This window comes from Rhinichthys klamathensis, unplaced genomic scaffold, assembly GCF_029890125.1.
Source record: "Rhinichthys klamathensis goyatoka isolate OS25496 unplaced genomic scaffold, OSU_Roscu_1.1 h1tg000108l_1, whole genome shotgun sequence".
Lineage (NCBI taxonomy): Eukaryota > Metazoa > Chordata > Actinopteri > Cypriniformes > Leuciscidae > Rhinichthys > Rhinichthys klamathensis.
In genome coordinates, this window is record NW_026606646.1 from 1,163,406 (window position 1) to 1,305,356 (window position 141,951).

At 38.7% G+C, this 141,951-nt stretch overlaps 4 protein-coding genes across 5 annotated transcripts; 3 read left to right on the plus strand and 1 right to left on the minus strand.

Moving 5' to 3' along the window:
• Positions 1-3,363: 3,363 nt before the first annotated feature.
• On the plus strand, positions 3,364-76,283 carry aclyb (ATP citrate lyase b). 2 transcript variants are annotated; one of them, XM_056253659.1, is made up of 29 exons: positions 3,364-3,368; positions 6,966-7,142; positions 7,224-7,346; positions 23,518-23,580; positions 25,906-26,096; positions 27,222-27,301; positions 33,302-33,432; positions 33,515-33,633; positions 34,310-34,446; positions 38,431-38,492; positions 38,586-38,703; positions 40,000-40,154; positions 40,946-41,039; positions 43,683-43,739; positions 45,872-46,013; positions 46,168-46,336; positions 53,114-53,218; positions 53,629-53,825; positions 54,705-54,786; positions 64,291-64,401; positions 64,711-64,838; positions 65,882-65,975; positions 66,879-67,033; positions 67,168-67,318; positions 67,627-67,770; positions 70,487-70,600; positions 70,700-70,782; positions 72,555-72,631; positions 75,999-76,283. In XM_056253659.1, the coding sequence occupies exons 2-29, from the start codon at positions 6,984-6,986 to the stop codon at positions 76,091-76,093; spliced, it is 3,336 nt and encodes a 1,111-aa protein (XP_056109634.1). In that variant the 5' UTR covers positions 3,364-3,368; positions 6,966-6,983; the 3' UTR covers positions 76,094-76,283. The 2 variants fall into 2 exon arrangements, with proteins under 2 accessions (XP_056109634.1, XP_056109635.1); XM_056253660.1 differs by lacking the exon at positions 43,683-43,739.
• A 6,187-nt stretch (positions 76,284-82,470) lies between these two features.
• klhl11 (kelch-like family member 11) lies at positions 82,471-87,366 on the plus strand. Its single transcript, XM_056253661.1, has 2 exons — positions 82,471-83,049; positions 85,186-87,366. Exons 1-2 carry the CDS (start codon positions 82,517-82,519, stop codon positions 86,771-86,773), a joined length of 2,121 nt encoding a protein of 706 aa, XP_056109636.1. The 5' UTR covers positions 82,471-82,516; the 3' UTR covers positions 86,774-87,366.
• Positions 87,367-90,467: 3,101 nt separating this feature from the next.
• On the minus strand, positions 90,468-111,799 carry fkbp10b (FKBP prolyl isomerase 10b). Its single transcript, XM_056253665.1, has 10 exons — positions 111,409-111,799; positions 110,598-110,743; positions 109,208-109,397; positions 107,634-107,779; positions 105,435-105,624; positions 105,195-105,340; positions 102,342-102,531; positions 102,078-102,220; positions 97,820-97,983; positions 90,468-90,892 (listed from the first exon to the last, which is right to left on the minus strand). Exons 1-10 carry the CDS (start codon positions 111,600-111,602, stop codon positions 90,704-90,706), a joined length of 1,698 nt encoding a protein of 565 aa, XP_056109640.1. The 5' UTR covers positions 111,603-111,799; the 3' UTR covers positions 90,468-90,703.
• Positions 111,800-120,368: 8,569 nt separating this feature from the next.
• dbf4b (DBF4 zinc finger B) lies at positions 120,369-140,201 on the plus strand. The gene is made up of 12 exons (XM_056253662.1): positions 120,369-120,515; positions 122,232-122,347; positions 122,471-122,599; positions 124,741-124,791; positions 125,380-125,446; positions 127,114-127,163; positions 127,253-127,289; positions 127,458-127,503; positions 134,959-135,096; positions 135,184-135,322; positions 138,205-138,338; positions 138,469-140,201. The coding sequence occupies exons 1-12, from the start codon at positions 120,497-120,499 to the stop codon at positions 140,078-140,080; spliced, it is 2,538 nt and encodes an 845-aa protein (XP_056109637.1). The 5' UTR covers positions 120,369-120,496; the 3' UTR covers positions 140,081-140,201.
• The last annotated feature ends 1,750 nt before the right edge of the window (positions 140,202-141,951 follow it).

A 141,951-nucleotide genomic window follows, 5' to 3' on the forward strand; every position in this document is an offset into this window, starting at 1 on the left:
CCATTGAATCACTTTGAGCTTTAAAAGTCAATTACTGTTGTTTGTTGCTGATTTCGCTGTCATTTTTCCTATCATTTTAACAGCATTAACTTACATTACATCCCGCAGGCCGGTCTATCGCACCGGTCGCGTCAGTCTACTCGCATTCTCAAGGGGCAGTGGATCCGCTACCATATAAGCAAAAGTTCACTTCAATAAAGAACAAAGTGACATCCGAGTTTGATTTCTGGTATTTAAAAAAGCACAAAGAAAGAGAGCGACGAACTTCACTTACCTGAACAGCAGTTGTCTGACAGTGACAGACTTCTTCACCCTTCAGCGGGAGAAATTTCAAACGACGCATACATCACGTGAACCTCATTCACCAACCAGAAAAGCTGCTGTTACCGTGGAGATCGCGCCAAAATAAACATTTTTTAAATGATATTTTTTTTCAAACGTTTTTTAATAAACTGCTATATATATATATATATATATATATATATATATCTGCTATATATATATATAGCAGTTTATTAAAAAACGTTTGAAAAATATATATATATATATATATAGTACGTTTTTAACATGATTTTGTGGTGCTTAAACTAAAAAGTATGGAAAATGTTGACTATTTTGTATGTTAATTATTTTTTCTTTAAACTATAAATTTATAATAATAAAAAAAAATCAATTATCATGTTAGGAAAATGTATATTTTGTTCAGGTCAAATGGATTTGGGAATTGTTTAATGATTATTGAATTTTGTGAACATTGCTGAAAACTAATAGGCCTAGCAGCCCTAAATACTTATAACTGTCCAGTACACAAAGGCCCATAATCGCTACACTGATCTGGGCCATAATCGCTAAACTGATCTGGGCCACACACCTCCCATCCACAATCGGCCCAAATGTTGTCTGCCGTCATGCATGCAGTGCCATCATTGCCACGCATGGCCCAGAGGCTGACATGATGCATGCCAGTGCCGGCAACACGCCAGCAGTGCCATTTTGAGGCCACATTTGGGCCAAGTCTGTTTGCTATGTGGGTTGCCAATTAATGAGAGTTAGTTGACATGTTGCAAAGTTAGGCCTACTTATAGTTAGTAGAATGTCTGGACTATTGAAAATAAGCGAATTCAAGTTAAATGAGATTGTCAGTGCTAATGAAAATATAGAAAGAATTCAAATATTTGTGTTACGTTCCCCTAACCCTCTAGGGGTCGGGAGGGGAGGTAACAAAGGGGGGAAAAAAGAAAGGCGAGAACACATTTCAATCCTCTGTCCCAGAGTGAAGACGACACCAGATGATATATCAAAGAAAGGATTTTATTTACAAAAAAAGAAATAAAAGGACAGAACTACGTTACTAGGGAGCAATGGCTCAGGGGAGAGCAAGGCCTAAAATAACAAACAAAACAGCCCACTTACTAATTTTGGGAGGAGTCCTAACTAACCTAAGAAAGATTAAAACAAAAAGGCACAGGCACACTCACAAACGAGTGACAGGTGATAATTAGGCCTGAGAGCGAGGAGAGAGAGAGAGAGAGAGAGAGAGAGAGAGAGGATATAAATAATAAATAAATGAATACGTCCTTGGACGTAACACTAAATAAATAAATAAATGAATACGTCCTTGGACATAACATTTGGGATTATAGTTGGAAGAAAAATATACATGGAAACCGAATTGTAAAAATGTACTAAATCTAATGTATCACTGAATGGGGAGTGGAAAGAAAAGCTTTCCTACGATAATATATTTTTTTAAAGTTTCTCCCAGGAATTGAAGGTTTTACATATCTGTTATACATAGGCCTAATTACATATTCATGTTTTATGACATGTTATAAGGTTACCAAAAGTAGCCTATATGTGATTATTGAGTACTAGTGGTTTCAGTTGTTCCTTGATGAATCATGATTTGCTATTGAAAACGTTCACATGCAGATTTCATGCACGGTTAGTGAATGAGACCCAATAATAGGCCTATACTAAATGAGTAAACATATGGCTCTGACACAGGAAATGGACATGTGGGTATGGCATATTTATCCCAGAATTCATAAACATCACTAATATATAATAATGTAGCTATATATATACACAGCAGAAATAGTTGCATTAGCCTATCACTGGGTTTACAGTGGGTGGAGGAAGTTAAACCAGTCAGAGTGATTCAGCAACAACATTACATTTTAGCATTAATACAAGTAAAACAACAGCCATATCACCCTGCAGCCCAAGACTGGTTGCCCAGTGAAGCTAAGCAGGGCTGAGCCTGGTTAGTATACCTGGATGGGAGACCTCCTGGTTGCTGCTGGAAGAGGTGTTAGTGAGGCCAGTAGGGTGTGCTCATCCTGTGGTCTGTGTGGATCCTAACACCCAGGTATAGTGACGAGGACATTATACTGAAACAAGCACTGTCCTTCGGATGAGACGTTAAACCGAGGTCCTGAATCTCTGTGATCATTAAAAATCCCATGGCACTTCTAAATTAAAGAGTATTGTCCTGGCCAAATTCCCGTATCAATCATGGCCTCCTAATAATCCTCATCAACTGAATTGGCTTGATCACACTCTCTCCTCTCCAGCTGGTGTGGTGAGCGCACTGGCGCTGTTGTACTGTGGCTGCCGTCACATCATTCAAGTGGATGCTGCACACTGCTGGTGGTTGAGGAGAGAAACCTGACATTGCAAAGCGCTTTGGGTTTACATAGGAAATACGCTATAAATACATCATTCATTCATTCAACTAACTAACTAACTAACTACAGTAACTAACTACCCAGACAGCAACAAAGTGTTGGCCCAGATCCGGCCCACATCTGTTACGCGTTGTGGCCCTGATCTGGGCCGGCCGACACCATGTTGCTGTCTGGGTAGAGATGACTTTTATAGAAATTTAATTTAGTTCTAAATTTAGACAAACTAGGCTAAATGATCAATTCTTTGAATTATCTTGAAATGAAATAACTCACAAATTAGCAAAAACAGCATTAGAACAGCATTAGCATCAGAAACGATTCCCCTATAAGGAAAAATTAAGGTAGCCTAATCATTAAGCAACATAAAAACACTGACAAAAGACTTGGGATAGCCTGCAGATAATACAGGTAGAGAATAGGCTATTACAATAACATATTCCAAAATCAATTAAAGTTAGAACACTTAAAAGAACACTTTTACATGAAACTGGTCTTAGTTATGATAACAAGTAGCCATGTTTTGACACGCTCCAATGTAGGTGGCAGTATGCATCTTTTACGTCTGTAACCCGCCAGGAAACTACAGAAGAAGAAGAACACATCACCATCCAGCAGCAGGACTGTAATCGCGTTTGACAGTTGCGAACTTCAAGAGCGTCAGACTTTGTGTTTTGCCCGGTAAGGTTTGGCTTTTTTTTGCCGGGCATATATGTTGTTCCTGGACGCGCGACAAACTCTATACTCGACGCGTGTCTATAGTGTAGACCGCGTCATTGAATATAATGGGAGTGTTTGTCCCGTGGCTCGCTGTTAGGTTTCCTAATTTTTAATGTGTGACGGGCCATTCTGTGTCCATTAGGAGAAGGAGATCTTTTATATATATGGAGAAGGAGATATTACATATATATATATATATATAAACTTTTATTCCAGAATACAGCTGAAATTGACAGTGTTTTGCCTTAATTCTTCTGACCCATGATCACCATAAACAAGCACCAAACCTATGGCAGGGCTGAGAATATAAAAGATCAGATTCAGGAAGTAGCCTACCCTAAACAGGTTTATTTTGGGCTTTACATAATGCAGCTGTGTTTATCAAACATTTCCCAATAAGTACATACAGTATACATATAGTGTAAAGGCTATTTTTTAAAGCCTATATTACAGATATCACTTTGTTATTCTTTATCACTCACGTACCTTGGTACTGTTGCCTACCATGTTCATGTGTTATGGTATTCAGTACTTCAAAAGCAGGGCCTTGAGGGGCAATACTTTATATTCTAGATGTTGCTCTGTTCAAAATGGAAAATTCTTATATTTTATGGAATATCAGTTTAAATTATTATTTTTTAAACACTTATACATTTAAATGTAAGAATTTCACAAATTAAAAGATGATGTGTACATTTATAAAGATTGGTAAAAGATGCCCTTGGAAATCAGTTAAAGCTGGCAAGTATCGCCCCGTAATGGAAAAGTTAATGTCTGTCATTAAAGGGATAGTTCACTTTGAAATTAATTTTTGATATGTTTTAGCTTACCTCAAGGGCATCCAAGATGTAGGTGTCTTTGTTTCCGCAGTAGTTTCAATTTTGATATTTTTAGGTCAAACCGTTCTTGTCTGTCAGTCATATAATGCAGGTCTATGGTCACCACCTCAAAGAGCATGCACAGAGAAGTCCAAATTAAACATGATTTAATGACTCGTAAATGTAAGTACACATTGATGGCCTAAGACACGAAACGAGCGGTTTGTGTGAGAAAAGGAACAGTATTTATATCGTTTTTACCTCTTGTAACCACAGCCACGTCCAAGTGATCTGAGGGCACGGGCGCTTCGGTCTGTGCGTTACAAGAGGTAAAAACGATATAAATACTGTTCGTTTTCTCACACAAACCGCTCGTTTCGTGTCTTAGGCCATCAATGTGTACTTACATTTACGAGTCATTAAATCATGTTTACCGGTAATTTGGACTTCTCTGTGCATGCTCTTTGAGGTGGTGACCATAGACCTGCATTATATGACTGACAGACAAGAACGGTTTGACCTAAAAATATCAAAATTGAAATTACTGCGGAAACAAAGACACCTACATCTTGGATGCCCTTGAGGTAAGCTAAAACATATCAAAAATGTATTTCAAAGTGAACTATCCCTTTAATCAGAATGTGGTCCTAAATTTTTCACTGTGCTCCCAATTTTTTTAATCAGGAGCACAAGTGCTTCTAAAATAAAACAGATGTATAGCCTTGCACCAAAGATAAAAAAAAAAGTGAACCCACTCTGTAACTGTTTGATTACTTATTAATTTATACAGTTTTAATTAGTGGTCGACCGATATATCACCAAGGCCGATATTGTCTGACAACATTTTGTATTTTGTAATTATTGCCATTGGCAGATGAGTTTTTCTGTTTGGCCCATTAGTAGCAGAAGCGGGACTTTTATTTTTACAGTGTTGAGGACCCAGCGCCTGAGTGCAGATGCACAGCATCTCCTTTTCTCCATCTTCATTAGTTTACTTTCTTTGTGTAACAGTTCTGTCTAATAATTGAAAGTAAAATGCTTTAATACTTTTCCATATTATCGGCATTTAGCAAACACATTTTTAACAAGTCTTTGAATATCTAATAAATATTTAATCATAAACTGATAGCATGTACTCCGTGTGTGATGGTCTGTCGAAGGATTATTTTATTAAATATTATTTAAAATAAATATAAATTTCATTGCTGAAATTATGCATGTGTTATTTACTATCTTTAATATTAAATATTGCAATATCATATAGGCCTATATCAGCTTTGTACTGTATCTGCCATCGGCCAGACGGCCACCCTGCTAGATATTGGCATCGGCTATCCAAAAAAAAATCCATATTGGTTGACCTCTAATTTTATTTATAAAAGTAATATTTAAAATAATTAAACATTTATACTTACATTTACACTAAAGGCCCTGATATACTCACGGCTAAGTTCTTATTCGTTTTTCGCTTGGGGGTAAAAAGAAGTTTGTGACCACATTATTAACATATTCATCTAAACGCCGCTCTCAGCACTGTTAGAGAACATCCCGACGCCGCCCACACTGCAGAGCGAATATCAATCCTTACACACCTTAGGTACCTTCTTAAAAGGCCTTGGTAGTTGGCATAACTCTTCTAAAAACACTCTTTTCCTGCCCAATACAAACTGATGCCTGTAGATATCTCCAAAATGATCCCAGCCTTATAACTGAAAATAAAAGAAAAAGGCCATCACTACAAAAAAAAAGTCCTTTAGAGTATGTATTCCACTTCTATACCATTGTCCCCAAAACAGATGTTTTGTTTCCTCTAGAGTTGCACGGTTATTATTATTATTAAAATGTTGGCCAAATTGTGCAGCCCTACAAACAAGTACAGCAAACCTGGAATGTTTTTTTGTTTAATCACATTTTAACTCGCAATCTGAACTTGTATCAGAAAAAAACACAATTACATTTTTTTGTACATTTTCATGAAATAAAGTGATATTTTGGGTTGAGGTTACGGAAACTACATTTACCATGGTAAATACACAATACTAACATAAACTATTAATAAAAAAACATGGATACTGGTCCTGATGAATAGAATGAGCATCATAACTGCATGCAAATCCTTCCCAGCTAACACACAATGTAGCCTACCAGTTAGCCTCTGTAATTGTACTTTTTGGTAATTTCATGACTTAAGTCAACATAAGTACGATGCTGAATGCCCGTAATTTCATTTGCTTTTTATATATAGTGAAGTGATATACAGCTTGTGCCGCACGATGTATAGTTTTATTATCGATATTGCATTGTGTGCCTGTCTCGGCGAGTATCCTCGTGAACACAGCCGGTTGTGTTGTATTTATCTATGCTTGTAATTTGTTTATGATTTAGATAATAAATAATAAAGATGCACTCTTTTAAAAAAATTTATTTCCTCCCCAAGCTAGTTGACTCAGAGTCACGTATTCTGATAACGAGATAAATGACTGTGTCTGAGTGCTTTGGCAAAATGAGTTGTTAAAATTTTCACTAGAGACGACAAAACATTTGATGAATAAGAATGCTTAAGATGCATTAAGATGACAAATTGCATACCCAACAGTATTGTGGACTTCACAAAAATGTTTAGTTAACAAAACCACATCAAATGTGCCATTTTTGGCAGTGCAATCCTAATTAAAATGAGTGGATTTTCAATTTAAGCTTGAGTTTGTAAAAGCCCTGATTTTTTTCTGTCTTTCTGTAGTCAGTGTTCTCGGCTGTGATGTCTGCCAAGGCCATTTCTGAGCAGACGGGAAAAGAGTTCCTGTATAAATACATCTGCACCACGGCAGCTGTGCAAAATCGTTTCCGCTGCGCCACCTTCACTGCAGACACCGCGTGGGACCGCCTTGCACAGGACCACCCATGGCTGCTAACAGAAGTGAGTATATTTCTTGGTTTTCGGGTCCGTAATATATTGTACAGTTTTCAGTGTAATATATTTGTCTGTCCCTCCGTGCAGAGGCTGGTTGTGAAACCAGATCAGCTGATCAAACGCAGGGGGAAGCTGGGATTGGTGGCAGTTGACCTGAACCTCGAGGGTGTCCAGGAATGGCTGAAATCACATATGATGACAGAAATCACAGTAGGCCTTTTAAAATGTTTGTATTTGTATCCAACTGGAGTAACTGCTTTTCACTCAAGTTTATTAATGTTGTAATTTCACTATACTTATTACTAGGGCTGTGTGTCACCAAGAATCTGGTGATACGATACGTATCATGATACAGGGGTTACTATACGACATATTGAGATTTATTGCAATTGCAAGAAAGGCGATTGATTGGGATATTTCTAGTTTGTTTTTTTAGGAAGATCTAATAAAAAAACTGTCTTAAAGAATACACAACCATATGCTATGCACCATCTAATCTATCTATACACTGAGCTGAAGTAAATATCGAATACAGTGTTTTTGAGAATCGATACAGCATCGCCAAACATAATATTGTGATATTCACGTGTATTCTGACTCCCCTACTTATTACACTAAACTGTATCTACAAAATACAGAATACTTTTTCTGGCAGACATTTATATATTTTTAATCCATGCCACATTTTAAAAAGCCGATTTGCAGGTAAAATTAAATGAATTGCTTCTTACATAAAACTTATGACATTGAAAAAAAGCCTGATGAAAAATTTGAGATCATTAAATAAAAAAATAGGAAACATGCAACAACCTTGAACTTATAAAGGTCTTATAAAACAGTCATTGAAAACATTTTTGATGATACTATTACGTCATGCTGCCAGCCAATCGTTGCATTGCTGATTATGGTTTCAAGCACTGATACATCTGGAAAGGTTTCAGTGAACACAAGATTGTTTTTTCTCCGATGCCTACTTTCATACCTTTTTGGAGGAACCATTCATGGCCCCTAGAGTTGATTCCGCTGCTCACAGCTGCCCCGTGGCCAATTCCCCCGAGGAAGGACCTCCTTTCCCAGGTGAAGGGAATGATCTGGCACCCCCAACCAGAGTTGTGGGCACTTCATGTCTGGCCCCTCAGCGGGAGCCTATGAACCTCCCTGCGAGAATCCTAAACACTATTTCTGAGGCTACAGCCCCGTCCACTATACGCCTCTACTCCCTTAAATGGTCTGTCTTTTCCAACTGGTGCGCAGTCCGGAGTGAAGACCCGACGTCCTGTGAGGTTTCACTGGTACTGCCTTTCCTTCCACCGCAAAGTCTATGTGGCGGACATAGCAGCATACCACACTGGCCAGTCTGTAGGCAGGAACAACCTGGTTGTTCGTTTTTCTGAAGGGGGCAAAAAGGCTGAACCCACCTCGTCCCCTTACTGTTGCAACATGGGACCCTGTCTACGGTCCTCAGGGCCCTTAGGGGCCCTCCCTTCGAGCCGCTCCAGTTGGCCGAGCTGCGGCCCCTTTCACTAAAGACCTCCCTCCTGCTAGCCCTAGCATTGGTCAAATGAGTGGGTGACTTACAAGCGGTCTCTGCGAGGGCTTCTTGCCTGGAATTTGGGCCTAATGACTGTAAAGTCGTCCTTAAACCAAAACACAGCTATGTAGCTAAGGTGCTCTCTACTCCATTCAGAGCACAGGTCATTACTCTCTCTGCTCTTCCAGCCTCAGAGGATGAGCTAGAGTTGCCCTTACACTGCCCTGTCCGGGCCTTAAGAGTATCAAGCCAAGTTCAGGCAGTCATAGCAGCTCTTCGTGTGCTTCAGAGGACGCACCAAAAGGCATCCGGTCACGGAGCAAAGACTATCCCACTGGATAGTGGACGCGATTGCGCTAGCTTATGCTTCGATGGGCCTTCAGTGCCCCATCGGCGCCCTTCCATCAGAGGCATGGCCTCTTCCTGGGGTTGGTTCAGCGGAGTGTCCATTGTTTGACCTCTATGCGAGCTGAACCCACTAGAACCCTTCCTTATGGCTCCGATATAATGGTCAGAGTCTCTTAGTCTCGGACAATTGCCTCGCCCTACCTTTGCATTGTTTCCCGTTAGGGCCCTTATTCTCAAGTGTCTTAGGCCAAGGCCATAGAACGATTGTCGTTCCACAGTCATAGCATGGCGCGATTGGACTGAGTTCCCAATACGAGTGATCTATATCGATAGGGAAAGTACTCGGTTACTAATGTAACCTTGGTTCCCTGAGATAACGGTAGCGAGTATTGCATAGCTGGCAGTGCTGTTATGCTGCATGACTCTGCGTTTGTCGCTTCAGTCGAATTGATCTGAGATCCTACAGCGGAATGCTCGCTTCTATGGAGGGATAGCCCCGCCCATTTCAGAAGCCTTTAGCCCCATAGGTTTGTGCAGCTCTGCTGCGCAGCTATTGATTCCTGCAACTCTGCGGCACAACTATTGGCTCGTGCAGTTTCAATGTGTGATTCAATAAGGCTTCAGTAATCGAAGAAAAATTAGTTTTCCCAATGGGTCTAGCAACGCAATACTCGTTCCCATTATCTCAGGGATTCTAGGTTCCGTTAGTAACGGAGTACGTTTACAGTAGGGATGTAACAGTTCTCGGTAAAAAATCGAACCATACTGTTCTCCACCCACGGTTCGGGACTCACTTGCACCGCGGTTGATCTCAAATCTGATGACGCATCTATAATATGGTTTGTTGAAAATAACAACGTGTAAACCAGTCAGTTCCTCTAATGTATGTTTCTGTCAATTGATGCACATGCTGGCTCCCCAATAATAAATTACAACAGCTATAATCAAAAAACGTGGACAAAACAGTCACTCTTTGTAAACTTTGTTCAATCTGAGAGTCCCATTTGCTCGAACATGACCAGTCATTTACGCAGTCATCACCCGGGTGTCGATAGCGCGTGAGCGCAGGCGAGAACTAAACAGCACACGTTGCTATCTGTGTTTAAACTAAACTCATTTAAACCTTGCCAATTTAAACATTCAAGAGCAAGACAGGTAAGAGAACTTGTGCATGCTGTGAGAAGATTTGTGTGTGTGTGTGCACTCATCCGAAGTGCGCACACGTCTCAGACAGCGCGCAAATATCGAGTTCTCTTTCAAGTCTTGCGCTTGAATGGACAAATTCACTCAAATAATGTCAACATGTCCGTCTTGATGAGTATCCTTGCAGACATAGTCTGTTGTAATGCCTTAAGTGAACTTATACAGTCGAGAAAGACAACGCATATGTAACAGTATCATTATTTTGTATCTGTGCATTATGTCTTAAAGGGACAGCAGCCTAATATTCCTGCTGTCTGTGTTTTTAATGTTAATATAACAACAAAAGACAAGGAAATCACTCACTGCTCTTGATTGAATAGCTTTTGTTACTTTAATAAGGATTAATCTTTAATTTATACAGTAAAATGTGCAATGCTATTTTACATTTGATTACTTTATTACATTTCTGTACCTAAAACTTATGTAAGACCTACCTGAAAAACCTGAAAAGCACTGTTCATTTTATTAGTATCTTTTCTATTGTATTTATTTCTTATTTGTTCTGTTGCTTGCAGTTAGATTATTTGTTTGTATTTTCTTTATTTTTATTTGAAAGTAGTCCTTTTTTCCCTGAACATAACACATACCGAACCGTACCGAAACTGTGAACCCAAAACTGTGATACAAACCGAACCATGTGCAATTTAAACCGTTTCACCCCTAGTTTACAGGTTTCATAGAAAGAGAATGATGTGCGCAAATCAGTTGCTGTAGGGCAGAGGTGGGTAGTAACGAAGTACATTTACTTCGTTACATTTACTTGAGTATTTTTTTGGATTTTTTTTACTTTTAAGAGTAGATTTAATTGTGGGTACTTTTACTTTAACTCGAGTACATTTCTAATGAAAAAACTGTACTTTTACTTCGTTACGTTGGGCGACGTTCCTCTCGTTACTTTATTTTAATGCAATATGTCGCAAAAAGCGTAGTTTATTCTAAGCGCGCGCTCTCTCTTTTTTCTGGGCATGAGCGATGCTCAATTCACAAATGAATCACTCTTTTGAGTCGATTCTGTTCAAAGACTTCATCAAACAAGTTGGGCAGATCTGTCTAAATCGGTTCGCGAATCAGTTTGAATGATCTGTTCAGTTTCTTGCACGCACTGAATCGTCTCGGAGTCGTAACAGGAAGATTTAAGAACATCAGGAGCGTTGTATGAAGTGGCGGTCCACAGTCTACTACAGTACAGTCTAGAAAGTAAATCTGCAAATGCATCATATTTTTTGCCAGCGATGAAGATCTTTATTAGTTGAACATCTTCGTATGTTACTTCGTAAGCTGTCTGTGAATGAATTATTCCACACGACGATACATTCGATTTCATTTCATTCAGGTAATATAGCACTACTACAAAGTATGACATTACCCTTTTTTTTGGGACATATTTATACATTAAATAAGCTATCATCGTCCAGTTTATGAATGTGTGTACACACACAATGGGTCTCATTCATGAAACATTCGTAAATATACGAGTAAATATGCGAGTGATTTGCGCGTAAAGAGACCTTCCCGAAAACTCTTCTCCTGATTCACAAATACTTCGTAAACGTCAGATGTGATAGTGAAATGTGTGTGTGTGTTAATGAATTCCAATCAGTCGTAAATGGGATGCGCGTGCACGTTCATTCTCAATTACCATAAATCCCGCCCATTAAATCCGACTGACAACTATATATGGGCATCATATTATGACATGAATGCGAATGAAAAAAAAATTTCTCAGATGCAGAAATTGAAGTTTTATTATCAGAAGTTCATTCAAAACGCCACATTTTATTTTCAAGCGTACATAGTGGCGTATCGGGTCCTAAAAAAAGAGGAAGCTTGGCAGCATATTACAGATGCAGTTAATGGAGTTTCATCTGTTAATCGAACATTCCCAGAAGTGAGAAGAAAATGGTTCGACATAAAGCTTGAGAGCAAAAAACGAATTAGTTCACTTCGGAAAAATAGTATTCAAACTAGAGAAGGACCACCATCGCAGATGCTATTACTGGCTCTCATAATAAGAAAAACCGTATGTAATTACTATATTTTTTCAAAATGCTGTGCAAATATATACCCGATTAAGGTGAATTAAAATGCAGCCTTATTAATGAGCAAAACGTTCGGGTGTTAAGCGCACTATTTACGCGTGGCTGGGAGCAGGTGTAGATTTCTTGTGTACCAACTAACATTTGGAAAATACGAACATTTTAATGAATCCGAAAATTTACGCCAGAACCACTTTACACACGATTTACACAAAAATTCGTTCTGCTCGTGTTTCATGAATGAGACCCAATGTGTGTATTGCGCAGTGGCGTGCGAACTCGACTTGAAAACGAATGCCTTTGCCTGCCTTATTAGACTCAGTTAACCAGTTTAAAGATGCTTTCATAAATATAGCCTACATTTAAATACATTTTGGAGAACAGACAGAAGAAGATCCTTGCATTTGATCGTTGTTTGTGTTGGGCATGACATGACTGCGAGCACATGTGCAGAGTTTTCTAATCTGTGTCAATGGTTCCCACCCCTTTACATATGAATGCAAAACTCCATAGAGTCACTTTATTCCGACATTGTCTAATAATCCAAATGTAGTTGTATAAGTTATTATACTATTATACAAACCAAAGGACAGGCAATGGTTTTCGGGCTATAGATATAATATACAGAAATAATGTTTGTCTCTTCTGTTTTTGTTGCAAAGATAGCTTATCTAATTATGATAATTTTAGTCATTAAAATGAAAAAATATCTAAATAATATCATGTTATATATATATATATATATATATATATATATAGGCCTATGTGATCCAAAGTAACTAGTAACTAACTACTTGAGTAGTTTTTTCATTGGATACTTTTTTACTCTTACTCAAGTAACTTTTAAGATTATTACTTTTACTTTTACTTTGAGTAAATATTTCTATAAGTACTTGTACTTTTACTTGAGTACAGTTTTTGGATACTCTACCCACCTCTGCTGTAGGGATATTTTAATGGTGGCAGACCAAGTAGCTCAACACAAGAGGCAACGCAAACGCAAACAGATGAAATAAAACATCATCATGTTTTAAAGGAGAGCAACTTGATTAAATGATGGAAATAATAGATGATGGATACAGAACGGTAACAAAACTCTGAGACATTTACAATTACACACCCACCACAGGTGTAGAGTGCACTGTGCAAACTCAAAATACCTCTGTTACATACCTCAGTTTAAATAGATTTTGTATGTGGGGGATGGGGTGTTTGGGTTCAAGGATGTTTAGATATATAAGAATATAAGAATGTTCACTATTTCAAAAAAAAATGTATTTAGCTTATACATCTCAGATGTTTCAGTTTGTTTTATATTATATTATATTATAAAACCTGGTAAATAATTTATCTCACAAAGGGGAATTCATGAGCAATAAGTAAACATTTAATTTGGATGGTTTTATGCTGTCTGTCAATAATTGACCATGCAAAAACACATTATGGTTGTCCCAAACCATCTCAGTGTAACTGCTTAATTTTTTTCATATTATATTATATTATATTTAGTGCTCTCAATCTTTAAAAAAATTAACTAATTAATCGCACAGTTTTCTGTAATTAATCGTGATTAATCGCACCTAACATTAAAGTTTTTGATATATTTTTATGTTGTAATAATTTCACATTTAATCTCTAAAATAATGTAGAAACAACATAAAGACAGTATATTTTAAATATATGTTAAATGGCATCTTTTTACTAAGCACTGAATGAAGGCCAGTATCACTGATACCAATACTGATGTCTCTATGGATTTTTTTCTCAACTTTAGCCATTAATTATAGCCATTCAACATCACAGTATAATTGAAAGCTATTGATTTTAACATTAAATAGGCTTTAAATGTTCAAACAAATTCTTTATTTAAAGTCACTGGACTACATACAATAATAAAGACTTTGTTTGAACATTTTATTACCTGGATGTTTTAGACGTCATAAATCTACATAGACAATTGGCTTTAAAAAAATATAACAACATTTAATTTAAGTGAACTTAAAGGTGCAGTAGGACATCTGGGACATGATTTATTATGTCTGCGTGAACAGCCTGTGCAGTGGTATGCAAACACACATTGACCGACAGGGAACACATGCTATATAGTCCATGGGCCAGACCAGATATTGGTACCATCTGGGTGGGCAAAACCTTACCTGTACTAAATTGTTTATGGGGTTAATATAAGTTATTTTTAATATGATAACCTTTCCACAGTCCCAGCTTTTTATACTTTTTTTTTTAGAATTGCATTTTCCTACTTTTATGAATTAGAATTATTTTTGAAAAATACACAAACGCCCAATACCATAATAACAGTGATCTAATATTAATACCAAGCAAACTAAAATATTTGTAAATATTAACAGGCATAATAAAGTCGATATCTTTGAATTCACACTGATATTTTGTTGTTTTGAGTTGTAAAAAATATAAAAGAAAAGAAAAATAACATGTAGTGTCGACTCTGTCTACCATTGGAAAGTCATAAAATGTACGTACGATTTGTTCTTAATTTTTGTATAATATATTTCAATAAGTTTTGTTTTCAGGTTCATGTGGAATTTATTAGGTAACAGCTTTGTAACACAAGAAAATAAGAAACGTTGAATTTCAGGTAGATATTGACCCTTAAAGACCTAGACCATTTTTGGAGCACATGACTCGCCTGCTCTTTTCTTTGTTTTTCTAACCCATTATAGCAGTCAGCATCAAGTGTCATATATCATTTTAAACAGGAGAACTTGAAGTCTCAATCTAGCTAATTTAAATGACCAATTTTACATTTATTTTGTCTTGGAATGGATGAATATACCAGATTTAAGAAAAAACGGCAGCAGATTTTTATTGAATTTTTTTACTCAACTCAAACAAATCCTTCTGAAGTTTGGATTTTTTCCTTTAGAAAGTTGTACTTGGATATTCTAGATTTCCAGATGAAATTTTGACTACATGTAACAATGCCTAAGCAAGTTATAGCCATTTATTATAACATTATTATAGGCGATTTTCAGTGAAAAGCTGGTGTTTTTTTATTTTTAGATGTGTCCAAAAAAATTCAGGAAGTAAAATAAATATAAACATTGTCATAGAACACTGAAGCAAAAGTGACTTTATATATATATATATATATATATATATATATGTAGTTTCAACCAATCTGGGCATGCGGGGGTGGGACTAAGCATCAACAATCATTCATGTTTGGCTCAGAGGAACAAACCGCATGGGTTTCTTAGACTAATCAATGCTGATCAAAACTTGATGACGCAATCACATTCCACCTGATGTGGCAAATTAACTACTTGAGGCCAAGAAGATTGGAGAAGAGGTTTACCAAAATTTCAAGACAGAATATCTGGAAACAAGAGTGCTACTTTTCTACGACACGATGACCAAGAAAAAACTGAAAACATTCTCAGAGATCAAGAAGAAGCAACGCAGCCAGGAGCAAGCCAAGCAGGTAGTCTTGAAGGCCGACAGAAACCTCTTTGGTCACATGATCTTGGTGGCACAGAGCCAACAACTACACATGAGTGATGTCTTGGCTCATCCTCTGGGACCTCTGCCTTGGGTCCTAGCTAACAAGGATGGGTCTCTACGCAAGACCAACAAGATAGTTTTGGCCAGAGAGTTGGAGAAGAGCGTGTCCCCAGCTGAGGAAATCCCAGAGCCATCAACAACTGCCATTGATGGAATGAGCCTGTTACAGAAACTGAAGGGCCAAGACAATTCCTTTGCGCAGTTGGCTGTCTCAGCTCTGGACAACGAGCTGCACGAAGGGGGGAAGAGCCAGCGTATAGATGTTGTCTTTGATGTGTACAAGGACATCTATTACACGGAACGTGAAAATAGAGACACCAGCCACCATAGTCACATGTTTGCTGGGAGCCAGAGCACCTGACATCAAAGCAAATTTTAAAGTGCTGGCTAATGCTAATCGTAAATTATCTAAGATTATTATTCACGTCGGCACTAATGATGTTCGACTCAGCCAAAATTAATGTTAAAGAGGTGTGTGAACTCGCAAGTACGATGTCAGGCACTGTAATTTGCTCTGGCCCTCTTCCTGTACGCAGGAGTGATGAGATAGTTAGCAGATTGTCATCACTCAATGGGTGGCTGTCTAAATGGTGTCCGCAAAATAATATAGAGTTCATAGACAATTGGAAAAGTTTTTGGGGCAAGCCTGACCTGTTGAAAAGAGATGGTATTCATCCCTCCTGGGCTGGTGCTGCTCTTTTCTCTAGTAATTTGGCTCATAGTCTTAGAGCTCAAACATGACAATCTGGGGCTCAGGTCAGGAAGCAGACAGACTGGCTAAACCAACCGTCTGCCAGCTGTCTCACGTCACTGAGGTCAGACAAATCCCATTGCTTAGAGCCTCTTTCACCTAGATATCATCATATAGAGACTGTGTCTGTTCCCCGAATTAGGCAATACAAAAAACTTCCAAACCCATCTAAGGGTAAAAATTTAATTGATGTTCAACAAATAAAAAACAGATATAATACAATTGAGCAAATGATAAAGCTTGGGTTGCTGAATATTCGATCCCTTACTTCAAAAGCACTTATTGTTAATGATATGATTACAGACTATAACCTAAATGTGCTGTGTTTGACAGAAACCTGGCTAAAACCAAACAATTACATTACTTTAAATGAGTGCTGTTATAAACATGAACCTCGTCTGAAAGGCAAAGGGGGAGGTGTTGCTGTAATTTATGGTAATACTTTCAAAATTACTAAGAAGTCTAGTTTCAAATATAATTATTTTGAAGTGTTGGGGCTTAATGTAACAACATCGAGTGTAAATGATAAATCACGTTTGAATTTGTGCTGGCTACTGTATACAGGCCACCAGGGCACCATACAGACTTTATCAAAGAATTTGCTGACTTTCTATCAGAGTTAGTACTGGCTGCAGATAAAATCGTAATTGTTGGTGATTTTAATATACATGTAGATAACAAAAAAGATGCATTGGGATTGGCATTTAAATATATTCTTAACTCTATTGGAGTTAGACAACACGTGTCAGGACCTACTCATTGTCGTAATCATACTCTAGATCTAATATTATCACATGGAATAAATGTTGATGCCGTTGAAATTCTGCAGCAGAGCGATGACATCTCAGATCACTATCTAGTCTCGTGTAAACATCATTTAGCCAAGGCTGCAAAGCCGACTCCTTGTTACAAATATGTTAGAACTATCACTTCTGCCACTAAAGATTGCTTTATTAATAATCTTCCTGATCAGTTCCATCATTTCAGCATCCCGGATAGCCTAGAAGAACTTGACACTGCGACAGAAACTTTTAACTCTCTTCTTTCTAGTACTTTAGACACAGTTGCTCCGTTTCGCTTAAAGAAAATCCTGTCGGGAAGGGGAAGGTGTCTGCATTCAAGGCCATGAGAGTCGTACCTTATAAGCTTCTCCACTGTATTAGGGAGGCAGAAGCCACAGATTTACAGATCACAAAAGCAACAAGGGCTTTCTTTCTGGCTCTGTACAATCAGAGGAACTCTGTAACCTTGGATGCAACCCGGTATGAAATTTACCGGAAGCGGAACAGTCCCCCAGCAATGAAGACACTAACTCACATTCCAAGATGGCGCTCCTGAGAGGGCGACGTCGCGGAGTACTCAGAGTCAAATTATTTGTTTGTTTATTTTTTGTTATTTTGCGCAACACTATGGTAACAGAAGGGTCAGTAAATGGTATTTACGACCGGGCGGCTCTGTTATGCCTAAGAGATTGCAGTCTTTTTGGACTCCTAGACACGAGCACGCTTAGCCTCGATCCTGAGCTAGCGAGAGGCGGCGATAAGACGTCAGGCCGATACCCGGACAACAACAGGCCCAGGCGGAGACGCGGCAGACGGGGAGGGGCCGAACGACGACTCCGGCGCTTGGTTAGCAGTGGAAAGCTAGCCCTCCCGGTCATATTGTTTGCTAACGTCCAGTCTCTGTTAAACAAAATGGATGAGCTCCGGGTTCGGATCTCAACGCAAAGGGACTTACAGGACTGCTCCATGCTGTGCTTCTGTGAAACATGGCTGGGGGAAAGGACACCTGACGAGGCGTTAACACCAGATGGCTACACGGCCTTCAGGGAGGACCGGAGTGCAGTGGATAGCGGCAAGACTCGCGGCGGAGGAACGGCCGTCCTCGTTAAACAGACATGGTGTACCGACTGTAAGCTTATTTCTAAATCTTGCTCTGAAAATGTGGAGTTTTTAACTTTGAAGCTACGGCCGTTTTATTTACCCAGAGAACTGCAATGCATTATTGTGAGTGTTGTGTATATTCCCCCCTCTGCCAAAGAAGAGGTTGCACTTAGTGAGCTACATGACATGATCAATGAGCATGAAAACAATTATTCTGATGCTGCTTTCATTATTCTGGGAGATTTTAATCATTGCAACCTCAAGAAAAACTTGCCAAAACTGTATCAGTTTGTGACCTTTCCAACTAGAGAAAATAAGATACTGGATCACTGCTATAGCAACATTAGAAATGCCTTTATAGCTGAACCAAGACCCCATTTTGGCAAGTCTGACCATCTGGCAATCCGGCTTAAGCCCATATACATTAAGAGGTTTAAGGCACAGCCAGTCACAATAAAAACTGTTAACACCTGGACTGACAGTGCACAGGCTAGCCTGCAGGGTTGTTTAGAGGCCACAGACTGGAATATCTTTGAGGCTACAGATGATATCCACGAATACACAGAGACTGTCAGTGATTACATCAGTTGGTGTACATCTACATGCGCACCTTCCAGAACTGTGCGTGTGTTTCCAAACCAGAAACCTTGGTTTAATGGAAATATAAAGCAGAAGATCAGGATAAGGCAGGAAGCTTTTAAGTCTGGAGACCAAAGGGAGTACAAGAAAGCCCGGTATGAGCTACAGAAATCCATCAGAGCTGCAAAGAGGGCGTATTCCAAAAAAATTGAAGGTTTTTACTTTGGTAACAACACGCGCAGTATGTGGCAAGGAATCCAAGCTGTCACAAACTATAAGAAAATAGTACCAGCCACAGACCCCATGGATGTCACCCTCCCAGACAGCCTTAACACCTTCTACACCAGGTTTGATAGAATGAACACAGACACCCCTTCAAAAGTCCACTGTAAACCCACGGACACTGTTTTTCAGGTGACACCCACACAGGTCCTGAAAGCTCTGAGGCAGGTAAACCCCCACAAGGCCGCTGGACCAGATGGCGTCCCTCCCAGAGTCTTGAAGGCCTGTGCAGAACAACTTACTGGCGTGTACGTAGACATTTTCAACCTGTCTCTAAATCAAGCAGTAGTCCCACGTATTTTTAAATCCTCCATTATTGTACCAGTTCCAAAAAAAGTCAAATCCATCTATCATGAATGACTTTAGGCCAGTGGCACTCACGTCAGTAGCCATGAAGTGCTTAGAAAAACTGGTTCTCACTCACATTAATCACATGGTCCCGGGTACGATCGACCCCCTCCGTTCAGTGGATGATGCAGTGGCCACTGCTTTACACCACATCTTGCAACACTTGGACAGCAGAGAAACATATGTCAGAATGCTGTTTCTAGATTATAGTTCGGCTTTTAACACCATCCAACCGGGCAGGCTGACTGAGAAGCTTACAGACCTCGGAGTCCCGACCCCCACCTGCAACTGGATCCTGGATTTCCTGATTGAAAGACCACAGGTGGTGAGGATGGGAAAGAGGGTGTCCGCAGAGCTCATCGTCAGCACAGGATCACCACAAGGTTGTTGCCTTAGTCCGAAACTATTCACCCTGTACACACATGATTGTGTTTCCAACCAGGATAATACCCTCATTATTAAGTATGCGGATGATACCACCATTCTGGGTCTCATTAAGGGGGGGGACGAGTCGGGCTATAGGAGTGTGGTAAATGACATTTGTGCCTATGGTGAGGTGAATAACCTATGCCTTAACGCAGACAAGACAAGAGAAGTAATTATGGACTTCAGGAAAAATCCACCTCCCTTGCAGCCCCTTATCATCAAGGGAACTGAGGTGGAGAGGGCTGACAGTTACAGATTCCTGGGATTACAAGTAACATCAGATCTGAATTGGACTATGAACACTGCTGCCACAGTGAAAAAAGCCCAGCAGAGATTGTATTTCATCAGGCTGCTTAGAAAAGCTGGTCTGCACTGTCGCCCTCTCACCCAGGTCTACAAAGGACTGATAGAGAGCATCCTCACCACGGGCATTACTGTATGGTATGGAAACACCACACAGACAGAGAAGAAGGCTCTGCAAAGAGTCATAAAGACTGCAGAGAGGATTATTAGAACAGACCTCCCCTCCATGGACACAATCTACACACAGCGCTGTCAGAAAAGAGCAGAGAGAATTATCAGGGACACATTACATCCAGCTCACTCCCTGCTTATACACAAAAATTGTACATATAATCTCAGGCACAGACGAGCGGACAGCATTATTACAAAAAGAACACGGTTTTATAAGAGCTTTTTTCCAGCTACAGTGAGACTCTTGGCCAAAACAAAATGAACTACTGTGTCTAGGGCCTGAGTAATATATCTGTGCAATACACCTGTGCATCTTATTTATTTATTTATTTTAATGTAATATAGTATATTAATATCGGGTTGTCTTTGGGGGCCTGGGCAATATGCAATTATATTTTTTGCAATTTATAAATGCGAATTTTTCATTTTTAATGGGTTGTGCAACTTATTTATAATGAATATGTTCTATGTGTCCTTTTTAAACTTGACTTGACTCTCTGAGTAACAACCGCACAAGAGTTCCTATGTGTGTAAACACAAATGGCAAATAAAGTTCTTGATTCTTGATTCTTGCTACAGAGCGCAATATGCGCCTTCATGGAAGACGTGCCAGCCTACAGGTGCTGCTATGGAAAGCTGCAGACCAGCCTGATCCACCTGCTGTGGATATCACCTTGTTTGGATGGAACAGGAAGATGGGCCTAAAGGAAGGAGAGGAACTGATTATACCCACCCAGGATTCAAGTCAAGTTCCTCCTCCTGCTTTTTTAGCTGTTGTCAGCTTTGGTTGCAAAGCCGGGTTGAAACCTTGCACATCAGCAAAGTGTAGCTGTGCAGCTGCAGGTCTGGCCTGTACCAGTTATTGTTCCTGCAAAGGCAATGATGGTATATGCTGCAACATACTTACACAACACCAAGAACACAAAGAGAGGGATGAAGGGTCTGGAGAAGATGATGACAGAACAGACGAACAGTGAATATGATGAGGCTGCCTTTTGTTCATTAATTGTGAGGCATAGCAGTTTGCCTGAAGGTGGTAGCCAGTGTGTGCTTTGTGGTGTGTGGAGGTGAGGCCCTCTTGGTTAGCCTTGCGTCTGGCGGGCTGACCCGGGTTGCCCAGACTCAGTTTTAACTCTTGCGTCCTACAGAGTTTTAACTGGGTCCTCGTTGGATCTTGTGCCTTGCGGACCAACCTGGGCAGCCCTTCTGCCATTCGGGCGTTGCCCTAGCGACTTGCATTCTTGTATGGCATGTATATAGTGTATATTTGTACATAGTTCGTTGATCACACATGGTGATGGGTTTAGGTGATGTCATCTCAATGGGTGTCTTAAAGACCTACCCCATTAATATGTATCGTACAGTTTCATGATCCAAGTTATGTTAAATACCCGCATTGATTTTTCCTCCAGAAATGCATGACATTCAGCCTAACAAAGATTCATCGTTTATCCAAAAAGCAATTTTTAATTTTTAAAAGTGTCGGGATGGGATTCAGCCTCACTACACCCGGAAAACAATGCATCAACATTCACAATAGCACTCATGATTGTGAAATGTACAATTATTTTGTTTACCATAAAAATAACCCGAAAATTATGCCTGAAAGTAATCATAATCTGCCTAAATAAATCAAAATATGTCATAAAATTATCTCTTTGAAATCTGAAAATGCCAGAAATGAAATCAGCATCCTCTAAAACCACTCACATATTGTAGAAATGGACCATACAGTGCAAAATATCTGGTGAAAATGGACAATTAAGCTAATAATGCTAATCATGCTAATTGCTCAACATTTGCAAATTAATTAGCATCCGGCAGTTTCTGTATGCTGGGGACCCATACTTCACATTTCTGCAATAAAACTTTGGTGTACTCAACATTTCCGGGTTCACCTAGTTGGCTAGACTATTTCATGATATTGGGGTATTACGGTTCACTAATTTGGAACCTACTTTATTTGTGATGAATGAACCACTTGATGAATTATCAACTGGATAAACCAGATTATTTACATGGAAGGTACTTTTGCCATTTTTTCCGCTTACAGGGGTCAGTCACTTCAAGCGGTCATAACCACTACTAAGCTGCCAGTTGGCAAGGGTTATCATGTCAAAACATTATCTAGGGATGCATAGGATGTAAAAAATCACAACTAGAATTTGCCCACCCAGATGGTACCAATACGTGAAATTTTGGGTCTTGGCCCAAGGACTAATAGGACCGTTCGGACCGAACACAACGATTAAACGAACATTCTATGGTCCTGTGCCTTCCACAGAAGATATATATTTATAAAAATACATTTAGACCGCTTAACAGAGTGATTGTTATCAGGATATGAGGAGACTTTCAACCAGCATAACAAAAAATGTTTCTGCAGAGATTCACCTACGGCACCTTTAAAACAATCTTCACATAAACCCATTGTAATAAATGTCACATGGTTTTTTTCACAGACGGGATGGAGATTTTTACCTGCCCTGTTAAAATGCACAACATTTTTTTTTTACGTTGTTTTTGACCCATGGAACCTTGTTAACAGTGCTTTAAGATTTCCAGGTAGGTCTAACTGGTAGGAATAAAAATTGAATAAAGTTATCAATCACTTCACAGTCTTCACTGCATAAATGATAAATGAAATATAGATTAATCATTATTAAAGCTACAAACGTTATTCGGTCAAGAGCAGTGAGCGATTTTCTCTTTGCTTCCGAAGCTCCTCCGTGAGAGATACGAGAACGGTGCAACGTGCAGGTGGCGCTCATCATCAATCACGCCACCGGCCTCGCGCCGTTCTCTCACGGCTCTCGGCCCCGCCCTGCTTACCACAATGATTCTAAGGGCTTGTTGCATTTAGGTGGTATTAAATTTAGCTTCATTAAACCTGCATAAAACCAATAATCATGAAGTTTAAAGAGTACATAAATAATTTGACATTTGATCGAAAGTGTTTTTTTTCCCTGTTCCTCAGGTTGGGAAGGCGAAAGGGATTTTGAAGAACTTCCTCATTGAGCCGTTTGTGCCTCACTGTAAGGTATTACAAATTCAGTGTAATTTTATCTTTATCAATATCTTTATAAGGGCATTCCACATCGACTCAGCTAAAGTTTCTCTCATTAAAATGATTTTATTTATTTATTTTTTACATAAATGATGATGATTAAGTCAAATATTTCAGCTCATTCATCTATATTTACTATGTTTTTTTCTAGTTAACTACCAAGCAATTAGCTGTCAGCAACATGTCAACTCTTTCCTGAGGGAAATGTGATGTCAGGTGACATGTTGCTATTAATGCATTTCTATGGTTGAAATTCTGATTGGGTGATTACATGGGAGATGATGCATTTCAGTAAGGTGTACTGTATCTTTCAACATATCTTCTGATGTTCATTCTTCATGTGCTGTAACTAGTAGTAAAGAAGACAAGATGACCGGTTCACACGCACCATGCTGCCACTTGAACTGAGGGACTGCAGCAATATGGCTCACCACATTAAAGAGTGTCAAAATTACATTTATTATTTGAATTTTGAATAATAAAATTAACTATTTCAAAGTTGAGACTCAAAAATAGCATAAATCACAATATAGGCATTGGTTCAGACCAAATTTTTTCTTTAAATTTTACTGCAGTGTCTTAGAATGTGAAGCATGGTCGGACAAGACTGTACTAGAACTACTATCGTGGAAAGCTGAATTAAACAACCCAGGTGTTAGATCATGCCAGAATGTTAGAATCGGATCTCCACATCATCAGAAATATCGAATATATTAGATATGACCCCAGATGCCAAAACCCTGCCAGAAGACATAAGTCTTCTATCAGCCTGAGAGTTTGGCTGAGAAAGCCAGGAAAGAGCAGAAGCAGGAGACGAAGTGATGATAATAAAAAGAGCAGAGTTTATTGAATAATCTTAGTTGCGTATGTTTGAATGCTCACTCAGACTTCGTCTGAATGTCTCAATGCTCAGACTTTGTCTGACCAGGACAAATCCAACAAGTGTTATTATACCACAACAAAAACAATGAAAAAACTACTGCTTTACAACATCGTCCTGTGACGTTAAAAACCTAGAAATGGAGATATTCTCTTATCTCGAAGTCAAGAAGACAAACATCTCTTCAAACCACACAATCATAAGATTAAACGACAATAGCAAGCATTGCAAGAGCAAGGAAATAAATAAAATAAATATTATAAAATATAAAAACAAAATGACTGAATGAATAATAATAATAAAAAATGATGAATAAATTATATAAATCAAATAATAATATGAATAAATTACTAAAAGATAAATAAAATAACAACTACATAAATGACTAATGATTATAAATGATCATAAAATTAAATCATAAAAAAAATAAGAAAATGAAACACAAAACAGATGAGGTTGCTCTTTTAAAGTTACACACACACAGGTTGCTATTGAGAATCCTTTAATCCTTCACAAGTGAGGTAAATTATCTCATTAAATAAGTCGCCAAAACAGATTTGACTCTTATTTTTGGCTCTGGAGCTAAACTCTGCAGGACAGTGGAGTTGCCCACCTCTGGTTAAGATGCTTATTGTATCAGAAACGTTGGGAATATTTATTCGCTCCCATTATAATTAATGGTTGATATAATTAATTGGTTGTCAAAACTGCAAGCGTGCAACTTTTGCAGCTTCATTTATTATACATACTTTTAGAGCCTGTGAAAATAAATATTCTGACTTAACTAGCCAACAAGACTCTACATTCTCTACACTCATCAAACCAACAATTACTTGGCAAAAACTATCCCTTACCAGGGATACATTTGTATGCTATATATCCCACAGTTGTCAGTACTGCACATTCAAACGTCTCTCTTCACTGCTGCAGTGTGAGAGTCCATTTGTTGTTTAATTTTTGGAATTTTAAATACTTTAAATGTTGTTCGTTCGAGCCATCTATGAGCATACAGACACCAACATTTTAATGATGACATTTGAGGACAGTCATATTACTGCTACAAGTCACTGTAATTGAATCGCTTCTCTTGAATGAAATGTTCCAGGAACAAAGACGTCACATCCCAAAAAAAAACAATAAATAGTATTATGAAATGGCCTATACATATCTCTGTCTAAAATAATGATGCTGTGACTTTTCTATACGACTTTTACACAAAGTCCTATGTGAAAGTTTTGTTTCTGCTTTTCAAAATAATGTATTCAGTAAATGTAAATGAATGGCATTTAATATTTTGGCTTTGATCTTCATTTATATATCTTCCTTTAGAAAAAGTATGAACAAAATCATACATTTCAACCCGGGATTGATTTGATGTTTCTTTATTTATTTGAGCGTTTAATTGTTCTCTTTCACAGGAAGAGGAGTTTTATGTGTGTATATATGCAAGCCGGGAAGGGAGTCAAGTGCTGTTCCATCATGAGGGTGGGGTGGATGTTGGAGACGTGGACACAAGAGCCCAAAAACTATCAGTGAGAATAGATGATAAGCTCACGGAGGAAATGGTTACCCAGCAGTTACTTGTACATGTTACAGATGAGAAGAAAGAGTAAGTATGATGATCAGTTTGAAATGTTCATGTATCAGTTTCTGAATATTCATGAGGGATGAATGGCTTTTATTTCACATTTTTTAGTTTTAAGGTCATCAATGCTAGTGTACTTCTAAACTTATTGCAGACACTCATTTCAAAGTCTTTTATTCCTGGAAAACTGAAAAAATATTGATGACGCTAGAAATTCCTGCTTTGAGGTTAAGCAATGATAATACATATGCTTTTGTAGAAGCCACAAGTCACTAAGATGATGATCTTTTTCTTCGCATTTATTTTCTAGCTAAATAACTCGTCCTTTTTTCTTTCTAAACCATGTTTGCAATGTTGTCATTCATCTAGGGCTGTAACTGATGATTTTTCTGATAATTGATTAATCTGTTGATTATTTCTTTGATTAATCAAAATGGTATTTTCTGTATTTCAAACAATTTGCAAAGTGAAGGCTGGAAAACCAAACAAATATAGTGAACGTACAATATCTAACAAGATCAGTTTAGAATTCGATGAGCAATCTAGTCATATATAGTGATCAGTGCTGTAGATATTAAAGGACTTAAAAAAATACATTAAATGAATATCCATGAGTTTCTGTGCTCTGTTTTTAATGATCCTATTATTATTCCTTTATTGCTCCTATTATTATATCACCGATAATTAGATCAATAATGAATCACACTGTATTCTGTGACTAACATGGCATGCTTTTCTAAAAGTACATTCAAAATAATAAGCACATAAATTAATGTAATACTGGCATCTGCAAAGACAATGAAGATTGTTTGATTTACAGGTGTTTTTTTTGTAATGTTTCGTGTGCATGGTAGTTAAGAGACTGACCTTTAGAGGAGAAGACTGGTAATAATAGGATTCACATTAATCAGTAGTATTGTATGCTAACGAATCTTTTTTTTTCCGTAAATAAATACTGAAAAAGAGAAAGATTTAATTAACAATGGTGTTTAGAAAACTATATATATATATATATATATATATCGCCCAGTCTTATTCAATAGAAAATGTTAAAACAGAAAAAAATGCTCATCTTTAACATAAATTACTTTGATGCAGAAGTTTAAAATTAAATTTTTTTTTTTTTTTTTTGTTTGTTTGTTTTTGCAGAGTTCTAGCAAGCTTCATAATGGGTCTCTTCAATTTGTATGAGGATCTTTACTTCACATATCTGGAGATCAATCCACTTGGTATGTGCTTTCTTTTTGTCTTAATTTCCTGTTATTTGAGTTAATGATGTTTAAGGCAAGCATGACTGCTAATATTTACTCATACTTAAAGTTCTAATTAATATGTGATGTGGGATTTTGATTCTACTCACTGACCATGTGATGCATATTACACAATTACTTGTCACTATTTTTGTTTTTTTGGCATGATCGTTTTCATAGTAACCCATCTCTTAATGGCATGTAAAGGTGACAAATATGGTCGGTCACTTTATGAGTCAGTCAGCCCCTTCCTGATGGTTCTTGTCCACAGTAAAGGCCCTGATATACTTCAAGCGAAATCGAAGAATGAACTGATGTGCATCATTTCACATAAAATGAGGCCAAACAAACTTTGTTCGGAATTCGTTTTGGGAGTTCGAAAGTTCGAGTTCGGAGCTCCTTTTGCTAAACACCTTTGTACTATTGGTCCATGGCGATTACGTAATAGGTAGGTGTGCTCATAGGCTCTGCCTTCTTTCACATCAAAATCTTTTCTGGTTAATTAGTTCTGTTGAGTCTGTGGAGGTCAGACGTACGGAGGTAAAAACATGTACACGCTGGAGAGCTGCTTTATAGTAGAAGTAGTAGAGAACGAGACACTGAAACTGTTTTTCATGTTTAATACGGAAAAGCTGCTTGATTTTAAGCAATCTTTTATATAAAGTGCTAAACGTGATGCTTATGAAAAAAATTGCTTGCTGTTTTCTTAATTTTGTTGTGTGTTTATTTTGTTATTGAGAGGAAAGTGTGCAGCACATATTTATCTAAACTTCGCTTTCAGCAGAGTGGGTGGCGTTGGATGTTCAATAACAGTATATCGCTGGTCTGGTCACGTATTTCGAACTTCGTTTTCCCCTTCAATAAAGAACAAAAAATAACTTTGCCGTGAGTATATCGGGGCCTTAAGCTGTCGTGCACCAGACTTCATACCTTTGGTCAAATGTGAGAGTACTCAGCACCATTTGTGCTATGGACAAAAGTCTGTTTTGACTTTTTGGCCAGTAACACCATCCTGAACGCCCTAGCACAAGGGGTGCAGAGTTTAGCTCCAGGCCTCCTGCCCAAATCAAACACATTTAAACAAACTCAGAGATCTTCAGGTGTGTTTGATAATTTAGGGTGCCCTTCAAGTGGAGATGGAAATATCATAATTAAGTGTTTCGAACACATGAATCACCAAGTGAAGTCATATTTACAAGTGGGAAACTCTAGAATTCTAAATGATACAAAAGTTGCTGAGTTGTGCGTTGGAAGGGATGTGTTGATTGTAACGATGGCGGTCTATGTAGTATTATAGACCAGAGATGTCCAAACCAGGGCCTGCGGGCCAAAGTTGGCCAGTGATAACTTTTGATTTGGCCTGCCATGCCATGAGAAGAAAAATATAGGCTAGGAAAAAAACATGCCGTTAAAGTAGACTGCAGGTGTAGACTTGAAAATTAAGCTTTTTCCCCGTTGTGGTTGAATCACGGAAGCAACACCAGTCATTTTGCCAAGAGATCTCTTTTTTATTATTTTATGTCAGACAAATGAGAGAAACCGACGAGATGGTGTCTTCATGCCAGCTTCTCTGCTGCTCTGGACACAAAAGCCCTATTCGGACGGGACTAGTTTAACATGGAGAGGTGGGGTAAAGTAATAATTACCAGAGCTTGATTTTAGTCCCGTCCGAATGTGCCATCTTAGTAATCATTACGGACAATGTCAACAAAGATTACGGCGACTTTGACCTTCAGTAAAAAGGTCCGGAAAAATTACTTCAGGTAATACTAATCCCATGCAAATACTAGACCCCGCTTTGCACGTAAATATTTAGTCATTTCCTGTTTAAAATTAGTTTTACGTGGTTTTTCAAGTATGGAGACGCTTGAAAAAGCATTCAGTTGCGTAGACGCTGGGACAAGTCTGTGGCAAAACTCACACGTACCATTCAGATCAGAAAGAAGATCGAAAGATGCTCCAGTTTGTATCCAGCCTCTCACGGAGACTTCAGATGCTCCAATCACAAAGCCTATGAAGTGACGACTTAACACGGGCGATATGGACTCTCTATGGTGGACGCCACTGATCCTCAACAACTCGTCTTAAGACCGGCGTGCATACTTGGACTTCCAAAAAATACTCTAAATGTTCCGATCCAATCTGACTTGTAATGCTGCCCGAATCATGCACTGTTCCTTCGTTGGCCAGAGGAGAACTGGCCCCCCGACTGAGTCTGGTTTCTCCCAAGGTTTTTTTCTCCATTCTGTCACCTGATGGAGTTTTGGTTCCTTGCCACTGTTGCCTTGGCTTTTGGCTTGCTTAGTTGGGGACATTTAACATTTAATATTCAATAATATTATTGATCTGCCTTACTTAAGGTGGACGTTGACGCAATTTCTTTTAGAAACAAACTTTGTTATATTGTTATATTGTTTTTGTTATATTGTTTTCATGTTATCACTGTGAAGCGCTTTGATACAATCTGTATTGTAAAAAGCGCTATATAAATAAAGGTGACTTGACTTGACTTGACTTGAAAGCACTTGTTAGAGGCACGAAACATCTTTTAGCATTAGGTAAGTGCCTATTACCAACACAATCCAATCTGAAGTTAATTAATACATCGTTTGACCGGACATAACTGTTTTATATATATAAATATAGGTTATATGTGTTTGCGCACGTGATATCAGGAAGCAACATAATGCCGAGTTCACACTGCACGATTTTCAAAGTAGTCAGGTCACTGTTCTTTTCACACTACACGACTATCTGGGGTAACATTCAGTTGCTGCTGTGTTCACACTGCAAGATGGATGGACGACAGGGGGTTTCACACTGCATGACTTTACAAAAGAAAGAATTGGCGACAACTTCTGTCTGGTCCGCAAACTACGTTTCACAACCAAACACACGAGAGAAGTGAAAAGGAAATAACGCAAGATCACGCTTGCGTGAGACCGGAGTTCTCGTGCGAGCATGAAATTGTTATTAAAAATGATAGCCTGCAAGAAGATTTGTGATCCAAATTGTCTGTGCGCTGATTTGCAGCGAAAAGGAGATAAAAAAAACTGATTATGCAGGAGGAAATGGTTGGGAAGACGAGGAGAGCAAGGAGAGTTGGGGGTAAATCAATTATTTTCCAATGTGCTGCTGTTGCTTCTGGTCAAGCATATGTTTGTGCTTTTTTCTGTTTGATATCATTTTAAATATATCTATTAAAATAGATATCTAAAATCTAGATATTTTTAAATAGATATTAAAAAAACTATAAAGTCTATAACTCCTCCCCGAACATCCCCGCTGTCCTGTTTCTTGCCCTCTCTCATTGGCTGTTGGTCATCGCCGATGTAGTTTTCAGTCAGAACACATTCACAGTTCACACAGCAGGATTTTGAATCGCCAACAGGTCCAGATATTTAGCATGCCAAATATCTCACAGGCATCGGCGACTCGTCAGCGATTCTCTCAGATCGCATCTTTGATAATTCACACTGCGTGATTGTCACTCACGTGAACGAGCACCGATTTGCCTATGATTTTGGCCATTTGTCGGCGATCTCACAAAACCCGTCGGTGAGCGAAAATCGGGCCGAAAATCGTTCAGTATGAACTCAGCATAATACGTACATGACGACAGGAGGGTGACGGCGATGCGCAAATCGAGTTACCCCTCCCACTTCTGCTAGTTTTACTGAGATATCTTATACCGTGCGAATTGGCCATTAATATTACAGACGTCCTGTGGTAAAATTACATTACTCCATCTACCCTTGTAAAGTTAATCCCATCCGAATAGGGCTAAAGGCTGGGTTTTATAGGCTGCTTATAGAAATTAATTACATTACCAGAAAAACATGTTTACCTTTAACATATACCTCGTGCTTGCATGCGGCACAATCATCTTTTCTTTTAGAGAATAGGCCTAGTATACTACAGTCGACAATATGCAAAGATCTTTGCATCAGTGGAAAACAACATCATGCTACACAATCCTTCAGAGAACTTGTGACTTGTGTCATGTGCATAATTGGAAAACATATGCTACACATTCCAAAATGATCTCCTCTCAGTGTCTCTGCAGGATCCTCACACACATTATGTTCACTCTAACTCTTGTGCTTAAACTTCACAAAGACATCTGATTATGAATACTAAAAGAATAATAATGCTGATACATAATATTAAATAATATACAATTTTAGTCTTCACCGGTATTAGGTAATACTGTTTATCTCAGCAATTAATATGCACAATATTGTTACCGTGGGCACACAAAATACTGTGAATAATTCTAAAACATATTAGCATAATTTGTTTTCATTTCTCTGAACCTACAGTAGCTTAATTTCCATAAACAATTCAAGATTCAGAGCGCTCTAACGCAGGAGTGCCCAATCCTGCTCCTGCCGATCGACTGTCCTGCACAGTTCAACCAATTAAGGTCTTCAGGATCACTTGAAAATTAAAGGCATGTATGTTTGATTAGGGTTGGAGATGAACTGTGCAGGACAGTCGATTGGCAGGAGCAGGATTGGGCACCCCTGCTCTAACGCAACCCTGATACTGCCACTGCAGTCAATGAATGAAACAAGATACAGTGTTGCCATGGGCACCAGTGAATATATCTGACTACTAAATGCTCTGATTGATCAATCAGAATCCCATATTATAGAAAGCCATGTAACAAACGCCATTTAGTTGTTGATTTAATTATCATGCTTAATTTAAAGATCCCTTATTAATAATAGACTTAATTTATGTTTTAATCAGTAAATGTTCTGTCACATGAAATAAAATCTACTTGGCATATTTGCCAAATATAAATCATAATTTATTTGTGGATTAATTTAAATAATCATTTAGTTTCTTAAATGTTCAAGATTTTTCATGTTTTTAAAGGTCAGTTGGTGTTTAAAAGTAACTACAATATCATTAAAAACAACAATAAAGTTTCATTGTACTATGAAACTGAAAAAAATTGATTAATTAAGCCAGTGGTTCTCAACACTGGGAGAGATCGGAAGGGGGAGCAAATTGTTTACAAGGGGAAAAAAACACAAACAGGGCATTATTTGGGTACTCTGTGCATTCTATTGCTTTTCAAGTAGAATGTACATAACTGGTCTGGACTTATCTAGGTTTTTCTATACTAGTGGTTGCACAGACTAGTCGACTTAAATGCTCTGTCATTACGCTTTAAGCTTGATGTCGACTAGTCACTGATCATGTCCTATAGAGGGCGCAACAGGATAAGAAATATTTGACGTCCACATTTACGCTCAGTTTCCAACAGTTAAAATGACAAATAAATGCATACTCCGAGAGCGCTCCATCTGTGAGCAATATAACAACCCAAAGACAAAAGAACTGTTAAAAATAAGCTGTTATGTAGGAGCAATAGCTTTGTGGGCAGCACTGTGTCATATGCCATAGCTATACACAAGGCAACCCGCGTGGAGTCTCGGCTCGAGGTTCAGGCTTACGGTGCGTGTCCACTGGACTCAACTTTAATCACATAAATGTCGACTTTAAAAAAGTCGTTCAACCCCTATTCTATACAGTGGAAATTTTAGTTATTTTTTATCATTCTTTTTTAATAGAAAAAAAGAACATTTGTTGCTGAGCTGAATTACAATTTGTTATTAAAATTAAAAAGATGTTGTTTTAGCTTATTTTAATGTTTGTTTTGTCTTTTGTATTTGTGTAAATATGTCTTGGAAGTTTCCTGAGGCCCCCAAGTGGGCCCTGGCCTTTGAATGAGAACCACTGCCATATACAGTATTTTGTTCCATCCTTTAATTACAATAAATGTATTTATTTATACCATCCAGTGTTTTTGTTGTGTTAGTCTTTACCTTCCCTAAAAGGACTAAATCTTATAAACTGATACTGAATAAAAAAGAAAACCTAAGAGAAGCTGGTACTAAAATACATGAACAGGATGGTAATGACAGAATGCCAATCATATGTCATTTTCTGTGTCCATATATGCAGTGGTCACTAAGGACGGAGTGTACGTATTGGATATGGCAGCTAAAATTGATGCTGCTGCTGACTACATCTGCAAGCCCAAGTGGGGTGATGTGGAGTTTCCTCCTCCGTTTGGCAGAGAAGCTTATCCTGAGGTAAAAGCGGACAAAGGTCATGCCATTGCACACAACTATTAGAGAGCGCATGTTCTGTGGCTCATATTTTCTGTGTGTACAGGAAGCGTACATAGCAGATCTCGATGCTAAGAGTGGCGCCAGTCTGAAACTCACCCTGCTGAACCCCAGAGGACGCATTTGGACCATGGTGGCTGGTGGCGGTGCATCAGTGGTTTACAGGTGGTGCTCCCAAAATCCTGTGCCCGGTTGCATAATGCACCCTTAAGTGTCTAATTTAAACCCTTAAGAGTGAACCCTTAACCCTTGTCTAATTTTCCCTTAAAGGGATAGTTCACACAAAAATGAAAATTATATCATTGTTTACGACATGAACAAACGTTTAAATATGTAATTTTGGTGAACAAAGATGAGTTTTAAGGGATACAATGATTGACTACAGGGGGACTTTAATGTGTCATCCTGTAAGAATTTTGTTAAAGCGCAGTACATATATATGGAATATTATTGTTATTTACAGTCATTTCACAACATTTTTAAAAGAGGTCTGCATGTTCTTTGTGTGTTTTATAATATTTGAATATAAATATACATATTAAAACTGGGCTGCATATGTGATCATTGTGGGTAACGCTTCACAATAAGGTTTCATTTTTTCAAGGTTTCATTCAATAACATACTTCTTTAGTATGTAATAATCTTTGTTTAATGTTCATTTCAACATTAAATAATACATATTTTAAGTCAAATATTGAATCTGTTAACATTACTGAATGCACAGTGAACATTAACTATTTTTTATAAACTAACATTGCTTATTGTTAGTTCCTGTTATCGAATGCATTGTTAAACAGATCAGACCTTAAGACCTTCTAAATTGTTACCCTTGTTTGTTTAGTGACACCATCTGTGATCTGGGTGGAGTAGATGAGCTGGCCAACTATGGGGAATACTCTGGAGCTCCCAGTGAGCAGCAGACGTACGACTACGCCAAGACTATTCTCTCTCTAATGACCCACGAGAAACACCCAGATGGTGAGCTTGTGTGTGTGACAGAATAGCATGCTTTTTAGGACACTAATTACTAGCATGAAAAATATAGAATAATAATAGAAAAAATAATAATAGTAAATTTGTTTTGTTTGTGATAATGCAATGAAACAGGCCAAATAGTGTGTACATAATTTTTTGGCTAGGCTGTCATACAAAGAATTTATGAACGCATGCCAAATCAAGAGAGAATCAACAAAATATTAATAATTCTATGCATTTTTTTGCATAGTCAAATAAAATCTGCAGCTGTAGTTTACCTTTTTTGCCACATAATTTAACTTAAACAAGATTAGTGTTTTGTTCTTCCCTAATATTTAAAATATTAATTTTTTTTTTAAATATTTTCCATATATTTTGATGGTTTAATCAAACTTGTAAAGTTAAACAAAATTAAACAACACGAACAAACAACCCAAAAGACATCCCTTTTGCCAACTACTGTGTATTGTACTGTATAAGTGTTATTTTGGTCCAATGTTGTTTCAGTGTGTGTGGATCTCATTCAAAATAGAAACCTAGCAATCTACAGAACACAAAATAGTGTGGCTTGTTACTGTCGCAGCTGGTTAAGACAAAAATCTGATTCAGTTTGGCACTTTATGTTGTGTCTAGGTGGTTTACATGTCCTTAACTACTATGTACTTACATCAAAAAGTACAATGTATTTATATAATAAGTACAATGTATTTATTGTGTTCATATTGTATTGCAAAACACTTTTGCTGCTATTGAGTTGGGATACGGGTAAGGTTAGGGACAGGTTTGGTGGGTTAAGGTGTAAAAGAAGGCTCAACAGTGTAATTATAGATTTAATTACAGAAATTAATTACAGCTGTAATTACCTGCAGGTATTTTTAAAAATATAAGTACAATTTAAAACATGTATGTTAATGCAGTCGGGGACAAGCGCCGACATGAATGCTGGCTCAACAGCAATTTATACAAAACGAAATTTTCAAGCAAAAATAATATTCGAAGATGGCTGGGTATTATTTGATTATTATTCGAAAATCGCACCCCTTCACCACATGCACGCACACATGCATGTATACTAGGCTACACACCAGAGCATGTGAGCAAAGCGGAGCGGTGTGACGCTTAAGTTAAAAAACTTAAACATACGTTTCATATTTATGTTTAAATAATAAAATGTTCTTTTTTTTTATTTCATCTATGTTGATTATATGAAAAGGGAACCGCATGAGATGAGTAAGATAGGATCATAAGATGACCAATATATCGGAAAACATTTGGAATGGGGCAGATTTTGACCACTTATTAAGTTTTGTTTTGTAGAAAGCCTTTCTTTAAATTTTATTTCGTTTTGTATAAATTGTATCTTTATTTTAATCAATGTTTCATCAACAAATTTGCCTGGATTAATAAATAAGAAGCAAATATAGTGGACAATATAATCAGGACATGGAGGCGCCGGCGCGTGCACACTTCATATGAAGTGTGCATTTCTCTCTATAGGCGCGTTCACTAGGCTACTGCGAAGATGGCGAGTCTGCATCGTCAACTTTATCAATGTATCAACTTTATCAACAATTCAAATGTCTCATGCATAATCATTACTTTCGCCGGTTCTTTGTGGCAAGCTTTATTTCAGGTGTTGCGTGATATCTCTGCGCCCAAGTAGCAGTGCTTCGCCTGTGCTTCCCCCCAATATAGTCCCAAATCAATCTCTGCCTAGGAAATCACCTAGTCTTAATCTGCATTGCTATTTGTACTCGTTGTGAATAAGCAGGCCACACGAAGTAATTATTTTTATTATTTTTATTTTTTTGATCACTTTTACTCACGACATGCTTCCTGGCAACATAGGATTCCATTCATTATGCTAAGCTAAACTAGCGGCGGCCTACACGAAGTGAATGCCATCAATCATTCAGTCATTGACGAATGCACAAAACGTGCAAATTAATAAAAACATTATGAACTTTATGAAATGATACACAATTGCAGTTTAAGATCGCGCTGAAACTATATTTACCTTTTTGGAAATAATCCATTAACCCTGCTGACTGAGAAACGAGAAGCGAAGCGAACTAAAATGAGCAGTTCCAAGCGCATGCCTGGGAAACTCATGAATATTCATGTAGGCCCCGCCCACTGCCTCTACAGATGCACAACTCACTTTTGCTCCACATTTCACGGTGCAAAAGGTAGAGCGTGCGAAACTTGTCACTTGAAAGCGAAAAACAGTGTTTGAGATTCGTCGCAGCAGATTCAAGCAGCTGTAGCTTTGTACTTGTGTTTGTGCTAGAAAAATATACAAGATATTTGTGAGAAAATATTCTACAAGTGTGCAACTCTCATTGGATGAATTCACATACTGATTTGCGGATGAGCAAAATTTCTCCGTGACTTCACATTTTTTGATGCGGGTGTGTAAATGCGTTTTGCACCATATTCACTGCAGCAACTGTAGCAAAAATGTGAGCATACGAGTTTCTTAATTTGTGATTTCTAGAATAGGATTTGTCCACCTGCAATGAAGAATTTGAGAAGGTGTAACTATTGTGTTGTGTTTGTGGAAGAGAAAAAAAACTCTAAAAGTTTGCAACTCTTAAAACATGTCTCTCTGTGACTTCAAATTTACTGATACACGTGTGGATATTCTCTACAACTACAAATTTCACTGTCACAGGCATTCAGTCGTTTTGCACCAAATATACTTTCATAGTTATCCCTCCTATCTGCCTATCTGAGTGTGGTATAACCATACTTATTAGCGAATAATCATCAGAATAATGAAAATTGCATGTAAACTGGAGTGAAGAGTTCTGCTTGTGTCATGTAAACATCTTACTGCGATTTAGCTCTTACTCTGATTATTAGAAATAATCACATTATTGGTGCACATTTAAACGTAGCCATTGAATCATTATTTTCCTGTTAATAACAACTGTAAAGCTGCTTTGAAACAATCTGTATTGTATAAAGCGCTATAGAGGGTATGCGCATGACGTCACCGTCGGCCGGAGTGAATGCGGTCACGCCCACTAAGTGGCAAAAAGACTGAGCGGCAGCATTTGTTTTCAGCGTGAATGCCGTGAAAAACACACAAAACACATCTAAAACGGGAAAGAGCTTTGTGATTGACTGTACAACTAGATTTGACCAGAAATCTGAGGTACTGTATATTTTTACAGACTGCAAAAAGCTACAGAACAGACTATATTCTGCATAATTGGATGTTTTTAAATAAACACTGACAAAAAACTATACAAGTTTTAGGGCTGGACGATATGATGATATATAAAACGTTTACAGGCAAATTTTCTTAATTTATTTCCCCGGCGTCGAAATCAGGCATATAAATGTCAGGAAACACGATTCCTGGCTGCATGTCAATATCCATGGATCACTGGATCTTTGATAAGTTGTAAGGAACACTATATCGAGTCCAACTTTTAGTTTAAACTGATAATAGTTTGTTTTACCCGCGTTTTCGCAGTTTCCCCTATTAACTCCAGCCACGCAGCAGCTCTTTTGCCACTCAGTCCGGCTGAGGGGGGCATGTTCCGGCGGGAAAGTGACGTTAATGCATTCCCTCTATAAAAATAAAGGTGACTTGACTTGATCAATAATCTATATACAGTGCCCTCCACAAATAAAAGCCACCTTTGGTAAATTTGAGCAAAACAGGCCATGGGAAAATATCTTTGGTTTTTATACTCTTGGTCTTTCGTTCAAAATAATCACAAAAATCTAACCTTTAATAAAAAACCACCACCATACTTAATTTCCCAAAATCCTCTGACTAACCCCAAAGTCTTCAAAATGGAGCCAAACATCAAGTGGCATTTGGCAAAACAGAAACAGAACATCTAGGAAGTTTTCCGTTGATGCCCATTCTGTCGGACTAATGTTGTTCCTGAATTCAGGAATAGGAATTTGATTAAATTAAGAAATTCAGATTTCAAATTCAATTTGTCCCACCCCAATCTTACCTTACAGGAAAGGTGTTGATCATTGGTGGCAGTATTGCTAACTTCACTAATGTAGCAGCTACGTTTAAGGTATGACAACTTCTCTGTCTTGGTATTCATCTTTATTAGATCATGTCATGTTGCTCTTTTTATCATGTTTCATCATTTCCTGACACTCATCAGGGCATTGTGAGGGCTATCAAAGACTACCAGGGGCCTTTAAAGGAAAATGAAGTTACCATCTTTGTCCGACGTGGAGGTCCAAACTACCAGGAAGGGCTGAGAGTGATGGAGGAAGTAGGTAAGTGTTTTTGTTTTTTGTTTTTGGAAGAGAAGCTTATCAAGGGTGCTGTTCACACCTAGTATTAACATTAAAGGATTAGTTCACCTCAAAATGAAAATTTCCTAATAATTTACCCCAATGCCATCCAAGATGTTCATGTCTTTCTTTCTTCAGTGGAAAAGAAATTAAGTTTTTTGAGGAAAACATTTCAAGGTTTTTGTCCACAGAATGGACTTCAACGGTAACCAAATTGTTGAAGTCCAAATCAATGCAGTTTCAAAGGGCTTTGAAGTGCTTCAAAGACCTCTGCACGATCCCAGCTGAGGAATAGGATCTTATCTAGCGAAACGATCGGTCATTTTCTAAAAAATAAATAAAAATGTATATACTTTTTAACCACAATTGTTCGTCTTGTGCTGGTCTGCCAGGCATTACGTCATCACGTTGGAAAGGTCACGCTGGACGTACCGCCCCATTGTTTACAAGCGTCGACAAGGAGGATCGTTCAAATTTTATTGTATGTTGAATGACATATTTATGTCTTTGTGTCAAATGGTCCTTTCGTGTGTATCCTGGATGTTTAAAACAATGGGGCGGTACTTCCACCTACATCCAGCGTGACCTTTTCAACGTGGTTACGTAATGCCTGGCGCGTCGCAGACCAGCACAAGACGAACAATTGTGGTTAAAAAGTATATCATTATTAATTTTTTTTTTAAAATGGCCGATCGTTTCGCTAGATAAGACCCTATTCCTCAGCTGGGATCATGCAGAGCCCCTTGAAGCACTTCATAGCCCTTTGAAACTGCATTGATTTGGACTTGTTGAAGTCCATTGTGAGTCCATTTAGTTTTTCGTTTCACTAGTGTTTGTAAGAGGATTTTTTCAGTTATGCATATGAATGAATTTTACTAACGTGTTAATAAGAGGCTTTTCAATAATTATGGCCTATACGACCCCTCATACACACATTCAAAGCACGCGCACTGAAAGCTGTCTCTCTCAGACAGCATGCAATCCTGAATTCAGTCCACTTTCGTGGATTCTTGTGCTTGAATGGTCAAATACACACACAATTATCTCAAAATGCCCGTAATGTGGAATTTCATTATTTTTGTCACTTTTTCAAGAGGTCAATCTGACCTTTAAATCCTCATTTGGTCAAACGTCATTTCACGATACTGTATGTAATCGCAGTTCAAATTGGAACTCGACAAAATGTCTTAGTGTTCACATGTGTGTGAATAGAAGTCATTACACACCATGCACGAGTAATCTCCTATTTCTCTTCTGGTTCCCTTTTCGTTGCAACAGGAAAGACTACTGGAATTCCCATCCACGTTTTCGGCACAGAGACTCACATGACTGCTATTGTTGGCATGGCGTTGGGTCATCGGCCAATTCCCAATCAGCCTCCAGCGGCAGCGCACACTGCCAATTTCCTGTTGAACACCAGTCCCAATGCAGCTGTAAGTGTGTTTTTGTAGTTTATCCCAATGGTTGATATAAGGGATGCACACACATACAGCGTGTTTTTTTTTAGCATCGAAGCAATTAATTTACAGTTGGCAGTTTGTGGTGACATGAGCGAAAGCGGCCATAGGTGAACTTATAAATGAGCAGCAACACGATGCAGTGACTACCAAAAGGAGAGAAGATGTTGGAGCACATGTGGTCTGTCTTTTGTGAGACACACGTCAGAAAATGTTCTGTGATTCATACACTGATAAGTGTTCATTTCATTCATGTATGCTTGAATATTGTAATACAATAATAATTTGTGTCATTGGATTAGAATACAGTTCAAATTCATACATATTAGAACTATTATGAGTAATAACATTGCATTATGGGCAGGGCTTGAAAACAGAAAAAAAAATCAGTCGGTTCACTCCGAACAAAATCAATACTTTAACGTTTCTGTTCTTGCCTTCCTTCTGTAACATTACCTTTCCAAAAACAGTTGATTAGAAATAAATCTGGTTAATAACATTTTTAAAAAACTTTTTTTGTTTTGTTTTGTTTGTTTATTTTGGCTATACTTTATACAAGAGCTTGAACAGAATTTTATACTAAGAACTTGTGACTAAACCTCGTAACTCCGTGGATCCGCAAACTCTCTGCAAAACCTCATGCAGTAGCTTCACCCGCCTTCGAATACAGTTTTTGTTTTTGTTCCTTGAACCCTGAATATGGTAATAAATTCTAGATGGCAGTGGCCCATAAACCCTTAAGTTCTTTCTTTTGTTCTTTCTTTCAGACACCAGCAAGAACCAGAAATCCTTCGTTCTCTGAACACAAATTGAGCAATAGTGTCACAGATGTCATGACACCCACAGCAGGTGCTCCACCAGGTATTTGGAGCTCAGTTGATGTTTAAAACAATCAGTCACAGCAACTTTTAAAGACAACTTTAGTAGAACCGTAACAAGCTAATTTGCATTGATTCAGAATTTTCCATTAATTCTTTTACTGTAGCTCAATTTAAAGGTGCGCTAAGTAACTTTTTTTGTTTTGTTTAACTGAACTTTATACCGATGCCAATCAGTGAGGATGCAGCTTCACACGAAATTTAAGATTTGCCAGCATCTTGTAATTTGGTATACCTCTAACTAACATGAACAAGTTTAAAATGTTTAAGAAAACGTATTAGCCATATCATCTTCCAGGTCGTCTTCCAGGTTCTCCAAAAAGGTACAGTGCATATCACAGTGCAAAAAAACACTTGAGCTGGACACCACAAACCAGTTATCCCTGTGGTAACATTTCTGAAAATCAAGATCAAGCAGGAAATTATCCTTTAGAGGTTTGTTTTCTCTGAGCTCAACTGGGTTTCTTTTACATTTTTGCACTTGCCTAAGACATAGGCCTGAGCATTTGAATTTATATTTATTTTCAAATATATATTTATTTAATGTACATTTTTTGTTTATTAATACAAAAGTTCAGTTATTTACTTAAATGATCAATGTTCTTTTAAAAGTTACACTGTAAAAAATTTACTATAAAATTTATAGTAACTTACTGGCAATTTTGGTTGCCAGCAAGACTGTAAATATACAAGAGTACCGTAAATCATTAACTACAATTGTACTGCAAAAAAACAGTGTACTGCTGTGTACATATACTGTAAATATAGCCTTTTTTCTTTCTTTTTTACATTTGTTTACTATAAATATGGGACTGAAATAAAAAAAAATTCAATTAATGGCAAAATACAATAACAGTGTAAATAACAAAAACAAAATCTTATTTTAATATGTACAATATCTTATTTTACTGTAAAATTTACAGCAATTATTTATCATGCTCCCCCAATTCATAGCATAAAATACAGTAATACTGTAAATTGCAAAAACTAGTACGTAATTGTCAATTTTTACTGTAAAATTCACAGCAATTGTTTACAGTGTACTGTGATTAGTTTAAAAGGCCAATGTAGTGCTTTAGATTTACATTTAGAAATTTACATGCTGCCATCTTTCTTAAGCTGCAGTCCGCAGTTTTTCCTCTTTGTCGCCGTCTCTGTTCGAAATCTGCAATTGCAGTTATTCACGGAATTATCAACTTTACGTGACTTGTGCCTCGACACGGCACAGCGCGAATGAACACAATGTTTGAGGAGAGTGTGCGGATGTCAGTCGCCGTGCCGGTGTGGGTCCTGTCATTCACAATCACAGATTATTCTTTTTGGAAGTATAACCAACATAATAATTTTCACCGGAAAATGTCATTTGAACAACTTTTGATCTTCTTTTGTTCTAGTTCTGACCAACTAAGGGAAAAAAATCATTGCAGTAAATCGCGCTGATTAAATCTAACAATCGCTTATCATATCACGTCAAACCATGCAAATTATACTTTTTTCTCAAATTGTTAATGTTCAACATCAGCATTGCGTGACTACATTTAATGTCCTTCCACTATTTATCCTTGTCTTCGCATGGGCCCGGTTGCAGTCTCCTTTTTGCTGTAGCCACTCCGAAGTCGTTTGCATTTTACAACGGGTGAATCTCTAGTTGTTACTGGTGATTGTCGTTTGAAACTTTCTGGATCCGCCATCAAATTGATACGTTTAATTATATCAAGTGCTGTGAGAAAAGGCTATATATCTCCACCTCCAACATCCTCACACGCAATATAGCCTACTAGCCGAGACTCCTCCTTTATGTGTACAGATGTGACGTAATGACGCAAAGACATGCTCGAAATCCACCAGTACCACTGGAATTAAAAACATTATAACAAGCTTACCGTTTTGAATCGAGCTAAGGCAAGCAGATAGTTTTGAACACTGGCTGGTTATGTATTTGCTAAAAAATATATTTTGGATAATTTTTAACCTAAAAAAGCTACGGACTGCAGCTTTAAGTAATTTTACCCCCCTGTAATTTGGCTCCAAATCTCAGGTGAAAATTGACATTTTGACCCCCCTCTACAGAATAGTGGATTACTGAACAGTACATCCATGACATTTAATATTTTGGCTTTCTTCTTCATTTCTGTATTTCTTTCACCAGAAAAAAATGATTACTTTAGCCGGGGACATCTGGTTGAGTTGACACGGAATGACCCTTTAGAGTTTGGTGATAAATCGATTCATAGTGCCGGTTTCATTTATTTTCTGCTGCGTGTAGCAAAAATGACTGAAAGTCTACTTGCACCTGTCCTTTTGCTACACAGTGCCATTATGCTTACACGCGTGTGATTGTGTGTCTGTGTGAATGCAGGGAGATATTAAAATCAGATGCTAAAAATGAATACACACTGTTTACGAGTGCTCTGTGAAACTGATAATAACATTTTTATTTATACTGTGAAAAGTTACTTACTGCACCTTTAATTATTTTCCATTTTCTTTGTACATTCTCTTCTTGTTTTTTCCCCCTCTGTTTTTGTCCTGTTAGTAATTGGTTTATTTTTATTTCACTTCCATTCCGTCTCTTTTCTCTCCTTATGCTGTCATGTTTTCTTTCTCTCTTCATCATAATAATTAGTTTCCACTCTTTGCCATTCGTGGTCTGTGATGGTCATGTTTAATGCAGCGGTTAAAGGTAAGAGCTCAGGGCTGGTTGAATGTTCAGTGTGTTTCTTATTAGTAAATTATATAAAGGCTAGTTCTGGTCCTCTGATTTGATTGTTCAAGATTGCTGATGTTCAGAATGAGAGAACAGGGATGTTTGTCACTACTCTTGACTGTGTTTGTTAAACCAACATCTGTGAGCAAAGTTGTGTGATTGCTTGGAGCAAAGTGATGATTATTGACTACTTAAAACTAACTGTCTGATGTGTGAATTAGGTGGTTTTCCCACTGGGCACATTTGCTGCTGTCCAAATCTGTTTGCGACTTTTCCCAGCGCCACTTGCAGTGTTGGGTCTGGTTTCAAACTCACTCGATTGTCAAATTGTTCATTATCTGTACATTACCTGCACTTGTAGTGAACAGGTCTCTGGTTGATACTGTGGTCCATTTCCTGGTCTGCATGGCAGCTTTCACCGTATCAATTGTTCATGCAAACCATGCTCTGTTCGAACAAAGTTGCCAGTGTGAATCTTTGAAAGATATCATGTGGGCAGTTTTAGAACACCTCAATTTGTACAGTTTTTATTGAAATGTATGCGTATAACTCATTTCGTTCCAAACTTCTATGAATAACTTTCTTCTGTCAAACACACAAGACATTCTGAGGAAAGTTGGAGTCTAAACAACTTTGGACTCCAATGACTTTCATTGTATGAAAAAAAGACATTTTTGTTCAGCTCAAATACCACAGGCTATATATTTGAATTAACATACTGCTTGCATACGATACTATGATAATATCATAGCACCAATATAACACATAGCAAATCAATGGCAAAACACTACTAGACCATAGACCAGTCTTGTCTCTCTTGTTAAAATGGCTGTCTGTAATTTGATTGGCTGTCTTAAAGCAATTTCAGTGCAGGTCTATAGGGAAAATAACGAATTGCTGAATTTGTCAAAGCTGTAAAAAAGATTTAAAGATTTGACAAATTAAAGTTTTATTAATAAAACAGTGCAATTTTTTGATCAGTCAGGCTACCTTATAAAGACCTGACTGGTCACAACTTTCCACTATTTTATTAAACTTTCTGGAGTACATCCTAGGCCGTAGTAGTAGTAGTAGTAGTAGTAGTACTAGTAGTAGTAGGTACTTTTTGCCAATTGGTTTATGAATACTGTGAATTTTAATATACTTATCTTTTTACATACTGCTTTTCATCTACTCTGTAACAGTGAAGTATACATGTTATACTGCAGCTTATGACAAAGCATTTTCATTAAAACACACATAGTGGACTAATTTGGTACACAGATGGGCTTAAAGGGATACTCCACCCAAAAATGAAAATTCTGTCATCATTTACTCACCCTCAAGTTGTTGCAAACCTGTATGAGTTTCTTTCTTCTGCTGAACACAAAGGAAGATATTTTGAAGAACGAATGGAACCAAACAGTTTTTTTTTCTACTATGGAAGTACTACTATACTACGATTGTTTGGTTCCAATCGTTCTTCAAAATATCTTCCTTTGTGTTCAGCAGAAGAAAGAAACTCATACAGGTTTGCAACAACTTGAAGGTGAGTAAATGATGACAGAATTTTCATTTTTGGGTTGAGTATCACTTTAAATGGTACACATGTACCCTAATGGCCCTCTCCAGAATTCACTAATTTAAGAAAAAGTACTTACATTTAGTCAGTTTAAGGCTATACACATATCTATAAAACAAACATGGTGAACTTAGATCTGGCTGGGTTTAATACGGTCACTTCACCTAAAATATTTTTTTAAATATATTAAAATACATTGAAAGCCTTTTTAAACATCAAATCCCAAATTAATATGTGCATTTTTAATCTTTATTTCCTTAACTATATATTTGTTCTTTTGTTTGCTCCCTTACGCATGTGTCTAATTCTCATTTTCCGTGTCCTTTTTTCATGTTTCTTGGAGTCTTTTCACGCCCTTATTGAAGTCAATTGTTTTTTATTTGTTTTTCATTTTCATCTAGACACTTGTAAACAATGTTGCAGCTCTTTGTGCTTAGCAAAACTGAATGGTCATTTATTTATTTACATAGTTTTGATTTGTGAAATTAAGTAGATAAATGACTTGGAGTTGAATTTAAGTGTAATGTTTGTCTCTCTACCCCTTTAGCTAAACCCACGACTCTCTTCAGCAGGCAGACCAAGGCAATTGTGTGGGGCATGCAGACGCGGGCAGTTCAGGGAATGTTGGACTTTGATTACGTGTGTTCACGTGATGAACCCTCTGTTGTCGCAATGGTCTACCCCTTCACGTAAATACATTTAAACAACATCTTGGGCTGAGTGTTTACGATCAAACTGTCCAATGTTATATAACTTGTATCATCTCTAATACTTGCTTTATTCAGCTCATCATGGCACTGAGGATTGTCAAATGGGATTTGAGGGCATGTTTGTATGTTTCAGTGGTGACCACAAGCAGAAGTTTTACTGGGGTCATAAGGAGATCTTACTCCCGGTCTACAAGAATATGGCCGATGCTATGAAGAAACATCCAGACGTTGATGTGCTCATAAATTTTGCCTCCCTTCGTTCGGCTTTCGACAGCACCATGGAAACGTTGCAGTATCCTCAGGTAAAATCCCATATTGACAGCCCTGGGTTTCCGTTAGCTGGTAAATAAAGCTAATAAAGTTTTTTTCATTACGGTCACTTCAATGCTGTGTGAGTAGCTAATGCTATGAGAACGCCTCGCAGCAGTGATCATCTCTGAAGCCTGTTCAGAATCACATCAATTTAATGCCAGATTTCTCCTTGATGCACATATAAACCAAGCCCAATGTTGTTTTGTTCAGAGTTTCTGAATTGATTTCCTTTCAATTTGTGAGTTTGAATTTGAGTTGGCCACATCCAACAGAAATTTTCGATTTGTTAAGCATTAGTTAATGCATTAGGTATTGGGGATATTATATTAACTAAAAAGGACTAACACTTTTAAAGCATTATTTAAAGCATTCTTTGTTGATGTTCCCTTGTCTATGTTATTTAAAATTAATGAATAAATGAAATGGGATTTATAGTGAGCAGTTGAAAATTAACATTAGTTTAGATAAATAAATGTAAATATATTTTGTTCATGAACTCACAATGAAATTTTTTTTGTTCTCTGTCCGTATGGCATATAAACCTCCAAACTTAAAGGCCTTTCAAATCTTTTTCCAAACTTTCAAACAAGGCTTTGTCTAGTTGACGACGTTCAATGTTTATATTGATTGCTTTTCTACATAAAAAGATTAGTTATATGAATTTCTTTAAATTTCAATTTATTTTAATTTATATTCAAATCTAAGTCACTATTCTCCATTTTTTTTGCCACCTGCGGCCTTTACAAGTGATACTTTTGGGTTAAAAAGAGGGGCAGCAGCATTCACCCTCTGTTATTCATGAGGAGGTTGAATCTAGCCCACTTGGAGGAGTCTATAGCCACTTTTCCACTGTCTGCCCAGTGCGAGCCAGGGCTAACAGCGTGCCGTGCGGGGCCAATAGCCTCGGACCTCAAGCACCGAGGCCTAAATTGAGTTGCGCTTCCACTGTCTGGTCAGTAGCCCCGCAGCGCTACCCTGAAACCAGCCCTTAACAGAAGCGAATGCTTTTTACTTAAAGACTTAAAGTCCCCCTGTAGTCAATAATTTTATCCCTTAAAGGCAGGGTAGGCAGAAATCCCCAAAAATACTTTTTTCCAAATTTGTTTAAACTGTCTTTATATATCAATGCATAATTAAAATGCAAGTAATCTGGAAAAGAAATTATAAAAATCGAGTGTCTCTAATCCTCTCACAGCTCATTATTCCATTAACTCCCACCCCCTCCCTTCTCGGCTCCTTCCAAAGCCACGCCCCCAAAATACATGAACGCACGATACAAATGTTCGCTCAGCTGGAAGTGTCGGACGCGTTTACCAGTGCCGAGCAGAGAGGAGCGCAGTGCATGTAGTGACATCATGTCAGAATCACAAGTAATAAAATAACTAACTTTATCAGTATGAATATAAACAATTAACATGGCTGTTAGTACACACCATCAAGCTCGCATATCGATACTGGTAAAGTTTAAAATATTTTACTAGCTCGTAACCGAATCAAACTCAATATAAGGCAAAGCTATAAATGGCTTCATTGATACACGTTTGCCGTTACTATCAGTTACACTGTGATGAAGGTGAATTTGTAAGATTCATAACATATACAGGTGTTTTGCATGTAAGAGCTTCCACGATGAAAGCACTGTTGGCTCTGATGTATTGTTTACAGATAAACTGAGTAACATACACTCAAACACCTTCTCACAACTGCATTGCAGACACAAGATAATATAACACACACACAACATATATTGTGTAACACATACAGATACAACATAAAGACATAGGTAAACATATGTAGAGCATATAACAACAAACCAAACGTGAAAAAACGGAGCAGGTAGAGTTCACGGTGAACATAGGAACAAAGTTTTGGCAGAGCGTAAAGCTAGGTATAAAAATAGATCCCCTAAACTTTTTAACCTAAAGTTAGATTTGGCGAAATTAAACAAAACAGCTTTCAACTGCAGATAGGCCTATTGATTATTTATCGTCTCAACCCTGGCTCACTAACAGTAACGTTATAACAGTCGACACCAAAGTTACACTGTCATAGCTAAGCCAGTGTAACGTTAGTTATGCTACGTAACGTTAGGTAGCTATATTAGGTAGCTACGTGTGCTACTGATACATGCTTCATGAAAAAATAAATGCCATCAAAATGAAAACAGCGAGATTACCTGTCCAGCAGAAATAATGCCATCATGGAGTCACTTTTCAGCCCCTTGAGATCCCTCAGTTGTCGCCACCGCTGGAAAGCCACGCCGATATTGACTCTCGTATGATTTCTTGATTTATCCAAATACTTTTTGTTCATAGCCTTTTCAAATACTGTCTTCCTTTTTTTTACTTGTTTGACTTCGCTGCCTGTATATGCAGGTACTGAGAATTTTGACTGTTCTTTCTCTGCCATAATTGTTATTACAAGCTTCCGTGCCTCTTCAAACGGGTGCGCGCATTTGGGCTGCTCCTGTATCAGCAGAGGTGGTATCCATGGTAGCGAGGGAGAGTGACAGTCGCCCCAGCCAATATTTTCTTTCGTCCCGAATGGAATAATGAGCTGTGTTTATTGCAGTCCTGAGAGGACTACAGACACTCGATTTTTATAATTTCTTTTCCAGATTACTTACATTTTAATTATGCATTGATATATAAAGACAGTTTAAACAAATTTGGAAAAAAGTATTTTTGGGGATTTCTGCCTTCCCTGCCTTTAAAGGAACAATGTGTAGGAATTTCTCCCATCTAGCGGTGAAATTGTATTTTGCATTCAAACGAATTGTGCTCTCCAGCGCCTAGCTTTTTCAAATGCATGTTGTATCTACGGTAGCCGTTATGTACCAAAAAGCTATGACAGGATGTCTTCTAATAGCACTTCGTCGAGTGTTCCTTCGGGTGAACAGGTTTGTTATTTCAAACAAACTGCAACTTGACACAATGAACAAACGAATGTTACAGTATGAATTACTGACTGTGAAACTTGCCGGGGCAGTGACAAGCGCCTCTCACTGCTCTGCTCCTCCGTTTCTGCTGCTTTCAGTTACGTCACGCTGGCTCTGAACGAAAACGCGTTGTGGAAATGCATTGGCCTAGTACTTTTTGTCCCTCTCTGCTATTATAGTTTTTCAAGATGGCGGAACTACATGGAAGCCTCCGTGGACCTACCCGTCCCATGTATATAAAGATAATAAATTCTTCGTTTACGAGGATAAGTCAGATAATTGGCAGAGGTATTTGTACACCATTGAGGACATATTTATGAATAAAAATATTGATTTTAGATAATAAAATACCTAAAAAAGTACACATTGTCCCTTTAAAACTCATCTTTGATCACCAAAATTAGATATTTAAACTTTTTTCCTTGAAAAAAAATCTTCATGCCTTAAAATAGCTTGAATGTAACTCTACACCCTTGCCTCATTTAGTATATGTGGTTCTATGAATATGCAAACCAGCTCACTCACTCACACCAGCTCAAAGATCCAGTCATTGATATGACTGGTTACAAGGTAGTTTGTGACGTCAGAAACACCAGCGATTTCAAACCATGTTTTTGAGACTGTCTTTGGTTCACTGCAGTTTTAAGGAGAAAATACTCGGCAATGGTGTTGACTTATGAATTTGCACATGGTTTGTCTTAAAGCATATCAAAAACACCACATAGACATATAAACAACATTTAAAAACTTGATTTTCACCACTGGAGGACTTAAAAATTCCAGCATCAATATTTGACCAATGCTTTAGAATAAAAATGTTACAGTAACAGTAATTTATTCATTTCTGTCAGAAGTGCACATGCTCAATCAAACTGATATTTACCATTTCATATAAAAAGAGAACACATACCTATTCGGTTGCACCTGCTTCCATTTATTTGCAATTCCAGGAATGCACAAAGCAACTCCATTAAGTCTTTTAAGTTCAAAGGCTTACACATTTAGAAAAATATTGATAAAATATCATGGTTACGTCACATTTCTGAGGATTTCTATAAATTTTCCACGAAATTATGCAATGATTGCGATCTGAGGAGGTTTGAGCGATCTCTCCGTCTCTCTATATTGTTATCCTGTCAGCCAGAGCAAGAGAGGTAGCTCATGAGAAGAAAGCAGGAGTTATTAGTTATGCGAGTTAACCTGAGTCCATGTTATGACATGCGGATGCATTAGTCTGGTATCAACAAAGGCACAGGGAAGAGACCGATAAAACATAAAACCAAATAAATACACGATTATAATCATATATGATTTGTCTATGTTCTTCAAGCAGTCTATGGTATTTTCCAGAAACATATGCATTTATTATCGCAATGGTTAGCATAAGTAGCCTTCAGCATCGCATATAGATATATTGCTGCCTCATACTGTGATCAGAATCCCCATCGGATCGCAAGGAAGTTATTTAAAACACTCGCTGGTGTCTAAAAGTGAGTTTTGAGCTGAAAATTGTTTAAAATGTCTTAAATTTTGAAGTTAGCTGGTAGCCTGATATAATAACATGAAAAATGAGCAGTGGTGTTGACTGTCTCCTAAATCCACCTCTGTTCATAACCACTCCTCAAGCCCCTGTTGGCCCGCTTTGGACCAAGGTATTCAGCGGGCCAAAAATCCATGGCCCTTGGCGTTGGCCCAGGGGAATAGCCCAGATGAGGCCCGATCAAGCCCCGGAAGTGACAGTGGAAACGCGACTGGTCCTGGCACGCATTAGTACACTCGCTTTTGTCCCGACAGGGGCTTCACATGTGGGGCTTAATGGCAGAAACAGCAGGCATTACCCATTTGGGTAACTTGTCATTCTATTGCCGGACTCTGTGTTGAGGGATGCCTTTGCAAAAGAAGCCAGTCCAAGGTCTTTAAGACAGCCAGGTAGACCTTATGGAACATAAATTGCCTGGAGCTTTTGGTCGTACACTTTGCCTTTGGTAGTACACTTGAGAAGCTTTTAAGGCAGACATGTCCTCAAGTCATTGTCCTCATGAGGACGGACTTCAGTGGTGATGTGCATAAATTGCCAAGTGGGGTGCACGCACAGGCTGGTGCCCTCTTGTCCTTTTCTTGTTCCTGTTTAGGACCTATTGCTTGTACTAGAGGCACTCACGGTCCCTCCATTCCAAAGGTTGCAGTCAGCATGTTTGCGAGACTGTGCTGCTATTGCCTCTGGCCTCTGAAAAGCACATTGGTGATTTACAGGTCTTGTCGGTTTAGTCTTTTTAGACTTTCTAAGGTAGTCCTGTGGACTAGTGTGAGTTATGCCATTAACCTTGTTTGTGTCGCAGGTTGCATCTTTTGGCCTTCTCCCTTTGGTTTAAACTAGGATGAGAGGTTATTTCTTTTGCCTGGTTAAAGAATTACCGTAATTTATATAAGAAAGTTGCACTTGTCCTGAATATATATTGCACTGGGTAAAAAATGCATTGTTGAGAGAGGGGAAAAAACACAAGTTGCATCGGTGTATAAATCGTGTAAATTTCTTAATAGACATTAGTCAGGTTATACACCATATAGAATTTAACGCAGATGAAAACGAGGCTGTGAGGGAAAGACGTGCAGTCTTTACAATGGGGCACAGTGTATAAAGCTCCTAGATCAAATAATTTTCTTAATTTTTAAACTCTTTTATGGAGTTTTTGTCTACTGAATATTTATTTTTAATTTTGTGAGCTGAACAATCAGATTGTTAAACAACCGTACAAGTCATTGAACTATTCTCTCCCTCACAGCCTCATTTTCATTCCTGTCAAAAAATGTAATATTGCGCTTCCCTGACTGAGGTCTATAGAACAAACAACCCTGTACTGTACAGCAGACAATTTAAATTGAGCTGTGCAATTTTTTTGTTTGATTTACTGACATTTCGTTGTTGTTGATGATGATAAATAGGCTGCGATGTCAAGTTGGCAATGCTAGAACTGATATGTTGTGTGTACTTTGCATGCTTGATATTAATTTAATTTAATAATTCACATTGGAATATAATTCTCATTTAACAGTGCGTGTGTGTTCACTACTCACTACCCTTAATGTGTGTGCACTAACTTGGATGGGTTAAATCCAGAGGATAAATTCTGAGTATAGGTTACCATACTTGACCTTCACATTCACTTTCACTTTCATTAATAAGAGATTAGGATGCGCTACTCTTCTGTGTTGTCTTGCTGCAAGTGACGGAAAATCGATACAAAATGACACTTTACTCCAGTTACATGTTCATTAAGGCCCATGCCTGAGGGCCGCTCTGCTCTATCCTGTGTCTGGAGAACACTGGTGTGCACTACAGTGGTTTGCCCTCAGGTCAACTTAAGCTGTCTGAAATCACTACCTATATATATGTAACATAGATGGATACTTTTAAAAGTAACTTCTTTTTAAAGTATCCATCTATGTTATATATATATATATATATATATATATATATATATATATACACACACACTGGTATTCCCTTAATCCAACATTAATAAATAGATCTGAAACTGTCAACCTTACTTTTCTGAATGTAATTAAATCCTAGCATACATTAGAATTTAGCTTAACGTAATTTATTAACACTTTAAGGTATTAAGATATTTAAGATATTCTTTGTTTGATAGAATGTTTGAAATCTTGCATGAGTTTACTGTGAAATTTCAAACATTCAAATGATTTTTCTAATTGGAAAAGGTACCTTTTAACATTGAACATCATAAGAGGACATTTTGTAAAAAGCGCAATTGAGCCCGAGTTGTTGTGAATGTTTGCACTGATTTGAGTGATTTTGTGTTATTAGATACACACTATAGCTATCATAGCTGAAGGCATTCCTGAAGCTCTGACCCGCAAACTCATCAAATCAGCCGATGAAAAGGGCGTCACTATCATTGGACCTGCAACTGTGAGTATTTCAAAATGTTTGAGTATTTGTATAGCTATTATGTTTAATATACATATTTATAGCTGAATATCAACATTAGCATACATCTCAGAAAGCCTGTCTGTCATTTGTGTTTTACTCCTGAAAGTTCTGAACATGACATAGCCTATAGCTCTATACATCCAACTGGTTGATCAGACAATACTCTGATTAGTTGATTTATAAACTGGTAGCATTGCACATTTTTACCTGTATTGCAGTAGCAGGCAGATCACCACTGACAATAATGAGAATAACAAACAAACTCAAAAGTCCATACAAACATCCATGGGAGTGTAGTAATGTCTTTCATGGTCCTAAAATGTTCATTAATTTTCTTTCTGCAAAATATTTGTTTTTTTTTCATGAGATTCTCTCAATGTGTGTTTTAGGTTGGCGGTATAAAGCCAGGCTGCTTTAAGATCGGGAACACAGGCGGAATGCTTGACAATATCCTGGCATCAAAGCTGTACAGGCCGGGCAGCGTGGCGTATGTGTCCCGCTCAGGAGGGATGTCCAATGAACTCAACAACATCATCTCGCACACTACAGACGGGGTTTATGAGGGAGTTGCTATTGGAGGAGACAGGTGACAAACAGAGCATGTCCTGTCCTTGTGATTCGACCTTATGATAAATAAACGACTGACAGCTCAAATATCCAATCAGATCGCTGCTTGAGAAGCATTGTTGCTATCCGCCATTTTGTCCGTCGAGTTTACTGAACTGTCAGACACATACAAAACTCTTTGTCTAACAAATTCCTTTAACTATGGTTTAAAGGTGTTGTTATGAAATCCAGCCGTAATATCGAAATAGCAAGGATCAGACTTGTCATTCATTATGACACTGACACCTCTTTATTTTAAACCTTCATTTTAGACACTCTGTATTTTTATTTCTTTTACTTATACATGGATTATTTGTTTTTATTTGAAAAACAGAAGTATGCTGAATGGAATCCTGTGTGAATCTCTGATTTCAACATCTCTGTGCTCAGTTATAAATAACATGTCATGCAACCGAAGGACATTATTTTAAGAAAAATACACACAAAAAACCCCCGCATTATTTACTCATTTTTGCATAATTAGTGCATCCATTACACATTTTTCCTGTGTGTTAATGTCAATATTTATGACTGTTCTTGACACTTGGGTGAATTTCCCCCTGTACTTTTACTGTTTTCTCGTCTTCTACCGTTATATTTAGTGTTTCAGCATAACATCCTGATACAAAAGCTTGTGTTTTCTGATTTTGCCCAATGATAAACTGTAAAAAAGTAATTTATTCCAAAATCATCAGGTACATCAGCAAACAAGCTGACTCACGGCGTTATTTTGTTTGACGGACATACAGTAGATTGGGATAAGCTCAATTAAAGCAGGATTCAGAAAGTACTAATTATTACTTGATTGAGCTAAACAGATCAGCAACTAAAATGACTACTATGTCGCTCTTATAATCAGATTCCCAGGCTCTACATTCATGGACCATGTGCTCAGATATCAGGACACTCCAGGCGTCAAGATGATTGTCGTTCTGGGAGAGGTGAGAGATGATGTCGATCATGGGAAAGATTTGAGCGCCTCTAATCACGATTATGTCATAATTATGAAACAAAAAAAGGCATTTTCACATCAAATTTATATTTACACAGATTTGTATTCATTAAATGCTAAAACTCCTCAGTGGTCTTGGATGGACAGATAAGTGTGCAACATGTGGACCTAGTTCTAAGAATTAAATACCTATGATATTGAAGAGACTCTCATAACACTGGTCTGGAACAAAGATATTTACGACAGTTCCCTAAATAATACAGTCTCAGAGGCCTGTACATACAGAAACGTACTCGGTTACTAACATAACCTCGGTTCTCTCTAGAAGAGGGAACGAGTACTGCGTAATATCTTACGCTAGGGGAAAACCTCTTTTCCACGAGATATTGAAGCCAAAAATTATCCTTAATTTTGTATTAATGTAAAACGCGTTGCGGCAGCATGCAGACATAGGCAAGGCGGCTTGCGTGCCTATTGGCTGTCCTGCGGCAACTGCAGCAGCCTATCGAGAGAGGCCCTTTGGTGACGGTCCAATGGGGGCGCTTCGCGCCCACTGCGTCACCTTCCAGCCGAAGTAGGCGTGGCCTAGCCCTATAAATATAGCTCGATGGGCTGATATCACTGGTTTTTCATCACCGAAGCGAACCAGAGCGTGTTGCAGGCACGGCAAGATACGCAGTACTCGTTCCCTCTTCTAGAGAGAACCGGGGTTACGTTAGTAACCGAGTACGTTCTCTTACGAGAGGTTCTCTCATACTGTGTAATATCTTACGCTAGGGGAACACAGTGTAAAAACGCCGTGCGTGCTGGGATCCAACACCAAAGTCCCAAGGTGCCCGGGGCTCATATAGTGCACAATCACCAAGGACTCACAGAGAGTCTGAGAAGAGAGGCTAACAGCGTCATTCCCAATAAGTTAGCATCCCAAAGGAGCTAATCACTGTCACAGTGTTTCACACAGTCAGGGTGAAAACATTCGGCCTGAACTGTGTAACAGTATGGGTCTTACTTTTTGCCCATGGGGTAATTTTATCGGTCAGCGAGCGGTGCTCAAGCGATTGTAGTATTCTGCGCCGAAGCAGCGGGGCAGACAGTACTTGATTTTATACCGATAGTAGTTTAGCCTGTAAGGCGGGAACCTCTAGGTTATAAAACCTTATAAATGTAGATGGGGAGGCCCAGCCTGCCACCATCTGCACAGATCTTGCAAGGTAATCCCGCTAGACCAAGCCCACGACAAGGCCATGCCTCTTGTGGAGTGCGCTCTAACACCTAAAGGGCACTTAAGGCCCTTTGACGTGTATGTCAGCGCTATGGCGTCAACTATCCATCTGGATAGGCTCTGTTTCGACGCGGCTAGTCTCTTAGCACGACCGCTGAACGTAACGAAAAGCTGCTCAGTCTGTCTGAAAACGGACGAGCGAGACACATAAGCTCTTAATGCCCTGACTGGGCAAAGGAAGCTCGCGTCCATCTCCTCGTTATAAACCGGCAGGGCGGACAGGGAAATAACCTGGGCCCTGAACGTTGTGTTGAGGGATTTAGGCACATATCCGTGTCTTGGTTTGAGTATGACTTTCGAGTCATTTGGCCCAAATTCCAAACACGTCGCGCTCACCAAGAGCGCTTGCAAATCCCCTATGCGCTTTACTGAAGCGAGAGCCATAAGAAACGCTGTCTTGAACGACAGGTGTTTCATGTCCGACAGATGGATCGGCTCAAACGGGGCACCTTTCATGGCTTCCAGAACCGTGGAAAGGTCCCACATGGGGATTGAGCGGGGTCTGGTAGGATTTAACCTCTTAGCTCCTTTAAGGGAGCGGATGACCAGATCATTTTTCCCCAGTGACTGGCCAGTCGCGGGTTTTGTAAACGCAGATATGGCCGGCACATAAACTCAACTCTTGAAGGAAGGAGAGCACTTCCGTAACCCCGCAGTCTGGGGGTGAAAAGCCTCGGGCTTTGCACCAGCCAGCAAACACTGACCATTTTGAGGCATAGAGTCGTCTAGTAGACGGCGCTCTAGCCTGCGTGATCGTGTTTAACACTCCCTCGGGGAGATTTGCGGGTACCTGTTGATGGCCCATGCGTGCAGGGACCACAGCTCCGGGCGAGGATGCCAAATCGAGAGAGAGCGAGCGGGGCGAGCCCAGTGGGGCTTAACATGTCTGTGAGTGAATGTGGGCGCGGGACAGCAGGCACATTTACTGCACTGAAAACACCGTCGGCCAGAGCTGACTGTATGTGTGTTGGTTTCGTTTTTACAGAAACCGTGGGACATGTGAAATGAACACTGGGCTGTGGGCATTTTTATTACACTCATAACACCATCGGCTGTGGCCGGAACACCAGAAAATACACTGCTTATGTGATTTATCTGGGTCACCGTGGAAACGGCATTTGTGTGCAGGCAAGCGGGCCGTGGTACCGGCTTGCTTACTGCAAAATACACTGGAACAGTCGCATTTTCTGGAACTGAACGAGCGAAAAGTTTCGGTGGAAGTCTGGCCGCGGCAAGACTTAAACACCGTCGTTTTCCTAGGAGGCTAGGAAGACTTGTGTTGGTTTCGTTTTACAGAAACCGTGGTACATGCAGTGTGCAGTGTTTGTGGGCACTGGGTTGTGGGCACATTCACTACATTTAATGCACAATTGACATGCGTCGATTTCATTTGTGCGAGCCCTGTACCGTGGCGGGCTGTGTTTGTGTGTAGAAATGAACACTGGGCTGTGGGCATTTTATTACACTCATAACACCATCGGCTGTGGCCGGAATACCAGAAAATACAATGCTTATATGATTTTTCTGCAGTCGCATTTTCTGGAACTGAACGAGCGAAAAGTTTTGGTGGAAGTCTGGCCACGGCGAGACTAAATTTTATCTGCTGCGAGAGCCGGGATCGAACACGGGTGAAGTGACCTCGCGCGAAGGCTTTGGGTTCCGCCACTGAGCCACAGGGGGAAACGACATTAGCTCGAGCAGATAAGAGAGCGTCATCACAGTTTTGTGTCTGTCGGCGTTTGTTTGCAGGTGTGCGTGTTATACAACAGGCTCATTGCTGCAATGTTGACATTTTCAGCCGCTCAAACTAAGAGGAGCTGAGAAATGTTTGAGAAATGGAGATTGGTCCGGCCTCGGCGGGACTAAAACACACTCTTTCCTCATTTCACCAGTGACGCATGCCCACGGGGGGCGGGGTAGCTTTCTTATAACGTAAAGAAAGCTAGCCTCGGTTTAGAGAGCGTCATCACAGTTTTGTGTGTGTCGCCGTTTGTTTGCAAGTGTGCGTGTTATACAACAGGCTCATTGCTGCAATATTGACATTTTCAGCCGCTCAAACTAAGAGGAGCTGAGAAATGTTTAAGAAATGGAGATTGGTCCGGCCTCGGCGGGACTAAAACACACTCTTTCCTCATTTCGCCGGTGACTCATGCCCACGGGGGGCGGGGGCGGGGGCGGGGTAGCTTTCTTATAATGTAAAGAAAGCTAGCCGCGGTTTTGATGCTGGCCCGTTTCCCTGACGACTCACGGACAGAAGGGGGGAGGTCCACAGAGCTCGCCCAACCCTCACTGTCCGACGCCAGGATAGAGCAGCTGGGCTTCTCTACAGACGCAGCTATCTCGTCGTCATTAATGGCGGAAGCGGCGGCGCGCGGCGACCGTTGTCCGTCAGTGAGCGACTCGAGTGAAGCTGGTGAAGCTGGCGGGCGAACCGGCGGGCTTTCATGGGCTGGAGAAGGCTCGGGGACCCGCTGAGTACGGCGCTTTTACGGCGCGGCACTACAGCGGGTGGAAGTGCAGACTCAGAGAAAAATGCCAGGCAAGTCCTCAGAGTCACCATGGCAACAGCTCGCAATGATGGCAGCCGCCGTCAGCGAGAGCTGCATGATCCTTACCCAGGCGGGAAACGCAGATGAAATGGCGGTCCCCGTCGCTGAGTGCGGCTCGACACGAGCCACAGGAATGAAGCATCTTTAAAAAGACGCTGCTCTTTTAGATAAAGAGAGAGAGTGTGAGTCGCGACGGCGAGCACACACTTTGCAGATTGTAAAGGATATACACTCACCTAAAGGATTATTAGGAACACCTGTTCAATTTCTCATCAATGCAATTATCTAATCAACCAATCACATGGCAGTTGCTTCAATGCATTTAGGGGTGTGGTCCTGGTCAAGACAATCTCCTGAACTCCAAAATGAATGTCAGAATGGGAAAGAAAGGTGATTTAAGCAATTTTGAGCGTGGCATGGTTGTTGGTGCCAGACGGGCCGGTCTGTGTATTTCACAATCTGCTCAGTTACTGGGATTTTCACGCACAACCATTTCTAGGGTTTACAAAGAATGGTGTGAAAAGGGAAAAACATCCAGTATGCGGCAGTCCTGTGGTCGAAAATGCCTTGTTGATGCTAGAGGTCAGAGGAGAATGGGTCGACTGATTCAAGCTGATAGAAGAGCAACTTTGACTGAAATAACCACTCGTTACAACCGAGGTATGCAGCAAAGCATTTGTTAAGCCACAACACGCACAACCTTGAGGCGGATGGGCTACAACAGCAGAAGACCCCACCGGGTACCACTCATCTCCGCTACAATTTGCAAGAGCTCACCAAAATTGGACAGTTGAAGACTGGAAAAATGTTGCCTGGTCTGATGAGTCTCGATTTCTGTTGAGACATTCAGATGGTAGAGTCAGAATTTGGCGTAAACAGAATGAGAACATGGATCCATCATGCCTTGTTACCACTGTGCAGGCTGGTGGTGTGGTTATAATGGTGTGGGGGATGTTTTCTTGGCACACTTTAGGCCCCTTAGTGTCAATTGGGCATCGTTTAAATGCCACAGCCTACCTGAGCATTGTTTCTGACCATGTCCATCCCTTTATGGCCACCATGTACCCATCCTCTGATGGCTACTTCCAGCTGGATAATGCACCATGTCACAAAGCTCGAATCATTTCAAATTGGTTTCTTGAACATGACCATGAGTTCACTGTACTAAAATGGCCCCCACAGTCACCAGATCTCAACCCAATAGAGCATCTTTGGGATGTGGTGGAACGGGAGCTTCGTGCCCTGGATGTGCATCCCACAAATCTCCATCAACTGCAAGAAGAAATCCTATCAATATGGGCCAACATTTCTAAAGAATGCTTTCAGCACCTTGTTGAATCAATGCCACATAGAATTAAGGCAGTTCTGAAGGCAAAAGGGGGTCAAACACAGTATTAGTATGGTGTTCCTAATAATCCTTTAGGTGAGTGTAGACGCCGGATAGCGTAGCAGGACGGCGACTGAAGGCGGCGAGATGAAGGCCAGCGACTTCAGATGCAGAGGCTCGTCCAGCAGAAAGGCTTTGTCAACGGCGCGGCTTCTCACTCCGGATCCAGCGATGCGTGAGCTTTGCTGAAGAGATGAAAAATCTGTGATATCAGCCCATCGAGCTATATTTATAGGGCTAGGCTACGCCTACTTCGGCGGGAAGGTGACACAGTGGGCGCGAAGCATTGGACCTCTCTCGATAGGCTGCTGCAGTTGCCGCAGGACAGCCAATAGGCACGCAAGCCGCCTTGCCTATGTCTGCATGCTGCCGCAACGCGTTTTACATTAATACAAAATTAAAGGGATACTTCAGGATTTAGCATTAAGCTTTGTATTAGTAGAAAACCTGTAGTATTTTCAAATTACCGTGCTTTCCACCCTCATATCCCCCTGAGACGAGAGATTTATGTATTTTTTGTCTGGAAAAAATCCTCCGATGACGCAAAAATCATCATTTTGCGTCATCGGAAAATTTTTTGGCCAGAGGCTAAAGACTACAGCCAGTAGTATAGGGGCTGTTCCGCATGTTCTCAACCCGCCCATAGAGGGTGGGATCTCACTCACAGAATGTACACATAGTGTCAGCCATCTTTTTTGGAAGCTAAGCTAGCAGGCTCTTGTTCTGTGGAGAAAGCTGAGTAACTTAGTAGGAGAAAGCTGAGTAGTAGGGGTTGCCATACATCCTCTTTTTCCCGGACATGTCCGACCGTCGAGATCATACAAAATGTCTGGGATTCAGCTTTTGCTTTCTGCAGTCACCATTCATTGTTTACATGCACACCTTTTGTTTCAATCTAACTGAATTCATTCCGATTGGTAAATCTGAATGTCGTGTTTACATGAACGCTAAACAAGTGATCGGTTGATGTGTGTTTTAACATTGCAAAGAAAATTCCCGCTCCTCCGTGAGAGATACGAGACCGGTGCGTCTCACAGGTGTCGCGCATCGGTAGTCACGCCGTTCTCCTGCGGCCCTCACTCGTCCTGCTCGCCACAGTAAACATAATGAATGGCGACTGTAGAACGCAAAAGCCGAATCCCGGACATTTTGGGCGATCTCGAAATCCCGGGCAGACTCATCACGGAGACTCACTAGTAGCCTAGACTTGTTGTTTAACTACTGCGCTCTGTTACCGGGTAGGCGTGGCCTCCTAGGGCAGCAAAGCAAGTGCATTCTGGGAGTTGTTGTCTTTCATCCACATAAGCCAAAAATACATTTTCTGGCTTTTCTCAGTCTAGAAAGCTCCAAATTCAAAAATAATTTCACATTTCTTCTACATAAATGACCCATTTTAAATACACATTCATCTTTCCAGAGGTGAAGTATCCCTTTAAGGATGATTTTTGGCTTCAATATCTCGTGGAAAAGAGGTTTTCCCCTAGCGTAAGATATTACGCAGTACGAGAGAACCTCTCGTAAGAGAACACAGTGACAGAATGTTCATATTTTGTCATTGGAGTTATATAGGAGTCTGTATTATTACACTCTCTGACAAATAACTTCTCAACTCATCTCAACATGTTATAATTTATTAAAGAGATTATGAAATGGAAAAAAGTCCTTGATATGCACCTCCAAAAACTGTGCATACCCTTCCAAAAGATCGAACTGTTAAAAACGCATGGCTGAAGTTTATTTTTAATGACGTGTCTGAGCAATTGAATGTGAATTTTTTTTTTTGTTCGTCTCATTTCTTAATCATTCTCAACATGTTGCCGATTTTTCTAAATATCTTATATTGAAAGCGACGCCAATGCCAAGTATTGTGTCCTTGGAGGCAATTCTTGTGGTTGCATCAGTTCATTTTAATCTGATACTGGCTCAAATATTTATGGCCCTAATCAGGGCTCGACATAAGCAATGGCCCGATGGCCCGGGGCCAGTAAAAGAGTATGTCGGGCAAGTTGATTGGCCAGTCACTGGCCCGCGCGGGCCAGTGACTGGCCATCAGCAAAACAAACAGCAAACGTCATACACAGTGGCGCGAAGAGTATAATGGTGTGTTCACACCGAACGCGAACAAGAGCGTCAAATACGCGTCTATCGCGTCTAGTTAGACGCTTGAACATTCGCTCGAGTTCAAATTGTTCAACTTGCGCGGAAGACATTCGCGGCAAACGCGTCGCCCAATTCGCGTCATTCGCAACGCCCGGCGCAAATGATGCGTCTATTCGCGTCTTTGCATTGACTTTGTATGTAATCTACTTGCACAAATAATTAAATTCGCGTTCGGTGTGAACACACCATTAGTGTTACTTCAGGTTATTTTAACGTGTTAAAATGTCAAATTACTACGAGGCTGATACGAGAAAGAGGACATTCCCAGTGTCATGGAAAACACAGTAGGGCCTACACTGGTAGGGATGGGTACCGAAACACGGTATTAAACGAGCCCGGGGCTGAATTTTGAAAGACCGCTGTATCGCTAAGCTCGGACGTTATTGGCTCTGCTGTCGGTACTGGAGAAATACACGTAGGCGGGGTGATCATCAGACGGGTTGTTTTTTTACCATCTCGCTGAGTCCTGGATATATTAATATTAAACCATTAGTCTGTGATGCATTTTTGCTATTCGCAGTCCAGATAGAGAGAGATCTCTCACGCGGTGCCACAGTGCGCACAGCACGACAGCCCAGCTTAATGAGTGACCACAGAGCAGAGGACAGAACTAAATATTCAAACGTAGCACACTTTAGATCTGTGATATTACTCTGATTTTATTTTAGATTTCGGCTTCCAAAGATTATAGAATATTTGAGGTAAAATCATTAAAAACTATAGCCGCATTCTGTCTAGCGCAACTTCCTTCCCATCGCAGCAGGACGCTGCCATTTCACCTTAAAACTAAAACTTTAAGACAGAATCAGCACGATCGGTGATTGTTGTAAAATGCAGTCTCTACTGCTAAATTGCGGGACGCGTTTAATAATAAAAAGAGCTATTAAAAGCACAAAAATCTGCGCAAGAGATGCTGTTCCAAATGCGGCGCGCGCTCCGAAACATACCGTAACGAGACAAGCAAATTACACATTGGGCTTCATGTGCGCGTCTAAACGATCAAATATACACAAAAATATGTCAAAATGACCACCTTGGAGATTCACTTAAACGGTTTATGTCTAAAATGGACGTAGTTATGGAAATATTTGGGAGAAAATATGGTGCATCAGTAGACTATTAGATCTGCACTCGTTCTTAAAGGGGAACCAGTCTAATAAACATGCTGAGGATTGCGCCATTACTGAGAATTAAACAACAAAAGGCAAAAAGAAAATCAGCTCTTGAATGAATAACTTTAGCTTTAATAAGCATAAGTAAGATGAGGAGACTGAGAAGAAAAGAAAGAGTGATGGAGATGAGGAGAGAGCAGGTTTTGACAAATCTACTGCAGGCTAACATTTGGTTATTTTTGCATACAGGGGCTCTCTCTTAATTCCTGTACTCCCTTTGCTGTATTGATTAATCCTAATGTATACAAGAAATATGCCTACAGTTTAATGGAAAAGTGATTTTCCTTATATTTCTTTCAGGGCCAGTAAAAATATAGAAGGGGCCACCAAAACTCTGATCTACTGGCCCCGGGGGCCAGTGGGGATTTTTTTTTATGTTGAGCCCTGCCCTAATACAGCGCTGGCCTTCTTGAGCATCAAAACACACATTACATGCTGTAGAGGAGGGCATGGATGTGGTGCGAAAATCACTGTAGTGTAAGTTTACTTGAGTAATGCTTTTTAAAAATTAAAGTGAAGTGAAGACAGAGTGCAAATTAGATAAATATTTTTTGATGCAAAAAACTTTGCTTACTAACGTTATAAGCTAACGTCTAGAAACATAATATAAAGACCTGAAAATGCATTGACCAAAAAAACTCTCGTCAATAAATGATGATCATAGACATGTCAAAATCCAACAAGGTGCTCTGACCTTTTGCATCTTTTCAAAATAATATAATTTCAAATAATTCACCCCCAATCCTTTTATTTCTCATTAAGATTATTTTAATGTCTGTAAAAAGGGACAGATTTGTTAACATGTTCATGTAGAATCCACTGGTGCTTTGTTCTTTGTCTAAATCTTTTTTTTTCATAACTATTCTGTAACTTGTGACAGTAATATAAGAGTTGAGTAATAAGGCACTGTAATTCTAATGATATTGTGTGTGCTATCTTTTAGATCGGAGGCACAGAGGAGTATAACATCTGCCAGGGCATTGCAGATGGCAGAATCACTAAGCCAGTCGTGTGCTGGTGTATTGGAACGTGTGCCACCATGTTCTCATCTGAGGTACATCTTTTACATGGCTTTAGAGACTTTTTTTTTGCAGATTAGCCCTGGCCCTCAGCCCATGTGGTTCTCCACTCTTGTAATGCAAAGGAGGCGTTCGAGAGCACCCTTCTGTCTTAGTAAATGACATAAGATGCCATTTGGTCTTTTGTGCTTCATGGACATGCCAAAAATGGCAACATGAAGTGCTGCATCGGTGCAAGGCCATTGAATTTGTTGAGACAATTAATGTGTCAATACCTAACCAAGTTAGTGCAAGTAAACCAAATTAACTGCTAACATAGTATTGTGTTAAATTAAATGTTTTAGGTGCAGTTTGGCCATGCGGGAGCATGTGCAAATCAAGAGTCAGAGTCCGCTGTGGCCAAAAATCAAGCACTGCGGGAAGCAGGTGCATTTGTGCCCAACAGCTTTGATGAATTGGGGGATGTCATCAAGTGAGTAAGAGAAGGAGGAAGCATTCAGACCCCTTAATTTGAGAAATAAGTTACAGTTAAGATTTTTAATTGTTTTTGCCATCAGTAAACGTTTACAGTAAAACAAAGATATTTATAATATCAGTATTCAGGCCCTTTATTACAGGTACTTTGTGTAGAATGGCTTTGGCAATATAGGAATTTCACAGCTGTATTCTTTTTTTTTTTTGTTATCAACTTTTTATTGTCTTTAGATATAACAAAATAACATCCATTTAAACAAACAAATTGGGAAGGGGGAGCAACAGACATAGTATCAATAATTTAACGTTCCGAAAAGAGACAAATTCAATTTGTTATCACACCTTTATTCTTGACGTCAGATGTCATTTGACACAAAAAAAAAAAAGTGTGATTTTACTGATTTTTCACCGTTTAACAATTTTCGCATTGTTTCTATCTCGGTTATGCCTCTCCGCTCCACAGCATCTATTAATATAATTAATAGATGTGTTGGTAATACAAAATTGCAGTCTGAATTGAATGGAGTTGTTTTCTCACTCACGCTCAAACAAAAACACTTTTTTTGAACAAATGACTCATTTGAGCTGGTTCTTTTAATGAATAATATTTATTTACATTACTGGTTTGAATCAGTCTGATGAATCCTTATGAATGGTTACTGAGCCAACATCTGCTAAAAAGAGAAAAGCTAAAATTAAGAAAAAAATAATTAAAACAGTGTTTTTTTAGTAAATATTTATGTTTCTTTGAAAAAATCAATTTACCAAATTTGTAATAGGTCTACTGTTATGTTGGAAGTTGTCAAAAGGACCATTTTTTCAGTAGTTTTTTTTTATATATATCGTTATCGAACAAAATATTATTAGATTATCGTAGTAAACGGTTTTTGTTTATATTTCCCACCCCTAGTAGTAAACAAAATGTGATTTATTGTCAGATAAATGTAAATATTTTTAAATATAGTCCAGCAACCATAATTAATCCTGTCAACCTTTTAATGCTTTAACTAATTTGTTAGTTGTCTCTGTTTTGTTTGGAAGGTTTGTGTATGATGACCTTGTCGCAAATGGAATCATTGTTCCTGCACAGGAAGTTCCTCCTCCTACCGTCCCGATGGATTACTCCTGGGCAAGAGTAAGAACTGCATTATTGCCTTATTTCTGTACATCAAGATTTTCTTTGACTGTAATAAGTTATGAATTGTAACCGGTTGTAAGAACCTGTCAAAAGTTTGGAAACTTACATTTTTTTTTTTTTAAAGTCTGTTATTGTAACGGAGCTGAGGAAAGCAGGCGAAGACGAGGATCTAAACGCAAGGTTATTCAATAAAGTAACATACAACAGATAACAGAACTCGAGGAACAAAGGAACAAAACCAGGGGATCACAGAGGCAACCATTACACGTACAACAACTGACAAAGTAACAAGTGAAACACAAGGGCTATAAATACACAGGGACAAAAAAGCTTAACTAAGTAATGAGGAAACAAGATACACCTGGGAACAATCATGAACTAATCAACAGGAAAAACTACAAAGGACTACAAACACAAAGCACAAAACAGGAAATAATAAAAGTCCACACAAGACAAGGGGAACACAAGACAGGAATCATGACAGTTATGCTAACCAAGTACATAACTCAATGCTCAAATACATTTAATTAAAAATACAGTCAAAATGGTAATATTGCGAAATATTACAAATTTAAAAGAACTGTTTTCTATTTGAATATATTTTAAAATGTAATTTATTTTTGTGATGGCAAAGCTAAATTTTGAGCATCAATTTTCTGGTCATATAGTTGCTCTGTGACAAAATAAGGGTGGACTTCCTCAAGATAATGCGCATAATTTTGGTCGAAGTTTTAGAAAATGTGGAGAATTTGGATGGAAACTTTGCATGTCTCTTGAATCATTATAAAATTAAGGCCATGAAAATGACTGGCTGCTAAAATACATAGTAAATTTGAAGATATTTTGTACATTTTCAAGCTGTATCTTAGCTGCTCTACACGCGTGTGTGTCTGTGTGTAGGAGCTGGGGTTGATTCGAAAACCTGCGTCGTTCATGACCAGTATATGTGATGAAAGGGGCCAGGAGCTCATATATGCCGGTATGCCCATCACAGAGGTGTTCAAAGAGGAAATGGGTCTAGGAGGAGTGCTGGGCCTGCTATGGTTCCAGAGGAGGTTTGTTACGTAAAAATTCCTTCATTATGTACATTGTACATATTTATATTCATATTGAAATGTGTTGACCAGTTATTTGTTTACTTGTATAAAGTTCTGGCCTAGAAACATGAGTGCGTGTGTGTTTTTGACAGATTACCACGTTACGCATGTCAGTTCATTGAGATGTGTTTGATGGTGACTGCGGATCATGGGCCGGCTGTATCTGGTGCTCATAACACCATTGTGTGTGCTCGTGCCGGTAAAGACCTGGTGTCCAGTCTGACCTCTGGACTTCTGACGATAGTAAGATCAGTCACTATACACACAACTACAGCTTTACTAACTAAACCGGTTCTGCTACAGTCTGGCAAGAACAAGAGTTCAGTAAACCTCATATCAAATATGAAATATGAGCAAACAGAGAATGGCCATATTTGATTTTGCTGATATTTGTTATCAATAAACATTAAGAAACCATTGAATTATTTGTTTAATAATGATTATATATGATATTTAACATTGATATGATAAGAAACATTTAAGAAATATAATAATTAAAAAAGGAATGTTGTATTTAATCTGAAACTGAATTGTTTGTTCCTGTTCTGCAGGGAGATAGATTCGGTGGCGCTCTGGACGCAGCTGCTAAACAGTTCAGTAAAGCGTTTGACAGCGGCCTGCTGCCCATGGAGTTTGTCAACAAAATGAAGAAAGATGGCATGCTTATTATGGGCATCGGACATCGAGTCAAATCAGTAAATACACACAAATACAGAGAGAAACACACTGCATGAGACCAGATTACTTATATGAAGGGATATCAGGGCAAAATTTGAGTCTTAATTTATTATTCCATGTAATGTTTCAGTTCCCTTTCGAAGTGGAACTCAACACTGCATCTTGGGGAACATATTGGGGGACACCCAGCTCAACTCAACCCCAGATCCTACACACACACACACACGTAGAGCAGCTCAGATACAGCTTGAAAATTGACTAAATATGTACTAACACTATGGGGAGCATGTGTAAACACACGCTAATAAACCATAGGTAAAGGTTGTACTGTCTCCTGAGGCAGATCTAGCCATCTGTGCCCCTATGGTTGGGTCTTAAAGTAGGGATAGCACTCCCCTTGGAATGGCCCTGGTTTGACTATGTTAATAAGTAGAGGAAGTTCGCCTACAGGGTGTTGCTCCTTGTTATCTGTCATCCCCTCTAGTTAGTTTGCTTCCCCTTCCTAACTACCATTGGGTAGGGGTGTTCATTCCCTAAGAGGAGTGGGTCATTAGACACCTTTAGCTGGCCTTATGTTTCCAATACAACTCTGTAATGGATGCGCCCTGGGTTGAAGCTCTGACTCCAGCTAAAGTAATCTGTTCAGTCAATGTATGTATGCCCACTATGCTTGTGCATATTCTCACCTAGTGAGGCAGGCATTCCCGCAGCATTGTGGAGTGGGTATTTGTTCCCCATAGACTCAATCCAAGACACAGTGTTGAGCTCCACTTCGAAAGGGAACGTCTCACGTTATGACTGTAACCATGGTTCCCTGAGAAGGGGAAAGAGACACTGCGTCTCGTTACCATGCTTTTCAGCCTGCCTACACATCTCCCCTTTTTACTCACGGGCGCTCCGCGTGTGATGTCATGGACTGCCGCCTACCAATGGTTTATTTCCGTGTGTTTACACATGCTTCAGACACCGGTCACGCTGAAGGCGTTGCCCCATAGCGTCAATCCAAGACGAAGTGTCTCGTTCTCCTTCTCAGAGAACCATGGTTACAGTTGTAATCTGAGATGTTTTCTATGGATACATTGAAACTCTTGATTTTTAGGGCCTGATTTACTAAACAGGACAAATTAGTATGCGCCCGCAATCCCATAAAAGCAGATGGGACTTCTGCGGCTGATCTACTGACAATGAGCAATTTAAAGAACACAGACGCAGTAGTTCATTTCCATAATTACTAAGACAATATACCAAGAGTGAAACAAATTAGTGTAGGGTCACAAACAAGCAAAGCCAGTTATAATCAGGTGCGGGTAATCTACTAACAACACAGGTGTAACAAATAAAAACTTGGCTTGGCAAATGATATGTTCAGATAACGCCTTCCTCTGGCATTTCAAATACATTGAAACAAATTATCTTCCTTCTACCACATGCTCTCTGGTGTCTGCGGTGCCTCCTCTTACAGCAACATCTGCAGCCGTGTCAAGCACAAAATGTTTTAAGACATGCTCTTTTTTTTGACGATACCAGTAAATTGGCTACCGCACACCTTAGTAAATCACGTTGCATGGTTTATTTCAATTTTGCATCTGAAAGGGAAACTTCTACAAATGCATATGCAATAATGTCAGCCCAAAATATCTTTCCACGGCTTTTTAACGCAAATTTTTCACTGCGTCTTTAGTAAATCCTGACTAGTTTTTTACTGACAGAAGAGGGTTTACATTGGTGCAAGCCCTGGCCCTTAGTGTTTAAAGGAAAAAAATAAAAAAAATAATAATAATAATTCATAAAAGTAGTTCTTACAGCCCAAGTCAAAAATAGGTTTGTGTGAGCAACAGACCAAAATTCAGGTCAGAAGACAGTTGGTCAACCCGAAAAGGCATCACAAGGTATTCAGAATGCCCCGTGGGAGTGAGGAAAACTGTCTTCCATTCCATTTATAGAGTTAATTTGTGAAGATAGTGACTTCCTTCAAAAAGTCAAAACAGAAGAAATAAGAGCCAATGGGTGTATATTACCGTAATGTCATCTGAAGGCTAAGAAGAGGGTCAAATTAGGCCAGCTTGAGTTAAAAAGTCAGGGCAATACAGCTGTCCTTATATCCTAATGCAGTGGAAAATGTCATTAAAGGAATGAAGTTGTTGAAAAAAAATCTAACAATTTGGCATAATATTCTATTGGTATTTCTTAGAAAACAAAAACTTCTTCAATGAGTTGAAAAACCTTTGTCTGCCAAATCAAATTCATAGACAGCAAACAAATAAAACGAAACAAAACAGGAGACAGTCATAGAAAGGACCCTTGCATACTCTCATTACTGTCAAAGTCAGAAAGCCTGTTAAAATATCAGAAAATTTGACTGATGAGGGAAAGGCCAGGTTGAATCAAGATTTAAATGAAACGTGAAGGGTCTGTTCACCCAAAACTGAAAATACTGTCGTCATTTATTCACCCTTATGTTGTTCCAATCCAAAACAAATATGACTTACATTCTTCTTTTGAACACCAAAGATGTTTGTAATATTCTCTCATAATTTTTGTCTATCCATTGAAAGTCTACACAATCAACATTTGCAAGCTTCAAAAAGTACGTAAGACAGTAAAAGTTATCCAAATGAATCGAGCGTTTTTTTTTGTTACATTTTTTTATTACTCACAGCTCTTATTCTCATTTCCATACATGCAGATGTTAATATGGTGTATGTGTTCATTTCTGGCCTTTTTTTGTGACAGATCAATAACCCTGATATGAGGGTGCAGATCCTGAAGGACTTTGTGAAGCAGCATTTCCCGTCAACACAGTTACTAGACTATGCCCTCGATGTAGAGAAGATCACCACCTCAAAGGTGACGTTATTACTGATGCCATTTAAATGCATGTATATTTTGTTGTGTGATCATTTCTCCTCATGATGCTGATATTAAAATCTCTTTCGCTCTCTGCAGAAACCCAACCTTATTCTAAACGTTGATGGTTTTATCGGTGTGGCTTTTGTCGACCTACTAAGAACATGTGGTGGATTCACACGGTAAGTCAAGGGTATTGTATTTAAAGGTATTATGGATTGAACTCCATTCCCTAAATCTTTCCAGTGCCAGGATTCACACTGTCATGGAAACCACAGAGATATCAGGGAGTTTAAACATTGGGATTTCCATTAGGCAGTTGCTTAGATTTAAGAAATGCAACTTGAATCTCTGTTACGCAAGGAGAAAGCTATACATCAATTCTTTGAAGAGATGCTGCTGAGTTCTCTGGGCCCGAGCTCATCTCAGATGATAGAAAAGACAGTGGGAATGTGTGCTGTGGTAAGATGAGTCCACATTTCAGCTTGTTTTAGAGAAAAACGACATTGAGTTCTCAGTCCCAAAGATTATCCAGACTTTCATCAGCAACAAGTGCAAAAGTTAACATCTGTCATGGTATGGGGGTGCATCAGTGCAAACGGCATGGTCATATGCATGTGTGTGAAGGTACCATTGACATGGAGGCGTAGAAGGTAACATTGACATGGAGGCGTATATTGGGACTATATTTTGTACAGAGACTTATAATGCCATCAAGATGACATCTTTCCTGGGAAGCAAGACAATGCCAGGCCTCATTCTGCACATGCTAAAACTTAGTGGTTTCTTAGACACTCTACACAATATGGATGTGCCTGACTGGCTTCCTGCAGTCCAGATCTGTCTCTTTCTGAAAATGTATGGCCCATCATGAAAAGGAGAATTAGACAACGATGATCTCTGAACGATGACTGTAGAGCAGCTGTCTTACAGTAAATCAGACGATATTGGTAAAAAATTCCACTTGTAGAACTGCACCAATTAGTATCCTCAATTCCCAAACATTTAAAAAGAGTAATTAAAAGGAAAGGTGATGTGACACATCCCTCTGTCCCAACTTTTGTGGAGTGTGTTGCAGCCATCAAAATCAAAATTTGTTTCTATTTAAAGGACAAGTTCGGTATTTTACACTTAAAGCCCTGTTTCAAGATCGTTTCTGATGAAATAGAACGGTTAAGATTAAAATTTAGACAGATGCTGCTGTCCCGAGAAATTTCGGTTTCTGTGGTGTACCTCCCCCACCTCTACAATGGTTGCATAGGTGCACAGAAACAATCCTTCCTAAAACGCATTAAACTTTAGTTTACAAAGACGTGAAACTCACCGAGTGGTCAGTGGTGTTCACTGATATGCTCACACAAAAATCGCTGCAAAAGATGCTTTACAACAGGTTTTATCGTAGTTTTTGTCCAAGTCAAGTCAAATGGAGTTGTTCAAAAACTACGATAAAACCTGTTGTAAAGCATCTTTTGCAGCGATTTTTGTGTGAGCATATCAGTGAACACCCCTGACCACTCGGTGAGTTTACGTCTTTGTAAACGAAAGTTTAATGCGTTTTAGGAAGGATTGTTTCTGTGCACCTATGCAACCATTGTAGAGGTGGGGGAGGTACACCACAGAAACCGAAATTTCTCGGGACAGCAGCATCTGTCTAAATTTTAATCTTAACCGTTCTATTTCATCAGAAACGATCTTGAAACAGCGCTTTAAGTGTAAAATACCGAACTTGTCCTTTAAGTTGGTCAGTGAAAACATTAAAAATCTTTCTTTGTACTTTTATAAGGTAAGTAAAGGTTAAAGATCATTTTTACAGATTCTTGATTTTATTGCATTTTATAAAATGTCCCAACTTTTCTGGAAATGGGGTTGTATTTAACTGACATTTATTGAATTTCATTGTACAGATCATGCATCTAAATTGAGTATGTTTATGAGAGCTGATTATGTGTTGCAGAGATGAGGCAGATGAGTTTGTTGAGATCGGTACTCTCAATGGAATCTTCGTTCTGGGACGCAGCATCGGTTTCATCGGTAAACCACTAAATCACCCTTCACTGTTCAGACACTTACATTCCCAACTATTCTCAAATTTAAGATCTGCTGGGAAAATAAGGTGCTTTTACACCATGTCGGAATTACCGTAATTATGAGATTCTGACTTGTAAAAAGCATTCACGTCCTCGTAGAACAAGTAATTACAACTTGTAAACATTGAATTTTCTGAGAGCTCTGACTTGTACCACCTGACCACTGCAACATCACACGGAAATACTCATGTGGCTTCAGCTGTAAAATGTAGTTAAGTAGTTGTCTCATAATATTTATGTTCAATACTCAATACTCTATAATTAGCTTGTACATTTTTTAACAATGCAAGAATAATCTAAAAAACATAATCGAAAGGCATACAATACAGTTGAATGTAGCTAACAGTTTATTATATGTAAAATCCCGCTAAATACTAAAGTTTACTGAACTATAAGTTTGTTTAAGGCTTTTGCAAATGTTACTTGATGTATTGTGGTTTTGTCTATTTATTCCTTAAAATTCATAGATTAATTGCAGTTAATAGTGTTGGCAGTCTGAGGACAGGAACAGCTCAGAGTAGAACATCACGGTTTGCCATCTAGTAATTACGACATGGGATGAATGCCACAATATCCTCTATTACCCAAAATGTCTGTTATTCTTTTTTTTCTGTTTTAGACACCTTAACCCTCATGTGGTGTTCAAAACCCTATAACACCTGTGGTGTTCCCGGTCAAAAATGACCGGCCCATAAAAAAAAACTTATAAATCACTCATACCATATTTTCACCCAATCTTGGATTCAATCTTTTTGTCAACATGTTCTCTTTCAATTAGGACTGGTTTTATATTTTGATTTGCATCTGAATAATCATAGGCCTCATTTATTTGAGAGTAGGCATTACATTTTTTGAGTAATTTTGTTAAAATTTTTGAATAATTTTGGAAATATGAAATAAAATCTGAAGAAAATTGGTATTGTTGATCACACTAGTCAACTTAAAATTTTCACCAGGAATTTTGTTTTGAAACTTTTGTTTTGTAAAAAAATATGGCACATAGTCACACTTGTGGTGTTCCCGGTCAAAAATGACCGGCCTATAAAAAATAGCTTATAAATCACTCATTATACCATATTTTCACCCAATCTTGGATTCAATCTTTTTGTCAACTTGTTCTCTTTCAATTAGGACTGGTTTTATATTTCTGTTTGCATCTGATTAATCGTGGGCCTCATTTATCTGAGAGTAGGCATCTCATTTTTTGAGTAAAAAACAAATAATTTATGAGTAAATTTGGAAATATGAAAACAAATATGAAAAAAATGGCTACTGTTGATCACACTAGTCTACTCTAATGTTTCACCAGGAATTTTGTTTTGAAACTTTTGTTTTGTAAAAAATATGGCACATAGTCACACTTGTGGTGTTCTCGGTCAAAAATGACCGGCCTATAAAAAATAGCTTATAAATCACTCATTATACCATATTTTCACCCAATCTTGGATTCAATCTTTTTGTCAACTTGTTCTCTTTCAATTAGGACTGGTTTTATATTTCTGTTTGCATCTGATTAATCGTGGGCCTCATTTATCTGAGAGTAGGCATGGTCAAAAATTGTCACAATGGCCGACCATCGAAAGTGAATGGGAGAGACTGAAAATAACAGAACAATTTAGTTTTCAGTTAGTTTTAGTTCATGTACACATATGAGCATGTGTGCTTGCAAAGATCGAGCCCTTGGACCTGTGCATGTATCGATGCATTTATACACACGCTACCCAGACACACACACGTTAAAACACAAACTTTTTTGAGTATTACACACATTCTTTTCCACAGAGAGAAATTTGATCCTACCCTAACCTGCATCTAATATACATTTATCCATCTGACATTACCACACACACACACAAACTGGCAGTGACTGCAGTGACCCGGCTTCAAAATAATCTTTCTTTCATGTTCTTGTTTCATCACAACTTCCAGACAAAATATTATGACATTTTGTTTTGGAACTGAGGTTCTCACACAGAACTAGACAATATAGACAAATATACATCATGTGATAGCACAGGCATATATAAATGCCTCACAGCACCTTGCTTGTCATTCATTTGTGGCAGCACAATGGCAAAGCAGCTCTCTGCACATGATGTTATTCATCAGATTTTTATAAATGATGATTTTTAGCCCACTACTAAAAGCTGATGTCCCAGCTTTCTTAACATAAGTTAGACTGACATTCACTGAACCAGTGATATCTTCGCTGTATTATAAATAAGTCATTACTGTTTAAGGTCTTTCGGTTCATGGAAAAAGCCACATGTTTATTAGTTAAAGGTGCATCATAGCAGCCTTGTATCTCTCTGTCGCAGGAATGCACTCTAGTTAACATCCAGATGAAGTGTTTGCCATTAGTTACCCAGACAGTTTACTCTTCTTGATCTCAGAGAGAGAAACAGCCTGATCTCCTTTGTCATCCTTGGGCTTGTTCCATGTAGGAAAAAAAGAAATCTCTGATCCAAATTTATTCTCTGCAGGCCAGGGTGCTCAGGCTTAAAGGGTACAGGAAGAGTCAAATGATTCATTCCAACCATTTGGAATTTGCAATCAAATTTCTCTCTGTGGAAAAGAATGTGTGTAATACTCAAAAAAGTTTGTGTGTTTTAACGTGTGTGTGTCTGGGTAGCGTGTGTATAAATGTATCGATACATGCACAGGTCCAAGGGCTCGATCTTTGCAAGCACACATGCTCATGTGTACATGAAAATAATGAACATGCTCCTGAAAACTAAATTGTTCAGTCTCTCCCATTCACTTTCAATGGTCGGCCATTGTGACAATTTTTGACCATGCCTACTCTCAGATAAATGAGGCCCACGATTAATCAGATGCAAACAGAAATATAAAACCAGTCCTAATTGAAAGAGAACAAGTTGACAAAAAGATTGAATCCAAGATTGGGTGAAAATATGGTATAATGAGTGATTTATAAGCCATTTTTTATAGGCCGGTCATTTTTGCCGGGAACACCACAATTGTAACAAGGTAACAAAACCCCCACAAAAAAAATAAGAAGATTTTCAACAACAACAAAAAAGAGATTTAGTTATACCGTTTGGGAACAAAGTCACTAAGTTTCAGTCCAAAGCGATAACATTAACTAGTATTTTCGGGGAAAAAGAAAATCTTCTCCGGGTCAAATTGACCCGAACACCACATGAGGGTTAAGGCAAACATATTTGTGTGAAAATTGCAGCCTGGGGAGAGTGTATATAATTTGTGTGGGTCAGGGTATGTAAAACAAGTTACATTTTATATTGTTTTTTTTGTTTTTTTCATATTTGTTTTCACTGTCAATCCCACAGGTCACTATCTGGACCAGAAACGCCTTAAACAGGGTCTCTACCGCCACCCGTGGGATGATATCTCCTACGTACTTCCCGAGCACATGTCTATGTAAACCTGGAACCAATGAGTATTTTGGATAATGTAAAACTGTGGAAACATGTCTATTTTATTACTTTACCATAGTGGAAAAGGGAGGGGGTAAATTATTAAGTCATATCCAAAGAGATACACTAGCAAAATACTGAGAGGAGTAGGTAACTTTCGCAAAGCATGACAATTGTCAAATTAATTTATAAAACAGCTGCTTATAAAGCGAACTTGTCATTGGCCATCTTACATTACTAACACTACCATGAACCTTCCTTTGCTCTGGTTAAAATTAACAAGTGTTGTGTCGTGTATGGGTCTTCAGGCTGTGAGTTCTAATATAATGAATGAAGACACCACAGCCTGTTGATGCAAAGCGCCAAATTCTACTGCATACTCTCAAGTTTTACATGTTACGTTAGCATATATCTTTAAGTTTTATAGTCTCAGAGTTTGTAATAAGATCTAAACGCACTTTGAAATGGGATTAGAGAAATGGCACATATTTGTGTTTGTATTTGTCTAAAATATTGGGGAAGCGTGTTTATGCATGACTTCTCACTGCTCTAAAACGAAAATTAAAGTCTTTTCACACTTCACCTTGATTAAGCAAACTGCTAAGGGCACATTTATCACTGGGAAAAGTGAAACTAAATCAGCTTCTATAGTGTTGTTTTTATGTGCAAAATTATGGTATTTTTGAGAATAAAGTTCTTTATTGGTTATTCGTGTTGTATAATTTTCATATTTTGTGTTGCATTCAACCCTGGTCATAGGTTTATTGCGAAAACATAATGACATGAAGTGCGTGTCAGAATTTTCTAAAATGTTGTGAATGAACTGATTTTAATAGAGACGCTGCATCTTCACTAACAAATTGATGCCTTGCAAGGAATTGGATGAGTCGACTTGCTGCATTTACAGAGGATTTGTTAATGAATGTGGAGAAATGGACACAGATAAATAGTTTAGCACTAAAAATATTGTTAGCACTCAAGTGTTGTTTTTAAATGTCTTATGTTGTATCGATTTCGGATTTTATTTAGAAATGCTAAAATAGGAAATTTTAGTTTTAAATCTAAATTTTTGAAAGGGATAGCCAAACAAAATTGTTCAAATGAACAGTTTAACCCTCTGGAAGTCAGTCACACTTGTGTTGTTCGCAGTCAAAATTGACTGCTGACTTTTTTTTCAGTTTATTCAGTGTAATATACACTCACCTAAAGGATTATTAGGAACACCTGTTCAATTTCTCATTAATGCAATTATCTAATCAACCAATCACATGGCAGTTGCTTCAATGCATTTAGGGGTGTGGTCCTGGTCAAGACAATCTCCTGAACTCCAAACTGAATGTCAGACTGGGAAAGAAAGGTGATTTCAGCAATTTTGAGCGTGGCATGGTTGTTGGTGCCAGACGGGCCGGTCTGAGTATTTCACAATCTGCTCAGTTACTGGGATTTTCACGCACAACCATTTCTAGGGTTTACAAAGAATGGTGTGAAAAGGGAAAAACATCCAGTATGCGGCAGTCCTGTGGGCGAAAATGCCTTGTTGATGCTAGAGGTCAGAGGAGAATGGGCCGACTGATTCAAGCTGATAGAAGAGCAACTTTGACTGAAATAACCACTCGTTACAACAGAGGTATGCAGCAAAGCATTTGTGAAGCCACAACACGCACAACCTTGAGGCGGATGGGCTACAACAGCAGAAGACCCCACCGGGTACCACTCATCTCCACTACAAATAGGAAAAAGAGGCTACAATTTGCAAGAGCTCACCAAAATTGGACAGTTGAAGACTGGAAAAATGTTGCCTGGTCTGATGAGTCTCGATTTCTGTTGAGACATTCAGATGGTAGTCAGAATTTGGCGTAAACAGAATGAGAACATGGATCCATCATGCCTTGTTACCACTGTGCAGGCTGGTGGTGGTGGTGGTGTAATGGTGTGGAGGATGTTTTCTTGGCACACTTTAGGCCCCTTAGTGCCAATTGGGCATCGTTTAAATGCCACGGCCTACCTGAGCATTGTTTCTGAACATGTCCATCCCTTTATAGCCACCATGTACCCATCCTCTGATGGCTACTTCCAGCAGGATAATGCACCATGTCACAAAGCTCGAATCATTTCAAATTGGTTTCTTGAACATGACAATGAGTTCACTGTACTAAAATGGCCCCCACAGTCACCAGATCTCAACCCAATAGAGCATCTTTGGGATGTGGTGGAACGGGAGCTTCGTGCCCTGGATGTGCATCCCACAAATCTCCATCAACTGCAAGATGCTATCCTATCAATATGGGCCAACATTTCTAAAGAATGCTTTCAGCACCTTGTTGAATCAATGCCACGTAGAATTAAGGCAGTTCTGAAGGCGAAAGGGGGTCAAACACAGTATTAGTATGGTGTTCCTAATAATCCTTTAGGTGAGTGTATTTCTATTCAATAATATTTTTTATTTTGAGAGAATTGTGTTAATATTTATGCAATAATTATGATTCAATCAAAAAAGTGTTTATTTTGCACTCCTGATATTTTAGAGCGTCACCAAATCAGATTGTGGCTGATTTGTAGATGTATAAATGATTTTCTAATCTAGACCATTTTAAGTCATAAAGTGAGCAGGATATATAACAATTTTAGCGCATGGATTCGGCAGGCATATTCGTGATACTAGTGGGGTATCCGGCCTCGGAGTCCTCCCTAGCTCTACAGCGCCCCACAAATTTCTTATGTACATCTGTGGTGAAAAATGGAACTGCAACGCGCTCGTCTGGCTGCCCCGCTTATTTTCACGTGACGTAACCTCACGTTGGCAAAACCTCGCTCGTCGCTCCAGATCATAGACTTCAGTTCAGATATGTGTCTGCATCAGATCAGTTACTAGTTGGCATGTCTGTTCTTTTTTTACTGTCTATGCTTCTTCCTGTGTGGAGTGGCTTATCAAATTAAAGGCACACTGTGGAACTTTTCAACCTTTATAATATATTACCAAAACCCATTGAGATGGTACATCGACTTACAATAGGTTGAATGACACGTCTGCCGAAGCCTGAAGGTGTCTGTATCGCTTTTACTAGCACTATGTAACTTCGGGTTTCGGGTAGGAACCCGAGCACAAAAAGAACTACAAAATTCGACCGCTTTACGGCATACGTCACTTCCCCCACCACCCCAACTTCCTCAAATTCTAACGTGAGAGCTCAACTCGCGTTTGATTGCCGGCGTCTGTATGTTGTCGTCATGGCTGAATCAACAGCTACTCGGAAGAAAGCGAAGAAAGCAAAGATTTTGTCAGGGGAGACCAAAAAAAGAAAAAGGGAGAGTTTAAAATAAACATCGGCATAAAAGTGTATATATAATGTAATATTTACTGCGAATTCGTGTAACAAAACTGATATAAGTCACAACATACTGCCGTATACAAATGTAAATGTTTTTTTTCCCTTTCAGCTCATATATGTTTGTATTTGTGTAAAAGGAAAAACAAACTGAAGACTACAAATAACGGAAATATGTAGTGAGTTATATCAGTTTTGTTACACGATTTCCTGACTACTCGATTTCATCTCCAACCCATTGCAAAGAGATCCTGAAGACGTTAATTGTTTGCTTCAGGTGTGTTTGATTAGGGTTGGAGATGAACTGTGCAGGACAGACGATCGGCAGGAGCAGGATTGGGCAACCCTTGTCAATGCGACTTACCTGATCAGACATTGTTTTCTGCGTATGCTACTTTTATTCAATTTGTTTTCTTTATAGGATTTATATTATTAATCTTATATTTATATTATTATTTAATTTTGGTCAGTAGTGAATCGATTAACTTTCTCCAACATACAAATCAAATGCCGTCTGCACATACATAAAGACACGGGAGGTTGACCGGTTGACTGTTTGTTGACTTTTGCGACAATGCTGCGGCGCTTGTGGCCTCTAGGGGCACTAGACGTGAAAATTACAGGTCGAGTGCACCCTAGTGGCCAAAAATTCCACAGTGTGCCTTTAATGAGAGTATAAACCTTTTAGATTAAACGCGCTCATGTGAATAGCTTTTATATACAGTAAGTTAGTTCTGTTGTGTTTGTTTTATGTTTGATCTGAGATTAGACATTACTTTTTTTCCTCACTGGAATTCCTAACTTGTAATATTCTAAAACTACATTCGGAGGCAATAAATACTATAAATAAAGGCAATTCTAAGATGGCATTCTATGCTTTTGTCGGTGACGTCACACACAACCACGTGTCTGACAAAGACCGATACCAAAGTCTGTCAATCATCATTAGAGTGCCACCCTCAGGCTGAATAACGCAAGGACAGTATAAATCTGCCAAACGTGTGTCAGATGTGTTCAGATAAAGTTTACAAAATGTTTAGTATAAACTAGCGCTGACCCAGAATCACCTAAATGGCCAGGAGCCGCTACTGAAAATAAATAGTTTGGTTTGGGAACTTTATCATGTGAGAAGACAGTAGAGTAAACTGTCAAACTGTCCTGCTCGCATCTGATTGACCAATCAGATGCGAGCAGGACAGTTTGACAGCCATCCTTGATGTGGTAAAAACCAAGCGTTTTCTGAGCTTCACTTATTAAATGACTAAAGGCTGAAGTATACTACACGAAATCTGAACAGATTTTAAAGTACGACAATTTAGACTTGCTGACTTTGTAAATACAGACAAAAACAAGAATTTTTTTCTCGTAGATGCTCAGATCTGTGCATCGACAAGATTCCAAAAGTGGACGACAAGATTACAAAAAACAATAGCCTACTTAAATTTTGTTTTGTTTTTATTATTATTTTAATTTATTATTTTAATTTTGTGTCCCGCCCTCGCGCTGGTGCACACGTCATCAGAGAAGAGGAGATGTCTTTGCAGGAGGGAGGGGAAGTGATGCGAGGGCAAATTAATAAAATAATGATGATGTATTGTACACGAATAAATAATAAAATAATAGCTTATAAACATTGCTAAAAAAGAGAGAATTGACCATTTTGATTTATAGTGACTTTAAAAGGTTATCCGTAGGTAGGCTATATGGGTCCTTCATAGCAAGTGCACGGCTCTGAGCAAGTGGTGCTCAGGGACATGTGACGTCCAGCTCGCCCTCTCTGAACGTCATTGGTGGAGCTTGACCTATATCCTCCTGGGACCCAAGAATAGACTTTTGTCCACTGTAGTGGACATTATATTTTAGTGAATTTCTCTGACATCATACATGTCACATGACACAACCTGGGTGTCCTGTAAAGAGCACATTCAGGACTTTTCAGAGATACCAAATGTTTGGAGGTTTCACCATGAAAACAACTTCTCCTTGGTCTTTAAAAATGTCTGACATTAATTTAGTGATCAAATGTAGCATCTTATGGAAATATGATAATATATTGTAATTATATTTAAATTGGACTACTTTTTCAAATTGTATTTCATAAAACAACATCTCAGGAAAATGTTAAGGGGTTTCAAATAAAAAAAATACTTTCTGTTACAGAACAGGGCATTGATTTCAAACGTGTCCACTGTAGAGGACATCAGGACTAAAACCATGTTTATCAGGCATTCTGGGAGACACAACAAGTGAATATGGAGATAAATTATACATCAATATTCCTATGAAATATTAGATGATATTATTAAAATGTTGCCAATAATTACTCCAATTGTTACACTTCTTTTTTCATTAAATGTTGCTCCAAGAACACATTAATGTGCAAATTAGATACAGTGTATAGATACATTGCATTGAATTGGAATATTAATTTATGGCCATTTTACCCACATATTGCAAAAAGTAAAATGGTGTATCAATTCATTCCATTATTTCTTTCATAACATAGTTGAGAATAATCTTTATACAAATTTTGGTTGAAAAAATCCTGAAACCCCAAAATTTATTGGTGATTGAAAAAAAATCCCATTGTTTTTGCCTATACATATAATTTCATGTCATTTTATGTTTTAAACAACTTAGTCCTGGCGTCCACTACAGAGGACATAGCATAACGTATGAATAAAATTTTATTTTATATATGTGTTTTTTTACCATTTGTTTATTGTGCTCTAAACAGTGTGATGACATGGAAAAAAACTAAATTCAAAAAACTTTTTTTTTTCCTGGGTCTCAGGAGGATATGGCAGAACGGTAGATGTTTTCACTAAAAATGTGTAAAAATAAACAGACGCCTTTTTAAATTTAAATTAGAATTTAGAATGCAGTATGTGTGTACATTTCATACACATTTATATGCCCATGTTCTTTCTAAACAATATACCGTTTAATCATGCTTTGGATTTTTGGTCTTTTTTTCTTCTTCTTTTGCTATTTCTTTATTTATCCGTTCCCAGATCTGCCCCTCATGTCTCGCGTCAGTTCCTGTAACGTCAACTCCTGCGTTGTATGGTGTATGTGTGCGCATGTGCATGTTGAGCGCTGTTTATGTTTGAGTGTGTGTGTTTGAGTGTGCTCCACCACCTCAAAATACTGCGCACTTTACGAACCGACAGCGCGGACACCGAGATGGCCGCAGCCGCCCCGAACCCTGAGGACGCTAGCCGAAACAGCGGCAGTCCGAGCTCGGCGAGCTCTCTATCGGGAGACGGAGAGTCCGAGGAGGCCGAGGAGTTCGCCTCCGCGACCCACTGCTCAGAGCTCTCCCGACGGCAGAACGAGCAGCGGAAGCTCGGGCTCTTCTGCGACGTGACGCTGGCGTTCAGCAGCTCTCCAGGAGCCGCCAACAGCTTCGAGTTCACCGCACACCGCTCAGTCCTGGCCGCGGCCACGGATTACTTCACGCCGCTGCTCGGTGGTCAGTTTTCGGAGTCGGTGACGCGGCGGGTGGAGATGAAGGAGTGGAGCAGCGAGGCAGGCCTCGACCAGGAGACGGTGGAGAGCGTAATCCAGTTCATGTATACGGGCGAGATCCGAGTGAGCACCGCCAATGTGCATGAGGTGCTGGAGCTGGCAGACAGGTGAGAGATGGAGAGAAAGAGACAGACATGCAGGTCATAGATGTGTCAAAACCCTGCTGCTTATCTAGACAGTGTTTTTTGGTATGTCTGATCACTCAAATGCACATTGGGCATCATAGAAGCAGTCCATGTCCGACGCATTTGGGCATCACCACTGGCACCTTCAAACAGCCTCTTTCTTCTTCTTTTTTGGCATCGTAGCTGCTTGCGGTATTTTGCGGGGGGCAGGTGGGGGTTCAAGACATAAGCGACGAGGATACTTGCAGAGACGGGCATTTTGACATCATTTTGCGGCATATATGTTCTTTCAGCCACAAAAAGACGAGAGAGAGGACTGAATTCGGTGACCTAACACTGCATTAACAAAATCAAAAGATCTACCTGCAGATTGTGGCTACCTTGTTGTTCAGGTTTGTGCACCCTAGGTGTGTATAGTAAAGTTTGGGTGGACGATATGACACATCTTATTTCACTAAAACGTCATGATATCATTATTTTTGGTATTTTATCTTTTTTTTATTAAAAATGAGATCAAGTATGTATATAACAAACAATTGGACAAATACAATACAAGAAAAATACAAATGAAATGAACAGTGCTTTACTTTATCAAGTACAATAGCTCTATTCAAGTAAGAGATGTGATAAGTGATTATCTTTGTCTTTTGCTGTTTGATTAATATTATCAACATAGACAGCAGCAGGTATATTAGGTGAACGTCTGCTCAGTACATTAGATCCATGCATTATAGGGCTGGATGTTGACACAAATTTCACAATTCGATTCAATTCCGATTCACAGGCTTGTGATTTGATTAATTTCAGATTTTGATTCAATTCAATATAGATTAATTGGGGTATATGTATCAGGTATAGTACGTGGGAAATCGAAACAAATGTCAACTACTGCTGTAAATTATACAGGGAACCCCAGTTGGTACATTAGAGGTTAAAATTAACTGATTTGTATAGGCTACTTACATTTACATTACACAAAGGGAAGTTTTATAATAATAATGATGATGATATTATAATAACTTTTTAATGTCATAATTTGAAATATAAACATTTAAATATTGTCTGTCATAAAAACATGTTGGATTTATTCAAACCTGCATTAAATATTTACCATAATAATGCTCCTCTTTAGAGTAATTTTTTTTAGCTGAGTGTATAGGCGTTGAATGGCTGTTCTGAGGTAAATGTAACAATACTTGACATTGTTTATACAAGCCGTTTTATTGATGCCTTCCTGCGGATGAAACACTGATTGAGACATGATACAGATTTCTGCAAGTTGTACTATATTTTTTAACATAACTTCTGATGTTCGTTCATGTTTTTTTCATGCTATAACTAGCAGTAAAGAGGAAGAAATGATCAGTTCACATATGCTCTGTGCTTTCGCTCGCACTACAGTCAAACCACATTAAAGAGCATCAAAAATTGTATTTATTGTTTGAATTTCATAATAAAATGGATATAAGTCTCAGCTTCCAAATTCTGTCAAAGTAACGAAGCACGAATCTTATTGCAATTTATTGGATGGGAGTTTTGTTCATTCATCCACTGAAAACAGCATGGACTGAAAGATCGATTCTTGGGATTTAAGAATCTATCAATTCATTAAAATGAGAATCGATTAAAATCGAGAAATCAATATTTTTATCACAGCCCTAGTGCATTAGGTCTTAAGTGACAGCAGCATGGATCTAATGTACTGAAACATCCATTTTCATTCCCAACTCTCTATACGTTCCACAACGTGAATACTCGCCAAGACAGGCATCTTAACGTTGTTCTGTAATGTTGACCGTTCAAGCGCAACTGAATTCTGGATTGCATGCTTTCTAAGATAGGTGACTTTCTGAGCACGCACTTAAAATGTGTCAGTTCTTTTCACAGCTTTGCATTTAATAACACTTTTTCGATCATCATATGCATACCGTAATATAAACAGTATAGCAAAATCTCTGTAAGTGTAAATAGACACTTTAATTATCATTGCCTCGATATATGTCATCATAATGCCCAGCCCTAGCTGACTACTAGAACAAATATTATATGTCTTGCCTGTAATGTTGTGGGGGTTTTTTTGTAAGACCTAAAATAATCTTTTTTCTTTTCCACTCTCAGGTTCTTGCTTGTGCAATTAAAGGATTTCTGTGGGGAATTTCTCAAGAGGAAGCTCAGCCTGGGCAACTGTGTGGCCGTCCATAGCCTTGCACACATGTACACTTTGGATCAGCTGGCCTTGCGTGCGGCTGACATGATTCGTCGCAACTTCCACAAAGTCATTCAGGATGAGGAATTTTACACGCTTCCGTTCCACCTGGTCAGAGACTGGCTGTCTGACGCAGAGATAACAGTTGACTCTGAGGAGGTTCTGTTTGATGCTGTGGTCAAATGGGTTCAGAAGAGCTCCGAAGAACGTGTGAAGTATTTTGAGGAGCTCTTTCGTCTCCTCAGGCTGCCACAGATAAAGCCGACCTATCTTACGAGAGTTGTGAAGAACGAGCCATTGGTCGCACAGAACGCAGCCTGCCTACAGCTTGTGTCAGAGGCTGTGGAGGGTCATGCGATCCGCTTCGAGAACCTCAAATCTGCAGATACAGAGTTTTGGGCCTCATACATGGCCACGTTCCAACCAAGATTTGGCCAGAACATGGATGTTATCATGGTAGTCGGCGGGGTCTCTGAAGGAGGCGACTACCTGAGTGAGTGCGTAGGGTACTTTGTATACGAGGACCGTTGGGTCAATTTGCCACACATCCATAACCATCTGGATGGTCACGCTATTGCTGCCACTGATACACATGTATACGTGGCTGGGTCCATGGAACCAGGATTTGCCAAGACGGTGGAGCGCTACAATCCAAATCGCAACACATGGGAACAAGTGAGCAACCTCACCACACGGAAGCATTCCTTTGGGCTCACCTGCATCAAAAATATTCTGTATAGTATTGGTGGTCATGGCAACTTCAGCCCCGGCTTCAAGGATGTGAGCGTCTACGAACCTGACCAAGACAAGTGGCACAACCTAGAATCTGCCCCTAAGATTTTAAGAGACGTCAAGGCCATTAGTGTCGAAGATCGATATGTTTACGTAACGGCGCGAACACCCGTAGATACCGACAGCGATGACGGGTTGAAGACGGTCACTACTCGCTACGACACCGACAGTCGCCAATGGCAGGAAGTTGACTCCTTACCGCTTATCGACAACTACTGCTTGTTCCAAATGGCTGTGGCGTCGACTAACTTCTACCACACAGCTTCCTGCTGTCCCAAGAGTTATACCAACGTACGTGATGAAGCAGCTCGGCAGAAGATCACCGCAAGGATCTCTGATGATATTCTTGAGAGTCTTCCGCCAGAAGTTACCAGTATTGAGGGGGCAGCTATCTGCTATCTTGGTGATGATGTGTTTGTGATTGGTGGCTGGAAGAACAGTGACGATGTGGATAAGCAGTATCGAAAAGAGGCGTATCGGTATTGCGCTGAGCGCAAGCGCTGGATGCTTCTGCCGCCCATGCCTCAACCTCGCTGCCGTGCCACAGCGTGCCACGTGCGCATTCCCTACCGCTTTCTTTATGGGTGTCAGCGCTACCCAATGCCACAGAATCTGGCACGGCAGAGGGACCGTATGCAGCAAATGCAGCAGTTGCATCGTCGCACGTTGACTCTACGCAGGCAGCTACAATCGCAGATTGAATGCTGAGTGCCCTTATTGCTCAATAGAAGAACTGCTGCAAAAAAAATGTGATAATATAGCGTTCCCATGATCCCATTCTCATTAAAATGTGTGTTACTTGTTTACTTGTGACATTTCATCACTGGGAGAGTGAATGAAATGGCTGATGCTGATAAAGAAGAGTATTTTCAATGTGACTGTTTGAATAATAGATTCCTATAAATATGTAAAAAAAAAAAAAGATATGTTTGTTAATATCCGTACACATGAAACATTGTTTCATGGCGTTGCATGAATTTGCCTTATTCCCGTTGTCGGCAAGTTGCAGAATGCTGCACTTAATTTACCTTAGTCATAACGTTCCATGTGGTGATGGTTGTCATCTACATTTGTGGTTTTTTTTATTATTGTGCAGGGAGTGACAGTGTCCTGCTGTAATGAATTGGCAGTTCAAAAGCATTCACATTTTTTGAGCAAACCATGAGTTACCACAAGTACCACTGCATCTTTATTCTCATCACTTTGTTTATTAGTTCCTGGTCTTAATTGTGATGATTTGGTTAGTTTTGCACTCAAATGCAATGCGTTCACGGTCTTTGGCTGTATTTGCAAAAATGCATTCTTCACAACTACAAGCACTTAATTTCAGCACTAGCCTTCGTCTTAATCTTATCATTTTATTTGATTATATTTGTTATTTTTCCTAGTTATGGCATCAGTTATTGATGCGTGAAGGCTACACATAATACAGTTGCAAAACCAGACATGTTCAGAATAAAGTCAAGGAACCATTACCTCAGTGTGTGCATGACCATTGCAACCTTTCCAAATTATTTTGTCATCAGTCTTACAGTCTGTGCCAGTTCGAGATCTCTCGGTTTCCTTACTTTAATGTTTTTTTTATTCATATTTTTAGCCACCTCAAAGACATTGGTTTGTGTTCTGTCATGGAATTCCTGCCAATAATTAATAACGTCTGATTTGAACAATGTTTTTTTTTTTTTTCAGTGAACTGTTGTACATTCCTAATTATGATATAGCTCATACAGATGGTACCATTACTGCTTCCTTGTCCTTATTACAAAATATATTTATTATCATATTCTTTTTACATTCCCTTATCTTTTTCAGTGTGTGATGTTTAGTGTCTTACAAGAAATCTCAGTGCACTTCACTGGGGGAAAACTTGTGAAGCAATCATTGGCACCATCAAGACCAGCTTAAACATTCATAATGTTTGCCTGAAGAACATGTTACTGTTATTTTGTCCATACCAAAGTCTTAAAGAATGTCATCTTAGCTGACCTAATGTTACGCTGCGATGTTAAAATCTTTACTAAATGCAAGATAGAAATGGCTTTTGACAATGTATCTATAGCTCTCGTCTTGACTTGTGCAGTTTCATAGTCATATCATACGAGAAAAGAAAAAAAAAGATTGAACATGCATTGATTGAACATGCATTAATAAGCCTTTTTCAAACATTTTCCTGCATATTGGAGACTGTAGAATCGTAGATATTGTATTTACTCAATGGGAAATGTACGTTTTGTGTCTCTCATGTTGAGATGTGGTTTAATAGTGTTTAAACTCTACCAGTTTTCTTTCCTTCATGCACAGAGGAAAGGGGTGTGTATGTGTGCGTGTCGATGGAGAAAGTGTCTGACAATAAGAGTAGCAAAGCTGGGATGTTCCCTTGTCCCGTTCTCGCTGTTGTAAAGTCTTTCAAGGGCGAGTATAGTTTTGTTGCATGTGTTATAAAGTATGCACATGTTGTGGATCTCAGTGATTTGCAATAAATATTTATTAAAAATCTAATATTGTCCACGAGTCGTTCTTCTACCCAGTTGATTCTCACCCTTGAAGTGCTGTTACTTTTACGTTTACTAAAATGTTTTATGATGCAGTGTAACTTGCACTACAGTGTTAACTATGGATTGATTGAGGCATTTTCAGATGATTATTGCCAAACTGGTTTGAGTATCAAACTAGTATGGGAAATACTATGGTGAAATGACAAAGAAAAGAATAGTTAAGTTGGAATCTTTTCTACAGATGCTTAGAGAATCTTCTCCGTTACAGTAGTCAGTGTTCGACACTAAAAATTGTACGATTAGCAGTGTGAAAAACTTCAACTAGATTACAATAAGCTGCAACAAGCTTCAGTTGGTTCAAAATGCAGCAGCATCTGAGCATGTCATGTTTATCACTGTTACATTACATTGGATACTTGTTAGGTTCCAAGTATAGAACAAATAGAGAATAAGTCTGGAATAACGTGCCATACTGTAAAACCAGGAAAGTCAAACAGTCAGATAGTTTTGATTTTGTGATCATACTATAATCCATCACCCTCAAGCAAGGTCACAAAGTTTGCAATAGAAAGTTAATTATTACAGCCAAAGGGTTTGAGTTAGATGACCACAGACATTCGCCCGGTTTCACAGACAAGGTTTAAGCCTAGTCCCAGACTAAAATTCATGTTTGAGCTGTCTTAACTGAAAGCAACTTGCGCTGAAATATCTCAGTGCCGTTTTTTTTTTTTTTTTTTTGTCTCAAGATGCACACCAGTAATGTTTTTTTTTTTCTAAGGCATGTGTACAAGCTACTTAAAAATCCTAATTTAACTACTACTCCTGGCTTAATCTAAGACCTGTCTGTGAAACCGTGGCATTGTGTTTTGGTGAACTGCAATATCAGTGTTTCCTGCTGGAACTCTATTTGTCAAATTGAGTCTTGGTTCCAAGGTTTCTTCCCCTATCTAAACATCTTAGCGAGTTTCTCCTTGCCACAGTCTGTTTCACATTAACTCATTAATGCTCAGACTTTTCCCAGAAATGTCAATGAAAATACTGAGCAGACCATTTGGCATTTAAGTGTATTTTTCATTTAAATATTTAATATTTGGCGAAAAGTGGACACAAATCTATATACAGAAAGTCCAATAGAAACCAATGAAAAGATAAGGCAGAATGGTACCGTATTAAACAACACTACATCCAGCAAGTTGTCAAAAATTCAAATGTCTTCTTATAGGCTTAAAACTTTACATTCTCCCACTGAAAATATGTATAGCTGGAAAATGATCCATCACAGAAGAGCATTATAATAGGAAGAATGAACAAATCCATCATGCATGAAGAACCCTTAAAAAAATAAACTTAAAATAAACTCCAATTATATTTACCAAGTATACTTCATGTAGAAAGTATTGTAAAATCATTGTACTAGTATACTTGTAAGTGTACTATTTCAGTACTTATTGGGTCTAAATTGGTCTACTTTTTAGTTTATAAAAGTTAGTGTACTTTTTGTAAACTTTTGAGTACACAATTAGTTTACATCCAAGTATTTGGTTTGTATTGCGACTATAACTATACTGTGAACTATACTACAAGGGAAATAGGTACTGTTAGCTATATACTAGCCCACTTTTTAGTTTATGAAAGTACACTTTTAAGTATACTCTCAGTAAACTACTAGTTTATTAGTTTTTATACTGCAATTATACTTTCTTTAAGTGAACTTAACACCATACTTATAGTTTATTACTTACTATTTTTTCCCTATTTAGGTATTCACTTAGCAAAGTATAATTTCTTTAAGAAGTCCATAAAAACTAGACAAAGTAAACTCACTTATTTTCAGTCCAAAAAAAGTAAACAAAAATAGCTCACTTGAATAATCTTTTTTTTGTAAGTGTAGTAGTCATGATGTTCCATTTCAAAACAAAATGTTTGCAAACACTTTAGTTTGGAACTTTTATTCAATGGCACAAAGAGATTTAGAGATCTGATTTTTTTTTATATCTAAAAGTATAAAAAAAATATGTAACAATCAAATGTACACTTTTAATACTGGAAAGCTTGTTGGTCTGGTTTTCAGCCTCAGGATTATGAGTCTGTTGCTTTGCTCTCTGTCTGAATGCATGTACATTCACATGTGTTTGTGTGTGTTTCACAGTTCTTCGTGACGTGCTTTCTCTGCATCTTCATCTGATTTTAGTTTGAGTTCATCCAGAGTGATCAGACCATCAGCGTTCCGGTCCTGGTTCTTGAACATGTCAGTGATGACACTGTCCGCATCTTGAGCTGGTTTCAGACGACCTTTCCCTTCTGATACCTGCTGTTTGATGAACTGTGAAAACTGTGGAGAGACATGGTAGGAAAGTGAGGTTTAAAACTAAATCATTGCTTTCCTAACAAAGACTCACTGACACTTTATAAAACAAGCATTTAAGTGCAAAGAACATGTACCCTGAAAAGAAAACGGAGCCAAGAGGTAAATACAGCATGTCAGCAATAGTAAAGATAATGCTAATTTAGTAGTGCAAGAGACAAGTCTCATATCTAGCACTGTAACGATACTTACAGTAACTAGTCAAGTCAGTGAGTTTAGTATTAGAATGTGAAAATCTTAAAAATGTCTTAAAAATAGCCTATCAAAATAAAAGTTCCTTTTAACTTGAAGAAATTGTGACAGAAATATATTAGCCTACTACTGTACAGTAGAATTGTCAAAGTAATAATAATAATTACAAAATCATTATATTTTATGCCTTCATTTGATTTCCACTGTTTATGATGCTAAATTTGTATCAAAACAAATCCAGAAAAAAATAAAACAGACAAAACAAAATTTCTGAAAAACTCAAATATTTAATAGGGCCTTATTATTGTAAAAATAAATAATAATAAATTGTTAAAAAGTTTGATAAATTCAATTGATTAGACATGCTTTTTGATTATTTAAATGTTTGTAACCATTAAAAAAAATAAAACAAAAAACAGAATTTGAGAAAAATAAAACGGAATTTGGGTAAAAGAAAAAAAAATTGAAAGGGCCTTGTTATCCTTTTAATAAATTGTTGTAAAGTTATATAAGTTTTATGATTTCATAATGCTTTATGGTTGCTAAAATTTCTATGCCCCATGATGCTTTGTGCAAATTATGGGAGTAACTTAATATTTCAAAATGATTTCTGTCATTTTGACAGACAATAAATATTGTATTTACCTGCTTCAGAAACATTACAGTAAACACCACAATAGGGATCAGAAGTGAAAAGGGGAGACAATAACATTTTAAAGCATTCGTGTGAAAACAACCCTGGAAAGAGATGTGAGGATTTGGGGAAGAAAAACAAGTGTACTGCATTGAATTATTCATGGGATATATCGTAAATTAAATCGAGAGAGTAGACCACACCGCTGTACATGTTGTCTTTTTTCATACCGTTACAGCAGAATACAACGCGGGGAAAAAAGAAAAGAATTAGGAGGAAAAGAATATAGCGACTGAAAAGAGCTCTTGCCATGTTATATACAGTACGTCACATTAAGATACTGTTACATTATAAAGCATTACGTTAAAAAGGGTTACATGATTCTCCTGATGTCTGAAAATAGAACATGAAGGACATTTTAAAGCTCATTCAGTCAAACTGATGGATAAGGATTATGATTTGCAACCTTATGATTTGACATGATTTGTTTCTGTCTTTTTGAGTGGAACTTCCACAGACCGGAAGTGCCTCCCATAATGTTAAACGCAGTAGGCTTATTAGGAAATAGGTGGATTAAACAGATTCCAGAAAAATTCAAATGAAGGAAAAAAAACGTCTCCGGTTACTATCGTAACCTCGGTTCCCTGAGAGGCGGGAACGAGACATTACGTCATACTGACGTATATGGGAACTCCTCCCTTCTCCATTTTCACTGAAATCTTATAGGTTAACGCCAGCTGGAGACAGCTGGCCAATTGACGCAAAACATGCAAATGCTGACCGGTCCGCGGGCAGTATAAATAGCATGGGCGCGACAATTACGTCAGAATCAAGACTGAACGCTAGCACAGCTGATCAAACGGCGAGCACGGCGGTTGACGTAATGTCTCGTTCCCGCCTCTCAGGGAACCGAGGTTACGATAGTAACCGGAGACGTTCCCTTTCAAGGCGGTCACTTCGACATTACGTCATACTGACGTATATGGGAACTGTATAGAATCCCGCCGTGAGCGCAGTGAAGATAAGCCCTGAACGGGGTCAAGCTACACTCCCACAGGAACAACAGTTCTAAGCCAGCAGCGCCGCTAGGAGCACTCAAAACTGATAGGCGAAACTAGACCAACGTCTGCTCCGGCTTACCAAGTTGCGCATCCACTGCAATGAGGCGAAGGCTGCACTGGACAGGGCAGCAGAACACCATAAGCACTCGAGCACAAGAGCTAACACAGTGTCGACGGCATAGCGGTGACAGCTGCATAACCTTAAGCCACACACAGAGTTAACAGTACGTTGGAACTACTGCGTAATGTGGAAACAGCTATGTAACCTTATAGTCATAACACAGAGTTAGCAGCAATGGTAACTCTGCAATACAGACTACTGCACAGCTGGTGGTAACAGTTTCATGAGTACATTGATAAAACTCACCGAACCCACAACGCTAAGGTGGTGCATCAAACTTGGAACCCTGGCGAATGTGTTCTGAGAAGACAGCCAGCATACCTAAATCCCGTAGGCATTAAGCAACCATTTAAAGCATCGAATTCAGAGAGAAGTCTCTGTATAAAACAGCACGTCCCTAGTACCATCCACCAAGCACACAGACAGCTGGTAGACTGCTGCCAAGTGATCCACGTACATCCACAAATCCCTTACAGGGCCAACATCACTCTGAGCATCGGCATCATGCGAGGCTGAAACTCAGCAGATAAGGCGGGCAGGGATCAACCTGTGCTCTGAACGATGTAAGCGACTTCGGAACGTAGCTTGGTATCGGACTGAGAGTGACGCTGCAGTCATCAGGTCCGAGACAATGCGACAACATTCACTAGAATGAGCGTAAGTCTCCAAGTGCTTCGCTGGGGCGAGAGCCGGTGGTAAGGCCATCTCAGGGAGAGCTCCGTCTCAGCACTTGTCAGTGTGAAGTGTCTTGCTCAACTAAGGACCCAGCAGCGGACACACAAGAAGGTTCCACAGCTTGGGGCTGGGGTGCCACCTTGTAGAACATAGCCGATGTTCTATAGCCAATGTACAGAAGTGCAAATCAACACATAACTGAATGTCCATAAACACAGTGCCAGTGGCCGTAGCGACGACAACTGTGAATATACGCAGTTAGAAAATAGCCCCATAATAGCATAGCACCTCAGTAAGCAAACAAACACAGTCATAACTGTAGCTACAACTGTGAATATATGAGTTTGCACAGAATAACCAGTTGCCCTGATAGGAACGGGGCAATATAACAGCGTAGCACATGCACGTACAGCATAGGTCGCTGTAGCGCCAACTTAATACACGCAGTTAGCTCCGTATTAGGCTGAAGGATACGGGGCAACACCGCTGCATGAACACATCCATTTGTAAATAAATGTAGCGCATGTCGCCGTATCGACGGAGACTGTGAATATGCACAGTTTGACTGGGATAGCTAGTTGCACTGAAATACAGGGCAACATGGCAGCATAACACAAGTGAGTAAGGAATAGCGCATCCTTGCATGTACATAACGCAGCGTAAGTCGCTGTAGCAACAGAAACTGTGTAGAGACAGAAACTAAGATGCATAGTTAGATTAGGATGGCTAGCAGCACTGAAGGAAACAGGGCAGCATTACAGCATAACACATCTGTTTACGTACATACATCCAGAACTGTGAATATGCACGGTTAGATTAGGATAGCTAGTTTTGCACTGAAGGAAACAGGGCAACAAAATAGAAAAAACACGTCCTTGTACGTGCCGTGTAGTCGCCATAGCGACAGAACTGAATATGCAGTTAGATAGGATAGCTGGATGTTGCACTGAAGGATAGAGGGCAACATAACAGCATTACCCATCAGTGTGCACATATCAAACATCTGAGTGTATAATGCGGTGCAAGTCGACGAAGCGACCGAGACTGCATGAATATGCACAGTTCACATAATGGTCAGTTACGTTAGCAACATAACTGCATAACGCTTCAGTGTGGACACAGATGCAGCGCAAGTCGCCGTAGCGACAAACTGTGACTATGCACAGTTAGATAGGATAGCTAGGTGCACTGAAGGATACAGGGCAACGCGATAGCATAGTCACATTAGTGTGTACAAAAACACAGCGTCAGAGGCATCGCGACATCGACTGTGAATACATAGTAAGTCAGAATAGCCGGTTGCACTGATGATACAGGGCAATATTTAGCGGCGTAAACATAGCACATCAGTGCGTAGCGTGTACACAGCGTCAGTTGCACCGCACAACAACTGTGTACGTAATCAGAATAGCCATTTGCACTGAAGGATACAGGGCAATGTACAACGGCATAAATCATAACACATACAGTGTGTAGAGTGTACATAGACACGGCGTCAGTTGCATCACACGACAACTGTGAATATGCACTGCGTAGTAATCAGAATAGCCATTTGCACTGAAGGACACAGGGCAATATATAATGGCATAAATCATTACACATAACAGTGAGTTGTATGTACGTAACACAGTGTCAGTTGCATCGCACCACACTGTGAATACGTAGTAATCAGAATAGTTATTTGCACTGAAGGATACAGGGCAAAATACAAAGGCAAAATTCATAACACATAGTGTGTAGTGTGTAAATAAACACAGCGTCAGTTGCATCGCACAACAACTGTGAATACGTCCTGCATAGTAATCAGAATAGCCATTTGCACTGAAAATTACAGGGCAATATATAATGGCATAAATCCCAACACATAACGCTGTGTAGTGTGTACGTAACACAGCGTCAGATGCATCGCACAACAACTGTGAATACGTAGTAATCAGAATAGCCATTTGCACTGAAGGATACAGGGCAACAACGGCAAAATTCATAACGCAGTGTACGGTGTGTACGTAACACAGCGTCAGTTGCATCGCAAGACTGTGAATACGTAGTAATCGGAATAGCCATTTGCACTGAAGGATAAGGACCAGGGCAATATATAATGGCATAAATCATACACATAACAGTGCGTAGTGTGTACGTAACACAGCGTCCGTTGCAACGCAACAACTGTGAATACGTAGTAATCAGAATAGCCAGTTGCACTGAAGGGTACAGGGCAATATCGTGGCATAAGCATAACACACACATATCAGTGTACATAAACACAGCGTCAGTGGCATCGCACAACTGTGAATCAGAATAGCCAGTTGCACTGAAGGATACAGGGCAATTTATAGCGGCATGAATCATGAACACATATCAGTGTGTAGAGTGCACGTAAACACAGCGTCATTTCATCGCACAACAACTGTGAATACGTGGTAATCAGAATAGCCATTTGCACTGAAGAAACAGGGCAGCATATAACGGCGCAAATCTTAGCACATATCAGTGTGCAGTGTGAACATAAACACAGCGTCAGTGGCGTAGCGACAACAACTGTGATTACGTGGTTAAATCAGAATGGCCAGTTGCACTGAGGGATACAGGGCAATATATCAGGGCATAACAGTTAAATCATAGCACATATCAGTGTGCAGTGTGTACATAAACACAGCGTCAGTGGCGTAGCGACAACAACTGTGATTACGTGGTTAAATCAGAATGGCCAGTTGCACTGAGGGATACAGGGCAATATATAAGGATATAACAGTTAAACCATAGCACATATCAGTGTGCAGTGTGTACATAAACACAGCGTCAGTGGCATAGCGACAACAACTGTGGATACGTGGTAATCAGAATAGCCATTCGCACTGAAAGAAACAGGGCAATATATGACGGCACAAATCATAGCACATATCAGTGTGTAGTCTGAACATAAACACAGCGTCAGTGGCGTAGCGACAACAACTGTGGATACGTGGTTAAATCAGAATGGCCAGTTGCACTGAAGGATACAGGGCAGCCTGACGACATAAGCTGTAAGCTGTGCACCTCCATTACCAGAGCGGGGCGTCCTGACGCGGCGCTCTCCGTGGCCTGTGTCGCCACATTCCCGGTCCCGCCCTCTGCCAACGGTGAAGATCCGGTTCGTTTCGGGTTCGAACCGTTTTGGCGGCTGTAGCCGAATTAGGCGGGACGAGGTGCCGACGAAGAGAGACATCGAGGAAGGCTGGACGTATAGAGATCAAAAGTTTCGGTTTAATGTCTGGCCGCGGCGAGACTAAATTTTATCTGCTGTGAGAGCTGGGATCGAACACGGGTCTCCCGTGCGACGGCCTTGGGGTTCGCCACTGAGCCACAGGGGGAAACAACCACTTTCGCGCCTTTAGACACAGAGCCAACGCCTTGCCTCGTCTCTCTGGATGCGTCTTCGCATGACTTACCATAGGACGTCGTGAAGACGGAATCTTTCTTGAAGTAGCCTGGCTGTTAGATACCGGGCTAAGTAAAATAATAAAAGTATCCTTTCCGACAAAGCCTATCGCGTCGAGTCCGTCTAGCGAGCCCGTGAAAAGGACCGGAGAGGCGACGGGCAGGTTAAAATGTATCTGCTGCGAGAGCCGGGATCGAACACGGGTCTCTCGCGCGAAGGCTTCAGGTTCCGCCACTGGGCCACAGGGGAGAACGACTGTCAACTCTTCTTTGGGCATGAGAGGGCCCACCAGCAGCCGCTGGCGGCAGTGGGCCTCATCCCTGCTGATGCCCGGAGTTTATGAGGGCGCGCACTGGTAGACCAGCACGTATGCCAGTCGTCCGTGAGTGCGGCCTCGGTAGATCCTTGTTTGGGTAGAGCGAGTCAATACCGCACATATCTGGCATGTAGCAGCCATCGGATGCGGGGAGGAAACATGGTGAGTAACCTCTATTGCAACTTCCACGATGACTTCAGATAAGACTTCTAGCGTGAAGAAAGAGATTTTGACATAATTGTCGCGCCCATGCTATTTATACTGCCCGCGGACCGGTCAGCATTTGCATGTTTTGCGTCAATTGGCCAGCTGTCTCCAGCTGGCGTTAACCTATAAGATTTCAGTGAAAATGGAGAAGGGAGGAGTTCCCATATACGTCAGTATGACGTAATGTCGAAAAGACCGCCTTGAAAGGGAACTGAATCTGTGAAAAACTCAAATGGATTTCATAGGGCCCTACAGGATCCGTAAACTGACCTCCTCTAAAGGGACCTGTTGGTCCTGGTTGATGTCAAGAGCCTCAAAGAGCTGAACTGGACTATCTTCGAGCCAAACGAACAGGTATCCTTCAGGAACTCCCTTCTGCAGAGACACCAGCTCCAGTTCGAACCGTAGCACTGCACTCCCAGGCACAATACCAGCTAGGAAAACAAGAGAACAGGGCAATGATGTTTCATTTGACAAGAATTCATTAACTCTATATTACAGTGTTCATTATTCTTTTGCTGTCACACACACACACACACACACTGTAGTTCTAGTTCTCGTTTCCACTGTCTGTACTTTTTCCACTTTCTGCTTTTAAAGTGTGTTTCTTGAAATTTTCCTCGGTCCACAAATTGGTGGAGATGATCCAGTTTTCCGTCAGATGCACTCAGACTACCTCAGCCTCTTCTCCAAATCCTCACTTCGTCTTCTTCACACAAGTATTAGGAAATCTTCATCTCTTCCCGATAAACAGCTTCCAATAACTTTGGACATTTAACATAGGAAGACCTCTGTTCTCAGAGCAGAGTAGGTTATTTTCCTCCCTATCCTGATACTCTCTTGGAGGCAGTTTTCCTCTTAGCCTTCTTCATTGTGAGTACTTGCGATCTTCACTTCTCGAGTTGTAGTGTTCACCGATATATTCCTTTCTCTTCTAGCTTATTTTCCCTTTTTCTTAAACATTCTAAAACGATTGAATTGGCACACAGCCACTTAATCATCATTAACAAAGTGCACACTCCTTTCTGTCCTCTTTCTTTAATGATTAAAAATCTTAAATGTCAATCTCAGACCTCAGGTGACTCCACTTTTTCTCACTCTCTCCATGACTCAACAGCGCTTCAGTCAACACCTCATTAAAGTATTAAAGATCTGTGACATTTCTCCTCATGACTACACCGGGCACTCCTTTAGGATAGGTATAGCTACATCAGCCGCAAATAAAAGACTTTTAGAAGATAGCTAAATAATGCTGGGCAGGTGGTCCTCTTCAGTCTACAAACATTATATTTGCACTATCTATATAGTGTGCAAGCTCACTTGCAACCAACAAGTCTCAACAAGCATATTACCCTACATCTCTGATGGGGCGTCCTTCTCTTTCATATACACCCTTCTCAAGTTTATCAAGTTAAGCTGTTATGTGTCATTTACTCATCAGCACATGGTGTTCCCATTATGGACGCATGTGGCGCATTGTCATAGCCCGCTCCCATTTTTACAGTGTCAAGTATTTAACCTTATTTCATACAGATACAATTTAGCTCCCTTGTCACTGAGCCTGTCAACACTGACTTTTACAATGTGTCACAGCACATGGTGGCCTGAGCTAGTGTTAAAGTGGCATTGTTCCTATTTGCAAAGGTAGTCGGTCAACACCGGCTTACATTAGAGTACGACATAAGCCCCTTTCACACAGCGCGTTAATTTCGGGAAATTGCCGTAAAATTGCTAGAGTGCCTTCTGTGTGAACGCAAACACCTCCCGGGATCGATGCTGGGATGGGGACCTAGTAACATTGCCGGGATCAGTCCCGGAACGCGCCCTGTGTGGGCCCGTAAGGGGTGTGTCGTAGTGATGACGCACGTGCCATCGCAATGGCGTAGTTATCGTGCGACTCTATTGCTCTAAGAAGAAAGTTTGTGTTCGTCATCAACAAAGAAAGAACGAAAAAATGTCTGCATACTGGAATGAAGCAGTGTGTTTTGGTGACGTCATATATGCATGTGCACTAGTCAAGTCAAGTCATCTTCATTTATAACGCTTTTAACAATGTAGATTGTTTCAAAGCAGCTTTACAGAGATAAACATATAATTTAAGGTAACAGAGATTGTTTTGGCTTTATAGCGGTTCTTGAATAATGTTATTTTCCAGCTAAAGTTAGTTTTGGTTGATTCACTTCCGTCGGAATTATCATTTGTTATTAAATTAGGGGCCGCTAGCTATGACGACACCGTTCTCTCTAAACAGACTTTAAACGAGAACCTGTGATAAACGCTGATGGCATTCACAATTCTATAGTTAGAGTAGGTGTAGAGAGTTAGAGGGCCCTATTTTAACGATCTGAAACGCAAGTATCAAGCGCGAAGCGCAAGTAACTTTGTGGGCGGGTCTTGGGCGCTGTTGCTATTTAACCGGCGGGATAAATGACTCTTTGAATGAAGTTTAAAAGGGATTGGTCTGAAATAGCTTCATTATTCATAGGTGTGGTTTGGGCGTAACGTGAAACAAACCAATCAGAGCGTCATCCGACATACCCTTTAAGAGCAGGTGCGCATGTTGCATGGCGGATTGCTATTATAATGGCGGATTTACCAAGCGCGAAATGTTTTCTGGAACTGCAAAATAGCACTAGGGAATGTTTGCGCCGAAACACGCCTCCTTTTTGCGCCGACCCGCCCAGGGAGCTTAAGTTCATTTCCTAGTTTACCGACGTGTGTCTGTGGATGGATAAGCCCGCTTTGCGAGGGTGCAAAATAGGAATTATACATGCATCAGTGTACAAAGTCATTTGCGCCGGGTGCAAGATAGGGCCCATTGAGAAGAGAGTTACTAGTAGAGAGTTGGTGAACAATCGCAAGTGCTTTGATCTTCCAAGAAGAATAAAGTTAAATATAAATGGTCACTTGAGTATGGAAGCTCTTTTCCGCCACAGAATAAAACATTTAAAAAAATAATTGCGACTTTTTCTTACAATTGTGAGTTTACATCTCACATACTGGCTTTATTTCTCAGAATTGTGAGACATAAACTCGCAATTGCGAGTTGTAAAGTCAAATTCTAAGGGAAAAAATGATTTTTTTTACCTCAGAATAGTTTAATATCTCACAATTCTGACTTTATAACACGCAATTGCGACTTTATATCATGCAGTTCTGACTTTATATCTCCCAATTGCGTTTTATAAAGTCAGAATTCTGACCTTTTTTCTCGCAATTCTGAATTTATAACACATAGGCCTAATTGCGACTTCTTTTCTCAGAATTGTGAGATATAAACTCACAATTGCGATTTATAAAAGTCAAATTCTAAGAGAAAAATATCTCACAATTCTGACTTTATAACACGCAATTGGGACTTTATCATGCAAATCTGACTTTATATCTCCCAATTGCGTAGGCTATTATAAAGTCAGAATTGCGAGATATAATGCAATTCTGAAAAAAAGTCAGAATTTCAAGTAGCCTATATTTCTCGCAATTGCGAGTTTATATCTCATAATTCTGACTTAATAACACACAATTGCGACTTTATATCACGCAATTCTGACTTTATAACCTGCAATTACGACTTTATATAAATTCTGAGATAAAAAGTCAAAATAGTGAGATAAAAAGTCGCCATTACCTTTTTTATTTCTCACTCTGTGGTGAAAACAAGCTTCCATACCATAGACATGTCTTGCAGATACTGAACAGCAAATTAAGAGGAACCTTATGCTACAGATCACTGTGGAAAAATTAGTATAGCCATTAAAGAAGGAACTCTTACCAGGCAAAATATCATTAAGCACTTCTTTTTTCTTTTTTTTCTTTTTTTACATCTGACAAGATTTATTTTTCTTGATGCTGTTATTATTTTTGCATTTTCCATTGAATGTGTACTGGTATTTTAAGATGTTTACAGACCTTATTGTATTGTACCTTTAAAATTACAGAGACAATTGGCTACTTGACTCGTTTTTGCTTCCACTCAACAGCAAATATGACCTGAATAAAATAAAATGGCTTTATTTTAAAATGTTCTACTTGCGGTGAGGACATGCTATTAATCTATCAAATTTTGGTTTAAAATCATGTGATTTAAAATGTTGTAAAATTAACTATTTTGCATGTAGCCTAGTGTAGAGAGAAACTCGGTTAACTTAAGCATCCCATTTATGTACATAATTACTTATTCATCAATAATTACTTATAACTATTTAACAGTACTACTACTACACAGGTTAGAACATCATCTCAGTACAATATTGAGCATACATGTCACTTAAGACCAGCACATGCGAATTATAACCCAGAGATCGGTACTGCGCATAACCCAGAGATCGGTACTGCTATGACGTCACCAAAACACACCTCCATCCACTACGTATTGGACCATCCAGCTACGTCATTGTGCTACAGGCTGGAGCGAGGGGTGTCTCCAAGATCTTTACGGGATGTGTGTGAACGCACTCACAGATTCCGGGAAAATCACTGGCAGTGTGAATGAACCAAAGGGGCTATAGACACACAAGATAAGACACACCTCCTTTCTCTCCATGTCCAAGGTGTGGCGGCACTAGAACTGTCCGTCTCTCTCCCACACACATGTTCCTAAGGGCCTCATCCAGGCCATCAATTATTTTACCCCCTCCAAGCAGGACATCCTGTGGGGCCTCATAGTCGCTCCTACAATGATCGAAGATCAACAAACAAATCACAAAACCATTAGCACATTGTGTTTTTATGAATTCACTTCAAAAACATGAATATTTGAATAAATATTGAAGATAGATAGATAGGAACTCACGATGTAAAGAGCAATGTGCCGTCCAGCAGTGAGCAGTTGTAGTGGTACTGAATGAAGTCATTCACCTCACTGGTTTCATTACACCCTGTAGATTTATTCATGATCTCCACCTGCACAGGATCTTTGACATTGTGGAAGTCTATGACATGGATGTCAAAGACCAACACGGCCGAACCTGGGATGTCCTTACCTGGGCAAAACAGAGCGTCACTTACTGCATATTCACATTTTGAATGAATTACCAGTATCTATCTTCACTCTGCAACTCTCGCCTAGTCGCCTACAGAAGAAAAGCAGGGCTGAGCCTGATCAGCACCTATATGGGAGACCTCCAAACATCCCTACATCTACTAACTGGCTTCATCCCTTGGTTTCCTCTCCACCAATAAGGTGGTGCGTGAGATGGGCGTTCTGACGCAGTACGGTTGCTGTCGCATCATTGAGGTGGATCCTGCACTCTGGTGGTTTAATTATTTATTTATATACTTATATACTACTATAATTTTGAAACGCACACAAGGATTCTAGCGCTTCTGTTTTTTTTGTTTTTGTCTTTGTCCGTCTTTTTGGCTTTAGACCTTTTCTGTTTCTTTGGACGTAGAGGTGCTGATTCTCCTGTTGTCTTCACTGTCTTCGTGGTAAAGCACGAAAATAAATGTGTTCCATTGTCTAATATTCACTTTTCGTGAATATTATTTTATAATATTATTATATATTCTAAAAAAATTATATTATTAATATTTGTTTAGGCTACTAGTGTATCTACAAAAATGGCAGCCAATGAGTGTGAGGATTCTCTCCAAACCTTTAATGAAACAGTGGGCCACGTCAATGATGACCCACACTATACATTATTAAAACACTTTTTTATATACAATTATACAGTCGTCATCTTATGTGGGTATATACCAGGGCCAGAAATTATTGGTGGCTTTGGGGTAAAAATGCCACCAAAATTTAACAAAATCTCTCACCAAATTCAAGATAATGAGGGGGGGAAAAAAGTCCCCACACAATTAAACTAAATCTATTACAGCTGATACAATCACAATTAAAGTAAAAATTAATGAAAAGTGTTGATTTGATTAGATCTGCTCACGTTGCATTAGATTTATTTTACACCTTGAGCATTACAACCAATCACAAAGGTTAATGTTGAGCTTATCAATGCAATAGCCAATCAGAGGCGTTCAGATTAGTCAACGCTGAAAACGGCAAAGTTATATGTCAGTGAACATTATCACTGACAGAATTTTGAATCGGCACTCTCTTGAATTCTCTCATCATAAACAAAGAGCAGATACGATGTCAGCAAAAGATTTGTTTTGCAGCTTCTTTGATTCACGAGTTCACACTTACATATAATTGATTTTCTAATGAGTAAAAAGCAATGAACTAATTCATAGACAGATCATAGCTTTTTTTTTTTACTGTATAGACAGAATATGACATGTTCTTTCCCCAAAAGTTTAAATGTATTCTTTTAATCTACATAAAATAATCATTATTATAATAGAGCACTAATTGACAATAATAATTTGTCATAATACTTACTCTGCCTTACATAATAAGGTATTTACATTATCGAATTGTGTGAATACATGTATGCCGCCTTTGAACAGTATTAAACAGTCCGTGCACATAAACATAAATGCTGTCAGATGCAGCCTCTGTTCCACCTTTGCAGTGTAAAGATGGCTGATGTTGATTGATAAAACTTAATTGGTAACTAGTATTCTGATTGATTGATTGATTGGTTCTGAAGTAATTGTTTAAATTGAAGGATTTTACATAAAATATAGCAGTTACATTTAATTATAAAAATTGCCCTTACAAAGGTAAAAAAAAAAAAAAAAATGCAGGGAACAAATATTGGCCATTAATGAAAAGGAAATTTCTAACCCTGGTGTACACCACTGTCTTCACACACACAATTTTTTTTTTATTGATATTAATATTTAAAACTTTTTAAATTAGCACCAAACTTCGAAATGCACCTTTAAAGGGTTAGTTCACCCAAAAATGAAAATTATGTCATTAATGACTCACCCTCATGTCGTTCCAAGCCCGTAAGACCTCCGTTCATCTTCGGAACACAGTTTAAGATATTTTAGATTTAGTCCGAGAGCTTTTTGTCCCTCCATTGAAAATGTATGTACAATATACTGTCCTTGTCCAGAAAGGAAATAAAGACATCATCAAAGTAGTCCATGTGACATCAGTGGGTTAGTTAGAATGTTTTGAAGCATCGAAAATACATTTTGGTCCAAAAATAACAAAAACTACGACTTTATTCAGCATTGTATTCTCTTCCAGTTCTGTTGTCAACATGTCTAAGGATTTCGACACAAAGGAAGACTTGCATTTTTTTGCCCAGCCATATTTATTTGAACCCGAATACACGGACGCACCAGATAACACGTCAGCAGAGTCTTACGTCAGCAGCGTCACTGAACGCGGATTGACAACAGAACTGGAAGAGAATACAATGCTGAATAAAGTCGTAGTTTTTGTTATTTTTGGACCAAAATGTATTTTCGATGCTTCAAAACATTCTAACTAACCCACTGATGTCACATGGACTACTTTGATGATGTCTTTATTTCCTTTCTGGACAAGGACAGTATATCGTACATACATTTTCAATGGAGGGACAGAAAGCTCTCAGACTAAATCTAAAATATCTTAAACTGTGTTCCGAAGATGAACGGAGGTCTTACTAGCCTTGAACGACATGAGGGTGAGTCATTAATGACATAATTTTCATTTTTGGGTGAACTAACCCTTTAAGGCACACTTTCGCTCCACTTTCATTGGCAAACTAGTCCTTTAAATGCATTAAGATCATCTAACCTGCCCCCTGCTGGCCATACGCAAGGTGAGGCGGCAAGATGATTCTTCTCCTCTCTCCTGTACACACACCCTGCAAGCCTTTATCTATGCCTGCGATCATGTAGCCCAGTCCAATGTACGTGTTGTACGTCTTGTTGTGCTGATAACTGTGATATTAGAGGTAATACATCAGAATCTACATCTACTGCAAAACCAACAAGGAAGCAAATCAAATTTGAAAAAAAAAGTGAGGAAATAAACCTGGAGTCAAACGTGATGCCGTTGAGGAAGGAGGCATTGTAGTGGTAGCGGATGTAGTCGCCTGCAACAGATTTGCGTGCACATGGTTCAGGCGCCTTCTTGAACTCCACAATGATGTCATCTTTAGGGTTGTGGAGGTCTTCCAGGAGAATGTGATACACTACTGATGCGTGAGGAGGGACATCTGTGCCTGAGGGAAAAAGAGAGAGACGCAAGGATGAAAAAAAAAGGATGAAAAGTCAGAAAGAGAAGTTGTTGAACCCTCATGTTGTGTTGTGGGTCCATTTGACCGGCACTCGTTTTTTAAACTGCTTGAAACAGTTTAAACTATTTATTTCTTCTTGATTTTTTAAATCACCCTGGGAAAATTCTGTTTCTTTATCTATTTGAGTTTCCCAGTCAAAAAGTCCCAGTGTGAAATGAAGGTTTTTGGCTGTTAGTTGTTTGGATTTCAATTTCTAGTCTGTTGCAGTACTGAAAACAAGTGTGTGGAACCCATTTTACCATTTTAAGGGTTTGAGAACCAGACATAAAAGGCAGAGGCTATTTACACCAAGTACAATATCGATAAATACTATTTACACCAAGTACAAATAATGTTGGATACTATTTATATTTGTACCTCAGTGTGCAAGTAGTCAATCAAAATGTGTTTTAAATCGGTTAAAAATATCTTTTGAAATCCTCTGACTGAATCACAGTCTGAAGTCTTGTAGTGTATTCCAGTCATAAGCAGTTACTAAAACAGGTTGCGTTTTGTAATCATATTTTTTTGTAATGTTATCCATCTTGTTAATAAACGAATAAGAACCCAGGGTTTACGAATGTGCCGTGTGAAATCTGGAAACCCCATTACCCAGGAATAACTCAAATAAAGGCATGAACAGTGTGAAACATGGAACAAGATAAAACAGATTTACATTGACACAATTAGTGTGAAAAGTCCAACATTAAAGAATGGAACCATTTCCAAGATTTTAAAGGTGCTAAATGTAACTTTTCTTCTAAAATTAATCCTTTTTTTATTGCCTGTGTGTGAAGGGGTTGTAATCACACATTACAATGATCCACTTGTCGGGTTTTGCTATTACCTCTGAAGGCCAGTATTCCTATTTCTATGTGAAGTCTCCGGGTCGGATTTTCTGCGAAATCCATCGGATGTGACGTGCATGCGCGCTCCCGAGCCTCTCTCCTTTTTATATACAGTCTATGCGACGGCACTGCAGCTAACGACATGGAGTCCGATAACACCAAACAACGACCTGCCTCCAGCACAACACACACTCCAACCCTAACTCCACATTAATATAAAAAACTAAACAAAACAAAAATGTATCTGCTGAAGCTCGTCAGGCCAAACGTGAATCGGATCGACTTAGGACGAAAACACGGATCAACATCGGCAGAGCGTTTGAATTATGGAGAGACCTCCGCTATTTTTATTGTGATAAATTACAAGTTTTCAGATATGCTGAAATAAATAATGGTAAACTGTAATGAAATGGCAAGGTAAACTACAACATACATGAGACATGAAATGAATACAAAAGACTGTTCCAGGATAACAAAAAGTAGGTGCTTTAGGATGTAACTTTTATTTGATGTACTAGATCTACTGTCTAACGTCACTCATCCCACTACTATCATATTGTTTATAATACACATTTCCAGACACGTTCAGTACACTAATGTTACTTCCTACGATCTTACTGTTACACTGAAATTGTTCAGTCTAGTTCACTAACCGTTTCCGTTATCATATTATACATTCACCTATGTTGACAGATTGCTGATTGTGAAAGATACACGAATAGTTTGTGAAACACCACATGTCGGCTAAATGCAGTCAATGTAACGTTATCATGGTACGAGCATGGAGCATTAGTTCAACGTCAAGCTGATAAAAGTAGCCTATTATTGTAACGTTGCAGTGGGAGTTTACATGTGTTTCCAGCATGTTGTGTGATGCTTTCTCCGGTGTGTTGAAAGTCTCAGTGTGGCCGGTACCATGAGTGCTCGCTCTTGTGTTCGAGCACGCGCAAGAGCACGCCACAAGCGCTCTTGTAAAAATTGGTTGCAATCTGAAACATCACCGATAGATGCCGCTAAAAAATACATATAGCACCTTTAATTAAAATCTATAATTGATCAATAATAGGATGTTCTTTATATACACATGCAAATGATTTGCTTGCTTACCATATCCTTTTTCTCCAAATGCCAGAAATGGGGGGATGATGAAGTGTCGTATTTCTCCCACACACATGCCCAGTAACCCTTCATCCAAGCCTTTTATGAGCAAACCTTCTCCAACCACTGAATCCTGCGTCTGGGAACGCTTGTAGCTGCAAGATGCTCATATAAGATTAGTCTACATACATCTGTGCAACAGTTCACTTCACACTGGGTACATCTGATGTATGACGTGTGTCCACTATAGATACTTGAGTTTCTAAATGTTAAAATACATTCTCTTATGCCAGTTTAATGTACAAAGACCACTACAGCTAACTAAGCCATATGTAAGGTAATTTGCAAGAAAAGTGTAAAGGTCCTTGCACACAGAGTCCGAAATTCTCGCATGTAAAAAAATAAATACTCACGTTGTGTCAATCACGTTTATACTCTGCCTCTGAAGCTTTCATTCATCATAAAAAAATTCTGATTGGGTTCGATTTTCTGCGTTTTTCGCATCCGTAGCAAGCATTTTGAGAGGTGTTTTGACAATTCAGACGAATACGAAAAAACGCATACGGACATTTTGGACCTTAAACCCTGTGGCTCTATCCACCGAACAAAAAATGTTCTAAGAACGTTTTGCTAACGTTCCTATTAAATTATGAAAACATTATTTCTGAATGTTCTCTGAACAATCAAAACTTCCAGTTTTTTAAAATGTTTTAAATATGTTTTTTTGCTTAGTTATGCAAACGTTAGGGAAACATAAAGGGAACGTGACATTTGAATGTTCTCTAAACATTCTGAAACAAGTAGTAACATTTAAAAAAATGTTGGGCTAACACCCAACTTAAAGCAGCACTAAGTAGGAATTCCGTTTTTGTCAAACAGCGACCCCTAGAGTCGCTGTGGAGTACTTGTACTGTCGTGAATAGCACTCACGCAGAGATGGCTCGCACTCACGGCCGGATCCCCTCCCCCTGTACACCGGTACCTGTTCAGTAGGATGGACGCTGTAACGAGTGGAAATAAGGTATGGCCCCTTTAAGAGCTGCGAGCGCCCTGTTTAACTGTCGGCAGTCTGTATTGTATGTGCGCCTCGAACACCACATGTATATGGCGCCGGATTATTTCTGTTTGATGCTCATTTTATCAGATCTGTTTTATGCCGTAAAGCAATTTGTTACCTCGCGAGACCTGATATCACACGGCCCGCCGGCCCAAAGTTGCAAGGGTGGTTTTGTGGCTCACAGGCACCAGGGGGGTGCGAGACGACCACCATTCAACACGAAATCAGTAATAAACATTACAATGACTCCAAAGCTGTTCGGTTAAGGTAAAAAAGTTACTTAGTTCACCTTTAATGTTTTAGGCAAATCGTTCCATTTTAAATTTTTGAGAACCTTATTAAATACCAGATTTACTTTTTTACTAGAACCTTGCGAGAGTTCTGAGAACGTTCCCTGTTGGCTGGGGGTTGTACTAACAAAACATCGCTCAGTGAAGAGTGTGAGTTTAGGACAGGAGCGTTCAGGAAACTTGTTTGAAAACAATCATTATTATTTGAGGTAACTGTGACATAAAGTAGCACTAACCTGGAGTCAAACACAGTGCCATCCAGCAATGACGCATTAAAGTGAAAACGCACAAAGTCAGTCCTCATGACTGAGCGCTTGCAGTCTTTAGGTGTACTGATGACTTTGGTCTGAACCTGGTCTGCCCTGTTAAAGATGTCTAGTAGAACCAGATCAAACACTAATGTTGTGTCCGGCGGCACTGTACCACCTAAAACACCACAGAAGGAATACATATTTCAGTGATCGCAAATGCTAGTGGTTCATAACTTTCTGAACGGTGGTTTGCGAACCTTTGGGGGTTTGTGAGTTGATAAAAACTAATAATTATATTTATATCCAATGAAAAATTTAAATAAATAAATGGGGCTGCATGGAAGTTGTGATATTGTTTAGGGCAATAATCAAATCAAAGGCTGCGATTTAATTAAAAAAATGCTATAGTCTGATCTGATGTGCCTTTGTGAGTAGCTAGTGGTCAGGTGTATTCAGCATCTGAGAGCTTCTCTGTTCACTGCAAATGCAGCAAACTCTCTGCATGTGCTGCGAATTTAACATTTATTTGGGAATACAATGTATGCTAGGTTCAATTTATTTACACATATGCATAATTTCCAACCTTTATGTGGGCAGTTTACAGCATTTTAGTAGTATTCCACCTTAATAAAAGGATTGTTTAAAGCTCAAGGCTTTGAAATTTTGAAAGTAAAAAACGTAAGACATAAAAGTTTGTTTTGTAACATGTAGTGTAAAATTCAATTCAATATTATTATAATGATCAAATATTTTAAAATATATATTTCACAGTACAATTGTAATTTACAACAGTAATATATTTCTGTATTCATTTGGTAATTGGAGTTAAAACATAATAATAATTGTTATTACATTTGATTAGGTTCCTAAAACACCAGTGTGAATGTAATGTATAGTGTATACACTTAGATGTATACACATATACATGATGTACTGAATGTAATTATAGTGTATACACTACATACACTATAACACTTAAAAGACGACCAGCAATAAAGTCCAAATAAAACAATAAAAGATTAAAAATTGTATCTATTTATTTGCTTGTAATGAGACCATTAACCGACATCAGAGAACTGTGAACGTGCAAATGTGTCACTAAAAGTTATTGAAATATTAACTTAAAATCTCAGGGGGTACCAAATGTCAATTATTTTAATAAGCGTTACACAAAAAGAAGAAAGAAGTGAAAATACAGGAGTTTTAGCATCATTTGCTTGAACACACTTGCTTTGATATCTAATGGGCAGTCCCAAACATTTGTAAGGCTGTGTGTAAGACTTGTGTGTCCAAGTAGTTTTTTGGGTTGCTTTACAATTTCAAGAAATTAACTAGTACATTTTATCAATGTAAAAGGTGTTTTTGGGTATATTACCTGCTGCTTGGCTACTGTAGGTCAGGTGGGGGGGTACAGTGATCCTCCGGCGCTCATTCACACACATACCCAGAATGCCCTTGTCCACACCAGCAATCTGCCACTTATGGCCCACCTGTCCAAAGAATGCAGCCCCCTTATCAAAGCTGCAGTAAAAGAGAAAATCACCTTACATTATATGTATTCTCAAAGGGACATGCAGCACATAAACAAACACACACTATGTAAATCACGAAATACCAATCAAGGGTATTTACACAAGCATATTGACACAACCTGTTTTATTTAAATAGCTCTTTTGACAATGTACCTCTACACCATTTCAAAGCAGCTTACAGGAAAAATTGCTGCAATGTCTATCATGTATTAAATCCTGGAATTTATAATTGGAGTAGTTGTATGTATTTAAGTTTGAAAAGATGCATGAGGCTGAGGAGGCCCAAAACCAAGGATTTTTTTTTTTTTTTGTCCACGTATGATACACCATAATTACCAAAAAAGCTGTATGAATGAAGCTCACCAGTGTCTGAGACAGCCATAATAATATGCAATATAGTTTTAACTAAATAGACTTGAGTAAACCATCTTTAACAAACCTAGTATTTGCATAATACTACAAAAGATGCTTAAAAGAATATCATGAAGTAGCCTATTTTTACAATATTACAAAAAAAGCATAATGGTGCATGTCCAGACAATCATGGTACATTGAAAACCAAACCCAATGCCTAGCTTAGTTAATGACAAAAGCAAAAAGTAAAAGTGAAATTGTAATGTGCAAGATGCAAAGAACTTGGCTGAATCATCTCACCTAGAGTCGAACCGTTTTCCATCAGTAAAAGTGCCGTTATAGTGATACCGCACGAAATCTCCGGATTTCACTTCTCTGACGCACGGCTCGGGAATGAAATATCGATCAACTGCAATATCATCGATCGGCCCTGGATTACAGTCCACATAGAACCACGTCGCCAGCAATAAACTCAAAACAATCCTCTGTAGCATTTTAAGGGAAGTGTAGGCTGTGAGTGAGGCTTGTGAGGGCTCGACAGTGAGTTGTGGGCTCTTGTAGGAGGAGTTCGGATGTGTAAACGTGGAAGATCCTAAACTGGGATGTTCCTTGCGGGCACTTTTTTCCTTTTCGTCAGGTTCAGTATTATTTTATAGCAGTCATCAATTGTTTACTGTATTTATTTTTCATGTTATTGATAAAAATGGTGGAGAAATGTCGCCTATTAAAGGAAAAATATTTAATGAGATCATATTTCGCGGAAGCGGATGGAGAGGAAGACTGCCGTTCATTACTTCAGCAGCTCTCTGACCTATTAATCAGGGACATATGGGGCACTAATGTATTATTTTGTATTGTATGTAGCCTACATGCATTGCTCAATTATGTTTCATTGAATAAATCTGATCATTCTGTCACATATTTTTTATGACAACATTGCGATGGATATAACTGGATAAGTAACTCAAAATCGTGGTAATGTCTGATTCTACAGCAAAATAATAATATTTCGGAGATTTTCTAAGTACAGTTGCACTGTTGCACAGCCACTCCCCTATGGGAGAACCAATGGGTGGAGCTTGACGTCCAGCCCCCACACCCTAACCCGATCGTGTATGATAATTATATTGAACATTTATGGAGCAACAGATTTCTGTGAAAATAAATCATAAATGTGGGTATGGATCATGGGGTAAAAGGCTCAACAGCATGGGGCAACAGGCACACAGTATTACACATTATTTAGCTAAAATAATGTTTTTTAATAATGTCTAACTTAATACTTGTTTAAAACAATCACTTTAGCAAAGTTTGTACTATTTTCTATTTATTTTTGATTAAAAAAAAAACATTTTTGTTCATTAAATTTACTGTCATTAAAATATGTTATTGTATTAAAAATACAGAAACAAAATTATTTTAAAAAGCAAAGATTCTGAAAGCACTGAAGGAGATCCCATGATAATTTAATATAGATTTACAGTGGTAACAATACATTATATTTTATTATATGATTACCGGTAATATCATATTTTTTAAATAGGTGGACACCCAACTTGATATATATTTACCATCTGAATCTAACCATGTTATTAAAAAACTGTAGCTTTATCTTGAAAAAAATCATTAACATGGCCTTTGTCTCAAAATATATTCAATCATTTTAGCGATTCTCATTTGCTAGTTACATATTCTGTATAATTAGATTACTGTACTAATTACTCTAAAAAGCATTGGATTACTTATACGTTCTAAATCCCATATCAACTTCAACCAGTTGAACAATACAAGGATAAAAACAAAACTGCACTCTTAATTCCTTCAAATAAACAATAGGTCTATTGTCAGCAAGGTGCAGGCAGACGATGAAGCAGCAGAAGATGAGAAGATGATGATAAACACAGAGTTTAGTAAAAATCCAAAAGGTAATCCACAGATGGCTTAGAACATACACTGATGCTAACATAAACGTAGACCGGACGGACAAACACTGAGTGAAGGTGAGGAACTAATATACACATGGTGAGGAAAATGACAAACAGCTGTGATGATGATTAGTGTCCATATACTAATGAGTGGCGGGAAATTCAAACAAAGGAACACGTGACTAATGAAAACAAACAAAGTCCATGAAAACTAAACTAATAATGAACACAAGTGACAGAACACGCCTCCTGGAAGGCATGACCTCACAGCGTGGAGATGAGAAGGGGGAAGCTTAGGAGGTGGATGAAGGGATGGTGATGGGAGGACGATGAAACCCCCGCAGCGAAGCTGGATGATGTCCACTTACGCAGACCCAGAGCACAGCAGGGATGACAGCCCACGGTGGAGTCGAGGGAGAGAGGAGCCAAGGCGTTGCTGTGGCTGACGACATCCATGTGACGACCGACGAAGAAGGAGCCGATGGATCCCAGGGCGCAGACGGAGAGCCGATAGACTTGAGTAACACAGCTAGTACTGGAGACCTAGGTGAAGCTGCGGTGAATAGTATCTGAAGTGGAGACAGAGTGAAGGAAGGAGGAACCCGCTGTAGCCGTAGGGGTGGAGAGACTGAGCGCAGGGGAAGGCTCGCAAGGCTCGCTGAGAAATGTAGCCGTAGGGGTGGAGAGACTGAGCGCAGGGGAAGGCTCGCAAGTCCGTGGCATAGGCAGAATGACGACTGACCAAGATGAAGCCGGAGGGACGAGAGAACCTGGTGGAGCCGTAAGGTCGAGGGTCTCTGGTGGAGCTGAAAGTCGACGGGCCGAGGTGGAGCCACAGGATCCTCTCGCTCGTGTGAGGCTGGTGGTTGCACGACCTGCGGCTTCACGTCGCAGCAAGGCATCACTGTGGAAGGCAAAGAGCTGCAGGCATCCAGCAGAGGCGGGGCTGGAGGACTGGCTGATCTTTGCAGTGAAGGTGACCGAGGTATATTTGACGTGATCAATAATGGTAATTCCAATTCCCAGCAGGTCGATGAATGATACGGTCTTACTGCGGTCTTGCAACAGCAATGGTGACGAGCAAACAAATGTTTCGCAGTCCATACAAGTTTCAGTGCTGTCTTGAAACAGCGATGATTTAGAACAGACAGATGATACCAGGTGGAATAGGGTGGGAGGCAGTATCTCTTTTCAAATCCATCAGCCAGTCCCCCATGTCCGAATCCACCAGTATTCCCTCTATTGCTGCTGTCGCTGGCTCATACCCCTGATCAGACTCACTCCTGGGGTACCGATGGTCGGCGATGTCCCTTCCTCTTTGGGCTCTGGCTCACGCATTGCGGCGGGGGGTTGCTCTGCGTTTGCAGGGGGCTCTCGTGAAGTCTCTGCGGTCGAGGGTGGTGGGCTGGGATCAGGGTCTGGCTGTGTCCTGGATCGGGGACAGACACTCTCCAGGCTACAGGGTTGTGGTAGTTGGCCCCGATCCAGAACAGCGATTTGAGGGTCTCGTCGTCGTAGGGGAAGGTGACAGCAAGACGACAGAATAGTTCATCTGAGCCACCGCAGCAAATTTTGCAGCGTATTCCATATTTGGCTCCGGTCTTATGTCAGCAAGGTGCAGGCAGACGATGAAGAAGGAGAAGAATATGATGATTTAAAACACAGAGTTTAATAAAAAATCCAAAAGGTAGTGATGGGACGGTTGATACCGGGGCTCCGATGCTCCGACGCAGTTTTCAAAGCACTATTGTATCACACATGCTTGTATCGAAATGACAGTACCACGTGATTGATGACGTTTGAAGCTTCGAACGCCATGCAGTATCGGAAGGTCGGGACAGCGGGTTTAAAAAAAAAATTGGCGCTTCACAACCCCACCTGATGCATAAAAAGGGAAATTATTATGGAGGAGGCATTATTTAAATGATTTAACACTACACTTCCCTATAACATTATTAATATTTTTTTTAAACCCCAAATATTTATTAATTACAATTACAATTACTATAACTTATATTATTATATACAATATGTGAATCCGTTGACCAGGCAACACTTGACACGAGTTGTGGTCTCATTGGCACAAATGAATTTAGATGAGATCTGTATTGATCCCACACTTTTATGTCACAGACTTCCGAAGCTTTGCTTGGTCACATGCTTTTTCTGCTCTGCAGTGATTTGTTAGATATGGTGGAGAAAACAAGTGTGACCACCCAGATGTCACTAATGCGCATTGTGTTACAAACTTCGAGTAGGCTAATGAAAGTTTTTTCGGCACAATTTGATGAAAGCCTCAAATGCTTCAGAAAGCCTCGGTTTCCCATCACTACCAAAAGGTAATAATCCACAGATGGCTTAAAACAAACAGCTAACACTAATGCTAACATAGACCAGACAAACACTGAGTGAAGGTGAGGAACTAATGCTGCGTTCCAGGCAGGTTTTTGAGCACTTAAATCCCGACTTCAAACCACGACTCACGACTTTGTAGCATTCCAGGCCAGTCACGCCAAACTACCTGAGCGCAATATACATACTTATTTTTTCAGACACATAACATTGTAATACATAATCGTGTGTGTATATACACTCACCGGCCACTTTATTAGGTACCCCATGCTAGTAACGGGTTGGACCCCCTTTTGCCTTCAGAACTGCCTCAATTCTTCGTGACATAGATTCAACAAGGTGCTGGAAGCATTCCTCAGGGAGTTTGGTCCATATTGACATGATGGCATCACACAGTTGCCGCAGATTTGTCGGCTGCACATCCATGATGCGAATCTCCCGTTCCACCACATCCCAAAGATGCTCTATTGGGTTGAGATCTGGTGACTGTGGAGGCCATTTTAGTACAGTGAACTCATTGTCATGTTCAAGAAACCAATTTGAAATGATTAGAGCTTTGTGACATGGTGGAAGTAGCCATCAGAGGATGGGTACATGGTGGCCATAAAGGGATGGACATGGTCAGAAACAATGCTCAGGTAGGCCGTGGCATTTAAACGATGCCCAATTGGCACTAAGGGGCCTAAAGTGTGCCAGGAAAACATCCCCCACACCATTACACCACCACCACCAGCCTGCACAGTGGTAACAAGGCATGATGGTTCCATGTTCTCATTCTGTTTACGCCAAATTCTGACTCTAACATCTGAATGTCTCAACAGAAATCGAGACTCATCAGACCAGGCAACATTTTTCCAGTCTTCAACTGTTCAATTTTGGTGAGCTCTTGCAAATTGTAGCCTCTTTTTCCTATTTGTAGTGGAGATGAGTGGTACCCGGTGGAGTCTTCTGCTGTTGTAGCCCATCCGCCTCAAGGTTGTGCGTGTTGTGGCTTCACAAATGCTTTGCTGCATAACTCGGTTGTAACGAGTGGTTATTTCAGTCACTGTTGCCCTTCTATCAGCTCGAACCAGTCTGGCCATTCTCCTCTGACCTCTGGCATCAACAAGGCATTTCCGCCCACAGAACTGCCGCTCACTGGATGTTTTTTCTTTTTCGGACCATTCTCTGTAAACCCTAGAGATGGTTGTGCGTGAAAATCCCAGTAGATTAGCAGTTTCTGAAATACTCAGACCAGCCCTTCTGGCACCAACAATCATGCCACTTTCAAAGTCACTCAAATCAACTTTCTTCCCCATACTGATGCTTGGTTTGAACTGCAGGAGATTGTCTTGACCATGTCTACATGCCTAAATGCACTGAGTTGCCGCCATGTGATTGGCTGCTTAGAAATTAAGTGTTAACGAGCAGTTGGACAGGTGTACCTAATAAAGTGGCCGGTGAGTGTACATACTTATTGTTTCAGACACATGACATTGTAATACATAATCTTGTGTGTATTATTATCATTATTATTATATTATTATTAATTTGACTGCAACGTTATATTGTCCTAAAGTGTATTCTCACTGTGTACCGCCCATAGACAGTATAAGAAATGGACAGAGCCATCTCATTGGAACTCAGTTGAGACAGTTGAAGCCCATTTTTAGCGATTTCTGAGCACTTCCGTTCCTGACGCGCAGACTCAAACCGACTCAAACTAAGCTTGATGACGTGAGCAACCTGTCTGACAGACGTTACTCTTCTAGTAGCTGTGCGTGAAAATTGCCAACGGCAATCTTGCAGAGACGGGGAACTTGAGCAAAGAGTCCTTTGGCGTGGGTGAGCAGGAGTAAGTATTCCGTTGCTTTTATGGACTCATTATCTATGGGCTTCTCCCTTGACGGGACGTCCCCCCGATTGCCTGCGAGCTTCTCCTCCTGTCTGTACGGTAATTTCTGTACAGCGCGACAGAGAGTCGAGTGGTTATGACGCAATCGTTAGCCTATTTTTACTAAAACTGTTTCTACGGGGCCATAATGTAACATAGAAGGTAATGGAGCACTTTATACATTGTCGTGTTTCTTTAGAAATAAATAATGGACAAATGGAGTCTTTAAACGCCTCAGATGTAAAGTTATTCGCTGTCAAAGTGACGCCAAAATGAATGGGAGTCAATGGAAATGCTAACGCAAGTGAAGTTCTGCTACAACATGGCGGCACCCGGCCGGCTTCAACTTCCGGTCGATGGATTACCCCCTTGGTACCGCCTGCAGAAACACTGCATCCGTAGGGGCTGCCATTGTTGTTTTGTATGGTTTTGCGGGCTATGTGACGTCAGAACTCGTAACTGGGAGTACATCGATCTAGTACGAGTTAATAAAAAATAAAAAAATAAAATAAAAAAAAAGATCTAGTACGAGTTCACGGGTGGTAAGTCACGGGTTTGACTGCCGTTCCAGTGCACTTTCACGGGTATAAGGTTGGAAAAACATGGGTTACAGGTTGCCTGGAACGCGGCATAACATACACAGGGGATGAACTAAATGACATACAGCTGTGATGATGATGATTATGGTGCGTTCACGTGCTATGGTAATTATGGTAAATACCAAAAGCCGACATGGAAAATGCACATGAACACCCCCTCATGTGGTATTTTCCACTGGGCAACTCGTAGAATATTTTGATGCACGAGTTGCCGAGATGAGATTACCTTTGACCTTTTCAAAATGGCGGAGAGCAACGCAAGAGTTGTGAATGGTAAAAATATGTACTATTCATGATCTAGAAAATATACAGCATATTATTTACCGTTTGAGTTTTGATAAATCATTTTCTTGCTGTAGCAGATGACTTAAGCAATCTAAAATAGTTTTAGCTAAATAACAGGTCTGGATCTCCATCTTTTTACCACATTACGACAACAAAAGCACTTGAACGCAACACACTGGTAAATACCAGTTCACAAGTGGAAAATATCATATTTTCCATAGCACGTGAACACACCATTAGTGTCCATGGAAACTGATGAGTGGCAGGGAATTCCAACAAAGGAACACATGTGACTAATGAAAACAAACAAGGAAAAGGTTACATTAAAAACATACATGTTAACATTAGATGTTGAATTCTGATGTTAAATCCACTATTGTTTTATAGATAGAATTGTTCTATACAGTATTTAATGCAAGTAGGTACATCAGAAGTAACTGTGATTAAATTACAGAAAAATTCATCAATTTCTTTACTTTTCAAGGGAAAAGTAATTAAATTACAGTAATTAGATTACTTAGTAATACTGTTATATTGGATACCGTTATATTGCCTGCCTCGCAACCCGTTACTTGCAACAGCCACTCGACCCCCGATTGTAAATCTGACATTTTGAATATAGCGACTCACTGTATATATATTATATTGACTCACTGAATATATTGAATAAAATGAAATTATACATTAAATATGAAAGTAAAACAGTGGTGACAAGTTTGCGAGTCATTGAATCAACAATTCAAACAGCTGATTCAATCAGGAACAATGCAAGTGAAGGGCTGCGTCAGAAAACTGATAAATGCTGCCTTCGGAGGACGCATTCCAAGGTCGGAAGGCATCAAGGCACGTCCAAATGCAATGTTTCACTTCCTGTCTCCTGAGATACCTTCATCTGATCGATTTTTGAAGGCAGCATAGAAGTATTCTTCGCTGCCTTTGATATTCCACAATCCAGTGCTTTCCATTCTGTGACAGTTGAGCTAGAAAAATAAAGATGGTGTCTGAAATTTGCGGCTGGTCATCAGTTTGTGTGTAAATGTACATTTTTGATAAAAGTTTTTCACTTATGTCATTTCTAGCGAGAAATTGCTATTGTAGTCATTAAATATTCACTTAGTTTTCACCAAAGCTTGCTCTATTTTAATGTAGATAATTTAACCATTACGTTGCCCCAGAAGTCTGAATCAGTTTCGTGAGGTAACGTTACCTTCGTGCACAAATGCTGCCTGCAGATTCATTGCCTGACAGGACAACGAGGCAACAAGTCAGCTGCCTAAGTTTTCGGACGCATCCAAGGTCTTTCTAAATGAGTCATTGAATCAATCACTCAACCCCTTCATCACAAATTGTGGATTCAATCAAAACATTGTTGTGTTGCTAGGAGTAGCAACTGTTCTGCTGTGCCTTTGTTTGGACATTTTAAAAAAATTGCGAAATAGAGCAAAAACAATCAATATTCACAATATTGTGTTTAAAACTCACTGTTGTATAAAATCATTATCACATTTGCAATCATCCAGATCTTCAGGAATATAGAACTGTTGATCTTGTGATATACAAAAAACAAGTAGGCCTACTCATGATGGGGCAGTTTTATTCATATGGTGGAATTTTTGCCCCAAGCCCTAATTCATTTCTATCTCTTGTGTCGATTACCACAGTGTAACAAAATGTAAATTTCACAAAAAAACATCACCCTTGGTATCATACATGATAGACAAAACTAGAAATAACAATAAAGATAGCACACGTATGTCTGCAAGATGTCTGTTACATCTGATAAACATCTTTAAGATGTCAGTTTAACATACATTCTAAATCATTACATCTTAAAGACATCTTCTAAACGTCTATTTCACATCTGACAGGAAACGTCCTATTGCAGATGAGCAAACACTCTAAAAAACGTGTGCTATCAGGGATAGTTGTCACTTGTCACAAAAAAACAATACATGACAAAATATAGGCTACAGACAATTTGGCAACAAAGCATGTTAGTGTCATAGTATTTGATCCTCACTTAAAAAATACACAAAAAAATCTCAAAATAGTAATAGCGTGATGTGATTATTACTTACTGCGCGGCAAGGGCTACCCCTTACAGCCTCGTTTTCATTCCTGTCAAAAATATAGCGGCTCCAAATAATTTTTGGAGCAACTGTAATGTATACGCCAGTGGGTGGCGGCAACGTGAAACCATCGCGCGCTACAGCAGACAGAGCGAGCGAAGAAGAGATTCAGGAGGGCCGTTTGAAAAGATTCACAGATCACACTGCGTGTAATATTTGTAACGCTCGAAAACTATACATTTTAGGATGTTTTAATACTTTAAAAAACAAAAAATTTTATTCATTATGAGCAAAGGACTTCAAGGTAAGGTAAATATTTTTCTTTTTTGTGTTTTTTGTCTAACCTTATGCGATCAGTTCGTGTTTAAAGGTTTAACGTTAGCGCTTTTGTGTTTTATACGTTACTTGTATCACTACACTCGCCGGATGTTGTCGTTTTTAAAATGTGTTTAACAGTACAAATGTCCAAATGTTTCACTCCATAATAATTCAAGAAATCGATCATAATATCCTTATGATAATATCCACATTTTATCCTTATTCTTTTTATCCATTTATCAGGTATTAAGTGCCCTATGTATTACCATTTTTTTTGTATAACATGCTAAAATGTTCAACGTGTATTTGATCATTATTGACACACGAACACAATCACAATAAAAGGCAAGGCTTGCTTATAACAAGGAGACACATTCATTAATACACCACCGTCGAGATACAGCCTTTTGGGCATCTTGCCATCAAATGTATTGATACATTTGATAAAAATATGTTGGGAGGTGCAAGCTATAAAAGTCTATTAAAAGATCGATATTAGGATCTAGGTCAAATGTAGATTGTAATCCATCAGAATATTGTAGCGATATTGTATCCCACCCCTAGTTAATGAAGACTTCAGCTAATGTATGTACTATGTAGGGCTGGCTTAAAAATATCAATTTCTCCATTTTAATTTACTCATTTTGATGAGCTAATGTTGATTTTTTTAATCAAAGAATCGACTTGTTTGCAGTTGATCCTTTCAAATTGTCAATGAATGAAATTCAAACATTAAATACCATGAACTTGTTAGTTAGCTAGAAAAATGAACTCTAGAGAGGAGCATTTTGATATATATGATATTTGTTATTTTTAACACGTTTTAAGACAGCTACCATTTCAATGTTTATTTTTTAAATAAATTAATTTGAGTAGACAAGAAACGTAGCCTAATTATGTTGTTTAAAATGTATTATAACGTTATTATCATAACAATTTAAATGTTTGTATACAAATCTTTGTATATACAAGCAAAGTTTATTTCTTTTACTTGAGAAATTTGACGTGCACTGTACCAGATATATGTCTAAATTAATTTATATTGAATCAAATTGAATTGAATCATAACATTTGTGTCAATGCCAAGCGCTAATATTATGTATTCCTTTATTATTTAATGTCTGTGTGAACCGAAGTTGCGATAAAATTTTCAGGAAACAACATTTCAGAGAGGAAAGCAAATTTTAAGATTTTAATAATGTTTAGATTGAGATTATGGTGGAAAAGAGAACAAGGGCAAAATTAAAAATTATTATGTGTTACAAAGGTCATCCACTACATTGTACCTTTAGTGGACTTAGGAGCTCATTTAGTGGAAGATTGGTAATGCCTCGGTGTTCTACAGAGCGATTTAGAAGGTCTTTTATTCCGAATGCAGTTAGGTTGTTTAATGAAATTGTGTAATTTCTTGTAGTGATTGTTGTTGTTTTTTAATGTTTATTTGTTTGTGGTGTCTGTAATGTGCAATGGTGGTGAATGTGTTTCCCCTTACAGGGATTAATAAAGTTTTTTCTTACTTATGAAGACAAACAATTTTCAATTGTGGATTAACTTGCATGTATACATTTTTTCACCACAAGACTAGTAATGTTTGCTAACAAAATAGGGTAAATAATAATAATTTAATACAACAATTCAGTTATTTTTTAAGGCCCCCATAGATTAACTAACATGCATATAAACACTCATAAACTTGTTTCAGTTAAAAAAATGACAGGAGATCTGTTTGGGGGTCTGAGGAGCCAATCCTTCTACCTGCATGACGTGAAGAGACATCAGTCTGCCAGACTCACTGACATCATTATCCGTCTGGGAGGGGTGAGAGATATCATTTTTGTCATTCATCTGTACAGGACAAAGCAGGAAATTGTAATGGTTTCCCTATATGCAAAGTGTTGTTAAATAGTGAATCACGTTCTGTCTTTTGATTGTTTCGTATAGAAAGTAGACAGTTTCCTCACTAAGGATGTGAATGTGGTCGTGACGGGCACTAAAGAAGCTCATAGTAATTTGCTGTTGGATAGTTCATGTACTGCAGGAGGGAAACAATCTGGAACCCCCAAGCCTCTGGTATGTACCCAATCCCTTCATACGTTATAGGTGTCTTTAGCTAGTATGTACTTACATAAGTACATTGTACCTAACATTTTTGTGTGTTTGTCTGTTCATGTTGTAATGCAAAACACTTTTGCTGCTATTGAGGATACGGGTAAGGTTATGGACAGGTTTGGTGGTATGGTTAGGGTTGAAGGGCTAGTTCACCCAAAAATGAAAATTATCCTATAATTTATTCACCTTCAATCCATCCTAGGTGTATATGACTTTCTTCTTTCAGCCAAACACAATCCGAGTTAGGCCATATTAAGAAATATCCTGGCTCTTCCAAGCTTTATAATGGGAGTAGGCCCTGTTTACACTTGGTATTAAGATGCGTTTTGATCGATTGGATTATTATGTAGACGAGGGAGACACATACCCATTTGTTTACGCATTAGGTCAGTAGGCGGAGAGTAGGTGGTCTTTTGTGGTTCTTCAAACACATTCGACCACATGAGCGAAACTACGATAGCAATCCGGTCAAATCCGTTTTCGACTACCTCTGGAAGTGGTCGAAAGTGGATAAGCTCAAAACATTTTAGACCCTGTTTAACTTCATGCACTTGTGATCGGATTGACACAAATGTATTTTAATTAATACCAGGTATAAACAGGGCTTTAGATTTTAAAGCCCAAAAAAGGTGAGGTGACAGAGGGGGACGTGAACAAAAGGCGAAGTTTTGCCGTTCATTTAATTCTACCCCACCTTAAAATAACATTAAAACGGAGCATGTATTTCTAGCAGGTAAAATGCAATAAATACATGACATCCAATCAAATTACCTCATCTTTCGTGGTCAAAACAGCATCCACACAAGTACCGTGCATATGATAGGTTTCATGCAGACTACATTACTGCCGTTCTCGACAAGTTAAAGTGAAAATGACATATGAAGGCCAAGTATGGTAACCCATACTCAGAATTTGTCCTCTGCATTTAACCCATCCAAGTTAGTGCACACACATTAGGAGCAGTGAGTAGTAAACACACTGCAAACCGTGACACACCCAGAGCAGTGGGCAGCCATTTGCTGTGGCGCCTGGGGAGCGATTAGGGGTTAGGTGTCTTGCTCAAGGGCACCTCAGTCATTTCCTGCTGGTATTGAGAATCGTATCGAGTCAACGTTTTTTTGTTTTTTTAGGGGGGTGGATGGGTTTTTATTTATTTAAAGAAATTAAATAAAGGATTAAAAGGGATGCAAGGGAATAAACAAGAAATAAGAATGGTAAAAGTCCCAGGTCTAATTATTTGTCCCAGGTCTAATTATAGCCTAGTAGTGAGGTAATCCATTTAAACTCTTTGCAAATAATATTTTATTTAAAAATATGCACACATTCACTCTTGTTTCTATGTCTAATATGTAAAAAAAATTAAAAAACGTATCTTGTCTCTTCACATTCAGTTATGAATGACTCCATTTAAATGATCATAGACAGTCTTTTTAACCACACAGTATCGTTATTTCTGTGTTACAAATATTCAAATGATCACAGAAGTACTTATAGTTCGGATATAAACAGTGGTGCCTATGGTAGCAATCAAAATAGAGTAAATAACCTTTTGAAAGTAACTTGGTGCTTCAAATAACGATTGTATGTTATCATTGTTACGCCACTAGGTGGTGACCAGTGACTGTGAAAAAATTTATTTGGCATTAACATATTCATTCAAGAGTTTCATTCAAAAACCCTGAATCATCCAGTAATGAAAAATATTTATGAATCATTCATTCAAACTGATTTGTTAAATTAATTTATTCAAATTAATTAAGCATTTTTAAATACACTGCAGCAATTAATATTTAGTCAGAGACTCTAGTAAGTTACATGTTGTTTTGTTTAGTTGTCTGTACAGAATTGTGGGAGAATCGTGATCTCTATTTGAAATAAATCATGAATTAATACTCATAATTATATATCAACAATCAGTTGTTTTTTAGGCCACATTCACCTTTGTGTTTTTCATAAAGCGTATGAAAGCTCAAAGTTCTGGAAAGCTGCTTTGAAATGGTATATTGAGAAAACGCTATAGAAGTGAACTGAAATATTTCTATAGGTTTGCACAGGGATGTTTAGTAGCTAATAACGACTTTTAAATGTCTTTTCACCTCAAGGTTTGTGGCAGTCGTGGAAGAGCGTTACTGGAAAAAGCCATCCACAGCAATGTAAGTCCACACCTGAATTTATGTGTAGAAAATCCTTCTTTATTTTACTTTAATGCAATGCATGCATTTGGTCATCTCAAAGTTAATGCTTCATAATCTTCATTATATAAAGTTTTAAGATTTTAAAAATATAAAACAATGAAATGACAATAGGTAAATAGGTCAATTTGTGATGTGACCATGTATACTTTCTTGGACAGACAGTCAGATTTTCTTGCTTCTATTCAGTCATGCTAGGGACAATTATCATCAGATTTTGCTGTTGTCATTAAAGCAAAAAGGGGGACACCTTATACCAATACATTCTCAAATTCACAGTTTTTCAATACTCCGATTGTAATACTGATCATAATTATGTGTTATTTCTAATGAAAAATAATTGTATTAAGTTAGGGGAAAAAAGCTAAATATAAGAACATTTACTATAGTGGTCTCTGCCTTTTGAACCCACCTGAATTTTGTACCAAATGTCTGGTAGCCTAGTGACTAGTATAATAAAAAACATGGCTGTCCTTCAGTTTTTTTAATTTGCATCAGTATAAGCCAGTGTTATTGTTGTTGACAGCTGAATGTTTGTTGTTGTTGCAGGAGAAGTATCAGAGCAGTGTGCTGGCTAATGCTCGCTCATGGGGAGTCAAGGTCTACAGTGTAGATGGTATCCTTTCATGTAACTGCTGCCAGTGAGCACTTGACAATATGTATATCAGTCACACAGGCTGCTTTTAGGCCATGTTCACACACAGCAGCAGAATACGGATGTCAGTCTTGTATTTGAGTCCTTGATACGGTTATGGGAGTAACAACCGCATTCTATAACCAAACTCACACACACATTCTCCCAAACGCATTCTTGGAATACTCTCGCGGAGTGAACTCAACCGGACTGGACTAAATTGTTGTTTGTTACATCATACATTGTGAGAGAGCCACTCTGCGCTGCACAAACGCGTGTCTACCGTGTGTTGCTGGTTTTCGTGTGTGGTATTTTGGAGTTTGAAAGCCTAATTCCTTGTTCACTTTGATTATACTGAATAGCTAGGATTTTTTTTTTAAGAATTCACTATTTATGTTTCATGAACAGTCAAATGGTTTGAGAAGTATCAGCAATTTCAATATTCAGGTGAACTATTCTTTTCTTGACCCTGTGGCAACTGGAAATAGCTTTCCATATGAAGTGTTGTGTAAAGGGTATCACAATTGCCAATTGTTTTAGATAATCTTGAGTCAGAGGTCTGTCACATACTATTTAACTCTTTCTCCGCCATTGACAGAAATGTCTGGCTTTCGGTGTTTTCACTGTTATACAGTAGGGGGCGCTATTAGGCCTCTTTTAAAAGAGTACTGAATCTCCTGATCAAAAGACGTGAAGAAGAAGCAGAAACGAGCAATATGTAGCCAAAGAGCAGACCCATATGTAAAATAACAAGATCATCAACATTAAACAGCATCTAAATCAAAACTGCCTAATGTTACTGAATGCAATGTCGATCTAGGAGGAGCTATAGGACTGTGCAAGCTTTGGGGGTGTTGATGGACTTGATCTACTCCGTCTATGTTTTGATCATCGCTCTGAATCTCGATCTCAATCTGAATGTAGTCTTTCACAAAAAACGTAATTTTCTCAGCCTTTTGCTCAATGTTGCTTTTTTAAAATGAAACGTACCCACATTTAAGTTTTTGGTAAAAAAGGAATGCATGAAGTTAGAATAAAATGGGTTTTTTTTAAAAGCAGAGGGTCTGTTGTTTCTTTTGATATATTGCATATTCAGTTATTCATAAAAGAAAATATTCTGGGGGCCATGAAACTTTTGTGAAAATGGTCAGAAATTCTGGCAGTGGCTGGCAACTTTTTACAAAAGCACTGGCGGTGAAAGAGTTAAAGAGGAATGTCATGAGGAATTACATTTTCCTATTCAAAAGTTTACATCCCTGGCTCTTAAAGTAGTGTGCTTCCTTATTAAGCCTGGGTGTGTTAGCCAGTGAGAACAGGGGGCATTTAAACAAGAACTCAAACTTTCTTTCTTGCCCTGCACTGCACAGCATTACAATGAACATAGAAAATGTAAAATACAATGCATCATTAAAAAAACCACAGCATAGCAATTTATTTGAGTGCTAATGAATGGTATTCTTACAAGAAACCAACACAGAGAGCACTATCATATACAATTTGATTTTAAAGTTCAGTGAATGTGAAATACTAATATGTACTCATAGGATTATATTGTGGACCCCTATTATTAAATAAGCTATGATATGAGTTAGAAGCACATTATTTTCTTATGACTGTACTTTGTTTTTTTTCTTTAACCTAAATGACAGAATTTCTCAAGTTTATCAATCATCTGAATCAGAAAATGAGGACAGCTAAGGTAATGTACTGTACTTAATTTATTGTTTACTGTCAAACATGAGTTTCTTATTCGCACAAATTGATTTCACACACTTTCTTTCCAAACAGAAAAAAAGCAGCAAACTTACAGCTCCTCATGTTAAAGGTTCGTAAACTACATAAACATGTACTTGTTGTTGTAATTGTTCCAAAGTAAATATACGACTAGCTTTAATATTTTTTGCACACCTCTATACCTGAGAAACCTGAGTGTAGAGGTGGCATATGCGGAGTGTAACACTGTGGAGTGTTAATACTGAGTGTCTTCACACAGCTGGAGTCTTGAAGGGTCCTTATCTGAAAGTGGAAGACTTCAGTCGGTGAGTTTTAGCCCTCAGTCTTATTCTCTTAACCCTATTTTCAGTTTAGGTACTTTTTACTTGTATATTGTACCTAATTAACTTTTTTTTCCAAATGTTAACTGAAATATTACAGAGGTTGTTTCAGCCTCTTGTACTGTGATCAAATAATGAGTCAAGATGATGTCAGTCTTGGCTGATATCACTTTTGGTTCTTTCAAGACTGTGGAAATGGGATGTCAAGTCCTGTATATTGCATTGTGTGTACAGTTTTTTTTGTAGATCATACAGTGTTTTTAATATATCATACTGAAAACTGCAGAAATATTTTGAGTAGTATTATGTTATTCAATCACAGCCAGTGTCTCTTTAAATTAGTGGGTTGTCTTTTGTCAGATTGAATTTTTATTAGATTTTTTTAAATATATCTTTTATCTTTAAAATCCTAATAACTCTGGTCATAGTTAGGTAATAGGTGTATTTGACTGTTTGCATTGTGAAACTTTTTTTTTGGTCCCCATGCAGCCCCATTAACAAGGCTAATGTTTCAGCTCAGGTCACTGCAGTTTTAGTAAAGTTAATTATCAAAATGCACGGCGCATCCTAAGGGCCACCCTGAGGCCAGTCTGAAAGGTATCCCTTCCCTCCCCTGCAGAGGATCTGTGTGCACAGGGCAGCTCTTGGCTAATGAAAAGATCTATTGTGTTTAGCGCTGCTGCTGCAGACGTTGATCTATATACTAGATCCTGATGGATATGGGTGATTAAGCCCATATTATGCATTATACATTATACTGTACATATTACATCAACATAAAGACTACACGAAATAGTACAATGACATATAAATAGTCAGACGAAGTAGCATGTCATTTTACTGTCCTTAGCAAAACAAAACACCAAGAAATTTTCTTAAATTTTCATTATTTGGCTGCACGCTAGATTTTGTCAAACACGTTTAGGGAACCCTTTACAATAAAGTTCTGTATGTTTACATTACTTGAATGCAATAACTAACACATGATTAATACTTTTCAACATTTATCTATTTTGTTTAATGGTAATTTCTACATACTGACATGATGTGAAACTTGATGTGTTATTGCAGTGGTTTCCTGTCAATACTATATCAGTGGTATTATATGATATATATATATCTCACTGCTGACAAAAAGTTATCAAAAGATTGAATCATTTTGCAGATGTGGGCCCATATATTTTTGGATGTGGCCCATAATGACAAATTTACTTGCATGTAGAAAGTTCAATGTCTAAACTTCACAAAACTTTGTACAACAGGACATTCGAGGTGAGATGCCAAATGTCATCCATTTCTAATGCTAGAGGATGATTTAACTAGAGGAAGCCCCTAAACATTTGAACTTTTTTTGGACATTTACTACTAAGATAACTGTATCATCAGCACCAGGCACATCTGTTCTTTCTAATTTTGAAATATTGTTGTTTATCTCTATCGTACCAAACTGCGTAGAACCTGCTCAGATCATGGCCAAGTTCTTGAACTCAAAACACAATAGTTTCACATGACATTGTTTATTGGAGGCTCAAGTTTGATCATGACAGCGACACTGATGAATCAGGCTGGTTTACAGGTGCACACACACACAGTCCCTCACCCTGGCTCTTACAGAGTTTGTGAAGAATGTAGTAGGTCATTACAATTGTGTACAATATCTTCAATATTACAATCACTGTGTTTCTGAGTATCACAATCTTACCTTATGGATGCTAAAACCATTCATTGGCTAGTTTTGTGGTTTATTGCAAGGATTTATTTTCTTGTTGTAGGGATGCACCGATACTATCGGTATCAGGCCCGATACTGCACTTGTGTACTAATAGAGAATAGAGATCGAGAGAGAACTTCTATTGCATGTTCTTGATTTCTAATCGCTCACTCAGCACACGTGTGTCATTTGGATTAAAACTAAATCTTATCTGCAAGTAAAAACATAAACTGTTACATGGTTTTATGTATAATGAGTGGTTCCCTACATTACAGGAAGGAGGTACAGTAATCACATGACTGTTTTCAATACGTTTTCGGTGCGCAAACATCTGAGGAGCGTGCCCAGAAAGCAGTCTCTCAGACGGCACGCAAATAATGTCTGCTTCCACCTTGTGAGCTGGTATAGTCGCGCCAGTCCTAAACTTGCTTGAACGGACAAATTCACACAAACTTGTCAAAATGCCTGTATAGGCATTAGGCAAGTATCGACACAACTGGGCCAGTAGAAACAAGTTATCATTGAGCCCTTATGGAGAGGCTCTAAATATTCTCTGTGCTATTAAATTAAAGATAAAATATGATAGCAATAATATGAACGGTTAGTAAAAGTAACAGTAGCTCCTACAATACATTTTAACAGGCATAAATAGGAATGAAAAATAACTGAAGGAAATATCTATTTCCTAAGCCAACTAATTTGATTCATAATCTTTTGGTTTCTCTGCATTTTTTAAATTTTTACAAATATTGGGCAATGAAAATACAGGCATCGGTACTCTGTATCGACAAGTGCTAAAAATGAAAGGATCGTATCTGACTTGTTCTGGAAATAATGGTATCGGTGCATCCCTACTAATTAGTCTGCGCATCTTCCCTAAGTTAAGGATAAAGAAAAACACAATCTTCCACGCAGTGGTCTGTTTTGTTTCAAGATGAGTTGCTCAACTGTTGGCAGATTAAACTCAACTCAGTTATATTTCGTCATATGATTGTCAGCTAATTGAAATATTAAAGGCTGAGTCCCGAAGATTACAAATGTTGTCTTTGGAGGCTGCATTCAAAGGTAGGAAGGTATCAAAGGACGTCTGAATCCAATAGTTAGCTTCGCTACCTGTTTCCTGAGATGCCTTCATCTGATCGATTTTTGGAGGCAGTATAGATGTATCCTTCACTATCTTTGATACCCTGTGTGTTCCATTCTGTGACAGTTGGGGTGACATGAAAGTTGTGGTTGGTGGCCAGTTTGTGTGTAAATGTACGTTTTTGACTAACGTTTTCCACTTTTGATGTAATTTCTACCCAGAAAGTACTAGTGAAGTAATTAAAAAGTCACTTAGTTATTATTACCAAAGCTCTCTCTATTTAGTTGTAGATCATTAAACCGTCACACTGCCTCAGAACTCGGTCCGAAATCAAGTCAAGTTACCATTATTTATATAGCGCTTTTTACAATACAGATTGTTTCTGAAGCAGTTTTACAGTGATAACAGGAAAACTAGAAAAAGTTTGTCGAGACAAACTTTAAGTTGGCTTGTGAAAGTTTGGCCCAGAAAGTTTGAAGTTTAAAAGTAGTTTGAAGTTTAAAGTAGTTTAAAGTTTTAAATAGTTTAAAGTAAAAAAAAAAAAAAAATTAGTTTAGAAAGGAAGAAAGAAAGAAAGATTTAATAGTTTAAAGTTTAAAAAAAAAAGAAATATTAGTTTAGATAGAAGAAGAAGAGAATAGTTAGAAAAGGAAGAAAGAAAGAAGAAAGGAAAGAAAAAAAGAAAGAAAAAGATAAGAAAAGAAAGAAGAAGAAAGAAAAGAAGAAAGAGAAAGAAAAGAAAAGAAAGAAGAAAAGAAGGAAAGAAAGAGAAGAAAGAAAAGAAGGAAGAAAGAAGAAGAAGAAGAAAAGAAAGATAGATAGATAAGAAGATAAGAAAAGAAGAAAGAAGAAAGATTAGAAGAGAGAAAAGAGAAGAGAGAAGAAGAAAGTTAGAAAGGAAGAAAGAAAGAATTGTTAGAAAGAAAGAAAGATTAGTTAGAAATGAAGAAGAAAGATTAGTTAGAAAGAAAGAAGAAAAAATTAGTTAGAAAGAAGAAAGATTAGTTAGAAAGAAGAAAGAAAGATTAGTTAGAAAAAAGAAAGATTAGTTAGAAAAAAGAAAGATTAGTTAGAAAGAAAGAAAGATTAGTAAGAAAGAAAGAAAGATTAGTTGGATAGAAAGAAAGATATATTAGTTAGAAAGAAAGATTAGTTAGAAAGAAAGAAAGAAAGAAAGATTAGTTAGAAAGAAAGATAGATTAGTTAGAAAGAAAGAAAGATTAGTTAGAAAGAGAAAAGAAAGATAGATTAGTTAGTAAGTTTAATAATAAGTTTAAATAGGATTTCAGTAAGTTGGCTCTCACAAGCCAACTTAATAATGCAACATAGTTTGTTTTTGCTGTACAGCAGATCTAGAAGAAAATAGTGTCACAGTCCAGCTTAAGTAGTTCAGTGTTGATTCATTTCTGTTGTAAAAAGTTATTAATTTAGTTCATTTATCTCTACAGCCGATCTGGGGAAAACAGTGATGTCATCGTCCAGCTCAGTTCAGTTCTCATATAATGGTGTCAATGCAGGCAGATCAATAATATTGTTGAATATTAAGTGTCCCCAACTAAGCATGCCAAAGGTGACGAAATCAGGCAACGAATAAGCCAGCAAGTCAGCTGGCTAAGCTTTTGGACTAAACCAATGTTCTTGCTCCCCTGTGTCCTCAGTGAAAAAACAATGTTAGAATTTGATCAGAAAGCCTAGAGTTCCACAATAGATAGATTTTAGTTTAGTTCCTCAATTGTATGGAAAATGCGTGTTGCTGTTAGTCTACTTAAAGGAATAGTTCACTTAAAAATGAAAATTGTGTCATCATTTACTCAAATTACTCATTCTTCGAAATATCTTTTGTGTTCATCAGAAGAAAGAAATTCATAAAGATTTGAAACAACTTGAGGGTGAGTAAATGATGACAGAATTTACATTTTTAAGTGAAGTATTCATTTAATAAATGTGGATGCCGATGCAGCATATTAGAGTCAACAGTGTGTCAGTATAGCTTAAATTGTTCTGTATCGTCACATGCTAAATCTCAACTCAAAATCACTGCCCGTTTGGTACGTACGTAACTGGCAATTTAGTCATAACTTTGTCAGCTGCATAAAAAATATAGATTGGTCTAATTTAAATGTGAAAAGACCAATTACCCCTTTACTTGTCAGACTAGTTCTTAATATATTGGCTTTATGAAACGGGTATTTTGTTTAAAAAGCATTTTTTTATTGTAATTATGCACAATTATAATTATGCATGGTTTTCACAGCCTTATAACATTTACATTTATGCATTTGGCAGACGCTTTTATCCAAAGCGACTTACATTGCATTTCAAGGTACACATTTTATATTCTTATCAGTTCTTGCCTTCCCTGGGAATCAAACCCAGGGCCGTAGCTAGAGGATTCGGGGCCCCCTGAAAAAATATTGATGTGGGCCCCCACCACCCTCCAACAATATCATATACCGTACAATAGATGAACATGGAGGCCCACATAACAGAAGATGGTGATGTTGTTGTAAAACCTTTATTTTAAAAGTTAAATGTTTATATAAAAATTACAACTAATAAAAACTAACAAAAAAGCAAGAAATTGTTAAATAATAATAAAACCAATTTTTAAAAAGTAATAATTTTTTTTTCCCCATCAGTCTGTTATAATTCATAAATCAAAAAGTAAACATTTAAAAAATTGACAAGCATGCAGTCTAATTCAAAAAATAAAAGCATTCATTGTCTTATTTTTTAATAAAGATAATATGGAACTGGTAATATTATTAAATAAAGCGAATACATTTATTCACCCAAGTGCAGTGTGTTGTATTCATGTTTTCTCGATGTTTTAAATATCATCAGCCGGCAGGTCAGATGCATAATGCAATGCGTCGTGACTCGTGTAATTTTTTTTAAAACTCTATTTACAATACTGGAAAAAGACAGGAATTTAGACCACGTAATCATTCGGTCGATTGCGGCGCGCACCGATAATAAAAAATGACTGTACACGGCAGACTGTAGACGGAAGTTTTCTAATTCCCAGCGAAATAACAATATATACGCGGTCTTTAAGAACGTCTTGATCGACTGGGATACAACCACTCTCCTTGCCTCCCTCTCCGTCTTTTCCTGGCATTTCTGGTTCCCTGATTTGTTTTCTTTTCCCCGACATTTTTCAGTCAGTTAGTCTCCTGCTCTTCCACCAAGTTCATCGTTAACTTCAGGCTGCCGCCTCAACTCTGATTGGTTCTGTTCACGAGCTGGGCTGGGACTTACAATTTTATTGGGTCCATCTGATGTTTGTCACTGACTCTGACTGAATAATTAATACATACTTTAGGTCGGACTAAACCATTTTTATGGAGGTAAGAGAAGCAGATATTTGGAAAAATATTTACCCAAATTGCACGTTTTTGTGGTTTTCATTTAAATCTCAGGCATACAACTAATATAAATATTAGAATTATTCATACTACAGGGGCCTAAATAGTATAACTGCTGGATTCTGTGGGGCCCCCTGGGCAGCGGGGGCCCCTATAATTGTCACCACCTTTCACCCCACTAGCGACGGCCCTGATCAAACCCATACCTAACGCTCTACTGTTTGAGCTACAGGAAAGCTCAACAGCTTTCGTAGTTATTAATATAGTTATTATAATAATTACAATTATACATAGAATATCTTTAAATCAATTTTTTTTACAATGAAAATTAAATGAAGACAAAAGTTGACTAAAAGTAAAAAAATTTCACCACTTACAGCAGGTAACGCGTTTTCAATACAAATATATACATTTTTGATGTTATCCATTTGTCATCTACCTAATACTTTGGAATTTAAATGTTATGCTGTTTCTTATATTTTCAAAAACATAAATCTGAGATATGAAGATATGAGATGGGTAGACTTAGAGGGCTTTTACACTGGGCTCGTTTGTTCCCGGTGCCCCCTGCAGCGTTGGTCTGGTTTCAAACTCAACTTGATTCTATCGAACCCTGGTGCGTTTGCGTGCATCTTACGTCATCGCAAACGTGCACGACGCATGATAGAAAACAGAACGCGGGTCAATATTGTGTTTTTTATTAATTCGCTGCTATTATGCGCAGTTGAGTGAACACTACAGGTTTACTGTGCGTGTGTCACATAAGGTGGGCTTCTGCTGCTTGCAAACGGACTCTTTTGAGGAGACAGTGGATTTCCAAATTTGGTGCCCTGATTTCACGCGCAATGCACGAATACACTGCAGGCTCACTCTTGCTCGTGCCCAAGGTAAATCATCAACACTATCATCCCTTACAAGTGTTTTATTCAGTTTTATAACTGAATACATCACAATAAGCTAAACGCATGCATAGGTCACTTTACTTCCTGAACAAGTGCGCACCCGAGTCCGTGCTGCTTTCACGCGAACCGTGGCACAGTTCAGGAGCAACCGAACTCAGACCACCTCCTCCAGGTAGTCTCGGGTTCGGTACCCCAGTGCGCACCCGGGTCCCATGACAGCGTTCACATTAGCGATTTTTCATGCGAACCGTGCCCCGTTCCGAACTAAACTGCCAGTGTGAAAGCCCCCCTAGTGTCCTCTAGATAGAAAATGAGACGACTTGTTCAAAGAAGCTTGTCATTTTTTTTAATCTATGATTTTGGTTTTATAAACAGGAAGTTCAGACCATTCTATGCACAGACTCTGAGTTTCCCAATGATGATTTACTCAGGCAAATATAGCCCTTTTGAGCTCCTCATTCCTCGCCAGTCTGGTAGAAGCAAGGATGAAGATCCCAGCAAGGACAATTTCAGGTATGTTCTTTGCTTTTTGAGAAGTTGATAATCAAATCTAAATTGTCACTTAAATCTGTAAGGTGTTTTTGTTTTTGTTTTACTTAGGAAGAAGGAAGAACCCACTAGCAGCTGCCATAAGTTGCAGACTGTGCCACTTACAGCAAGCGCCACACCCAAAGGCCCAACTAAGAAAAGTTCAGGCTATTGCGAGTGCTGCCACATGCCATACAAAGACCAGTATGAGGTGAGTTAATTTGGTATTTTGTTTGCAAAAATTGTGATACCAAAAAGATTTTGCAAGACGCTTTAATATCAATTAGGGCTGTCACTAATCCTTGATAAATTTCTTGATATAATCCTCGATTTCAATTTGCCCATGTCGAGTAACTGGCAAAAATACCGGAAATGGCACATTCCACGGACGAAAATCCATGAACCTCATCATTAGACGTGCGTCTCAGAGCGGCTCAGTTCACAGTAAATGCTGCGCCACGTGAACTGTTATTTACATGCGTGGAGCACGTCTCAAACTCCATCTCTGTTTGAGTTGAAAATAAGTTATAACGTTAATCTAGGAATGCAATGTGCGCCATTTCATCAGATTTGTAAGGTAAATCATTTATAAACCTACGCAAACACAGGTGAATACATCAATATGTTTCTAAATATGCATCCTGTTCACCGCGATTTCAAAAAATAAAGTTTAAACCCTGCGCTGAGTTTGCATGTTTTGATGTCCACATATTCTTCTTGTTGTTTGGCCAATATTAAACACTGATTTGATCTGCTTTAAAGTGTAACCACATCAGGTCGCTGGCACCCTCTGCACGCATTTTTTATAATACATAATGTACATGAGATGATTTATATTATGTATATTATGTTTTTTTTTGCAGTGTTGTTCTATAAAACCCTATGACTACTTGCTTTTAGTACTTTATTTTAGGGGTCGACCGATTATCGGCGCCAATATTAAGCATTTTTATGGTTATCGCTATCGGCCATTTTCAAAACCGATTTGCCGATAAAATAATTTTATTTTGAAATGCGCTATATTTGGCTCTGACGCAGCCACCTTTGTCGGAACTCACCACTCTGTAGACTAGACTAATGTCCCCGCACATCTGATTTGTTGGGAGTCACGAGTCCGGCCAATCAGCGCGGAAAGCTGAGGCACTGAAAGTGTTGCACTCTCACACCGAGAGAGCACTCGCTGACTAGAGCTGCTTCACTGATCACGCTTCAGTTGTCTCTCAAAGTTAAGGCAGCAGCAGACTTTGCTGAAGAAGCAATAGATTACTACACTGAAGTTGCAAAATACCTCAATATAATAGAGCCCTGTGATTTCTGCGATGCAGAACAGACGGAGTCGCGGAATCCAGTCATAAAACGGAATTTACTGTATAAAGCGGAATATCACGGAATTTGTCAACTTTTTGATGAATTAATAAAAAGCAGGTCAGTACAAATCAAACCGCAAAAAGACTATTTAAATATGAATCCTGCGTGTCTCTAATGTTAAATGAATGGCGCAGAGACGCGTGATTTCAGTTACCACACACAACACACACACACACTGGAGCGCGCGTGACGCTTGCGCTGTTTTCAGCCTCAGCCGCATCATTATATGAGGACATGATTGCATAAACATCATCTCCAGAGCCGCTTAGTCACTTCATGAGCTTTTTAATGCTTCAACTGAGAAAAGTTATCGACATATCATAAACACACAGAAACTCAAAGATCTTTACGGCAACCCGTCAAAATAAAAGTTCGGTTTTTCACCTATTTTTTACAGTCTATGGTTTTTCACAAGGCCCTAAAAATTTAATTTTTGTTAAACTGTAAATAAATTGAATAAGTTTGATTTTAATTCATTAGAAATGCTTTTTGATTACTAAAATTTTATTTAAAAATTAAAATAGAGTCTTTAAGTTTTACAAAATGTTTACAGAATGCTGCTGGGTGCTCCCTGCACTTTTTACAAGTTATTATTATTATTATTAATAACAGTTCTCAGATTCAAAGATATGTTTAAAATCATTTAAAGAAAGTATGTGTCAAAACCCTTTGTTATTCTTAATTTTGACATTAATTTACAGTATTATAGCTATTTTCAGACATAGCTATAATATATATATATATATATATATATATATATATATATATATATATATATATATATATATATATATATCGGTTATCGGTCTATTTGACCTGTAATAATCGGTATCGGCCCTGAAAATCACATATCGGTCGACCCCTACTTTATTTGAACCAAATAGTATTGCCTCATTGTCATATGTATTTTAAGTCATTTTAAAGTCTTTTTAATTACTATTTTTATTAGTTATTTTTATTACCACCAAAAAAATATCAGGTTACTTAATTAGTCATCAAAATAATTGACGATTACTCAATTACCAAAATAATCGTTAGTGACAGCCTTAATATCAATTAGGTTTTGATATCAAAAATGACTCAACCAGGAGGCACTGAAATTCATATCCAAACTTGCCTATGATCTAGTGGTGCAACGGATCTGAAAAATTCACGTTTTGGATCATGTATGGTTTTTGCGTCACGGATCGGTTAATTTTTCGGATCAGAAAAGAAAAGTTAATTCATTACTTAAAGCTCACTTTGGGTATGTCGATACCACAGCAAAAACTGCAAGTTCAAACATTAAAGACAAGTGAACAGTCAGTAATAAAATAACAAATACACAAATTACAAGCATAAATGAATACTATAACAAAGTTACAAAGTCTAACAGAAATTAATAAGGCCTAAATGTAAAATAACACTATTTGTTTACTGTAGAAATTAAATATAGATTTATCTTTGTTGAAGCTGTATTTTGTTGTTTTATTAACATTAATGACATAGACAGCAGCAGGAATATTAGTCTGCTGTCACTTTAAGACTGAATGCACAGACCGAAAATACTCTGACACTCATCCGGTTTCTTTCTCAACCGTTCAATTAATCCGCGAATCGCATGCGTACTGAATTGTGGGGATGTTCTGTACGGATCACGGGTCAACTGCGATCCGTTGCACCCCTACTAAGATCTCATTTGATAGACATCAAATTATTTTTCTTTTTTTTTCCTTTTTTTTTTAGCACTTGCAATCTGAGATGCATCGTTCATTCATTCAAAATGACAGTAACTATGCTGTAGTGGACCAACTAACCGCTGGCATGAATGCTAGCTTTGTTTGCAATCCAAATCAAGAAGTGGATCCAACTCTAATCAAGTAAGGGCCCATTTTACAAAAGCTTTCTTTGATTGGAAGCAGTTCATGTGATTGCCTTTCACTGTTGCCATGTTGACAGTAAAACACTGAATGTTTCTCTGTTTTAACTCGTTTTACTCTTTTTCTTCAGGTCATCGACAGACTTCTCTCCGTTACATTTGAATCATTTAACTGAGATGCAGAATACTGTCAGTGAGGATGAAAAATTTCTGCAGACTCCACTGGTTGAAGACTGTGGACACGTACCGCCAATTACTGACATATTTTCTTCATCTTTAGACAACAGAGAAAACTTTCCTGAACCCAGCCACAGTCCATCTGGTCAACAAAATGCGACCTCACATCTTGATAGAATTCAAAATAACTGCCCTGATCCTCTTGATCATGACAAATTAGGCCTTTACATCAGCTGCACCACAAAGGTTCAAGACTTTCAATCTGGTGTTCTCTGCATGGATATAGTCCCGCATCAGTTTTTCTCAAAATCCCAGTCTATAGAGAAGAAACTCAAAAGCCTCTCTTCTGTCACACCCTCAGAAACTCAGTCTAAAATGATCCTAAGCTCCTCCAGAGATGACAAAATCCCATGTACCATCTCTGTTGATGAATATGTCCCTGAAACTCAGGATCGATGTGAAAGTGGTCGTGGTCGACTTGCATTGCATATGTCAGAGAGTCTTACAGGTGCTGTTCTGAACACCGTCTGCTCACAAAATCAAAAACAGAACTGGGACCAAGGCCCTAAAATGCTACTCCACGGAAGGGAAGATTGTAATTCTGAGAGTTGTGGCCAGTTTGTGATGGAAAATAGAAAGTTGTCTTCAACAAAACAATCGCTAAAATTGGCCCAGGATATTGTTGGGTCTCCAGAGTTTGGCATCTCTTACTTTTCATTTCCCCATTTACTACCATTTCCACATTTGTCAGATTACCAATTTTCTGTAGTTAACTTTAAAAAGCGCTGCAGGTCCTTCACTCCAAGTCCAAAACTTGCAAAGAGAAGAAAGATTAGTCAAAGCGAAAAGCCAAAGCTATCCTGGAATTGCAGTGCTCCTAGGATAAGACTGTACTCATCTGTACTTTCCACCATTTCTTGTTTACCAGTACCCAAGGTGGGTTTTGCAACAAAGATAAATAATCGAACTGGAGGTGCCTTACCGGAAACCCATGAATCATCACTGAAAGAATCTTCTTTTGCAAAGCAGATCCCAACGCAGCCTTCCCTAAAATATTTTACTCCTCCCAATACCCACTATTTGCCTCAAGTTGACCAACAGGACAATGACGCAAGTCAAACTTGTGTCCATGTTGAGCAGTCACATGAATTGTTTCCAGTGGAATCCCGAGTAACCACTTACTCATCCGATTTGGACCCTCCTCAGTTGGTTCCATTTTTCCATGAAGACCAACGACTCCAGTGCCGTCAATATCATGATCCTCCAGAATTGTTTCCCGAAGATACCTCCCATACATCAGTCAGTAAAGCCTCAAACAGCTCATTCCAGTCACACTCCGGAGCCTCTGTTTGCATTGAATCTGCTCTGCTCCCTAACCTCACGTGGTCCACGGCCTCCTCAGAATCAGATTGGGACTCTGGACTCTTGTCATGGATTGCGACTGCTGTTCCTCTTCAGGCTAAAGGGGGGCATGATGACCTGGGTCAGTTACTACAAAAGCCACACAGTGCCATGCAGGATGGGAGCTATACATCACGGTTGTGCTCCATACTGCAACCCTCTTGATTCACATTTATAGGAATAATGTTGCACCAATACACGCAATAGGACAATTGCGACTTGATGAATTCTATCCTAAATCCGTCGATTCCTTCACTCTCCATTCTCATTAGTCACTCATTTTCACTTATACAATTAAATTAAGATTACTATCACCATTAGTTGAGAAATAAGACTGAATTGTTGTGAAAAGCTTTGTATTTTATGTAGAACATTTATTTATAGAGGTGGGCTTCTGTACACCTCTTTGCAGCGAATGTGTAAATAATCCCAGCGGTTTCCACATATGTTCTATTTGATAAAGATTGTTGTGATAATGAATCAGTCATGTCTTACATCAATATTTATACATTATTGTCAAGCATATCAGACATTCCATTTCAGTGTTGTACGTTTGTCTCCTAGTATGCGATATCTCACCACAACCAAGCAAACATGGTATTAATCAACAGTTGACAAGCGTTTCGTGCTCTCCTCTGCGAGTGACCTCCATGACGTCTCTTTTGGCTCTCTCTTTCCCTCGGTTTTGACCATGACTTTTCAGCAGCAATATCCGGGAACGTGCTGGTATTGAGACTTTAATGAGGCTTTGCTGGAGGGGCATTATCCAATTAGTTTAAGTGCTGTGCCTGGCCTCTCTCCAGTTTAGAGGCAGTGTTGATGGTAGAACAATGCTGTGGTGGTTTTTGAAGAACACGCAGGGTAGAATACACTGTGAAGGCAGAAATGTCCTGTGGTTTCATGAAGGTCTTTGAGGTATTTTGAGTTCATTTTTTAAGCCTTTCCGATTTCCTGCAAATGTGCTTTAAAAGGTTTAGTGGTATGGCTTGTACAATGGACAGTGTTTTAATTATTCGATGCTAATTAATGTTTAATGTCATCTATTAGTGACAGAACTATGTGCATTCATATTATTAGTTCTGAAAAGAGTATGTGGAGTATGTGCCACTGCTGTCTCTGTAGCATGACCAAAATCTTGAACTTGTATGATTTTCCATAAACACTGGGAATTAGCCTTTTAAAGGAGGCCTATGGGCAATTATACATGTTTTAAGACCAATTCCTGAATAAATTTAGAGTTCTACAATATATATTTTTTACTGTATTATGTACTTTTTTTTTCTTTTTTTTGGTATTTGTACAGTTCTATATTAAAAGCTGTTAACTTCAAGAAGATGCTAATTTACTAGTATAGAGTTTTTTGCATTCTTATTAAAATCAGACAAAATGGTCAGTTTGTGTGCTTATTTATGTAAAACATTGACTTGTGTTGAATAATGTTATCTCCTAATGTTTGCTAGTCTTTAGTTTCAGGTAGATATTGTGTTTGTTTATTACAGGGTATTTCTTATGAATGGGTCTGTTATGTTGAAGGAGCTATAGGGCAATGGCAAGTGTTTTGATTATTATTTACACATTAATAATTTATTCTGTAATTTATGTAATTATTGAAATAAATAAGCATATATATGTTTTTAGTATTTCTATTATGGATAATCAGTCAATGCTTAATAATGCTGTAGTGACTCACAGGTACCATGGGAGGGGATATTGCCATGTGTTTTTACAAATCATGTACTGTGGTAATAACAAGGTATTCTTTAAAATGAATTTGATTACCATGTAATTCAACCTATAAGAGATAATGTATTACACAATGAAATGTACTTGACCTGACCTTTCATTTCCAATGTGACATAGGAACCTTAGGAACTTCAAAGATTTTTAAATTTTTCTTGACTCATTGTTTGATCAGACAATGAGAAGTTAAGGCGTTTTCGCACAACTGAATTAGAAATGGGTTTTTGACGTCTTAAGAAAACTGGATACCACTTTCACCATATGCATATTGAAATATGTCGTCCATACATAATTTT

Excerpts from the sequence above, each read along its gene's own strand:
- klhl11 (XM_056253661.1), top strand. The coding sequence starts at position 82,517 with ATGTTTGAGTGTGTGTGTTTGAGTGTGCTCCACCACCTCAAAATACTG. Across the intron at positions 83,050-85,185 it reads GTGCTGGAGCTGGCAGACAG|GTTCTTGCTTGTGCAATTAA; the intron begins GTGAGAGATGGA and ends TTCCACTCTCAG.
- aclyb (XM_056253659.1), top strand. The coding sequence starts at position 6,984 with ATGTCTGCCAAGGCCATTTCTGAGCAGACGGGAAAAGAGTTCCTGTAT. Across the intron at positions 7,143-7,223 it reads ACCCATGGCTGCTAACAGAA|AGGCTGGTTGTGAAACCAGA; the intron begins GTGAGTATATTT and ends CCCTCCGTGCAG. Across the intron at positions 65,976-66,878 it reads TGGATTACTCCTGGGCAAGA|GAGCTGGGGTTGATTCGAAA; the intron begins GTAAGAACTGCA and ends GTCTGTGTGTAG.
- fkbp10b (XM_056253665.1), bottom strand. The coding sequence starts at position 111,602 with ATGCTACAGAGGATTGTTTTGAGTTTATTGCTGGCGACGTGGTTCTAT. Across the intron at positions 109,398-110,597 it reads CTACAGTAGCCAAGCAGCAG|GTGGTACAGTGCCGCCGGAC; the intron begins GTAATATACCCA and ends GTGGTGTTTTAG. Across the intron at positions 105,341-105,434 it reads GGCATCACGTTTGACTCCAG|TTATCAGCACAACAAGACGT; the intron begins GTTTATTTCCTC and ends CTAATATCACAG.
- dbf4b (XM_056253662.1), top strand. Across the intron at positions 122,600-124,740 it reads CTGGAACCCCCAAGCCTCTG|GTTTGTGGCAGTCGTGGAAG; the intron begins GTATGTACCCAA and ends TTTCACCTCAAG. Across the intron at positions 138,339-138,468 it reads GTGGATCCAACTCTAATCAA|GTCATCGACAGACTTCTCTC; the intron begins GTAAGGGCCCAT and ends CTTTTTCTTCAG.